Consider the following 136277-nt stretch of genomic DNA (forward strand, 5'->3'; position numbering starts at 1 on the left):
ACAAGAGATTAAAGGTGAACTACAAATATATTCCAGGACCAGAAGGAGAAAAAAATCCCTAAATTAAGACTCTTTTCTGGGGGTTGCCCTGCCAGGAGCACTCTGCCCCCTGTACTGGCAGAGCATCAGCAGAAGTGCCTCTGCTGACTATGGCACTGCAGGATCTGGGTGGGAGGCAGGTATCTCTCAGTTACACAGGTCTCACTCAGGGCTCTATCAAACCAAACAAACATTTCACATTCCCCAAGAAAAGCAATGGCCACCCACTGCAGTTTGGCACGCACTGGTAGTTCCCAGTAAAAAAGTCTATTTAGCTGGCAGTCATCTGCATTCTGAAGTAGTTTCAGTTTCTTAGTGCATTTAGAGTACATCCCCTGATGCCGTGCTTTAGAGCGTGTTCAGCATGACATAATTCATAGATGGCAGTAGGGATTTCTGCTCTGAGAGAAATGGTTGCAACCTTTTAGCCACATTAAGATAGAAAAATGCAGTCTTGGACACGGGCACGTATGGTAATCTGAAATCATCCTGGGCTCTGATAGCTTCCCTGTGGGGCAAACACATGTGCCAGTGAAGACAGGCTGAAACAATCAAAGAGACTCACGCCAGCCCTGCCATTTACCTCGATTGCTTCCTTCAGCCTGTCATCAGCAGCTCAGTCCTCTCTTGATGTAATGTTGGAGAGTTATAGTCAGGCAACTGTGGGTTAAGGCATTCCACTGCATCATATGCAAGTCGAGAAAGACAAACCACAAAGCTGGGATTCATCCCTGTATACAGAATGCCACAAGTCATGCCTTCTTGCTGGCCCTTCTGTTAATCCCGTATGAATATCAAATAATAAAAGTAGCAAGACAGAACTGCACAGCACCCAGCAAGTGAAAAGCCCTGGAGCAATTACCACTGATATCCTTGGGATGCTCCCAAGATAGGTGTGGAAGCTTCTCAGGACAAATGTCACGAGGGCAGGGTGGGGCAGGGACAGGAGAAAGAGAAGATAGTACAGATCTCTGGAGGGGGAAAGATGAAACACAGAGGGGGCACCTTATTTAATTTCAGAAATTAGGATTAGTAAGTGCATATACTGATGAGACTTTTTAACAATGATGGCTGCTCTACGCCATTCTCTTCTGCATCAGACACACTGAAATCAAGAGACCAGATATAGATGTCATTGAGAACTGGGGTCTGACTGAGGAGGGAAGAAGGAAAAAGGCAGAGAGAAGTCTAATCACAAGTTCTTTTTTTACATTTTTTTCTCTCATTCCCATTTCAAAGACAGAGAAAAAGACATATATAGAGAAAGAGAGCGTGAATCATTTAGCATGAATTTTGCCAGAATGAGGACTGACATAAGTGTGTGAAACAGGAAGGAAATGTATGAATAATGCAGAGCAAGGCTCTGTGCAGAGAGAAGATTGTTATTGTGTCCCTGTTTACAGCTTCTGAAAGCAAAATCAAATAGATATGGAAAGAGTGCAAAAAGCCTGCATGGTCATCTCATGTTGTAAAGGTGTTAAAATACATTGTGGATCACAAAATAACACCTCTCAATCAGTGCACCTAACTTGCTCATCTGCTCACAACAAAATGAAGAGGAATTGGCGTTGCTTTAAGTTAGAAGTGAGTGGGATTACTTTTGTGCAGGTTAGGCTTGCTCTAAGCTGTGCCCAAGCCGTGGTGGTTGCTACGGTAGATGAAGGCAAAAACACAGGGGCAGAATATACCCTGAGCAGCTCTGCCATGCAGCCTTCACCACACACACCTGGGAGAAGGGTTTGTAGAACTACGAAAAGCAGATTTTTTTATGAAGGTGATTCCTGAAAGAATTCACACCTGCCCTTCTGCATATTTACAGTTGGTGCATGCAAGAAGCTGAACTAATTTCTTATTCCTTTTATGGGAGAAAGTATGGCTAGAAACTAGCACACTCTCCCAGGACGCTTGGGACAGCTGGTTTCCATTTGTGGTCCTGCCACTGGCTGGTTTTGGCCAAGCATCATCATTTTTGTGCCACTGGTGAAGCACTTTGAAATCTTCTAACAAAAAGCAGCATGTAAGAGCTGGATATTAATTCTGCTTATTCTAAGCAGCCCATCATCATGCCGTGTGGTCTCTTGCATTCTGTAATTAAGGCACACTTCTGCCCTAAGGAGGGTATTCTTATTCCCCCCCTTGCTTTATACCACTTCTGGATGGAATTTGCAATAATTTCCGAGGTAGCCTGTTGGATCCCCTCCACGTTTGGTGCTTTTCCAAATCACAGTCCGTGAGTTCATCTGAACTGTGATGGGCGACTCTGGCTCTATTGTGTGCCTCGAGAATTCAGTAGCTGCAGAACTCACACAGTCATCCATGGCTGTTGAAGATTTCTCAGAAAGCTTTAAGAAAAAAGGCTGACCTACTGAAGGACTTTTTCTCTAATTTATTGATATATGAGACAAGCAAGAGATATAATACAGTGTTACATAGGTTTATGGAGGTGACTGGAGGATATTCATATTTTTTGACTATATAATACACAGAAGCTTACCTGGAGGTCTAATGAAGGGCATCTTAAAGAAAGGCTCCAGGGAAAACAGATGGAAGGTAGGGGACAAAGCCAGGACACTAGGGCATAAAGCAAGGGAGATTCAGAAACACTGATGTCAAATTTTGGATCAAAAAGAAACAGAAAGAGGGAATACGCAGGGTCTTTGAGGACAACAGTGTAGGAGACATGAGAGCCTTGAAAGAAAAGGAAACTCTTTGTGGAATTATCCTCCTTGTAATAGAAATAGTCTTTGAGTGCAAATAGGCATTCTCATATCCAGTCTGTCTACGTAGCTAACCCAGTATCATGTAACAGGGCAGACTGTGAAAAGCCCTATTGCACATAGAGACATGCATCGTTTTAAGTACAGCACTACGAGCAGCCAGCATGGAGAAGCAGTGATGCTGATGTAATGCAGCGATGAAAATAAACATGCCTGCTACTTCAGGGATGGAAAAGGCACATTGCACCTTCTGCTCCCTAGAAAAATCTGCTGCAGCCTTTCATCAGCCAAAAGAAGCAGCGGGCCTGAGTCAAATCCAGTCTGCTTTTAGTTCCTCACATCACACTTGCCCATTTCCCCTTGGTGCCTGAGAAAAAGGAGAGGCCAGCAGGGATTGTTACGTTTCCAATACGCTGTATTTCTATAGTGATATTAAAGTGCCCTCTATTCGCTTTTTATCTTTTCTCCTTGAAATGGGAGCTGCAAGTGCTTGTATGCCATGTAGCTATAGCACGTTATGAGAAGTGACAGTGCAGTTCAGTCTCCGGGGTCCTTTCAGTCCATAGGCTCCCTGCTGGGAAACCCAGCAAGGTGGGCTCTTGGGTTGTTATTTTTTCCTAAGTTGTTCTGACATATCTCGCCCAGGAATGGTACTGATGCCCCCTAACTTATATCATGCAACCCCCCGGCTGCATCACCTAGCATTTAGTTCTGGTCACTGATAATCTGAGCTCCCATCAAATCAGTAGCCTAAATATGAAAGGCTCCCTGCTGTGGTGTCCACAGCACTGCAAATAGTTCTGGGGAGGTAATGTTTAATAGGTGATTAGAGGACAGGTTGCACTCTTTTCAGCTGGGCTTTGAGCTCTTTTGAGGGAGGATGATATGAAGGATGGTGACTAGTGTCTTTTGGACACAAAGACAACAAGCTTTAGGCTTGAATTAGCAGCTCTAAAATGCAGTGAGATCAGCTATTTCTGTGGACTGTGCAATGCTGCAAAGAAAAATCATGCCAGTAGCAGATCTGGGGTAGAAGTTGCTTGGGATCTCATGCCTTCTTTCCCTTTCTTCACAGCAATATACCCACTGCCCCAGCTTCACCGTGCTCTGAGGAGCTCTGAAGAAGCACTTCCTTCTCAGACATTCAGATAGGCTGCCACAATGTTGTGCTCCTGGAATACATCATACCCTTTACTCCTACAATTAATTTACAGTTTATATTAGCTTCCTGTAAAGCATGATGAGGAACAGTGAATCCAGCTTTTGTAAATGAGGGAGAACACCAGCAAATCTGCCTCTGTATAAATGAATAACTGCCTTGAGACTGTCTCCTGTAAAGGAAGCTGTATTACACTGAATCCAGGGGCTTCCACACACTTAATGGCAAATTGAATCTGTGCCTCTCGTAAATGGGAAAGCACAGACAGCCTTCTGAGTGCGGAAGGTCTACCCTGCCCAGTCCACAATCCCTACATATTCAACCTGCCCCTGTCTTTCCAGACCTAATGTTGAGCTGAACTGCATGCATCCCTATGTGAGCTGGTGAACCATATGGTGCCCAAGCCTTATTTATATGAAGGCCATGCTGAATCATCTCCACATACAATGAGAGCCATATTCTGTCAATTTGCTCTAAAAACAGATGAACCTTATTCAGACCAACATACCACCCACTGTAATGAAGGTTGAGATATTGATCTCCCCAGTAAATCAAGGTGAGATCTATAGATACCTCCCAATAAATGATGGTGGCTATATTGATTCTCTCCTTCCCACCCCCCATAAGTGAAAGCAAGACATATTAGTTCCTCCCCATTAAATGGAAGCAAGCTGTATTGAGGCCACCCCCATAAATAAAGGGTGGGCCATGCTGAGTTAGACCTTAACCACATAAATGGAGGTGAAATGTATTGATTCCATCTTCTGTAATTGAAGGAGCACTGTATTATGGTCCTCCTTCCAACATAAATGATGGCAAAGAACACTGATTCCATCATTCTTGAAATGAAAGGTGAGTTTTGTTGAATATCCCTAAAACAAGGAAGGAAAGCCTCACAGAATTTAGCATCTTGTCCAGAAATTTATTTTGATCTGTTATTTACACATTGAGGCTTTTATTTCATTTGGATTGCAGAGGTGTGCTACTGCTTAAAAGCTCTGAGCACAAAATGAAGTGATAAGGCAGCAGAGTTTCAGCAAAGGGCTGTGATGGCTAAGGAGAAGGCCTCCTGAGTTCTAGTCCTGGTGTTCATGTAGACCACTTGCATTTAGGTAAGTTTCCTGGCTTTCATGTCTCATCTACCTAGTAAGGATAGCGATCTTCCTCTGACATTAGGTGGTAGAGTAGATTTGTTTATGACTGTCTACAATGTTTCGTTGGCTAATGGGACCAGGTGAGTTCTGGAGACAACAGTGGAAGTGGATGGAATGTTCTAGGGCAAAATGGTTAAAAAGTAAGGTATACCGTATATGCCCTGTCCCTTAAGAAAGGCTCGGTCTGTACACTGCAGATAAATAATTAGCAGCAGCTGCCTGGAGTCTGTGGTAATTTTCGCTTGTTAATTATTCCCGCTCCTTCCTATTAGTTTCTACTAACAGCACTGGTTTTAAACACCCTTTACTGGTGGGAAAGGTACCAAAGGTACCTCACCACAAAGTCATGCATGAGTTCAGGAATTGCATCTGACTGTGACTGTTGCAAGCAAGGCAGCCAGGACAGAGCCCATCTGCAAGGCAAGACATTCAGATTCAACTGCCCCGCTCCAGGAGAACACATTGAGCCCAGCAGCACACCAAAACCCAGGACAGTGCAGGGACAGCTGCTGGTGGTGTAAAAGTGCCAATTCCTTGCTTCCCCAAGGAAATATACTCATTTTCCCCACAATGCTTCATTTCACAGTTGTTGTCTTATGTTACCTGTTACAAACATCATAATCCTTAGGGAAGCAATGGAAGACAAGTGAAGAGGACAGCACCAGTGGAGCCTTGTGGGGAAGCTTGTCTGTGTCTTTCTTCCCAATTTGTCCCAGCAGGAGCAACAAGATAGAAAAAAGGAAAAAATAAGCAAAAAGACAAAGAACAAAGCGAAGTCAGGCACATGCAGATGACACAAAGTTAAAGACCAGAATAAAGCCCTTAAACATCCTGCACAATAAATCACGCCGTTATCACTTTTTGTGCAAAATGTCACAGAAAAAAAAACATACCTCTGGTACCATGTCTTGTGATAGGCAGGCAGAGTTATGGTGTCTTGTGGTTTGTTGCCATGCATCTGCATGGCACCCCCTCCATGATCTATGGGGGATACGCATGCAGAGTGGAGGGTATGAGATGAACAATGAAAAGAAAGTGTGATTCTTCCGTGAATCTGTAGCAGTGTACAGCTAAGAGGGACACAGGCACCTTTCGTTGGCCATATCCTAGGATACAGTCATGAGTAATGAAATCTTTAATGTTTTCTTTAGGATGAAAGACCGAGGCATATTTTACCGTAAGTTTCTTAACACACACTAATTTATCTTACAATCTTACAGAAAACAAGATGTGATAACTGTTACGTGAATTAGCTGTTCCTGGTAAATCTTGTGTTCTTCCCATGTGGGTATTTCCAAGCATACTGTTTTGCCCAGAACAGACTTCAAAAATGCCAGTCAAGTGCCAGTCCCCCCCATAACACATGAATGGAAAAGCCCAATTTCTTTGCAATTCTCTCATATCACCAGCTGTCTAAAACCCTCTCCGAGAGGATTTAAAATTGGATTTTGTGCTGATTTTATACAGTTGTCTTATGTTTTCCCCAAGAGTGGTGAAAGAGATTTGTTCCATACAGCATTGGGGATGCAAATATCATTCCTGTCTCACTGCATGGTTTGAAAGGAGGACCACATGGTTGCCATGACAACAGCACATCTGAGCCAGCTGTAGTTGCCATGGAAACAGAAACGATGAGAGCCAGGAAAAATAGTCCCAGAGGACAAGCCATTTTAAAACACACACAAAAATTCCCTTAAACTAAAATAAAATCTTGCTTTGAAATTCTAGGGCCTCAGAAACAAGGGGCAAACCAGAGGAGAATGCAAACACAATCTCATGATTTTGGTGCTCTCTTTTTTTACATTTTTGAGAGACAAGGGAGAAGTCGTTGGAAGTGATCCAGTGACTGCTAGAAAGGAGGTGAACGTAAACTCCACCACACCTTTGGCTGGGTCTGCTGACCCTGTGGGAATGTGAATGTTCTGCATTGACAACTCGGCACCACGGAGGCACACATCAGTACTCTGGTCAGGCATCCCTCTCGTTCACAGCAGGCTCTCCTTCTATAAAGCTAACCATTCTCCATACAAGTGCTTACAAATAATGAGATTATATCTTTTAGGCTCTTTACTGCCTGCAAGAGGCATAGTTTTATCATTAAATAGGAGGCAATGTCCACAGTTTGAGATGTCCAAGGCTTTAGTCTTGAGCACTGCCTGGCAGCACTGGGACCTGTGCTCTGACCTTCAGGGATGGGCCAGTCTGATAGGTACTAAAGATAGGAATCATCCACAAAATCCTACATCTCATCAGGGTGTTCTGTTACTGTTTATCTGCACCTCTTTTTTTTTAGCTTTAGTGTTACAGTTAATCAGAGAGAATGACTGAAATCAGAAATGAATGCTGTAGAAGAGAGGAAGGCAAATAGCTTCAGCATCCACACAGAGATGTGTGGATCTGGGGTCTCCTGAGAACGTAAAAGGGAAAACACAAGGGCTGAGACTGGGAGTGTGGGAATAGAGGAGAGCAGATGGAGGGAGAAGCTGATGGGAACAGATGGAGTAATAGTGGAAGGTGAGGCAGGAGAGCCTCAAATTGGGAAATGATAGGGAAGAGGGCGGATGCTGGAGGTGAATGTGTGTGATAGAATGAAAAGCAGCGAGAAGGTGGACAGGAGAGCAGGTGAAGCCTGAGTCACAGGACAAGGATGGAAGGACGCACAGATGAGAGGGGAGCAGGGTGGCAGACTACATGATATGAAGGTGGACAAAGCTGGGGGCAACACAGTTGGCAGCACAGTATGGGACAGGAGGTGATGAAGCCTGGCTCAGTAAGTACGGGGGCAAGGAAAGGCAAAGGAGAAGCAGGAGATGTGGAGGCCAGACAGGGGACAAGGTGGTTTGTAGGGTAACCCACTTTCTGTTGTTTGTAATATTGCCATAGTTCAGCAGATTTCCCTGGCTTTTCTAGAATCACTGCATGTGTAAATACTTTTGTTAGCTCTTTTCACTCTTCACACTGCAGTGAGGGCTGACTAATGCAATATAGCGATGTACTTAAATTTCCAAGTATTTCTTTCCAAGTATTTCTTTCCTTGCTCTGTATCAACAGTTAATGTTATCAAACCTTTCCACGCTGTCAAGGTGCAGACTTTCATTATTTTCTTACTGCAAGCAGATTTAGAAGAGAGTTCAGCATCTCAGATGCCTTTGACTTGTCACTGTATTTTCTGCCTTCTCATTTTTTGATCACAGTTCCTGCCCTTTTGTTTCAGTCTCACTCCTCTCTGTCTATAAAAAAGGGAGAAGGATGCTGCAATCTGCACACACCTGTAATTTCTGTTAAAGCCAAGGGAATCGGTATGCATGTAACTAACAGGACTGGAGGACTTGGCTAAGGATTCCTGTTTAAAGGAATAATAAACTGCTCACATTTACTGAGAAGGAGAAAGAAAAAAGTCTTTATTCAAAATGTAAATCTCTTCCTGCTGAGGAGCAAACCCAAAAGTCAGCCTTCAGGATATAAATATTTATGCCTTTTGCATAAACAGCAGATGTAACATTTCCAATTAACTGTCTATCTTTCAATTTCTCTGGCTGCTGCTGCTTTCTCTCACAATATTGGAATGAGCAGTCCGCTTGATTTGCCTGAGCTCAGATCTGTCACACATTTCTACAGTCAGTAAGATGAAATTGCTCCTGAAAATGTTTATTTATCAGAGTCTAACAATTTATCTGTATTTTCTATTCCTTCTATTCAATGTGAGATGAATTCTATTCTGTTGAAAGATGTAAGATTCACAGCCCAGATAAGAGGACAACAGAGAAGGAGCAGAAGCAGGCATCGGGGAGAGCGTGCACTCAGCCATTGCAGCATGCTTCAGCCCAGCCCTAGAGGAAGCCCGCATGACATGAGAGATGCCAGACTCTGACCCATTTGGCCCCTGGCCTTTCTACCAAGGCTGCCAACCTGGGGCTGGGTAGCATCAAGTGTAAGAGGTTTTATGATGTAGCCACCTGTTCATGAGGAACTATCTCCATCACCTCTTTAGTGTCAGCTTTCTCAGGTGTCTGATATTCCATCCTGTTCATGGCAGGCTCCCACTTGCACAACTTCTTTCTCTCCAGGAGAAAGTGTGAACTGTGCAAGCAAAAAAACAAACCCTACTAGAGCTGGTAAACATCAGTTTTCATTGGCGTAATGCCTACAAAGCAGGAGATTTTGCTGGAGCACTGGAAGGACGGTAAGAACAAAAAACAAAAGCAGAGAAGCAGTAGTAGGTAAAAAGCCAAACAAGCCAGAAGGCAGGTTCAGGGGGAAGGAAAAACACTGGTCTGGTGACATGTCAGAAAGTGAGGATCCCTCTGTTGCCTTCTGATGAGGATGCTTTTGTGTGTTGCCCTGTCCTCTGACCTGCTCCACAAGACCATGAGATTTAGCTCAGTATCCCTTTATTTCCTGGGAATCCAAAAATTAGCTATGGCATTGCTTCACACCAGGAGCTGCTGTTCAGCTGATCCAGCTTTCACTGTGGGCACAGGTGAAGAGCTCTTGGCCTTCCCATCTGTAGGGAAAGCACTGGCCTGGGAGCTGCACAGCTAGTCTGGGACAGGGCTTTGTGCTGCTGCCTGCGTTAGCGTGGGCGGTCAGCCTTGCTCTTTACCTTCCCAGGAGCTGCATCCCGAGGGCCGGCAGCTCTGGCAGGTGCTGTTGCTATGGGAACTGGCTCTGCTTTAAAACCATCCATGTGGCAGTGCAGGGATGGAGGCACCTGCAGTCCTGACTGCTCAGGGATGCACCCTCCTCACACACTCTTGCTACCTGCCATTTGCTTTCCTCCAGGTTCCCGGCACTTTGAGCTGCATTTTAGCCCTCTCCCCAGGCTCTTCTGTCTGCCACATCCTCCCTGGCTCTGGATTCTCACTGGTGTGAACAGCTGGCCTTTTGCATAGCATGAGAAGTCATAAAACACTAACCCAGAAAAAAGGGTCAAAATTCAGAGGTAACTGGAAGTTCAACTGCTTAATAAGCACAGTTTTCACCTAGTTCTGTGCTGCGCCCAAAAGGCATATATAGTAGGTTCTTGTCTGTATTCAAGCATAGTCAAATAATCACCAACATTTGCTTCAGGTGAGCTAACTGATTTTGATTACAAGTAGAATGTGACTTTGCTTGGCTCACCCACTGCAAATCCTCACGTGTAGGACTCCATCAGTAGTGGAGTGAGTGTACTAACATAACTGAAGTTGTTACTGGTTGTATGCTGTCTTTCCCTTCTTGGTAACAACCTCTCTGTTTGATCAGTTACACCTAAAAGAACCTGAGATAGTGTTGGCAGAATGTCCAGGCTTTGCTTCCCCACCAGGAACAGGACTCTGGGTAGCACAGGTGTTGACTGGCTCCTGCCCTGTCCTTGCTGGGACTCACACTGTTCCTCCTGCCTGTGGAGCTGCACAAGCACGATGCAGCCCTACCAACTTTCTCAAAGTGGATTGATGTGGATTAACAATTCAGAATGGAACAATCTCAAAAGGAGACTGAAAGTCAGTTTTCTTAAAACATAAGCATTTGTTTCTTTGTTTCTTTTCTGTTGGTTCAGCCCCCTTGACTGTGCCTGACTGTCTGGTATTTCTCTTGAGTTTTCACTGCTGGCTGAAGAGGCTCTCTGGTTTAATGGTACTCATTAATCATACAACAATGCATCTCTGCAGCACCAGAGCTTAGAATTCAAGTTACATTACCAATGGGCGTTGGCTCAGCTTCTCAGGTTGATGGTGCTCTTAAGGTCAAGTCAGAAACTTCAGGCTTTGTGCGCCTTTTGGGTGTAATGTGGGACACCCAGAATTTAGGCAGCTGCTTGTTCCGGCACAGGAAGAGCCTTTCAGCTGAGTGTGCCAAGTGCTCCAGGTCACAAGTCACTCTTAGGGCTGAGGCAAAGCATATTAAGCTGCTGTCACACTTCCCGGATTTGAAGGGGATCTGAGAGCTGCAATGACCCTCCCAAGAATTGTCCTGATCTATATCAGTTATAGCGGGTCCTTACAAAGCCCAGGATCTCAGTCTCTCATGCCCACTGGCTGTTCTTCTAAAAGCAGATGATTTTCCTATGCATGCTTTGTTTTCTATGTTTTCCCTAGAACAGTTGGTCAGGTTGTTGCCAAGGTATCCAGTTTTTCCAGTGCTGAAGGACCCAAAGTCAGTATTGTCTTTTCCCACATGCCTTGTGGATGCTATGATGACCTGCAGGCACAGTCAGAAGCAACCTCCCAGTCTATCCTCCCCCTCCTAGCTGGACACAAAAGCAATTGCAGAGCCTGTGGCTAGAGTCTGCAAAAATGCACTAACAAATGGCCTTCAAGGGCTTCCTTAATCACCTTTCCCTCACTCTTCTGTTGCCAAGATGGTATTCAAAGGAAAATGTCAAGGCCTGATCCCAGACCACAGACTGCCAGACAGACAACTAACTCAGTGCTAGACACTCCCAGATTTCCTTTATGATCCTTGTTTCAAGGCCTTGGGTAAGCACCACAGAACAGCAGCCCTGATACCTTTCATGTAGCGTGGGACTACAGTCCTTTTTCTGTCTTTTTAGGACACAGAATCCTTTGTGTTATCATAATCCTGTGCTTTACCATTGACAGAGCTTGACTTAGCCCCAACTGCTCTTGCTGTGGGGAGAAGTCAGTTCCCTGTCAAGAAGGCTCCTGTGCAAATTCCTAGAAAGTGGCATTTTATTAAGTGACCAGAATTTTAACTGGACACTGTCTTTAAGGCCCCTGATACAACTATGAAACTGCACTAGTGCAGAAGCAGGTGAGATATGCCCTTTTACAGCTCCAGTGTAGCTTCAGACATCTTTAAGGAAGGTCCCTTTTAAGAAAGACATAGGCTGTTTGTGCATTACATCACTCCCCTTGCACATATGCTCACAGATAATTTGGATTACCTCATTCTTCCCAGAATTTATACTGTTTCAGTAGCCAGGCCCTTGAATTTGCACATTAAACAGCAAGGCTCACTGAACTGATTCTCTGGAGCCCTACTGATGTGTAAGAGATCTGTCCTGCCTTTCCCATCTCTTCCACGTACCCTGTTACTTTCCCCATGTGTGTCAGGTGTAATGATTTGGCAAACAGATATGCTTCTTGTTGGTAGGTAGTCCAGGCATTTAGCTTGGTAGCAATGTTGCATATTGTACGTCTTTTTATTTCTTTTGCCTGAGTGCAAATTTGACTACAGGCTGCTCTATTGTCTATTTAATATTTTGTTCAACCTTCTGACTTCTTCCTAGAGAGGAAGCAGCCTGCAGCTGCTGCACACACTTTGTTCCTTATGACTAGAAGAAACTACTCTATTCCTCTAAGGCTTTGAGGCTGACTTGATTCTGGCTCGCCCACCTGCCTGCTTTCTCTGGAGAACTAGCAGGTGAATATTTTCAATAATTTACTTTAGAGCTGTTCTATCATCCTGCTATTTATTTCTGCCATAAATTATGCCCAGAGGTTAGAAAGCTCTTATCTTCCCACTCACAAAGGAACCAAAGGAAAATATTCAGCAGGGCACAGAGGCATCTTTGGGTGGTTTGTAAATATTTCCGGAGGCAGATATACTGGGGACTGAAAAGAGCCATAGTCCCTACCCTGCATGTATCACCTAATAAAACCTGCATCTTCTAGGTTATGCAACAGGGAGCAGTTGTGCTCACACAGCCCCTCTTCCTACCGTGATTTACATACAGCGTCTGTGAGATACACCTGCTAGTGCTTCAAAGCATGAAAAGGAAATAATAAAAAAAGGCCTTGAGAGATGATAGCTTACTCCTCACACAGTGGTTTGACTCATTAAAATCAGTGGAGCGATTTTCAGTGACTTTACTGGGATTTGGATCAGACCCTAAAAGCACAAGCCCTGAGAGCTGGACTGCAGCCAACTAACTTAAGAAAAACAGAATTCCAAGCAAATGAGTTTTCATTTTTAATTCAGAAGCTAAATAAAATTGAACTGCAGCACATTTGGATGGGATAGCTCCAAGAAAAATCCAGAGAACTGAAGGAAGTGATACTTCTGGTGTTTGCCTCTTCTTAGCTGTACCCTAAGGGGCTAGTTGCTCCACAAAGCGACATCAATTATCCAGCACTGGACACCACTGCTCTTATTATCACTATATGCCTAAGTACTCATTGTAGACCAGGACCCCAGCAAGCTGGACAATAGACAAGTATAGAGCAAACAGATGGTCCTTGCCTCCCAGAGCATCTCAGAGTCCAGATTTACCATTTTATGCTCAGAGTTTGCTGACGGTTGTTGCACCACACTGAGTGGGATTGTTTTTTCCCTGTTGAAGTCAATTAGGTTCTTAGTCCCCCAGGGAGGTGATAGGGAGGTTGGTGCTGCTTGTTTTGATGGAAGATAGAAAATGTAAGTTCTGGTTTTGCCACCCAAATTCCGCTATGTTTTGTTGGATAATGCCTGCAGAAGCTTATTCAGTATGAGGGTGAATTTGATTGTATCGTACAGGCTTGTTTACAAAATGTAGCATTGCCTGCCTGAAGGTCAAGCGGGTACCTTGTGCCAGGGCTTCCTGCCCAGGTCCAGGGAGAAATGGAGAATTAGCCTACACAATTTCAGTGCTTCATGAGTATGTGCTTTACTCAGAAAGATCTCTTTTTTTCTGCATCTTCCTTTTTTTTTTCTTTTCCCTCTTTTTCCTCAGCATGCCCTGATTTTCTGCCCTTTCGTCTGCTCTTATTTTTTTTTGTCGTTCCTGATAGCATCACCTGGTCACTCTCTGCAGATAACTCCTCTGGAGAACAGCAGACTTATAAAAATAACAGTTGTAAATCTCTCCCTGTAATTCACTTGGTTTGTGAGGTGCAAAAATAGACTTAACTATTTAATGGGCGGGTGGGCTACTCTGCTCCTTGCATTCAGATGAGCTGTACTTAACGTTCTTACAGACTCAGCCAGAAAAGGAAGCTCTAGAAATCCCATATGAAAAGGCTGTCCTTGTTTCCAGCTTCCCCCGTCAAAGCCTCTGCCAGTGTGAGATAAAAAAACCCAATTATGGCCAAAGAAAGAGGAGAGAGGAGAGGAGAGGAGAGGAGAGGAGAGGAGAGGAGAGGAGAGGAGAGGAGAGGAGAGGAGAGGAGAGGAGAGGAGAGGAGAGGAGAGGAGAGGAGAGGAGAGGAGAGGAGAGGAGAGGAGAGGGAAAGCAACTCAGAAAGTTGAGGGCAGTCTTGGCTCTGCTCCAGCAGCTGCTGCTCGTCTGACAGGTACAGGGAGAAATCGGACTGAAGAGGGGATCTCAAGCAAGCAAACAATCAACTAAATGAACAAACTGGGTGATAAAGTAGAGCTGAGAATCAGTAGCTAACAAACACATCTCTGTCGCTGCATCGCTTTCTCCTGGGTAAAAGGGGAGTCAATTATGCACCTTCCAACAAGCTATTGATCGAGCTGCTGCCATGTATCGAATCGGAGCCCCGGCCACCCTGCGTGTGGCTCTTTGATTTTCTCTCCCTCTGTAGCAGCACGTGGATGGAAGCCAGATGAACCAGCACAGGACTATCGATCAATCCACCTCCCTCCTCCTCCTCCTCTTCTTCACCCCAGTCACCATGACAACCACGGCTGCTGCAGCAGCAGCAGCAGAACTGTTTACCTGGCCCATTTATTTTCCTTTTCACTATCTTCCCCTTCCCCCCGCTGCTCTCACCTTGGCATGATATTGGCAAAGCACTCAGAAGTTGTAAAAGGGATGAGTTTTTATGACTCTGAGGAGGACAATGCAGTTCTCAGCTATACTTCATCATCCAGTTTGTTCATTTAGTTGATTTGTTTGTGAAGAATCATTGCCTACAAACAACAGATATCTCAGTCACCAACTAGGTCGTGCTCCAGTCATTGAGACGGATCTGTCATTACAAAATACAGGTCTCTTTTATATGGTTTAAATGTGCCTGTAGTAAGACCCCCATTTTGTTCTTATATATTGCCCCAGAGTGGCAACAGAAAACCTATTCCAGGCATGACATCATTTACCAGATATTAGTGTCATATGAACCCTGGGACAGTATAATACAACCATCGAGTGCACTAGACTTTCTTCCAGGTCTTCAGCTACTCTCATAACTTGTATTGAGGGCACTGCATCCAAAGGGGCCAGCTCCTGTGAAAGGAGCAGCAGACCAGGCAAGGGGCACCTCCCAGTTGAAGGCCTTTGCAGTGTGTTCACCATGGCTTTCAGCTGCACATGCTGAGTGGTCCAGTTCCTGGCTTGGTCCGGCTCTCCATCATCCCTGCAATCTTCCCAAGTGCCAGCGCAGTCTTGTCCCGTCTTTTCCTCATACTGTTCCCACTGCCTGAAATTGCTTTCCCGTCCCTCGGCAGGATAACAGTCATGCTATGAAGATCAAACTGTAGATAAACGAACAATGTTTAAGGACTAGCCTGTTTCCCCCCTCCTGAATATTTTATTGGTTGTGCTGAATCATCCATCTGCAGCTTCTCAGTGTAGGATTCTCCCCTGAAATGTAAGACAAAGAGGCTTTGTGCTGCGGTATGGAATGTAAGATATATAAATAAAAAATATCTCTTAAAATATAATACAGGTGTCCACCTTGTCTCAAAGGTCTTCCTGGCTTCCTTTTAATTTAAATTCTTCACCCAAGTCTCACATTCCTGATTCTTTCCACAGTAAAGCCATCAAACCTTTCCAAGAGACCCTGAGTTTTCCTTATAATTCAATATAATTGATACAGGATGTAACAGATCACTTGATGCTATCAAGTACAGGTTATCCCTCCTTGAAGAAGAAAGCTACAAGATAAACTGTGGAATTTGCTACTGTGGAATATTAGAGAAGCAAATACTATATTCTGAAGAGGAAACAGACCTCTCAGAAAGGCACTGGCAATTGGGTGCAGGAATGTTTCAACCCCCAATGCTGGGAGGCACAGGAGGACTGGGGTCAGTGAGGAATCCTGCTTCACCCTTCTATTTTGCCTATCTAGAACACGGCCAGGCTGGGAGTATTGCAGAGCCATCACCCCTTCCTCTGAGCAGTTGGGCAAGTCTCACTCCATCAGATAAATTACCAAGCTCAATTAGCCAGTACTGTCTCTTTATACAGCAGGAGCTCGGATCCAAGATTGGCTGGGTGATGGATTCATTCAGAACAAGCAAACCTTGGACAGACTCTGCAAAATGAGACAGGAGCTGGGGGTCCAACCACCACCAGACTTGACTTCCTGGCCTCGCTGGAAGACAATTAATTCAGGGCATCACGAGAAACATGGATGTGTTTGACTGGCTGGAGCAGTGGTCTGATGTGACATGGAAAGAAGCATGATACTAATGCAAATTGTTGGTACTTATTAACTAATTAAATTGTTGTTATGCCCATAAGGCACTTAACACTTTCCAGGCACAGAAGAGAGCCCAGTCCCTGCCCTCAGGAGTAGAACGTCTAAAAAGGCAAACACAGAGGAAGGGTGAAATAAAAACAATTAACGTAGAGCAGAAGGGGTATAATGAGAAGCAGCACACGGTTTTGCCGTTACAATTTATGTCTGGTTTTGCAAAGAAAGAAGGTTTATGTGATCACAAGATCTTTGGTGGGGGAGCATGTATGACATCATTTGTCTGTCAAACGCAAGTATAATTTTTGATGCATTGGTCAACTAAAAGCAGCTTGGATGGATGAGAAGCTGGCTCAGATATACTTAATTTCATTAAAATAAAAAGCCAAGAGAAGACCCTTTTCTTCAGCTCAGAAGGCTGCAATAGGAGTTGATATTTTCTCAGACTTCAGGAAATTTCCCTGGGCTGCAGCTCTTAAAAACACACAGAAGAAAAGGTTTTAATTGGTGCTTATAGTCAATGAAACACAAACCTGCAGGAAATCAGACTACCTTAGTTGCAGAGAAATGACCTGGGTAGAAATGCTGCTGCAAAAGGTGGAGCAAAAAGAGGTATGTGTTTGGGAGAGGACATGAGAGAGTGTGAGGAGACTGGCAGCACTGACAAGAGTTCACATTATTCGTGGAGGAGACAGGGAGAAAGAAACAGGCTGGAAAAGATGGATAAACCACCTTGCACAGGTGACTTTCACTAGAACAAGTTCCTTAAACTCATTAACAGGAAGTAGCAGATAAATGCAAGACAGGAACGAGCTGTTACAGTGCTGCAGAGATGACCTTTGTAGCTCCATTTGCTGTGTACTGCAGGGAGGAGAGGTGCACATCAGGCCTGGGATCTGAATGTTATAGCAGTAAAGATGAGAGATGCAGAGCCCTTGATGTGATGGCTATAGGAGATCTTGTGAATACTGAGTGTGAATAAAAATTAAAGTCTGTCCACAGATGGGATGGGTGGAATAGACTCAGGAATTGTAATGTCTGAGCCACACAGAAGCTGGCTGTGAAGTTCTACTCTGAGTAAAAGCTGAGTGGAGAAAAGCAAGTGTAAAAGAAGATTAGGATTTCATTTTCATCCAGAATTTTAATTAATGGCAAGATGTGCAAGAGGGAGCATGCATTCAGGATAACCAAATGACAGTCTGACCGAGCCAAGCCTGTCTATTCCTCAAAGCATTACAGTTTCAATAAAAACACATTGCTCTGTTGTTTCATCAGACACGCCGCTCTGGTGTGTATCATATGATATGGCAGCCGTTCAGCCAGGCGGGGAGCAGCTCAGGCTATAATTTCCTGGTCATATGTAACTGGGTGGGGAAGCGCCTGATCCTTGGGGTGAGTAATGCTGGAATCGCACCATGTGGCACCCTGCTTTTCACTGTTCAAGGCATTGGAGGTGTTGCTCTTGCTATTCAGGCAGACATTCCCCAGGGCATCTGTATGCTCTTACACGCTCCTACGCACAAAACACCCCGCTGTAACCTGTTTTGCTGCACACCCGGATCACCTTCTCATGTTCCCAGCGTTTTGCCGGGGTTCGCCCCTCCAAAGACCGCGGATGTGAGCGAGGCACAATCGCTTCCCTCTGGCAGGAGGCCACGGCCCCGCATGGCGCTGAGCTTGCGGTCCGGGCGGGCAGCAGCCCCCCGCCGCCGCTGGCCATGACGGGTCCCCCTCGCCCCCGGCCTCAAGCGACGCACGGGCCTTGCCGCATGTTTTTGGGAAACGCTCCGGGCTAGTTACCGAGGAGGGCAGGCTCGCCCGGGCAGCGCTGCCTGTCTGCGCGGGGGCACCGCCGCGCTGCTCCCCGCCCGCTCCCTCCCCCGGCCGGGCCCCGGCGGCCGCCAGCCCCGCCTGCCCGAGCCGCGGAGGAGAGGCGGCCGCCAGGCTCCCCACCGGGCCGGCCCGCACCGGCCGGCTCCGGCCCTCCCGCAAACCACGCCGAGCCAGGGTTGTGGTGTTTTTTCTCTTTCCTGCCCCGAGACATTTTCCTACGTGTATTTTTCTCCTCCCGAGCTGATTTACGAGCTGGGTTTGGCGAGGGATGGGGCTGCCGGCCCCAGCTCGGGGGCGGGGGCGCGGGCTGAGGGGCTCCCGCTGGGCTCTCCAGCCGGGGAAACGCGCGTCCCCCCGCCCGACATGAGCTGTAATTTCCGGCAGACATTTGAGGTCCCCGACATCTGCATAAGGCGCGGCAGGCTCCCAGCAGCCCCCGCCGCTGCACGGCGAGGCGAGGCGGCCATGGCCGGCGAGGGGGGCGGCCCCTCCTGCGTCGTCCCAACTCATTTATGTTTTACTCATTTCCTGCTCCCATTAATGAGGCCAGCGATGCCGGGGTGGCGGCGCTGCTGCTGAGAAGGCAGATTGTTACACACACATGTATGTTTTTGTTTCAGGGTGAAGTTTTAGTGCTCGTGAAAGGGAGGGACTAAGTGGAGCTCGCCGGAGCCTGGCACAGGACCAGCAAGCTTTCCTGCAGCCCTTTGCCAGAAAAATCCAGACATACACCCCCCCGGCCCTCGCTGGTTCCTGCGGCCCCTCCTTGGCCGCGCTCTCCCCGCTGAGTTGCTCAGGGGCCTCGCTCCTGGCTGCAGCGCTGCCCTTGTACTCTGCAGCCCCCCTGCCCATCCATGCTGGAGCCCCCTTGCCATCCCTTCACTGTCCCCTTGCCGCCCCAGTGTGAGGTTCCTCCTGCCGTGTGCAGACATGCCACAGTGCTGACCCATGACTCCTTAATACCAATTTCTCACTCATCTGTGGAATTACTGCAGGAGGGTGGGGAGAATCTGTGATATAAACATATTCTCCTCCAAGGCAAAACCAACTCGAGACCAAACAGATTCATTGCACTAGTGACTTAAACTAGGTGAAATGTCGATGGTTACTCAACATCACATTCCCAAACTCTTGTTACATATAATAAACAAACCTTCTAGTGATGTTTCGTATAGTCTACAGCCCAGCCCCAAACTCACTGAACTGCTTCATTCCCCAAGGGATCACAGGTACGCGGGTCTCTGGGATTGCGAACGTCTTCACCTACACATCCGCCACAGATGAACTCTGTTATTTGTTTCCTCTTTTACAGTGTACTAACAGGATTCTGTAGGTTTTGTTCTTTTTGTTGTTGTTGAGTTTTTTGGGTTTTTTTGTTTTTTTTTTTTTTCTAATCTGTTGTTAAAGAAACGAGAACAAAAACTTTTTTGGCTGCAGCTATCAGTTCATTTTTGGTTGCTTTCTAATGCCAAGGCCAGCAGGATCCAGGAATTCATCTGTCGGTGCCAGCAAGAAAGCACTGACCCAAACAAGGGAGCCAGAACTTGGACTGCAGTCCTTGCCAGGGATCAGCAAGAGGCCAGAGAGCCCATGCTGCTGAGTCATCACCGCTCCAGCTGCTACAAGCCTTTTCTGGGGACGCGGCTGTTGCTAAGATTCCTGGGAGCTGACTGATTGCTCCTTCTATAGTCATGTAACACACACACATACACGTCAAAGCAGCGAGGAACAGCAGCTGGGGCCAGCTCAGAGTGAGCACACAGCCTGCTGGCCAGGAGCAGCCAGGCTCCCTGGCTGTGCCCACAGGAGCTCCTGAACAGATCTCTGGGCTCCTTCTACAGGGCTAAAGCTACCTCACTCCCAGGGAGCTTCTCCTGCTACCCACTCATGGAGGCGTTTCAAAAGGCAAGCAGTTCATGCAGTGTTTCTGTACTAAAGTTTTCTGTTTGTACTTGCGTGTTTCATCACGTTTGCTTTAGATCAGAGCGCCAGAGACATTAAGAGATAGGAACATGCTTAAAATCTATGCATTGCATTCCTTGCAGGGCCTGTGTTGGGTCATTTCCTTCATACGATAAATAAATATGTTCAGTCAGCAGGCAAGTAAAGTGAGCACTTCCCAGTTGTGGGGCCCAGAACTGAAATAAATGACATTTCTCATTAAGCCCTGTGACGTTTGAGAGTATTCTGGAGCCTCACACATTGAACAGGGAGGGAACGCTTCTTCATGTGCATCCTACGTTTTCCTTCACACAATTTAATCTTTTAAATCTCCTTATTCTCCTGCCTTTTATCTGCCTCAGGTACTCACCTCCCTCAGATGCTGCAGTTACCTTTGTTTCCTGCTCCACATTTGACACTCAACAAACTAAATGTACTCAGGCTTTTAGATCTCTCCACTCACATCTAGATTGTCAGAGCCTTAGGGTATGGGGCCTGTCTTCTCTTTCTGATGTTAGACTCATTACTGATACCAAAGGACTAATTAAACATACTAACATTTAATAATAAAACAAATAATTCTAGAGCCCAGTCTCCCTGCTCCTCTTTATCAAGTGTCTATTGAGGTGACAAGTTCAGAATTACAAATTGTGAAATGACGTTTTGAAGCACTTGATTTTCACGGTCGTTTTTTTCCAATAGAACCTCAGAGTCCTAGCCATAGACCAAGACCACTGTATACCATAATACTGAAAAAGGGTCTCTGCCCCCAAATATTCACAGTTTGAGAGAAGAGATAAGCAGTGGGCAGAGATAGACAGGGGAGGCCCAGCAGGCAGTGAATTGGTTTTGGCCAGCATGGCAGGAGGTAGTCTTCACAAACAAGCAAACCAACTGAAATTTAAGGCAGATTCAGGTCAGGAAGGAGTGATTCTCTGAGATCCTCAAAAAGACAGTTTTCAACTCAATAGCTCCTCTTTGCAGGAGAGAATAGGCACCCGTGGCCATTTCCCAAAAGGAGCTTAAATATTGCATAAGGTCAGTAGCACATTTAAATCTGCTTCTGGCCAAATCAACACAGAAATGGTCTCTTGGCACATCAGCTGTGTTTATGTAGACAAATGTAGGTACAGAGAAATGTAGACATGGGTAAACTTATCTGTTCAGTGTTGTGAGCAAGCCAATAAGAAATCCTATGCATACCAATATAGGAATAAGTAAATTCTAAATTGCTCAGAATGGATGTGGGTAGTCTCCATCATACCACATGTGAAAAAAAAGCCCGAGGGACAGAGCAAAAGTGCTTGTGAAAAAGTGCTTGGGGACTTCACTGCAATAAGCCACTCTGTGCTGACTGTAAAGCGGCAGATTAAATGGGATCAGATAAGATTTTTCTAACTTTAAGTTCAACAGTGGTTTAGGTATTGTAGAAAATGGGGGAAAAGCACTACACACAATTGAGTTTATAACTCCTTGCATATGCAGAATTGGGAGCTGCATTTGGCTTGTAGTAGGACATGATAGTGCCCTGACAGTGTGCCTGAATGGATGGTAAAAGCCACGTGTGGTGAGGCTCATCCCTGCCACTCCATGCAGCTACAGGCATGCTGTCCTTAAAAAGTTCTTCAGTTACAACTTCTGAATCGTGCTTTTTTGTTAACCAGGAGTGGTTTTATGCCCCTAGAGTGACTTGATCTTCATAGCATAGTACGGGGAAATGTTGGGTATTGCTTGCAGAAGCTCACCATCAATAGAACTATGAAAAAAGTACGCCATGAACTAAAGATGTTATACAGCATCTCCCATTCTCCAATTTAGGGTATTTTGGTATCGGGAGACCCGTTAGATGTGTTGTAAAGCATCACTCACCACTTGTATTCAGACCCAAGCCTGCTATGGCTGGGACAGCTGGTAAAGGATGCCTGGAAGCAGCTTAGGCTGCAGCTGACAGGAAATGTTAACTCTGCCTTTGAAGAAGAGGTCAAGCTCTGCTCTGCTTTGGGCCACTCTGTTGTTCAGCCAGTCCTACCAATACCACCTCTGGAGCAATCACATCTTCCAAACTACTGCTTGGTGTCAAACCTCCTGTATTCAAACAAGTTAGTAGATGAAGAGTTGCTGCTTGTGCGCCCATGCGTCACTGAAATCTTGGTCAGTCCTCAGCAGAGGTTCAGGCTTGGTCGTGGCATGTAGGGTGCTGGCAGCATGGACAGATGATCTCCTTCAAACAAACAAATAGGAGAGGACTTCTATTCATTCTTCTGTGTCTGCCTGCCTGCCAGCTAGCCTCAGCAAGGCTTTCGTAGCCCAGACACTACTGGTATTTAGAGAGGCTGTGAAATGGATTCTTTCTGTTTGTAAGAATGTTTGTTTGCATGAGATGGTCACGGATAGCTGCTTCCTCTGCCTTCAAAGAAGTCATGTGAAGAGGCCCAGAAGGCTTCAGTCTTCCCCCCAATACTTTCTACATCAATTCTAGGTCTTGACATTTATTTTCAAGGCCTTCTGTGAAACTATCCATGAAATCTTAGAAAAGCCTCTTTCTTTTCTCGTTGATAGCACTGTTCCTCTGAACCCTGGGATAATGAAAGACAAGGCGTTCTCTACAGCAGGGTCATGGCTTTACAGATCACTCTGCTTGAAGATATACATCTCCTTTTTTTTGGCTTTACTGAAGACAGATCTGAAAACAGCAAAGAAAAACAAGAAGGTGAAAGAAAAAAGAGATAAAAAGAAAGCATGAGTGAAAAGAGCTAAAGCAATGAGAGAGAGGGAGTGAGGAAAGAAACAGCTTGAAAATTACAATTAAATCAGTTATAATGAAGAAAGAGATTTTACCTTTCCTGAGATGTGGGAAAGAAAATCGGCCCAATGGGATGCCATGCGTTGCTCTGCTCTCAGGTACTCTTAAACAGAGAGCTTATGAGCACATGGAGAAAGGAATTCCATGCAGTACAGAAATGCTTATATAGGTGATGTCCTTGCTTATACAGCTTAGGCCAGTCTAGCTCTGTGCAGGCTTTCAGTCCAATATATAAACAAAATAAAGCTCTGTGCCACAGGGTTCCCAGCTGTGTTCTAATGTCATTCACAAGAGCATTTGACTTGATGGCAGCAGGGACCCACGTGGCATTGCACCCCAAATCACTGGACTTATATGTCATGCAATTCGTAGCCTTTCTCATGTTTCCATCCTGCAGCTTTAAAATTCTCTTTTCTCCAGTGCACTCTTTCCAAGGTCATGCCACAGCTCTCAACGGACCAATGCTTAACAACTCCAGTATCTACAGATACTGGGCAGACCTCAGATACCCTGTGAGATTATATTAATGGCAGCGCAAGGAGTCTGGCAGCCAAGAGGGCCACCTGTGTCCTGGGTGCATCCAGCACAGCATGGCCAGCCGGGCGAGGGAGGTGATTGTCCTGCTCTGCTCTGCACTGGTGCGGCTTCACCTGGAGCACTGTGTGCAGATCTGGGAGCCACAGGATACCAAAAGATGTTAAGCTACTAGAGAGTGTCCAGGAGAGGGCTACAATGTTGCTGGAGGGTTTGGAGAAGAAGTTGTATGAGGAGTAGCTAAAATCACCTGGTTTGTTCAGCCTGGAAGAGTCTGAGAGGAGGCCTCATCGTGGTCTACAGCTTCCTCACAAGGGGAGAATGGGCAGGCGCTGAACTCTTCTCCTTAGTAACCAATGACAGAACCCAAGGGAATGGCAGGAAGATGTGCTGGGAAGGTCTAGACTGGACATTAGGAAAAGGTTCTTCACCCAGAGGGTGGTGAAGCACTGGAACAGGCCCCCCCAGGGAGGTGTCACAGCCCCAAGCCTGACAGTGTTCAAGAACAGACTGGACAAGCCCTCAAACACATGGGGTGAACTGTGGGGTTGTGATATGCAGGGACAGGATTTGGACTTGATCCTTGTGGGTCCCTTCCAACTCAGGATACTCTATGATTCTATGTGGAGAAACATCTCCACTCCCATGCACATCCTTTTGAAGGCCCACAAACCTTTAGTCCAAGAGACTTAATGGGATTGTAATTCTTGGAAGTGTCATGGTGCTGCTTTAATGTCAGTGTCATAAAGGTTTTCAAAAGGGTGGTTAATTGGTTCATGATACTAGAAGACACTATCGATTAATATTGAAACATAAAAATCTAAATAAAACACACATATCCACCAGCATTTTACAGTACCAATCATTAAACGAATCATAGCTCAGTGGCTGCTGCAGTCTCTTGTCCCATCTTCTTCTGACACAGTGCAAGCCTGAGGGTGGTGTTCGTAGCACTTTAGCCTTACCAACAGAAAAAATACTTTTCCAGATTTTCTTTGCATAAACTATTAGCAGTTTTAACTTCCCCTATGGTAGGACCATCTCTTTTTATTTTTTATATACTATATTATAATCCACCTAAAACTTTCCCTCTTCCACATATAAAGTAGTCCCCTTGCAAAATCATGGTGTATCCCCATTCCTCAGCAAGGATTCAATTGCAAAGTTCTTAGGTGAATTTTAATGATAACAAGATCTAGTTTTACAGACCATATTGCACTACACTTGGAGAGAAATTTGAACCTTAACTGTTGTTCTGAAATAAATGAGCAAAAGATGTTTCTGAAGGCATAGCAACTCACAAGGTTCAGTAATACACAACAAGGCTCTAAGTCAGGAATGTATTAACAAGTAATGCCTCACAGTGGAGCGTGAGATAGTTTGATGACAGCGTCGCTGCTCAGCAGAGTACTTAACCACTTGCTCAACATTAAAATATGTATGAAGAGGTTGAAGAGAATTAACAGAGGCCAGGGAAGCACCCAGCTTAGAAAGGGGCAAAACCAGACTTTGACATTGTAAGCACGTCAGCTAGCTTCCATATCCGAAAGAACACCAGAATAAATTATCAAATAATCAATTCATAAGCACCTAGAGGATATCAAGGTAATCTAGGACAACCTGGGTTCATTTGTAAAGAACAAATAATGTCAAAGCAATCTAAATCCCTTTTTGACAGTGTAACTACCTAACAGTGAATGGCAAAATAATAGATATTTATGCCTGAATTTCGGTAAGGATTTCAACAATGTCTCACTTGACCTTTGTCTAAGCATATGGCAGAAATGTGATATAAATTAAATCATCATTAAATTGGAACACAATTCACGGAGATACATTTTTAAGGAAGAGTTCTCAGTAAGTAGTTTGCTCTCAAATGGGTGCCTGGCATTTAAAAAGGAGCCTCTGTACAGGTCTGTGCTGGTCCTAGTCAAAGATCAGGATTTGTAAGATTCTGGCTAACGGAGAAGTGGCCAAAACCTGATTCAGTAGAGGCAAGTGGCATCCCTTTCTTTCTGTCGGCATAGATTAGACAGAGCTCTGTGGGCACTTCTGAAGATATACTGGCTTAGAACATGAGTGATCTCTGAGAGCCCTCCAGTCCTACAGTCTTTACTTTCTATTTACTTAAGTATTTGACTGAAACAAGACTTTTCTGCTTGACGTTTTTATTAAATGGCAATTTTGTAAGGCTGTTTTCTTTTCAATAGCCCAATGTAACTTCTCTTATAACCTCAGAGTAGAAACACATGAAGAGGTTAAGCTGAGGTTGTTGATTTGGCTCTCAAAATGATATAGCCCCTCTCCTCGTTTGACCAGAGGGCACCTCATGCTGTTGCACACATGGGGGCCAGGACAGAGTCTGCGCAGGCATCTAAATGGCAGCACTGCCTGCTTCTGCACAGCTACTCTGGCAGGGTTTATGCCTCGAGCTTTGCCTTTCCAACTCTGTGTCTCTAGCCCAAGAAAATGTGAATCAATTTTGGTATACAAACATTATATCTATGGAAGAGAGAAAATATTTTTGTCTTTGGCACTAGATTTTTAATCTTATCTTTGTGTATAGCACAACCATAAGGCAGGAGTTTCGGCAGCTGAAGGGAAGATGGGTCAAGAAAATTTTCAGGGGTAAAGGGATTACGTACATGTGAACGAGCAGCTATCAAGTTTTCTGCCACAGTCAGTCTAGCGATGGAATACTGATTCTTGCCTTGATTTGTGTCCCATATTCTTGTTGGCAAAACCTGTAGCCACACGCTTATCATTTTGAATGTCATATGTCACACGGAGAGTGGAGACTAAGCTGAAGTATGTGCACTTGAGCTTGACGGCAACAGCAATAACAACTAAAAAAACCCAGCCCACATCAAATCCCAGAATCAGAAGGATACAAAGATTAATTCATTTCAAAGGGCCATGCGGTGTCTGACTCAGGGTCATTTCAAATCAGCAATCACAGCTGTCATAGTCAGGTTCTATAAAACATAAAAGGAGCAGAAGAAATCCCTGCAAGTATGCACATGTACACACACTTCATGTCACACTCACATTAGGTATTCGGAGAGGAAAGAGAGTTACATGAGTATATGCAAATGTTCTCCCCTGGACACAAGTAAAGAACTGCTAACACCCTTAGCCACTCTCCCTGCTCCCCCATACAGAGTTATTTTCAAGTGTTTAAATCATTTCCATATAGAAATTTCATTATTTCCCACCTCTCAATAGCCCCTCTGTGACTCTACAGTTGCAGCTCTCATTGTGTTATCCTCCCAGTGAATAAGGGCACAAGTCCTAGCTGTGGAAAAGCCACAAGTCAGAGGCTTTGCAGTTCAGTCACCTTCTTCCCCAGCCAGATTGTGCAGCCTCATGGGCATGCAAGCACAGGTGCTTCAAGTAGATGGGAACTATGGGTTTTTTTTGTTGGTGGTGGTTTATTAAAGTATGAAAAAATCCATATCTCAGATAACTATGGTCAATATAAGTGATCTAACACGAGGTTCTAGATTAATGGGAAAACAAAATCCAGGAGTCCAGCACAGGCTGGGTTCTGCTCAGCTGAGGAGCGCCTCTGTGGAAAGGGACCTGAGGGTCTTGGTAGACAAGCAGCTCAATATGAGTGATCAGCATGCTGCTGCGGCAAAGAAAACCAATAGGATGCTGGCCTGCATCAACAAGGGCATCTCCAGCCGAAACAAAGAAGGACAAAGAAGTCATCCCATTCTACTCAGCGCTTGCCAGGCCACAGCTGGAATACTGTGTTCAGTTTTGGTCCCTGCTACACAAAAAAATATGTGGACAGGCTGGAGAGGGTCCAGAGAAAGGCCACAAAGATGATCAAAGGACTGGGAAGTCGCCATATGAGGAAAGGCTGAGAGAACTGGGCTTGTTCAGGCTTGAGAAAAGAAGGCTAAGGGGAGACCTTGTCACCATGTTCCAGTATTTAAAGGGTGTCTGCAAAGAAGATGGAGACTCGCTTTTTACAAGGAGTCACATGGAAAAGAAGAGGGGTAGTGGGTACAAGTTACTCCTGGGGAGATTCCAATTGGACACAAGAGGGAAATTTTTTGTGATGAGAACAATCAGTCATTGGAATAATCACTCTAGGGGAGTGGTGGATTCCCCAACATTGGACACTTTTAAGATTCAGCTGGACAGGGTGCTGGGCCACCTTGTATAGACTGTACTTTTGCCAAGAAAGGTTGGACCAGGTAATCCTTGTGGTCCCTTCTAACCTGGTATTCTATGTGTTTATACCTCTTGACAAAGATGTTAAGTTGTTGTTGACATGGGACAAGGCTACAAGAGGTTAGTGTACTGCCCTAAGATAAGGGTCATTATTTACTTACTCCAGAGGCTTCTATTAAAAGATTCAGAAAAATTACTTTGCAAAATTCCCTCTTGTTACTGAACACAAAGTTGTTCTGAGTGACTTTACTGATGGATGTAATTGCCTACTCTGATAAGCCAGTATAGGTGAGGGAGTAGATTGGGTGTTGCTCTGCTTTGCATCTGACAGTGGTGCAGGCAGGATAGATGGGGCTTAATCAGGCTAGAGAGGGGTTGTGCAGTGAAGCTCAAGGAGGGAGAGGGGATCAGTCTGTTTTCTGACCATATTGTGTTCCCCTGAATTCAGGACTCCTCTATTCTGAATCCTTGTTCAAGTTAGTGAACCAGTGGTGTGAGAATACCCAGCTCCCACCCTACTCTCCATGTCCTTTAACAGTGACTGTGCCACAAATGACCAGCTGAAGGACATAAAAATCGTAGAGATCCTTACCAGGTGTTTCTGGATCAATCATGTTAAGAGATGATCCAGGGCTGAGTGGGAGCCTATTTTTAAGCTCTCTTTTGAGTTAAAGAACTCAAGCAGCAGAAATTCTCCTGCATCCTAGACAAGATAATTGACCTTGCTGTTAAACTTTTTTTCTGTGGGCCACCTTAGGGAGGAAACTACTGAGGCAGTTGCCCTCCTACTTGCTGTTGGGATTTCTCCTTGTGGACATTCTGGAAGGCACAAGACAGTCTCTTTTTGTGCAGTTGTTCTTCAAGCTGTTTTTCCTGAAGTCACGAGACACTGTGCTTTTAGGATTCCTTACATGGACACATCCTCATCACAGCAGATAAAAGACGGAAGAATTGACCTCTTAAGAAGTTCAGAAATCAAGCTTAGAAAATGAACAGCAACATTAGTATTTGAAAATGTCTTGTTATTTTAGTTCTTGACTTTTGGTGCATGAATTCTTAGCACCAGCTAGTGGCTGTGGTTAATCCCTCTGTGCCTCTGCTTCCTAACTTCTAAACACAGAGAGTAATATCTGCCTCCTTCATGGGATATTGTAATTATAAATATTTTAAAGATCATGATATGTTCAGATACTGAGGAATAGGTTCTATCCAACAGTGTGACCTAGAGATACATAAAGCAGATTTCCAAGAAGTGGCTGGAATGTCTTCTTCAAGGGGAAAAAAAATTACCATCTGAGGAGGTGGTTAGAGCACTGAGAAAATGAGCAAAATATGAGCGTGACCATTACAAAATAAGAATGTGGAGGCATCAGAAGAAAGATTAAAAAGAAGCTTTAAGCAGGAAGTTTTCACAGATGTGGTTATAAGGGAATTACATGGGAGTGGGAGAATTCTGCCCAGAGCTGGAAGATGCAGTGTGGGCAGTCATGTCTTTTCTGCTTTCAAATTCCAGCGTCACCATTGACTGGCCATGTGGCTCTAAGTAAGTCGCACTGTGTATGTGGCAGCATCCTTTCTGTTGGTGACACGGGTAACACGGGCCATGACAGGGAGATGTGAGATTAGACACAGGGAGATTACATTAATTGATATCTGAAACATTGTAAACTCTTCATGATATACTAGAGGAAGATCAAAAATACCACCATTTGTTAGTCATAACATTGACTAGAAAAATTTGGAAGAACATGGACTCCCTGTTGTTATTTTAAAAATAGAATGGATGTTGTCATTGATGGAAGACAGAGAAGTGACACAGGGACAGTTGTTCTGGTGCAGGGGCATATCACCTGCCTGATCCCCGCAGAGTTTAGTGTTGGAGAGAGGTATCTGGTATCCTTTTCCATAAAGCAGGGACAGAAACAGTTGTCATCTCCAGCTGTGCCTCAGACCCATCCTGGAGGCACCTGAGGATGAAGAGCTTATTCAGCCTTGAACCGCTCCTTTGAGAGGAAGAAATGCCAGGTGTGATGTAGTTTTTGGAAGGTGGGAACCATGGGAACCACACTGAGAACAAACAGTGCATTTCCTGGGTCAGCAGGGAGACATTGCCTGTGGTCTGTGCCCTCCCAGGCAGTGTTAGAACAGGCAATATGTGCTGCAAAGGGTGGTGAGCATGTTACAGAACACCTGCACTGTTCGGGGCTCAACCAGCCTTTTTTCAAGGTGGAGAGCCATTCTCTCCTTTCTAATTTGAATAACCTAAACATGCCTTCAGCTGCTGTATTTCGAGAGACAAACCATGGATATCTGGCACCTGTGTGAACCACTCACTGAGTTAAAAGAACCAGAGTGCATCACAAAGGCCTGTAAGCAAACCTTGTTGCTAGATAATTCAGAGGCTGTCCTGGTGGCAGTCAGCAGTTGTAGGTCTGGATTCGTACCAGCTTTCCTCTGCTTGTGACACTATCGCTTCCTTGTCCCCTCCATTCCCATTGTACGTCTAAGGTTTAATATTTAAACTTTGCGTTCCTTGGGCAGGGCCCATTCTTTTTTTCTCTGTTTGCACACTGGCTAACACAGTGGGGTACTGCTTCATGACCAGGACTGCTGAGTACTATGCTAATGATCATAATGGCAGTAATTAATAATGCTTTGTTCTTTGATCTCTGGGCTTGCCGAGGCAGTCAGCTGCTGCAATTGTTCTCTGCCCTAGGGCTGAGTGTGTAGTCAGGTTGCTTTTTTGGCAATCTGATGGTTTGATCTTTGTGCCCACTCCTGTATGCTGCCTGTACCTTCAGGGTGGCAGACTGGAGTCTCCTGAAATGGTTTTGAGGGCAGTTGGCCAGGCTGCCTTTGGATCTGCTCCTTTCACTTAGGAATATCTTGTATCCTTTGTATGCCCTACTGCTGGTGATACCCTTCTCAGTGCTCACACCAGCTCACAAACAAGATGTTCAAATTACTCTGTTGTGCGGCTGCCACCTCATCATGATACAGCAGTGTTTTTTACACTGATAAATTTATGGATTATTCATGGGTTGCTTGTTACTTCCAAGTCCTTATATCCATACACAACTTCTGTTGTTTCACTGGGGATTTCAAGAGGAGAAATCAGAAGCAATAAATATCTCTGAGTGACTAGCCTGAACATCTCAGGTGATCCTAGGAGGAAATCTAAGAGGATAAAATGGTGTGGATTTGTGTTTCATGTCTCAAATCATACATGCTAGTGCATTTTTTTGGGGGGATGCACTACCAGGGAAAGTTGTATTTGTAGTCCCGGAAATGTCAGTGGAGAGTGCATGAGTTACCTGTGTGGCCTTGAGGGACAGAGGGAGATTCCCCACATTCTGAGCAAGTGGCTTCTCCGAAGCAAAGGGCTTCTCCACTTAGTGCTTAAATTCTCCTAATAGCAGCAGTGATGAAAATAGCAACCACAGTGAGAACTGGTGGATTATTTGCTTTTCCCTCCCCATTTTCTGACCTTTTAAAAAATAGTTCTAAGGCCATTACTGATCCCTCAACAATTGAAGAGGCTCCCACCTAACTATTCTGCCAGGTAACTGAACTACATCCTGCTGATATCAGCTGTGCTGCCAGGGTCTGAGTGGAGTGACTGGGACAAGCCAGCTAAAAAGGATGTGGATATCTGAGGTGCTAAATAAAGGCTAGAGATAGGTGTGGCCTCCCCAGCAAGACCTCTAACCCTATCTCCAGAAGTGGAGTAGTGCCATCAGCTTGGAAGGTTTCTGCAGCTGTGTCACCGTTTAGTTCCCTGTATCCCAGTGTGCCGTTGGGAGGCAGAATGTGAGGAGGTAAGAGTCTGGAAAAATGGAAACTGAAACCCTCTTGCCTTTATTCCAGACTCTGTCAAAATAATTTCCAAGCCATCCAGGACAGCGTGAACACCGCACAGGTCTGACATCTAAATGAGAGAGTCACTTCAGCAGGGTTGGACTAAGGCAGGAAAGTTGGAAATTTCATCCCTGCATCAAAGCCACAGGAAGCTAGGGGATGGCCTGGACTGGCAGGATTAGAAATACAAGGGTGTTAGAGAACATGTCAAGAGACCTAATCCAGCTTTTGGTGACCTGCCTGAACAAACAGCTATGACAGATAGCTAAGAAATATGATATTTGTGCTTGTGCAAGAACCAGCCCAATGGAATGGTTATTATCATCTGCGGAACTGGACATCTGGGTGGTAGAAAGGCAGAATGGGTCTCTTCTAACTGGAGAATGTGACCTATCAAAAAAATGATTGTTTCTCAGGACTTGCTCAGTTTTCCAGGTTAATCAGCACCACGTCACATCAGCTGCAGTAGTGGAGAGGACAAAAACAGTCTTGCAGCAAACCCATCTGTTCACTTGGGAGTTCCAGAGCAGGTCATATCTGACACAAGGCTTTAATTTTCTTGTGAGGTCTCCTGAGGCATGTGCAAGCACCTTGTTACATCCAGGTCCCATTTTGCTCAGGGCAAATGTTTCCTGCAGTGAAGACAATAAAATATTTCCTTTCTGAATTCTCATACTCCCATCCCCTCCTCTTGGCAAAGCAATCAATACCTCTAGCAATGGATTCAGCCTCGCAGATGAACTGTGGGAAGAGTGCTGGGGCCCAGATATCTCACCCTGCCAGATCCTTGCTGGCTGGACGCCTTAAGTCGACAAAAGAAGGAAGATCAACATAAAACATCTGAAAAGCAGAACTTGGAAGAGTCAGCTGCTTCTGAATACTAAACTCCTGAGAGTGTCTTTTCCAGACAAGATGGGGCAGTGCAGGCAAGAGCCAGAAACCTTCAGTTCTATTTTATTAATGCGTTAGCAAGAATTACCCATTAGCTTGTTCTCATCTTGCTGCTTCACTTAATGATTTCAGATACACTCTGGTGTCTGCCCTGAGACTGATGCTGACCCCTTCTCTGCCTGTCCTCCAGATCCTCTCCTTGCAGCTAGGAAAAGAGAGACATCTTCCCACAATCTTGGAAGAAATGAAGGATCCAAGTACATTTAAATGCTGATAGGCAAATGTCATTAAAGGGCAGAATAAACCCTGATGCAGGGTTACACCACTACGTGTAGAGCTGTTCATACTTGTGCTGTATTGATGTTTCATTCCCATTTTCTTTTGTTTAATGAAAGGTTCACAGTCCTTCCCTTTTCATAAAGGGACTGTGGTATTTATTATGAACATTCAGACTCCCTGCTTGGGGGACAGTTAATGAGCCCGTAGTAAACAACAGCCTATGGAAACAAAAAATAAACATAATTATTTATTTACCTTGACCAAAAAGTCCTGAGTCTCAGAAATCTCAGCAACCCCCAAACCCAGAGTTCCTCCCTCCACCGGGATGAGATGTTAGCTAGTGTATCAAGCAATTACATAGGGTATTTTTTTCTGCAGAGCTGTGACATCATGCCTGGCAGCTCCCCAAGGCACCAGATCCAATTACCTGAGTCACCAGCAAAGAGAAATTGCCAAGGGGCTGTCACTGAATTCAGCTCTGGTGAATGCAAGAGCAGAAAAAGCCAAGTGAAATGGCTGACAGCAGACGGGGAGGGAGAGGGGAGGAAAGGAGCAGCAGCAGCAGTTCCTCATCAGAGACATGGACAGAGAAATGGATAAGGAAAGGATGAAAGAAATCCAGGGAGAAGCAGCTAAGAAAGAGCCTTGGGGGAAACTCTGTAAGGGGAATTTCCAAGTATTCCCTCTGTTCCACATAAGACATGATCGGAGCCACCAGATTGACACAGGTCAAATGCTTTTGGAGGAGGGTTTTGGCGTGCAATTTAAAAATTAATCTTTGCTGTCAATAGAACTGATGCCCTTTTCTTTTGTGATCCCATCTGGAACCTCCTTTTCTAATTTGCTGCATTTTCCAGCTTTCTGCTAAAGCTGTTTTCGAGGACTAAGAAACGGACCTCCTCAGTGGTCGCCGTTCCCTGCCCTGGGTTATGTTCCCTTTGCAGTTGCAATATCTTCTTGCCTGGAGGAGTTTGCAAGGAGTACAAGGTTCCTCTGAAGCTGGCACGTGGAGCCTTGTTTTCATAACCAGTCCTCTGGAGGCTTCTTTTAATTACTTCACCAGAATTCTTATATATATAGCAGCAAAATGAAATTCCCCCAACACAGGGAAGAAATATAGGCCTCCGTTGCCTAAGGAGCCAGCACTGAAGTGGTGACTTAAACACACACCGAAGTATACCAACTGATATCAAAACCCTGGCATAAATAGGTTCCCTATACAGATCACATTTGCAAAATAGGAGGTACTCACAGGGAGAATTTCACCTGTGTGCAGCATAACCAGCTACAGTCACAGAAGGATGTTTTATGTGCTGGGCACAGGCAGTGCATATACACAGAATTAGACAGAAATGCAAGCACATGCAGATAAAACAGGTAAGATGAAGAAAGAGAGTCCATAAACAATAGAAATACACACTGCTCACAAGCGCAGATTGAAGTACTGCGTGTACACAAAAGCTATTAAGATGTAGATGCAGCCTCATTAATCTGGGCTGTTTTACAAACCTTATTCCATAGCTTTCATAGGGGATTTAGGTGATAAACGAGGCCATTTTGAAATCTGGCAAAATGCCGCGTTCCTCAGAGCATACTACAGAATAAAATTCTTATATAATGTGTAAAGCACAAGGGGGAGGGGGCATCTCCAGGAAGGAACACGTCTGGGCGTGTGTTTGCATGTAAACTAGTAGCTTTATCTCCTCTGCAGTGCGATTGTGCAAATATTCTGTGTGTCTGTGCTCTGTGTGGGGTGAGGATGTACTGCTGAGGCTATATGAACTGATTTGTGCATCAGAGAAGAAAAGAAGGGACCTTTGAATGTGACTCTCATACCAGCGCCCATCCCCAGGTTGGAAAACTTGCAATGGCTGACCTTCAGGGTCTGCTACAAAGGTTATGGGTTAAGCAGGAATAAGTGCCTTAATTTATCATGGGTGCGTTGGGGAGTTGTCTAGCAATAAAGATATCTTGTCAGCATCATGACCTTTGCTTTGTGTTTGTGAACTTCTACTGCTGGTACCCAAGAGGTTTAGAAGAAATGAAGGATATTAGCAGGTATATGGAGACATGTATCATATGACTATTTTGTTCATTAATTGTGGAGCCACATACTAAAAATATTTACATACATCTTTTCCTTTCCCCTGCTGCATTAATTTCAGAGTTATGGACACTCATGAGCTTAGCAATCAGTTTTTATCGAGATTGGCTCAAGCAGCTTTGAACAGGTGCCACTGACAAAACCTTCCGTAAACGAGTGATGCTTTGTCTCCTGTAGACTCACACCCTTCTTCCTAAATTGTAAAGTAGCCCATGTCATCTCTACATCTTTACAACACTCCATTTGGGTAGGGAACTGCACAAATGCAAGTTGCCTGTGTGCTGACTGGGCACCGGTACAAGCAGGCTGACTGGTCAGCTGGCTGCTACCAGAGCATACCACAGTTAGATTCTGTCTCCCTTCCCCTCTGTGGAGACACTAATTTGGATTGCACTACTTTATCCAGCCAGTCATTTTCATTAAACTTATTGCGTGAGATTTTTCCTGGGATTTAATTGCCTGAGAGTTCTGTGAATTGGACTGCAACTCATCACAGTGTTACAAAGGTAACAAGAGATTGAGAGGTGTGTTGGCGTCATGCTCACATAAGCTATCTTTCCTTGGGCAGGTAATCTAAAGAAGAATATTTACTTGTCTCACAAAGCAGAACTTACCTGGCTCGAGACTGAAGATAGGCAACATTCAGACCTGCAACACCAGCAGTCTTCGAGCCTGGCATCTCCCTGCAGAGGGAAAAAAAAAGACAGCTTTATCCTGTTGGAAAGCTATCACCAAGGAATTATGCTGGGAGAAAGAGTTGATTTATTTCTTTAAGGTTACCTCCCCTCACCCCAGTTTCAGATAATAATTTCCATATCTGAAATAACTGACCTATATAGTACCATAGTCTGTCTTTCCCCAGTTTTCTCTGGGCATACTCTCCTAACTGGTTTTGTAGAGTGTATTTGCAGAACACAGAGGCACACCCAAGCTGGTTTTCCTCGGGTTAATTCAGGTTAACCCACTGCTGCTGGAGAAATGTGATCCATAGGTAACTGCCTCAACAATTACCCAGTTCCCAGGAATTCCTGCCACCTCTGCAATAGCCTGTCCTGCTGCGCTTCCCTTGTCCTCCTCCCCACGTGTGCTAGGTGAAAAGTTAGACCTCTTGCATTTTTCTGAGGCAGAAATGTGTGTGCCTGCAACCTCAGCTCCTATTCCACGGCTGCCAGGGCAGAAGCCGGGGCAGAAGTCGGGGCAGAAGTCGGGGCAGAAGTCAGGGCAGAAGCTGGGGCAGAAGCCAGGGCGCTGCAGGAGCGTGCAGGGCTGGCGGCCTGGGCAGCCACGCTCCATCTTCCTGGCACAGAGCGGTTGCACCAGGCCAGCGCTCACTGTCTGTGCGTGCCCGGAGCTACGGCTCAGGGCATGCACCCTCCATCTGTGCATGCCTGAAGTGAGCACACAGCACACACTGTCACCTGCCTGTGTGTAAAGTGGCCACTTGCCTGGGCACATTGTCAGAGCTGCGGTGGGAAGGGGGCTGCTCCCAGACAAATGGCCTCAGTCCTCTATTTTCACTTGTGTGAAATTGCTGGGTGGAAAAGTGTATGTTGAAGAGCAGCCCGAAGGTCGTTGAAGAGCAGCCCGAAGGTCGTTCAAGTGCACAGATCTGTGATATGTTTATATGTACTGGTTACAGGTTGGACTTAGTCCCGAGTATATCAGCAGCTGGGTTCCAGGAGGGACTGCAAGACAGTGCAGAGATGCTACAACCTCTCGGATGGCCTGGCTTGGGTGCTGGGAGCAGTCCGGCTGCAGCAGCACCAAGCTCCACTCACAAGGATTTGCTGTGTTTGCTTTGTCATGTATAGGTTTGGTTTTGTTTTTGAATCAGACTGTTCATCACACATCTCTTAATTTGAATTCAGTGTCCCCAGTGCAATGGCATCTGGATCCTGAACAGGTCCTTGAGGTGTCGCTACTGCAACAATAACGCCAATAATGATAATAACATCAGGCAGAGGATCACAAGTGCAGCACGAAGTACTTGCTTCTGGCCTTCATATGGATCAATACTCTGACCTTCAAAGTCAAAGCATATTTATCTACTGAAGATCTTTTTAATACTTATTTGGAATTTTAATGTGTTTTTATACTGCCCCTCCCCAACTTCAGCAATTCAGTTTGTGGCACCAGAGTATCTGTGTGGCTCGGTAGGTAGCGGGATTCAGAATAGCCTCTGTAAAAGGTTTCAGAAAGCTTCCTACTCTTTCTAAAATGGCTGCTCTGTAGCACACATATCTTAGAAGGAATAAATGGCAATAGGTGTTTAGAGATTTGTCTGCAGTGAACCTGAATGATTCATTGGCAACAGGGGTGTGTGTGAGCAGGTGCAGAGAAAGCCATGCAGCTCAGCCTGCCTGTGAGCCTGCTGTCAGCCAGGGAGCGCCACGCCATCCCCCTGCGCCCAAACCCCGCTTGCAAAAGCCCCAGAGGCGTGGCTGTTCCAGCCTGCTTCGTCCTTCTGGCCCAGGTGTCAGCCAGGCTGGTGAGTGTCACATAAGCAGGACCTTATCTGGGCTGTGTCTTGGGCAGCAAGGCTGAGCTTCAGCTGGCTGTGATGGTGTGTCGTGATCTATGTCCCCCGGGGTGCCTGATCTGCAGAGGGTGCAGGTCTCTCCTCTGCTAGTTCAGCTCAAGCAGCTTTAGAGACTTGCAGTTTACATTTTGGAGACAGGCATTGTAGTCTGGGCATTTGGAGACAGGCATTGTAGAGTGGGAGACAAAATGGCTGTCGTGGGTATTTGCATATATCCCTATTTATAGGTGGCGTTTTAGGCATGGATAATGTACAGAGCAATGCAACCTGTATGTGCATAAATAGAGCCTGCTTTTAGCTTCAGTGCGCACAGCAGCACGCACTCAGCCTTTTCTTTACAATGGTGCTGGTCCCCGGCTCTGGCCGGCATGCAGCGCATTTCAGCGAGGAGTGAGATTTCACAGCTGAACCCCCTGAGGTGGCCCTATTCTCCTGCCTCCTGTTGTTGCACAATAAGGGATGGGGTGTCTAACCGAGACTGCAGCTCTCATGTTGCTGGCGGGAGAGTGGAAACAGCAGCAGCGTGATTTCTAATGAAATGTAGCCCATGACCTGTTCTGTCCAGAGCAGGAAGCTGTTCCCCCGGGGCCTCCTCCCATCCCTGTGTCCCTGGGCTAGCAGGGGGGCTCTTTGTGGTAGGCTTGGGACCCCCAAAAGGGATGGTTTTTCCACGTTGTGTACACAGCCATCCCCCTGCTCCTTTTAGAGGATGCAAAACATGTGCCAGGGGCTGGGTCTACAGCATTCCCAGGAAGATGGTGTACATGGCTGCATGTGTGGTGGTGGGGAGGAGGCAAGGAGATGGGGAGGGAGCAGAGAGTAGACAAGAATCCCCTTTTGCCATGTGAAATATGTCCTCCTTCCCCTTTCCTCCCTCTTCTCCCCCCTTCCCTCATAGTTTGGTATCTCCACATCTGTGCAGAATTTCAGGCACATGGGGCTCCCAGGAGATAGCGTCATTTTTGTGTTAAAGATGCTTATTGAATTTGACAAACGATGATTTATGACAGGGCAACCCACATGGGGCGCAGTGAGGAGTCTCAGAGCCTCGTCACGGACCGGGAATCCATTTCATTCCCATCTCAGCTCCTCGCCTGCCTCTCATTGGAGCTCAGGGCAGATCAGACTTGACAGATGCTGGGAATGTATTGCTTAGCTGAGGGAGAGAGTGCAAGAGAGACCCTGACAGAAACAAAGAGAGCAGAGTGAGGAGCTGATCTTCCAGAGTCTCTCCCTTTAACCCATGACCACACCTCAAAGACCTTGCAGGACACTCAAATAAATTAGCTTTAACTGCCCTGGTAGCCTGGGTTTGAATCCAACTTCACTGAATTTTCTGCATGTCATGACAGTCTAAATTCAATTTTCAGGCCCCTTTTACTGTCCTCTGGGCCAACTGAGGGCTGGATCTTCTGAATGCAGCTTACCCAGATCTGCAGCAGTTCTTGCTTCTTTCTCCTCTGACCATTCCACTTCCAATGTGCACCTTTGTCCTCAAGCGTCTTCACTGTTCTGGCCCTGGAGCTTACACACAGCTCTGCCCTTGCGCTTCAGTCCTGACCACAGATGCAGAGCAAGCTGAGCCAGGCCAGATCTGGCAGCATTCGGAAAATGAGGTTTTGTTCTGCACTGTGCGACTATGGTTGTGCTGTTTCCAGAACTAGTTCAGGTCTCTGAGTGGCTTTGCCACTTTTGCAAAATGCAGAGTCCAACCTGATAAACCAGCCCTGGGCAGAACCACTGCTGAAGCTGCAAGGGCTGGGAACTACAGTGCAAAGACACCTGAAATTTTGCACAAATCCTGCTGGATCTGGCAAGGCTTGTTAAGCCTGGCTTAGCACTGACCTGGCCAGACCTAGGCTACTTTAGAGCAAAGCAGGTGTCTTTCCACTGTGCTCTGAGCACAGTGAAGGTTTCTTTAGTTCAAGCACTATAGAGATGCAGAAGTGTGCATGTCTGGCAATATGCCCAAGCTAATAAACCCTCTCAAACCCCAAGTGCTGGGAAGCACAATGTGGAGACACTTGAGTGGTCCTGTTGGGAAGCAGCCCAGGTCCAGCAGGGTTGATGCTGAGCCAGAGCTAATAATCCCTGCTGAACTCAGGCTGAGCTTGTGCAGAATGTCTGGGTGTCCCTGCATCGCATTTCCAGCACATCCTGTGGGCCCCACATTAATGAGGCTCTCCGCTGTCTGAGGTATATCCCAGCCCCCTTATCCTGGGTCATGGAAACTTGACAGTAATGTCTCGGGGAGAGATGGCGCATGCACCAGTCCTCTTGGTGACAGCAGCGTGTGAGAGGCAGGGGGGTGGGAAGGTCTGGAGGGAGGCACTCCTCTGCTGGCAGGGACCTCAGCGTGGTGAGGGGGAGGCTGGGCAGCAAATGGCTGCTCCAGATGGAAGCCATTAACTGGGAATGTCTGTGATGTGGTCTGGAGCAGTGTAAACAAGAGCCATGAATTATCCAGCACCTTGTAAGCAGGGCTGGAAAGGATCCCCTGCCATCCTCTTCTCCCCTCCTTCTTTTCCTATCTCCTTCCTGCCTTTCACCTCTTCTCCATTGATTCCCCATATTGCTGTAGACGTTTCTTTATAACGTCCATGTGTGGGTGGTTAAATAAGGCTCTGCTTTATTCAGTCCTCCTGCTTTTAACCCATGCTGCTGTTCCTGAGAGACGGGAGAAGGCTAGAGCTGGAGAGAGGCCAAGGTCTCACATATAGCCTCTGAGCTAGATCAGCCCTTGGTTAAGTGAACGCAGTTCACTGGCTTACTGGGTGCATCCACCTCCCCAGACACTCCTGCCAGCAGCAATGTGCTCCCAGTCGCTCTGCCAGTCACTCTGACTGGTCCTTTTGCCTCCGTTATTGTCCAGTGGGCTGACTCCTGAGGAAGGGGAACATCAGCACCCTGCTGAAGGTCTAAACCAACTCAATATTCTGCCACAGAGTCTAAAGAACAGCTTACAACAGCGCTAGCGAAGTGTCCTGTCTTCTTCAGGCTCCAGAGTAGTGTCTTTCAGGCCATCTGAATACAAAGATCAGCAGAAAGGGCTAAGGAGGGAGTGGCTGGGCAGAAATGTGCTTTACCTGGCAGATTCTGGTGGAGTGGCTAAGCTGACCATACTGGATGCTCCTCCCTATGAGCTGCTTCTTCTCCAGACAGCAAAATCAAACCATAGATTTATGTTTATACATCTCAGTGATCCCAGCTAGAAGCTCTAGAACCTATAAATACTAGGATCTCTTCACTTGCTATTGAAATGTGGCTATTTCTGGCAAGGAAGAAGGAAGTTATTTAACAGAGCTTAGTAACGCTGTGCAACATTTGAAGTAGCAGGATGCTGCATCCAGCCGTCTATGATATGTAAAATTTGGGAAACAAAATTAAATTGGTCAAATTGGAATACCAATTAACACCACAGTTGTCCACCAGAGCCATGCATTATTTCAGGGCCAGGAAAATATTTCAGTTTTGAAAACAAGATTAGTCTTCTATTTATACCATGTGCCCAACAGAGCACTGGTTTGTGGGATCACTGCTCACCACCTGCTGAACTCTCAGCACCCCATTCTGTAGCACCTGTTTACCTTGGACTCTTCTGAGAAGGTGCCATCCAGTCAGACACCACTGCATCTGAACCCTGATGGGAACACTCTCTTGAGTTAGATAGCTTCAGAGCAAATGTCAGAGTATCTGCATTTCCAATTCTGTAATGGCAAGTTATGAGTTTGTTCCATTTTAGCCAGCCAAATGCAGAGTATCTCCATGGGGGGAAGATCTCCAATGCTGAATAAAGGTGTTGTAACACCCCCAGTATCTGCTGTTGGATTGGAAGTCATCTCCTCAGGACGATGGATGGGACACAGTGGGCCCCCTGCAGCGACACACGTCCCAAGAAGCTACACGGCTTGGTGGCAAAATGGCTTTTGACGGAATCTAATATGGACGGCAGTACCTCAGAAAGCAGATGTCAGGAGGAATAAGCCCTGGCCAGCTGGACTGCTGCATGATTTAGACAGCAGCCTAATGTCTGTTCCTTACCACCTCCAGGAGCGTGTCTCTGCTAATAGGGCTTCTTCCTGTCAACAGCCGTTCTCAGTTTCTTCAACAGTAATGAAGCAAAACTGCTTTGGGGAGAAAAATGTAGATGAGAGTGGGCAACACTCCAGACCTTTCTGAGGGATCTTGTGGGCACATCCAGAAGGTCACATCTACATCTATGCCATAGAACAATGCACAACTTGATACTTCTAGCAATCTCAAGGCCTAATATTGGTGGGGTTACTCTGTACACTTTGTGGATCCCGGTCCTACTACCCACTGCCCAGAGCCGGTCAGAGTAACATCATTCCAATTCAAGTGATTTGTGTGAGTGCAATTAGGATGTACCATTTTACACCAGGAATGAAAGTGGCCTGTTTATTAGGTCTGGGCTTTAAAATGGTCTAGATAATCTCTGATCACTAGGAGTATTTGCCTAATAAAGGAGTGTTATTCAGGTGTGGTAAACACGGTATACACTTAAAACACATAGAAGTTTTAGGAGTCACTCCCCTGATTAATGGAAATTTCTTTCACTATGCCACAATATACCCATGGGCAGATGGATTACCTGCTATTCTCACTATCCTCTGAAGCTCTGTCTGGTGGACACTGTTAAGACTGGCCTTCACAAACATATATTCCCCGTTGATCTGGTAACCCTGTGCTTATGTTTTCAGAGATTTTAAGGAGAGAACAGATCATCTACTCTGGCTTTTTACATAATGCAAGCCCTGATTTTAATTCAGCTGGGGCACACCCTATTCATTTTCACTTTCAAAGTTGATAAGGATAAAGTATGTCTTTGCACAGTCCTTATATTTAGAGCTGGAGAAGCCCTAATTGGTCTCATTTCATGTGTCTCCTGGGGAATGACGGAGGATCGTTTCCTTTACCAAGTGCAGATATAAGTTCTAAATGAGTCAAAAGATTATGTTTCTGCTGCTTTCCTGGGAAAATATATCTGCTTCTGCAGAAAGATCTTTCTTAGTTTCTCCACTATTCCGAGTATTATCTCTGCAAACATGATAATTCAAACCTCTGAAAATGTTTTCATCTCGAAAGAGGCTACCAGCTTTCTTTGTGCACTGCCTCTCCAAGGTGTGTTACAGCTTTTGCCTGCCTCCAAATTCACCTTAGTCTCACTTTGACGTATCTTTTCGGGTGTAAAATCCCCAGATCCTTGGGTCCATTGCTTTCTAATTTTCTTGGCCACCTGGAGAAAGCCCTGCCTGTCATCCAAGCTGAGCCCTCTGCTTCAGAGCACGCCCAGCAGTGAGCAGCTTGCACAAGTACCAGGCCTTGGGCATCTCCGCAGTCAGGAAGCTGCTGCCGCCCACTGGGTACATCAGTGCCAGAGATATGGTCTCCATAGCAACGCAGGGCTTTTTGTTTTTCTGATGAACAGTTTCAAAGAATAGAAAAAGCACATCTGGAGTTGCTCTATCAACTATCCCCCCCTGCCCCCACTTTCTTCCCAGCCTGCCAGAGTCAACAAGAGACAATACCTCGGGTTCCACAGGCTTAGGGCTGAACATCCCAGGAGACAGAATGAGAGCCAGTGAGGGGTGCAGGAGAGAGCAAAAGTGTAGTGGGGTGTATTGTTGAATTAAGGGTGGGTTTGAGTTGGGTACTTTACTACTGTCATATGAAGGGCTTTACATGGGAATAGCTCAACCACATCAGCCTCCAGTGTATTCTCTACCTGCTGTTTGTGTTGCTGAACGTTCGAGCAGGACTAATTTTTGTATCCCTCATTTGTAAACCCAGAGTTTCTAAGTGCCCCTACTTCAACTGCACGTGTCTTAGAGGGTAAAAAATGAACATCTGATGTTTTTTTGGTCAGTGCTTTAAAAAGGTTCTTCAGATGTGTGATTATTTTAATTTTCTATGTCTAGTACCTTGCTGCTGTTGTCTACTGTGCAATAAAGCCCCTTTTTGCAGCACTTAATGGCTTATGGGGTATCAGGCAGGAAAGCTGTTACTGCCATGGGACCATACATAGTCCATTCTGCACTGTACATGGTTTCTTTAACTTCTTCGACTCCTTATATATCGTCCTTCAGGTAATTTTTTCTCTGTTCTCAGAAGGGAGAGCAGATGATCCTTCTCTGCCCCACTCCAGCTTCTGTTGCATACAGCAGTTTTAGCAGACAATTTAAAAAAGAGGTGATACTGGCTGGCTGTGTCTGGCACAGGAAGAGGCAGAGGAATCAGGCTCCCTGCCATCAACCTCTAACTTCAGCAGGCGGGATGTGGGAAAAAGCAAAGCCTAAGCCCAGCCAAATAAAGCTGGCCTGCAAAAGACCTTCATTCCTGAGGAATTTTTGAATTAAATACTGGCTACAGCTAGCCAAATTCCACTGAAAATGACTATGTCAACTGGTTTTAAATAACAGTCTTTCATGTATATGTTTTTTATGTTGCTTCCCATTGTCTGTTGATTTCCCTTAAGACACTGGGAAACTAAATCTTTTGCTCAACACATTTTTGTTCCTTCTTACTTGGCAAAAATGGATTTTTGAGTCTGACTGGAAACAAGATGGCTGGCTGTGCATCGCCTGCCACCCGCTCTCCAAATGGCCAGCAGGAGGAGGTGACAGCTGCCCTTGTGCAGCCGACAAAACCCATGCCTGCTTTGGGTTTTCTGGACCCCTACAACTCATTCCTATAAGCAGTCCCTGCTACTCTTCCTGTTATTTTAGCAGTGGTGCAGGAGTTCCACTGTACTCGTCACAGAACGAGCCAGTCCTGACTACACTGGGCTGCCTTTGTACGCAGGCAATCCCTTTCTAAACCTCCTCCTAATGGTACCAGCTCCAGTATGCAACAGTAGCCACAGATTGCAGAATTATTTTTGTAACTGACCTGCCTCCAGCGTTGGGCCAGGAAATGGGAATTGGTCTCTCCTGGGGACACAGTGCCCTTATTACACTGTATTAGAAGAAGTCCGATTTCTTTGGAAAAAAAAAAACGGAACAACTAAAGCCACCTGAATCCCTCTGCCTGGAAGAAAGTCTGACAGAGACTTGGAAAAGGCAGCTACAGTATTCCTTGAAATTACTGAAAGCAAATAGTAATGAGGAGCAGCTGGAAAGAATGAAATCTTCCACATTGCTATATGTGCCATCCATATTGGCCCAGATCATATGTCTATGGCCTGAAAGTAAAGACAGATCCCTTACAAGCACCCTTGTGTTCCACACCATTGCTATGGTATGGATTTATTTTTAATGGCCCTCAGAAGTGCCATGAGAAAGCACACAAGGCTGCTTCCCCACAGGATGTGTCTGTTGCTGTTGATGTTACTGCAGCACCTAAGAGTTTGTGGCTCTCCTGCTGCCAGAGTAGACTTCTTCTCAGTAGCACCTGAGGCTGTTATTCAAACATTTCTGTGGTACTGTAGGCCTTGAACACAGTTGGTTATCTTTCATCTGTGTGAGTGCTTTGATATATAACATTAGGTGAGCATAACGTCCCTCTGGCTTTTGACTGTCAAAGATAAAATAATCTTCTACAGCCCAGCATTGTATGGAAAAACCTTCAGGGCAAATCTGAAGCCTCTCCTTAAACCTTGCCAGTATAGCTTTTGGCTTGGCCTGGGCCTCCTTGGCCTGGAGAAAGCACCTCAGTCATGATCTGCCATTTGTTCTGCTGATTCATTTCAGCATATTGGATTTAGGTGAGCAGGGAAGGACAAAGAACAAGGGAGGACTGACTGCATGACCTCTAGTGCTGTAATCTGACAGAAGTGGGCTTTTCTAATGGTTTCTAATATCTGAACTTCTGGGATTTTTTTCCAAAACTACTTGATACCTGAACTGTTCCCCAGGGTGTGGAGTAAAGTCATCGGTGGCTACCATATCATACTTGGAGAGAGACACAAACCTAGGAGTGTCATTTGTTTGAGTTTGTTTCACTATGCCAAGTATTTGTAAATACATAGGCAGTAAACCAAAATATAGTGGGTTCACTACCTTTAAATCATTAGAGTTGGTACTGAATATACAGTGACACCACTGTAAAAGGTGAGCTGAGAAACAGTTTGAAGGAAGACAGGTTCATGGTATCCTCTTTACAGCAAGAAAAAAGCATATCAGTATTTGCCAGGACACAAAGCGGGAAGCAAGAACCATTCAGAGGAATTAATGGGCAATGCAATAAAACCAAACCTTCCTTGTGGGGTGAGAAGGCAGCTGGTCTTTCAAACCCAAAAGCAGTTTCTGTTTCTGCCAGGAATTAAATATATGGTTTATATTCAATTATGCCTTTGAGTACGTAGTCTGGGCGCTGAGGAGGAGGAGGAGGATTGTTTTTGCCTTACGGTGTAGTATGGGTGGAATTAGCTGGTCATCTTTGGAGTTTGTCCTTTCTTCTTAATAAGTTTGTCCCTTCTTCTTCTGACCTATAGGAAAGAGCCAGGCAGCAGCTACTGAGCATAGAGGGGGCACAGCAAGGGCCCGTGGCTCCCTGGGGACGAGGCCTCTTCTAAGTTATTTCCATCTGTGAATAAAATGTAATCCTGGCATCCTTACAGCAGAGATAGCCACTGGTGATGCCAATGTAGCACCGCGCAGTGTTATACAAAGATGCTCAAAATTAGGAGAGCTAATTTGGGTCAGGAAAGAAATGTAGCTATGTTACAGCAAAGGGCACAGACTGTTCCATCTGAATATGAGGAGAAACTTCTTTATTTTGAGGGTGATAGAGCACTGGAACAGGCTGCCCAGAGAGGTTGTGGAGTCACTTTCCCTGGAGATGTTAAAAACCTGCCTGGACACATTCCTGTGTAATCTACTCTAGGTGCACCTGCTTTAGCAGGTAGGTTAGACTGGATGATCTCCAGAGGTCCCTTTCAACCCCAACCATTCTGTGCTTCTGTGATTTAAAAGAGAGGGTAAGCAGCCCAGCAAGACAGCGACATTAATGTGGCTGCATTGAGTGCTAAGGTTGACTTGGACATCTCTTAACTGCACTACATGGTGGACACCCTTTAGAGGCTTCAGTTACCTTTCTAGCTGCATAATCCCTTGAGTGCTTTAAAGCACTTCTGATGCAGAAGAAATACTCCCTACTGAGTCACTGATTTCACCTCCACAGTGCCGCAGCTCTGGCCCTGTGTGGGGACACCAGGAACTAACAGAGATTCTTTCACAGCAGCACTCCAATGAATCACTCCTATGGAAACATTTGCAGAGCTTCCAAAGATGTAGTTGTAACTATATTCAGGCCAGGCCGTGCACATATCTGTGAGCTTTCCACTGTCTTCTGCCCAGGGTGCCATGTGTGTGAAATTGTTCAGACTCCTGTTTTGACTAGAGGACGCCTAGCCAGTTGCAAACTAAGAATAGCCAAAATATAACTGTCAGCATTAAGAAATATATATATATATATATATACATAAAACCCCAAAAAACTGCTAGTAAAAGAATGTAAAAAATGGAGTGTGTCAGTAAAATATTTTGGCATTTCATTGGTATAAATACTCAGACTCCCTAAGCACTTTCAATGCATAATCTAGATTTACTGCCTCTTCGTGGTGGCTGAAGTGGTAGATTCTTTAAAGCTTGACATGACTGACCATAAGCATGAATTGTACAAATCCAGAGTTACAATTTTACAGCCTGTGTGAACACTTTTAACTGTGTGCTTTAGAGATTTATTGAAGTTCTGTATGTTTGAAATGTTTTTGTGAAAAAAATTAGAATGTCAGTTAGAAATGTGAAAATGACCAATAAATTCTCTTCAGTTTTGGGAGGGCAAAGGAAAAAATCCTAGTTTACATTTCAAATAAAAGCCCCCCTCAAAGGAAAATCAGTTTTTTCCTCATCTTTTTTCCTGTTTTCTAAAGTTGATTAAACTTGATGAATGTTACCGGGCCAAGAACTTCAGACCTGGAGGCTGAAAAATGTCTAAGCTTCACAACAGCCAGGAAAAAGCAAGTAGTGACAGGACAAGCTTCCCATGTGCTGTTCCCTAGCCAACACGTTGGTGCTTTCATTCATGCAGTTCTCAGCTTCCTAGACTACTGCATAAAGTTAGCTAGTAATTGGATGGAAACCCTGTAGTTCATTTCAAGAGAGTGTGTAACAGCCATCACCTTTCATCATCAAGAAGACCTGAACTGGTGACTTAAACAGAAGCCACATCTACATCACTCTAGTGCAAGGAACCGTATTTCAGACCTGACTCAGCTCATCACCTCCCACCCTCATTGCCTCAGATTCCCACTGAGACCGACCGCAGAATGATGAAAATAGGAAGACAGGGCATTTCACATTATATTTTTGACCTGTAAGGAAAAACAAGGAATAAGAAATGTCAGGAGTAAAGCCAGCCTTAAGAGCTATCCTCTTCCCAGAGAAAAGAGATTTGGAATCACAACCATCTTTATTTTAATGCCTTTCTGAATAAAACCTCTGAAACTCTTGATGCATGGCGTACCGCTAATGTGATCAAGTCATACTCAGACTGTCTGTGGATTTCTAAAGCACCTATCACTGCTGCAGCTAGGTGACAGATTACAAGAATTAGAAGAGACATTGCTGCAGTTCCATTTATACCATATTCTGTGTCCCCCCTAAGGCATTTTAAGATGGATTCTCTGGTCTCTGCTAATTTTGCTTTGCACTGGTTATGGAGCATAGAGAGAACTCAAAGAGGCAGGAGATTCCCAGAGGAAAATTCCCTCAATCCGAGGGAGGTCTGTGCCAGTTGTGTATCTGCCTCATCTCTGCTGGCTGTCCCTCATCCTCCTACTCCCAGCAGGAAGAGGATGAAACAAAGTGCTATATTACAACAGATCGTTCTCTGGCATAATTTCCATTATCTTTTTTGTGCTGGTGGTGTAAACTAGACTATGTGATTTAGTGTTGTAGCTTCTAGTTGGATAAGGCAGCTAAGATTTGGACATCTGCCTCTCCAGCATGCCTTAGTCAAGAGTCAAAGTCTCTCTTCTTCTGTTTTTCAGGATAGCCACAGGGAAAGACACCCCCTGTTTGGCAGATTACTTCATATAGAAGGATTACTGCATGCAGGGGCACCGTGTATTGGTTTTAGCCTGAGGTCAGGCTGCGCTGTTACTCCACTGGAGAACATGACAAGATGTTCTCATAGCTGAAGGTTTTCTGGCTCATGAGATTTTTTTGCCTCTGAGAATGGCAAAGCAGTACTAGTACTATGGGCTTCCCAACCTCAACCTTCTCATAGGAAAACCAGTCTTTATTTCTTTTCTCCTTTTCTCTTGCCTATGTCTTCACAAAAACTAGTCACAGACTCCTTTTACTGACTGTTGTTGATAATCTCCTCCTGCCCCCACAAACCTCTCTAAACCAAGCCAGCCAGACTAGTAATTGGAGCGCAGTTAGCTTCAGGTTCCAGTTTTACCTGGACTGATAATCTGTCTGTTATGCACTGAAGGTGCAGTTTAAATTTCTCAAGTTTTATTAGTCTTCCAGTTCTTTCCCACCTTGCTCCTACTGGGCCCTGCAGCTGGTTAGCCAGAACTCATCCTGTACTTACTGCAGCCCAGAGAACCTCAGGACATTCCTCCTGGGCTTCTCAAGTCCAGCTCCTTGCTTGCACAGTCAGCCATTTCGTACAATCCGTTAAGTAAACGTGTCTAACTGCCTCTTAAAACTAGCTTGTTTTTTGGCCTTACTAAACCCATTGGGAGGCCTTCACAATGCGTCAGTGCTCTCAGCATTAGAAACCTGACAATCCCTAGCCTAAATGTATGCATGGCTAGTTTATAGCCATTTGTTCTTGTGCCAGCATTGTCCTTTATCTTTAAATAGTTCTTTCCTCCTCCCCATGTGTTCACCCCCTGAAGTATTTATTTATAGATGGCAATTATATCCCCCTTTGCTAGGCTAAACAAGCCAGGCTCCTTAGTTAATTAAGCTCTGGTGAATGATGCAAGGCCAAGCATGGTGGATGCCCAAAGTCTGCCTCAGTCAGGGTTACATTAACAGATCATCAGGAGCCAAAAGGACACACCTAAATTTTACCGGAGCTGATTCTAACTACCCTCCTACTTAATGGGAAGCTTCTTAGTTCAGGCTGTGATCAAGTCTTCACTAGCTAGTCCTCCATTTTATCTTTAAGCTAAGGCAGATGTGGGCTGCCTTTGAGGCACCCTGGTCCATCCTGCTTGACATATCCAAGCAGCTGGGTAATCTATACTACATTAATCATATTGGGGTTGATTTAAAAAGTGGGATTAAGAAGTAAAAAATACAGGAACCTCAGTTGCTTGCTTGTTCAAAACATGTCCAGACAGAAACTGAGGAAATGTGTGAGAGGCAACAGCCCTGCATCAGCTCTGGGAGATGGGCTGGAGGAGTTAACAGGGCTTTTCCATCTCTAGCCTGTAAGACTGCCGTAATTCATCATTTCTATAGCACCATAAATTAGACAGCGCTTCACAAGCACAGAGGCAGTTCTTGCTTCCCTGAAGTCCATAGCAGGACTCTTAGAATGGGGTGCCTGGCTGAGGCACGTTCTTCCCCAGAAAGGCTTCCACTGTGACTACCATGCCTACAGGACTATGTGACAATACCGTGCCATTGTTCCACTTGGGAGTGGGAGTAAAAAACACTGGGGAAGGAAGAGGGCTTTTTTCCCAACCCACTCCCCATCACAGCTGGACTTCTTGTCTCTCCATGGCCTGTTTTAGTGTTGCCCGGATGGAGAATAGGCTTCTTGGGGCTTTGATTCAGTCTGGCTGTCCTCCAGCAATATCCACAGTACTCCCTCCCCTCCCATATGCTCCCCATTAACATCCTCCTGTCTGCTGAATAAGGAAAGAATAACTCTCCCAGCCCCAGCCAGAGCCCCTGAGCCAGGGGAGTTCATCAGTCAGACTGGTTTCTCCTGAACCCAGAATAGGCCTCGTTAATGGGCCAGGAGGGGATTTTATTTTGCCTTTCAGCTAGTGGCTGCCCTGAGCCAGGAGTAGAGTCAAGTTACTGTGTCCCGGAATCTCAGCTATTCCAAGAGTAGGAGCAAGTGAGCTGCTGACTCAGGAGGTTTCCTAGTATTTTCAAGCAGGGCTCAGGCCTGTCAGAGCAAACTGAACTGTTGGTCCTGCTTTCTTCTAGCCTCAGGACAGGGATTAACAAAAGTCACAGCCGACTGAAACAGGCTGGGGAATGGAACTGGAGCAGAACTGCAGATCACACCCTTTCCTGGCACAGACCCAGGGCCTTGCAAAGACTCATGGTAGCCCTTTAGCATTTTTCACTCCTCTCCTTGGAGGGCTGTTTAGTGTAGTACAAACATCCACAAGCGATGAGGCAGCTCAGCTTTATTTGCACCATTTTCTAAAAGGGGAGATAAAATCAGAGGGAGAACGAGACTTTTGAGGCAAAATGTTTCATTGCAAATCAGTATCAAAAGGGAGGCTGGTGTTCAGCAATGTCTGCCTCCCTGCCGTCACCCAGAGACCACCCCGCTTCTCTTTTGTGCAGGGATGTGGGAGGATCCCTCCCGTGCAGCTAAATCTTCAGTTGGGCTTCCCAGAGCCTGGAACAGAGACCCGGCCTGTGTCTAGGACAAGTGGTTAGAAGTCACACTGAGTTCAGGATTCTTGTCCTCATTTCAAGTCTGCCTGCATGCTCTTATCTCTTTGAAAGGAACCAATTTCTAGAGGTTAGCAGAGAAGATGAGGCTATTAAAGTAGCCCCTCACACTCAGCCCTCATGAAATAGTGCATACTCCTTTACACAGGGAATGAAGTCACCAGAGAGCATACGTTTGCATGTTTGCACCCCTCCATCTCCCAGCACCACTGTGACTCCAGCCAGCCTGTTACAACATGTCTCCTCTCAGCCCCTGAAAAGCTCCGTCACCAGAGAGCACCTCAGCTCTCTTCTTCCAGGTCATCCTTTCTTTTTTTGCTGCCTGTCTTCATGGGCCATTTTTCCGTCCTAGTCCCTTCCTCAAACTCACTTCAGCAATGAATAACTAGTCTAGTATAATATGTAAAGGGCAGCTGGGTACAAGCTGGTGTTTATGAAACAGAAGGTATCTATCTGCTGCAGCTATCGGCATGTCTATCCCAGCCACATCCCCTAGGGCTAGGATCTGATGTAGGGGCAAAAACATGTAAGAGCTTCTCTTACTTTCCTTCAGTCTTAGAGATATGAAGGTGCCGATTTTGAATGGCTAAGGACCTCTTGGATTGTGGCCCAAATGCCACCTGCCTCTGCAGTATGGCCAGATGGGTAGGATGGCTCTCTTAGCTAGTATCTTGTGGAGATTTCCCTATGTGAGGAGAATTTTCAGGTACTTTTTGGAAGGACTTAATATCCTTTTAGAGGTGCCCAGTATTACAACGGTGACAAGCTGCAGACTAAGGCTCTGGCCCACTTACCTTTGGCATGCTGCTTGCTTTAGATCATGAGCTCTGTAGAGGTCCATAGATGGTGCCCAGGAGTTGTGATGGGTACAGGGAAGCAGTTGAGGAGGAGGAACATGGCCTGGGACATTTTCTTTTCTGGAAAATTGACAAGTGCTGATTTTTCTCCATCACTTCTTATCATGCCATTTGGATTAGGATGGGAATCCCATCTACATCCATTGAACAATGACCCCAAGAAATCTAGGCATCTTCCTGCACAAATCTTTGAATCAGAGGGCACTGAACTGTTTTGTTTCAGCTAGTGAAGGCATGAATTAAGTATGTGGGACTGAAACAGAGTAAAAAAAAAAAACTGCAAAGAGCAATGCCTGTAGGAACAGATTGCATTTGGCCTGCTTGCTACCTGTGAGACAAGGATCCCTATTAAAAAGGCAGGACAAACCTGCTCTGATAAATATGACCAGGTGACATGACTTATTACGCAGTCTTTCATCTAGTGCAGTGAGTCACATGTGGTATCTAGGAAGCTGGTAACGTCCCAGAAGTCACTAACTTAATACATGTTTAACTGAGGTCTTGTCTTATATTTCATAGCAACTCCAACTGGACTTGCATGACAGTCTAGATGAGGGTGGAGAATGCCAACATGGGCCTGAATAGAGCACTAGTAACCCATTTAGTATACAAGATGCCTAAGAAAAAGTCAGCAGAGCATTTATATTTGTAGCCAAGGCGTATTTGCAAAGAAGTGATAGAGAGGTGATAAATGAGACACCATGCTACAGTTGTATTGGCTAAAAAGCAGGATACCAGGCTGAGGGCAAAGAATGGATGTAGCAAGGTGGTGGGGATGCTCTGAGTACTTTGGCTTCCATCTGAGGGCAACATTCAGAAGATGCTGCAAGTGTTGAGCTTTAGACACAAAGACTGTCTTGAGGGTGTCTGGATAAAGACAGCTAAGCTATAACGATGCTTTATGTCCTCAGAGGGAGCTCAAATGCTGCAGTGCTGCATGCAGCCAGAATAGCATGTGCTGTGTCACGTGAAATATTTAAGTACACCTGAGCTTTGTGGAGTTTCCTGCTAACCTGCAAAGTATCAGTGTAGTGACTTGTAGTGCCAGAGGCTGGGTTCAGGGGAGTGGCTCCCTGGTGGGCATAACCTAGCTGCCATCCCACATGGGGCACATGGCTGAAAGGCACAGCTCGGCTATAAGGAAATCATGAAATGTCACACTGTCCCTTCCAAAAAAATAAATGTATCTGCCCCATCTCTGTCTTCCAGGGTCCTGCTCCTTCTTTTTCTCTAGCTATACATCCAAGGAAACAGAAATCCGCTGCAAGTTCCCTAACTTGCTCCAGCTGTGCAGAGCAGTGGCGGTGACATGGGAGGAGTACAGCATGTCAGGGCTATGTTCTGTGCCCACGGACTGCCCTTCCCTCTGGATGACTTCTCCCACATGTGCAGAGGAGCCTCCTGGTGAGACAGTGATCCAGCTGCTTCAGGTGATGCACATGTGACCACTTGAGTCTCTCCTGGAAAACCTCACGCCTTCTGTACGGGTTGCTCACACCCATCATATGCATACACATGTAAACAGCATGATACCACACTAGCACAATTGAGACCTATGATAATGGCAACAAAACATGAAAGCTTCTCCTCTCATGCATGTTTTTCTGGATTGAAAGAGCAGGGTGTGAGTCATTGAGTGGATGGGAGAGGGGTAGGTGTTCCTTCTGTCAACTTAGCAGACCTGCTTCAGCACTGCTTGGCCCAGCCTTGGCAAGGCATCTGCGCTGCAACTGCTTGTTTGGAGCTCAACAGCTTCAGGTCACTTCTGGCTCGCGGGAGTGTTTAGTGTTGCTGGCAATTGTTACTTCCTTACACAAGGCAAACAAAAAGCCCTGCTGCACCAGCAGAGTCACCTGCTGTGGTTTACCCAGCGTAAAGCAGTGGGCAGTGATGGCCTGGCTGACGCATGAGAGCGCTCCATGCTGCTCCATGCCTTTTGGGGTGATCAGGGACGGTAGAAATCATTCAGAGTGCGCATTAGCCAGTTTTCCTCTCCCATATATGTACATGCCACCTTAAATATGGGAACTGTCTTCCTGCCAGTCTTGTGGAAGGAGGTAAATGGGAGTGCTTGTAGCTGTGTGATTTGCAGGGCACAGGAGAGGGACATGCTATGTTCCTTCCCTCCCAGGCCAGCTGGGAGCGGGGTGGAAGGGTCTTGGAGTGGGGAGGAAGAATTACCCACTGAAGATGACCAGGAACTGTAAGGGCACAAACTCGTGCCCCAAGCGTTTTGCAAATGGCCTCCTCTGCTCTGAACACCAAGAGCTTGTGAGGCAAAAGGAGATCATTGCCATTTCCAGAAGAGACGGTATTTTTTTCTCCTTGTTGCAGGCAGGACCAGCTGCCTTCCAAACTCGTGACTGCAGCAACCATGACCCCTCTGAAGGGAAATCTGAGCCCGCAAGCAGTTGTGCAGGGAGGGCCACGCTCTCACGTTTCTCTGTTTTGTTTTGGAGCCTCTGATAAGGCTTGCTTTTTTCCCTTCCTTCCTTCCTTCCTTCCTTCCTTCCTTCCTTCCTTCCTTCCTTCCTTCCTTCCTTCCTTCCTTCCTTCCTTCCTTCCTTCCTTCCTTCCTTCCTTCCTTCCTTCCTTCCTTCCTTCCTTCCTTCCTTCCTTCCTTCCTTCCTTCCTTCCTTCCTTCCTTCCTTCCTTCCTTCCTTCCTTCCTTCCTTCCTTCCTTCCTTCCTTCCTTCCTTCCTTCCTTCCTTCCTTCCTTCCTTCCTTCCTTCCTTCCTTCCTTCCTTCCTTCCTTCCTTCCTTCCTTCCTTCCTTCCTTCCCCCCTTCCTTCCTTCCTTCCCCCCTTCCTTCCTTCCTTCCCCCCTTCCTTCCCCCCTTCCCCCCTTCCCCCCTTCCCCCCTTCCCCCCTTCCTTCCCCCCTTCCTTCCCCCCTTCCTTCCCCTCTTCCTTCCCCCCTTCCTTGCCCCCTTCCTTCCCCCCTTCCCCCCTTCCCTCTTTCCCCCTTCCCCCCTTCCCCCTTTCCCCCTTCCCCCCTTCCCCCCTTCCCCCCTCCCTTCCCCCCTCCCTTCCCCCCTTCCTTCCTCCCTTCCTTCCTTCCTCCCTCCCTCCCTTCCTCCCTTCCTCTCTCCCTCCCTTCCTCCCTTCCTTCCTCCCTTCCTCCCTTCCTCTCTCCCTTCCTTCCTCCCTTCCTTCCTCCCTTCCTCCCTTCCTTCCTCCCTCCCTCCCTTTCTTTCTTTTCTTTCCTTTCTTTCCTTTCTTTCCTTTCTTTCCTTTCTTTCCTTTCTTTCCTTTCTTTCCTTTCTTTCCTTTCCTTTTCTCCCTCTATTTTTTTTTTCTTAACATATTTCCACAGCCTCAAGGAAGGAATTAAAAAAAAAAGGGGGGGCGTCTGGAATGGGAACAAGTATGTTTCAAATTACAGAAAGGATGTGAAAGGTTCAAGAATTTAAGCCCTGACTCCGCCTGTGTCTGTCTCCACCCCCCCAGAGAGCAGCTCGCATTGTGGCTTTTCCACCGCGCAGCACAATGCAGTGGCAGCGGCACCGGACCGCCCGGTGGTCCGGGACCGGGGCAAGAGCAGCGCTGGGCGGCAGCGCTGCCACCAGCCGGGCCCCCGGCACCATGGCCGCCCGCGGCCTCCCGCTCCCTCCCCAGCCCGCTGCCTGCAGGCCTTCAAGGGCTTCATCGAGCTCTGTATCAGCGCGCAGTTTGTTTCGAGCTTTTATTTATTTTATTTTATTTTTTTTTTTTAAATCTCGTAGGGTGTGTCTGTGTGTGTCTGTGCAGGACTTTTTCCTTCCAGTGGTTAAGCTCCCATCCCAGGAATGTGCTGGGGACTCATTTCTGAGAGCGGAGCGCCCTCTGCTAGGTGGAAGGGCAGGAAAAGCACGCGAAGGTGCAGCTCCCCGGGGAAGAAGCAATTTCACTGCTGGGTCCTCCTTAGACACTTGCACACTGAGAAGCCAGCGGATAGTCCATCGACACCATCAGTGTCCTCACAGTGACTCGAGGGGAGGGCTCGTAGCTCTGCTGTAAGTTGTACAGCAGTGATAAACCTCTGATTCTAACTGCCCTACTTGGACTTCTCCGCACATGTACCCAGTGTAACTGCTCCCATACCAGCTCCACAAAGATGAGGTGGGGAGAAACCACTGGCAAAGAGGACTGTCGAAATGGCTTCATCTTCCCTCACTGGGGAAGATCATGACCGGACCTGGTCTCAGTCCCTTATGGGGGGCCGTATTCTGGAGACCTTCTCCGTCAAATGATCACTTTATCCTGTGACCCCAAATGCAAATATAGACCATCAAGGAATGCATGTACTCAGTTTCCTGAAAGGAGGAGCGTGTGAATAAGGTTACATGGCAGGACATTGTTTCCTTGTCCTCCTGGGACTTGATCAGATACCCACTTCCCATGAGGCTGTGAAAGATAGCATATTTGTCCCTTGAGAGATACACAGCTAATAGCATGTCAGTGAAGGAATTAAGATCCTCATGAAGTATCTGGAACAGAGAAGGCTACCAGAGCAATCTGTCCAGCCTGCAGTGTGGGTCCAGCTGCCATCTCAGTGGCCTGCAAGAAACAGCGTGGCAAGGAATGAGCTATGGGTTGATTGCATTCTTCTGGTCAGTCAAATTCAGGATGCAATCCTTTGGCTGGCCTCTCTGGATTAAGAAACTATGAAATAGCTTCAGTATTATTGATAGACAAGGACTCACCCACATAAGAAGGAAAGAATAACTATAACATACGTTTTCAAGAACTGAGATGTCCATGATGATCTTGACATTTTCCAGTGTCTTATAAAAAACATTAGTATCAGTTAGTTGACCCGAATCTGCTATCTCATGCTGAAAAAGTTAAATTTTGTCCCTACAAACGTTCACTTCATCATATCTTTAGATTCTGTGATGTTGTTTTGACAGATCGAGTGAGGTTTTACTCAGTGAATGAATGGACAGGAGGCTTAGGCATGTCAGTACATTGTGCATGGCATGTTCCCAGTCCCATGATGCTTGATTTTGTGCATGGCTGCAGAATACTGCTTTGCATGAGGTATATGTTATGCTCATTATATGGATGGGAGGCCACTGTAACAAAGAACTATTGATGCAAGTTTCAAAGATGAAGACTAGTATCAGTGTACCCACTTCAGCAGCCCATGAGATTTCTCCTTTGAAAATAAAGCCAAAAACCTTTAGGCCAGTTCAGCTAGACAGATCAAAGATCTTCAACATGAACAAGCTGAGATAGTTTGGCATATAACATTAGCCTTTATATTTACTCTGAGATTTCCAGAGATTCTAACTAGGGATGTCTTTTTACATGCAGCGGTATGTTGGTTTAAGTGTCATGGTGGTGCCTAGGAAATCAGTATGAATTGAGTCTCATTCTGCTGGATGAGATCCACAATAAAAAAATTATTTCCCCTGCAAGAGATCCAAAGGTTCATCTAAGCTATCTAACGCATTAAATACTCTGGTGTGCATGCTGTGTTTTCAAAACATGTTACTTAAACAGTGTTAGTTTGTTTCTAATATTGAAGAGATCTGACAGTGTCACTTGACTGTGTCACTCTCACAAGCCAGGGAAGACGCAGAGATTATGTTTAGGCAGCTTTCTGCACTGTCTCATTTTGTGCTGGCAGGCTGAATTCCTGAGGTATGTTAGATGAGTCTCAGAGCTGCTTTAATTTATGCTGGCCGAACCATTTCCTTCTGCAACATTTCACAGGTGCAGGATCAGCAGAGCAATTCATGTTGCACACACAGACTGCCCATGCTCAGTATCTACCACAGTTTGTCCCTGAATTCTCAGCATGGGGATAAATGCTGCTGCCAAGCTTAGAAAAGCTTTATTGGTCTGAGAATGCTCAGAGAGACCCAGCAACAATACAAACCACAACTACATCCCTCCACCACACTGCTTATATGTGTATTTGGAGAATTAAAATTGTCACTAGCACTGCCAGTTTTTTGCTAGTATTTTAATTGCATCAGACTACATAGTAGGATGGAAGGTTGCATCTGGTTCCTTCCCAGAGATCAAATCTCTTTTGCTTTTGTGTTTGGCAAAGTAGGTAATTTTTATTTATCAAGCCCTTCTGGAATGGAAATTTCGGTGCAAACTCTTCAGCTGAAAGAAACCGTCCAATCTCCCTGTAGGTCTTTCCTGGTGTAAAGCTACAACCTAGCTGCCATATCTTTGTTTAATGTGGAGTTTAAGTGGACACTCAAATAAATAAAAGCTTCACCTGCTGTAGGCCAGTACCCATCTCTATTTGATTATGTTGTTTTCTTACAGAGGATTTTTGATGGCTGTAGCTAATCTACAATCTCAAAGGCGATAATTGAACAAATCAGTTTAGTTGGGCAGCCAATTCTGTGCAAACCTAAGTGGAATAGTAATGTGCTGCAGGAGATAAAGATGTTTGTGTAATATATGCAACACAACCCAAGACACTGTGGGAAGAAAAGACAAAGATAGTTAACAATATATCCATGCTACATCTCCACTCCAAAGTGCACCCTTTTCTGCAGAACAAACACAATGCTGTAGTGAAGAACAACCTTCACTCTCTGCCATCAGATACCCCGAGATCTCTCCCATGTTTTCTCTCTCCCATGTTTTCCAGTCTGGAAACTTCTCACGCCTGATCTAGCTTAAGTGGCCATACAGTATATGCCCGCTGATAAGCCAAGAGGCTCATTTTTGATCTTGTTCTGTGTCAGGTAACAATGGCTGCTGGTGGTGCCAAAAAACCACTTTTTTTGTTTTGTTTTGTTTGTTTGTTTGTTTTTTGGTGCAAATATAAAATCATGAGGTGTTCCCATCTCCCTGGCTTAATTCTCAGCCTGCATTTGTTGGTATTTATATTGCATGCCTCTTAAGCTGAAAAAAAAAAAAAAGACTAAAAAAGGATTTATTGGGGCTGAGGGGGAGAGAGAGGCATAGATACTGCACACTGACATAGCCAGTGAATGGTGAACACTTGGTCAACAGACTCGGAGCCGCCGAAGAACATCTTAGAAGATGACCTGTTATAAACCACAGCCCCCTCCAGAAATGATGAATAACTACACTCAGGTCCGTGGATCATGTGCAGTAACTTCAGTGGATCCAAGAGCTACTAAAGCTGTCCTGGAGCTGTGATACCTCTCTGTACACATCACAAATACGGGCCAACAAGCGATGTCAGAGTTGCTACATGGGTAGGGACCAATTGTCAGGTATCTCCAGTCCCTCAACCACGGATGCAGCGAGTCCTGCACAAAACCTTCCGCAGCCGCTGCCCCCACCCCACTGGCCTCCGGGGCGGGATGCTGGAGGAGTGTCTCACAAGCGTTAGAGCGATGCTCAGCCGCAAGGGAGCCGCGGTCAGCAGAGCAGCGGGAGGCAGGTCCGCACAGCCGGGGCCCGGGGCCCGCGGCGGGAGGGCAGGGGCGGCACCACCGGCCGCGCTGCCGGGCTGGGGCGACACCCAGCGGCCGGCGCGGGCGCTACCTCGGTTTCCCCCCGGGCCTGCGCGGCAGGCGGGGCCTTCCCCGCCCGAGCCGCGTGTGAGCGGGGGACCCTCTGTGCAACGGTGGGCCTGGGCCGCTCCCCCGAGCCCTTGACTTCGCGAGGGAGATCTTGCAGATTTAGTGTGGGCTCCTATGAAAACGTATCGCAGTGCCCAGGAACAGTCGAGAAAAGCTGATTACATTTTAGGAATGACTGGGAAAGGAACAGAAAACCCCACAATGTTATTATGCCTCTGCATGTGCAAACTACCCAACGTCTCAAATGCTCTCTGCTGCTCTGATTTTTCATCTCGAACCCCACATGTTCCATATGGGCAATGGGTATAAACTGGAACACAGGAGGTTCCAATTAAATTTGAGAAGAAACTTCTTCGCGGTGAGGGTGAGAGAGCACTGGAACAGGCTGCCCAGGGGGGTTGTGGAATCTCCTTCTCTGGAGACATTCAAAACCCGCCTGGACACATTCCTGTGTAGCCTCATCTAGGTGTTCCTGCTCCGGCAGGGGGATTGGGCTAGGTGATCTTTTGAAGTCCCTTCCAATCCCTAACATTCTGTGATTCTGTGATATGTGAAGAAGAGGGCACTGACTGCAATCACAAGTAAATTCTGGAAGACCATAGGCATCAGAGGACACAAACCTGCTGGGGTAATGAGCTAAAGCCTACTGAAGATGCATTCTGAGCCATCATACCAATGCCATCATGTCAACAGTCATGTTGACCTTTGATGAGGCACTGGAACCACCTGAAATCTAATTCAAATGTTTTTTTTTTTTTTCCATGTGGGAATTGTACTTGGAAAAAGACACCAGATGGTAACCAGCTGCTTCTTTTCCTTGCTACTGAAGTGGCCAATGTTTTCCAGTTCTCCAAGGTTCTCGGTTTATAGTCTATGTTGTCAGTTGCTCACATGGCAAAATGTACTTCTTGTGCATCTGCTCATCTGTATATTTTTACATTTTATAAATTCTGTTTATTTATAAACATTAATATATGCAAGGTTTTCATTCCTTCTTAAGAGTTGTCGAAATATTTTTCTTTTTTAAAAAATATTGGTTTAAAAAAGCAGTTTAGTATCTGAGCCATTTAAAATCTCTTATGGTTTCCACTCTTCTAGCATACTTTTCCTCATGGAGATATTTAATACAATTCTTAGTACCCATAACTTTTTGAGCAACATGAGCTGTAGTTTCTTATGAATTTAATGCTCCTCTTGCAAATGTCCCTGTGTCAGAACCACTAAATCTGGTAGGGATTGTCTGCAGCGCACTTCCTTCAGTCTTTCTTTGTCCATCTGCTCCCCCTCGAAGTAATAGAAGTAATGAGTTTTCTTGGTTTCCTCGTTCCTGTTTTTTGTCTCCATCTCTGCAAGTTCAGCAGCATCAGCATGCAGAGTGAGACAGATTTGGTAACCATCTCCAAAGGACCAATGTCTCCTGTCCCTAACTAAAAGGACCAGACTATATGGGTACCTGCTGTGTAGGGGAACATCAACTTTATTTCGACATCAAATAATTTTGACTATTAGAGCTCCCCAGGGATGAGCCTTCCCAAGCCCAGGGCCACCATGAGCTTTCTTCCAGTATTTATTCTACAATCTTTCACTGTCTAACCTGCCTTCTTGCTTCATTTTTATGGCTTTTCCTTGTTTTCCTCCTCAGTTTCCTCTTCCTCAAGCTTCTGTGCCGTCTTCTGCTCTTTTAAGTGACTGAAGGAAAAGAAAGAGTTGAACCAGTGTTAACTTAGTAAAGTGAACCTTCCCTGTAAGGTATCTTAAAGCTGCTGAAAGGACCTTGAGGAAACAGCCTGGGGTGGGAACAGTAAGGACAGCAAAATTCACAACTCTTCTGACTGTTGTCTACAGGGTGAATATTTCCGCTACCACACGTACTACAGGGCTAAAATGCATTAAGCAGCTAGATAAGGAGTAGATATTAGCATTTATCTTTCCCCATCTATCAACTCTGTAGCATTAATACCACCAAATGAAGTATTTGTTGACCATTGGGTTTTAATGGATAATTTGCTTACTACTAAAGCATGATTCTGTAGTTCGTGCCTGAAGTACCTGAGAACCCCACATAACCTCTCATTCAAGATTAACCAGGCTAAGGTCTGTCTGGCGTCTGAGCAGGGATGCTTTTAGTATGTCACTGATGTATGCAAAGGAATAAAGACCAGATCTAAGTAATTAGCTTCTCTTTTAAAACTTTAGGAAGCTAAGAGGTGAAGATTAAAACTAGACTACAGCATATATTCAAACCCATCAATATGTGCTGAGGGATGGGAATATTTGGGCATGATTAATAGGGCTTTCAGCTGATGAGTCACATGTCAGAACTGACTGAAAATCTAAGGGGAATTTTTCATCCAGTGACAAGCTGTTTAGCCTGCAGCGACTGACAACCTCCAAGGAGTTTGCTGCTGACTGCTCAGGCTCTCAGAACTTGGACATGATTGCTACAGGCACTAAGGAAGAGGCACTTTCAAGAGAATGAAAAGTTCTGTAGTTTGAAGGCAGGTTTCCAGGGAAAACTAGGTCTCCTAAGAAGGGGGATCAGAGAGAATGAAAAAAAAAATGAGAGTCCCTGAGGATGGAGAAAACGGTTTGAAGGCACAGACACACTGTATTTGCAAATCTTACCCTGGCTTCAGCGGGAGGAGAGTGTTCAGTTGATGCTTATCATGCTGGCTTATGAGCATGAATGAAAATGCCATTCAGGTCTGAGATCCCTGCACTCTCACAGCAAGTTTATCAAACAGAAGAATAAGACTGACTTATAGTTTGACTGAACAGGGCTTCTAAGCATGCAAGATGTTATTTCATCTACCTTTTACTTAGGTAAGTAATGTACTGGTCAAAAACATATGTCCCTTCACCTCCAAAGGTGAATAAGGTTATGTTTATTTGGTGTTGAGCCAAATTTAAGAGACAGACAAGCCAGGACAGTAAGTGGAGTCACTCACCTATAGTCCACAAACCCTGTCCGATTCCGGTCTAGCTTATGCACTAGTTCCCCAATTTGTACTCGATCCAGTGGGATTCTTGATTGCTAAGAGGGTAAGATAAATGTTAGCAAACCTGCATATTTTCAAGCAGAAAAGTCCTCCATATCATACTGGGACCCGTCATCTTTTAATAGGTGAGCAAATGTCTCAGTGCATGGCAGAAGCAATGGAAAAAATATACAAAGTGGTGCTGGGGAGGCAATTTCACTCTTTTAGGATTAAAATAACAATTTTCTGCATTTTTTTATAAAATAGCATCCTGGCTGGCTGACCATTGCTGCTGATCCCAAGCACCGTGGTGGTTTTGGCAGGAAGAGAACTGTCTACTCAGTGTGTAGAGGCAAGGGTTTAAATGCCTCTTTTTCACTTTCCCAGAGCAGTAAGACGTAATTATCATGATCCTGTATATCCTATTCAAACAGCTGAGCTCTGTGAGTTTTACAAGGCTCCTGTGATACTCTGAAGTTGGTCCATTATCACTGATGCTATCCGCTCTATTTATTGGATGTCACAGCATTTCTATTGTGTCTCAACTTTTGTTCAGGGCCCAAGTTTTGCAATGGGTGAATTGAGCCTTTTAGTCTGAACAATGTCACCAGCAAGGCTGGCTGGTGGCTGTGCCACAGCAGAAGGGTTTCCCTAGAGCAGAACCCTGCCAGAAGAGCATCCTGGCCCTGCTTTCAGAGGCACACCTGCATCATGGCTCTCCGGAAAGTTGCCACAGGGATCTTCATGTTTCCATCCTTGTCAATTTTCCTAAAAAAGTCCCAGAGTTGTAGGTTGTGTGCTTTCAAATAGTTCTAAGAGAAGCAGAGATAAAACATGGGCATAACCATGAATCAGCCACTGATACCTGCCTCCAGCTCTCCCCTTATTCTTCCGTCACCCTGCTTTTACTCAGCCTATCACTGAGATATATGAGTCCATAACTCCTTGTGCAGCCACCCTATTGTCAGAACAAAATCCTTTTGTTCAAGTTAAACCCATTCTTCTCAGTTATACCTCCCTCTCCCCCTACCTTGAAATGAGACTCAGTAGTAAACCTGTTTCTTCTGATAATTACACATGGTTATTTGGCCCTCATCCCAGCAGCCACTACTTGGCTCAGCTGTCTAATCCAGAGACGGTCCTCTCCCCAACATCTCTGATCACTTCTCTGAATTCCCGTGTGTTTGAATGAGGACACATCTGAGTACCATAATGGCTGTTAAAAACCGCAAAGCATACTAGTGTGAGCATCACTAGATGTGAAGCACGGCAGCACTGTTTGATGTCAGTTAACAGCCCAAGCTTTTGCTTAAGTTCATCTGAATCCCTATCTACATCAAAGTCTCACACAATTAGCTGAAAACCTGCACAGCAGCCAAGAAACTCAGTGAAGCTGGTAGTGCAAAAGTGTTATTTAACTCAGCAGTGTTCAAGTGCTCGTATATCCTTGCAGCAAGGAGGACAGCACCATCTGCTGACATCTGTAGAAATTACAGACCTTGAAACGTAAAGTATTTTATATTTAGGCCGGTATTTGCTTGTAATAGCATATTCTGCTTTTATGAAACATGTTAATTTTGCTGCTAAAGCACAACTGTCAGTGAAGGGTTCTATGAAAGTCAGCTGTTGTGGTAGGTGTGTGATGAGGATGGACACTCATTTGGATCAGACCTGAAATCAATCAGTTTGTTTTACACAGCGAGCAAACATATATTCAGATTATTTTTCCCCCAGTGCTCTCAGATCCTAAGGCATTAGATTCTCCTGAAGATCAAAGGATTTTCTTAGGCAGTCTGTGTGGACTGAGATATGTGAACATTGTGATAGTCTTTGTGAATATACTTTTCTGAAGGAACTTGGCTGAATTTCCCACTTGGGAGAAAGCTTACCCCTTCCAACCTCCATCCCTCTAAGTGCTGGGAGCACATGTACTGTGTACATGGGAACGGTGGACCCAAATTCAGTAGCTCACCTGAATCAGTTTCATGGGATTTGGATGTTGCTTGGGGATCTTGGAGATAGAGCCTTCGACCTCATCATAGATGACATCTAGTTCAGGACGCATTCGATACACCCCATCCAGCAACTTAATGAAATTTTCGTTCACCAAAACATTCTGGTACATAGAAGAAAGGAGATTACAGTCAGCATGGACACCCAAAGAACAACAAAAACATGTTTGTATGAGCAAATCCATCTAAAGTCACCATTAACCATTCTCTCCTAAGGCTGGTGCCTTCTGCCATCTGTACTCTTCACTTTCAGGAATCCTATGAATGGCTGACCCTAAACAAGTGTTCTTCTTTTCCTATGCCTGAGGCAGAAAATGATCTACTAATTTATGTAGAAATTAACTTAATGTGAGCTAGATGTTCATCAGGTAAATGTCTACACTGAAGACCCTGAGATAGTTCTACGTGAGTCTCCTCTCCATTTGACTAACATGCAGACTGCAGTTTGAACCATTAATGGCCAAAATGTGCCATAGAGTTCTGCAAAAATAAAAATTAAAAAAAAAAAAAAAAAATTAAAAAAATAAAAAAAAAAATCACCCAAGGCCTAAAAGAATTAGTATCTCCAGCAATGTAGCTTTATAACCCAGACAAGAAAGATGCATCTGTCTGGCAAGGGTCCGGGTGTCTCCAGATGAAAAGAACTTTTGGTGAAACTCTATTTCATTGTGTAACCCTAATGGGAAGCTCCAGTCAGCAGTACAAGACCTGATGATTGTTTTTTGCCCAGGGATTTCATACAGGGTAGTGACAGCCCAGCATTTCGGAGCTCACACTGTGAGCTTTCTGGTTTAGTATTTATAGAAAGGGCAGCAGCACAGTGTCCTGATTTAGGGGTTTGGGATACTAGAGAGTAAACTACCAATGCAAATGTTGATGTCACTGTAATTCATTCTTCTAAATTTAAGTTATGACAAATTTACCTTTGCGTTGACTGATCTTTTGAAACCATGATTATGATTTTGTTCATACCCGTGATGGCAGAGGAATTGTTCATTTATTGTGTTAGATGTATATGTAATTGTTGAAAATTTCAAGGCAGTTCAGGAAATTAATGAAAGCTTCTGTTTCTGTCATTCGGGAGGTTTCTGAGGCATCAAGAACCATATTTTTTCCCAGAGTGTATTTACAACATCTCCCAGTGCATTCTTATAGCTTCTTTTCTAGAAGCTTAAGATCTCCTGTTCTTTAGATCCATCTAGAAGCTTATGATCTACTGTGCAGTGAGCTCTGGATTCTTACTACTTAAAGACAGTCTTAAACGAGTCTGGATCTGGCTAGCTTTACACGCTTCCATTCAGCACCAATGGTTTTGTGGAGGTGGAGTGACTCTCTGAAGAAGCCATTGAGACATCCCCGCACTCTGCACCCGAGCAGAGTATCCTAGGCCTGGGACAGCGCAGGAGAGCTGGAGCTGGCTCTGCTGGTTGCCAGCTGTCTCCAAGGCCAGCCCGGGCTTGGCCCCAGGGGAAAGCCAGTGGGCAACCAGTGCAGCCTCCGGAGCAGCACAGCCAAACTGCTGGGTCTGGCCTGGGGGTTGGTGGCACCTGGACGGAGCCAGCTTGTGCATTTCGGTATGTTTGACACAGTTCGCAGGCCAGATAAACAACACAGGGAGAGGATTCTCTTCTGTACTGTGATGGCGAAGACAGGCGTGTGCTGGCTATTTTGACTCATGACTTCTACAAAATATTTGATAGTTGGTATCTGCAAGTTGAAACCCTATAAAGAGTAGATTAGGAAAAGAACATGGGCAAGTCATACTTGGAAATGTAGCCAGAAGTAATAAACTGTTGTTAAAAATGTGTATTTCTGTAGCTTTGCCTTTGCTAGGGCTGTCAAACCCATGCAATAGTTTATTGAGATGATCCTTATTCAAAATTCCTCTTACAGACACACTAATTATTAATTCTTTAAAAGCCAAGATAAACAATTATCACCAGGAAAAGGGGCAGAAGAGGCTTTTGTTTATGTCTTCCCTGAAGTTTTCTATAAAAGATTAAAACCTTTACTAATTTCTTAAAGGTTTAAGACAGCATAAGATATTTGGAGATGTATATTTGCAAATACTCTGAATTGAAATGCAAGACTCCCTCCATCACAGGTGGAATGAAGTCTGTCAGATAGATCAGATGTTTCCCTACAAGCATTTGATTGGGATACTGAAATGCCATTGTAAATTTATGCCATTGAACATTTATCTTGTGAAATGCCAGATAATTCAGACCTTTTTGAAGGGTGAAGAGAGCATCTGTTAACCCTAAAAAGCAGAAATGCATAGTGAGATTTAGGTTGAAGATTCTTAATAAACTCCTTGTCTCAAAATTTCTCGAGTGCCTCCATTTAAATAAATGCATTTCAAGAATGTCTTGAGTTCCTCAGAATTTAGCTAAAATACATTACTCTTTCTAAGTTTGTGAATTGTTTAGGTTACTAGTAATAAAACCAGCAGAATCATGTCTACTGTAATGAAGTCCTTTACCCTCAGACAGCCCATTTTTGTTTTCCTTTGCAGAATGAGTCCTGACTCCTTGCAGAATTGGCAAATTCTCTTTGATCTGAATGTATGCAGGAAAAATTGTTTGCCCTAGAGGAATGCCTGTTCTTCAGATGATCTCTGTTGAAAGCCCTCAGTGCTCTCAGGGAAGACCATAGATGAATATTTATTCTGCATTGTTTTAGTTTCTTTCTTTACTATAGTGACCACAGGACAAAGATACACATGCAGACGTAACTTAGATACAACCCATTACACGAGTCTCCAAACTACACATGAACTTTTTTTAGCATGTTTTAAGCATGAACATATTATTTATTTTCCAAGTCCCAAACCTAATATTTGTGAAAATGCTCTTTCCTTTAATCACAGTGCTCCTAAAGGTGGATGGAGGACTCTGTGGCTGCTAAGACCTTCTGTAACTGCTCCCACGAAGCACCAAAGTATGGATGGGAAGGCCCAGAGTGCACTGATGTGTGCACAGGTGTCTCCCCAGTGTCAGTCTGCAATGCAACCCCTGACCTCTCTCAGGAGCTCGGAAGCATTTCTGAACCTCCTGTTTTAGAAGCAGCACATGAGGTTACAACAATATGTGTCATGCTCCTGACTTGCTATGGAGTAGCATACTAAGATTTGGCCTCTTTGATTTTTTTCCTTGCATGCCAGCCTTTTTTTTTTTTTTACTTAAATAAAATTGCTTTGCTTTCAATGCTTTGAAGCATCCATCTTCTTCCACTCCTCATACATACAGGCAGGGTATCAAAGCACTTCACAGTATCTAGCATCTTAGGCTGCCCTGGAGGGAGACAGCTCAGGGGATGAAGAGAATTCATTCTCCTCTGGGAATTCACCCTTTGTTCTTGTTCTGCTATTGCAAAATGGGAGTGAAATGTGGAGATACTACAGGCACCTCCCTCCAGAGCCAGACAAAAGTCTTATAATGTCCACATAGCTACTACAAGGGCTGTCAAATAGCAGCCTCTTTTATTAGTGGCTGTGCATAAATGAAACAAACAGCAAATCTCAAAGCAGTTTTGGAAGGGGGCAGCTCTGTGATCCACTCTGTTCCTAAAAACATATAGTGTATGGTTCTGGAGGTTTTCTAGCACATAAGCTCTTACTGAGATGTTGATCTCCTCCATCATGGATTTGGCGTTCTTTCTAACAGACACGACTAGTGCAGTGGCACCTTCCACGGTCAGGGGATTATTTGCCATCTGTTGAAGAAGAAACATAGATCCAGACATGGTGAGTATGAGGATTACATGCCCTGGCAGAAGCCATGCTGTAACTTCAAGGATGACCCTTTGCGTTCTTCAGCGGGGCTGTCTCTCAGGATGGTGATGTTAGATCTAGCTGAGAATGCAGCTTGTAAGCAAGCTGACTTTTCTGAGCTGAATTCCTAGAGAATGATCTTGGATTGAGAAGACATGTTAGCTCTCAACCCTAACCTCTGAAGCAAGCTCAGCTGGTCATTCAGTTTTTCCCTTTCCGGGATTACTGACCCTGGGTTACTAGAAGGCAGTTTTGTCTTTTTCCAGGTCTTGACAATACTCCTCTCCTTTAGGTAGTGCTGTGACATTGCGCGGATGTGGCAATGCCAGTTTATCATGTGTTTGAATACTTTTTTAGCACATCATGAACACATTGAGAAAGGCACACTCTTGCCAACCTGCAAACTTCAGTGTGAATCTTTGCTTTAGGTTGAAATGCATATTATGTGTACATATGTACCTTCCTAACTACATTTTATCTGTTGAATGCCTAGGCTGTCTGCTAGACATGTTGAATGCCCAGGTTCTCACTTGACTGAGACTAGACATGACAGGAATCAATCCATTTGGGGTGTTAATGGGTGTGGCGTTATGCCAAGCCAGACCCTGGGGGATTTTTTGAGGGAACAGTGCAATTTAGTTGCCCTGAAAGAAATGGGACAGGATTTCCTTCTGCCCTGCTTCCCCCCAACCGAAAGCAATACTAATTTCCTCCAGTTCTATCTCAGACAGCTCGCTTCTGTCTTCTGTCCCTCCTCAGATCTTTTTACTCCCTGTGGTTTTTCCTCCAGCCCTGCCTGGGCTTTGCTTTACCTTCAGGATTTTGAGATTTCCATTGACTTCAAGGCCTCTGCAGAGCCTCCTGGCTCCCTCATTGTTGATCTGGTTGTTGCTGATGTCCAGGTGAACCAGCACGTTATTGACTTTGAGAGCTTCTCCTAGGGCCAGTGCTCCTTCGTTGCCAATGCCATTCCAAGAAAGGTTGAGTATTTTCAGTGCATCATTGACCTCCAGGGAGAGAAGAGGGATCTTAGCTACTGCATGCGCATTTTCTGTAACACTCTACCGTTTCTTGCCTGGTTCAGACAGGAGCATCATGTCACACCCAGGCAGCCCCAATGAATCCTATACCTCTGCAATTTCACCAGGGTCTCTCCATCCACATAAGTCACCAGACCTACTCACTGTTTTAGTCTTTCTCCTGGCACTGACTGCCACCGTCTGCAGGATGAGGCTTGCTGGAGCTACTGAATGCTGCTCAGAACTCGGGGATGTGAGTTTCCAAGCAGTGTTACAGGCAGCTCCTGGCAGTAATCACTGTGAAGGGTATCACATAACAGGTATGTTCCTACCCTGAGACCTACGCTCAGTCCTACTGCCCCCTTCCTCTTCAGGTGGTTCCAGCTCAGGTCCAAAATCTCCAGTTTTGTGTTGCTGGCTAGGAGACAAAAACTGAGATGTTAGCTCATGAAAAGTGGTCTGGACACAGCTGCTGATCCACTGAGGGACTAAAAGTTTGCTGGGGGTTCAGCAACAGCCTTCATTGATTGCAGTAGGAGGAACCTGTACTTACAGACTCTTTGCTGTACACACTGCCCAAAGAACGGATAATGGGCTGCTGATCACAAGTAGAAAGGGAACACGGTTGTTTTTTTTCTTTGTTTGTTTTCTGGCTTAATCAAAGACAAGTTGTGAAGGAAGAAGGTAGAGAGGGGGAGGATTTCTTATTAATAGACACTGTCTGTGTTTCTCACTGTAAAAAAGGGCTGCATTCTCCTTGCTTCATCAAAAACATCAAGATTAATTCTGTGTATATTTGATTAGCAGAAGAGAGGAATTAATCTTCATTGTATAATAGCTGTGCCCAGCTGTATATGTGCTAGGGCCAATTCACATGCATAGCACACCTCATGGCGTAAGTTTTACTTAGAGAAAGGTGTGTGTGAATTCATTTGTGTCTACTGTGACACTGGGAAGGGTAGGACTTGCTGCCAACACTTGCTTCTCATTCTCAGAGAGAAGTTCTCGTCCAGGTTTCCCACGGATGGGAGGTTGGATGGAGGCAGATGGTGAGTTTAGCTGACTATAAAATATTCCTTTAAGAAACAAAACAGAAAACTAACAGATTCTATGATAATCTCTGCTGTTCCTGCCTCAAGTGACATGGAAGGAGAGAAGAGCTGTAAGACCTTTAATTTAGGAGAGGCTTTTTTCTGAGCTGGGAAGGTCACAAGTTTTAGTACTGATCTCTGGAGTGCCTGCAGCCTTGTCCAAGGCAGGGGCACAGCGCCTTGTCCTCACTGCAGTTTTAATTGATCCATATTTTAAAGATATGGACTGTAATTAGAAAGACAAACATATCAGTGGAAATACTGAACCAGAAGAAGGAAAATGTTATTTAAACTGTAGGCACTGGGTTACTGAAATGCTCAAGGAACTGGATGCTCAAGGAACGCCTGTGGCCATTATGGTAGTAGGCATGTCAGACATACTGAGGGAAGAAGAGCCATCAGATACTCATGGAAGTCTTTCCCAGTGCAGTAATAGCACCTGAGATTAATGAAAGACTGTAACTGTTTTGTTTGCTTTTCCTCTCCAGGGCTGCTAGCACACTCTGGATCTCACTTTTTCTGAGCAGATAAATTAGGCAGCTTAATTTTATTTCTTCCTAATCTGTTTCCCTTACTGCTTGCTGTGCAATGGCTCAAACCATTAGAGTTTGGGCTACTTAAGAAAAATTGAAATCACTCCTAAACTTTGCAATCAAAGGCTTAAAACAAACAACAGTTGTGATTCTATTAGATTTTAATAAAATGCAATTTTCTGCTTTATATTCCCTGATGGACTTCGAGCTCCCTTCTCTCTGATACGGACTGCTCTGTAACAGTGATTTCTTATTCTGCCTTTGTGTTCTGATACATCAGTCACAGTTACTAGAGTCACCTGTGGTGATGAGGGTGAGTCTGTGGACCAGGCAGGAAGCTCTTGTAGCTGGGGCTCCCTGGCTTTTGTACTGCCCACAAGGTCATGAGGCATTTTTGCTGGAGAGGGAAATGTGCTGACGCCATCAAGGCCCTCAGTGCCTGTACTCCTGGCTTTGTGAGAGTAATAAATTAAGTTACCGAGCATTTGTCCCAGGAGCTGTCCTCCCTTCTCATGGAACTCATTGTGGCTGAGATCCAGCTTCTTCACTTGGTAATTGCTCTACAGAGAGACAAATATGCAGATACAACCAGATCATCTGGCCAGCTGCAACCAGCTGTCATGCCAAGGTTCCCACATAAGGATGAAACAGAGGGATATCAGACACAGTGAAATCTTTGGTGCTTGGGAGATATCAGCATGGAGATTGCAGCACTGCATGTCCCAAAACAAAGCTTTGTCAGGCCTATAACATCCCAGTGATTATCTTCCAAAAACAGCAGAAGCAATGGGACTTGGTGTTGTGCAAACTTCCCTTGCATAGCTCATGTCTGGCCTCAACACATCCTGCAATTCTGTTCCTGCCCCTGTTTCACTGCCACCATTGTACCTTGACCAAGAGCACTTTCTGATACCAGGTCAAGGCCTTGCCTCAGGGCAGCTTCTGCTGGTGCCAGTGATGCCTTTGGGACAGGAACTAACCAGAGAAGTCAAACGTTTTCTTTTTACTGGAAAACTGCAAAATGATATGAAGTTGGGTTACTTATACTTCTTGAAATCTTTTTGTTCACCCAGATGTCATTCTGTTGTTCCGTTACATGGTCCTGAAGGTTTGTTTCTCAGCCAGACTCACACATCTGTCCTGAGAAAATGTTAATGCAGTCCATCCTGCCCTGTGTCCTCCCAGCATCTCTCATTTCTGAAGTAAGCAAGAAGCACTTAGCAGAATTATGTCAGGAAATCATGTGGGCATTTCCAAGTGAAATCAGGCCAAGTGAGTAGCAGCTTCAAGATGAGGAGAGTCTGTCACCCAATCCGGCCTGCAAATGACCTTGGATTTCAGGTAACAACTCACCATTAATGCCTCAGCAAAATACGGTGCAGCCTCCTCTCCAAAGTTGTTTCCTGGGGAGGAGAAGTATGTTAACAGAGTGCTGATCTCTCCCTTGGTGCTCTGCCCGGGTCTGTAGGAAGCTGTGCTTTTAGGTGGAACCTCCAGCCAATCACAGCCCATATCAGGCTGTAAGAAGTTAGTCACTATTCCACCTTGCTCCAGGGAGTAGAATTAGGCCAGTGTGTGGGAAAGACTCTGGCAATTATCTAAATTTCTCATAAGGTTTTTCAGAGGTGCTGGATATTGAGCAGGCCAAATATTTAATTATATCACTATAAATCTAGATTTCCACTGTTACTCTGGGTTCCTGTCAGAGACATAGCTGAGAGATTGATTTTGCCCATAGTCTGACTGATATTCTCAGGATGAGAGACTGGAATGAAATATATGCTATTTCACTTCCACTGCCATCACTGCTTGGGTGCATACAGCCCACCTGAGAGCTGAAGAGTATGGAGGCAGGACACGTTATCCAAAAGCAAGCTGGTGATGGCTTCAGCTCCTGCTGTGTCTAGATGGTTATTGGAGATGTTCTGGAGGCAAAGGGAGGATAAGAAGGATGAGTTCAAAGAATGAATAAGCTTAATTGTCTTCTTAATGCCCAAGATATCAGTGGAATAATGCAAGACAAGCAATATGAGAACTGTCAGCCAGACAGTAATTAACATGTGACTTATAGGTGCATTTAACCCTGTGTCCTTCCTACAGGAATAAAGCTCTAGAGCCATCGCTTTCACATGGGTCTTTGAATTCAGTGAACCAAGAAGCATTTGGACAAGGACCTTTTCTTCCAGTGTAACACAGATCCCCATGCCCTATCAAAATGCATTTGGTATACCCCAGTTTCAGAATGAAGGAACATTCCTACCCGTTCATATCTGAAAGTTTTGCATTATTCCCTTAATCTATTTAGAAGAATTTCCCCACATCATATTGGAGAATGAAAGTTCCTGACCAAAACATTTTTTCCATTGGCTAAGCATGAATTAGAAAGACTTAGTTATGGTAATTATTGTCACATCTGCTAATGAACAGTTCCAGACTGCCATCACATGCAAACTTCTGCTTTCCAAAAGCTTGTACTTTTTAAAAGTAGAGCAGCATAAAATATAAGGACTTTCAGAATGTGAATGTTTTTGCATGGGAAAATGGTTATTTTGGTTAAAATCATAATGGAATTAATTGGTTTTCTCTCAGGTGATTGAATTTCATAAGCAATAATTTAAGCTACAAGCTATGTCAGATTGGGTACCAGTACTTGAAGGGAGGAATTCTCTCGTAGCATCTCTGCTAAACATATGGCTCCTTCTGCCAGAATACAGTTGTCTTCCAACTCTAGATGGGTGGTTGTTGTGTTGGACTGGGAAGACACAAAGGTAAAGAAAGACACACAAAAAACTGCTGAAAAATTAATGAAGGGGATAGTTTCCTCAGTTCGTCACTGGACATTTCCTCCAGACCTCACTGCAGGTCCTGAGCCAGAGAGTGATTGGGGGTCATGACAGAGCCCTGGAAGTGGGAACTGGCATACAAAAGACAAACCTTTTTGGAGGGGTTTTGAGTGGGTGGGACTTTCTGTAGCTTTCTGCCAGCTGGAGGCCCAGGTTCAGATCCAAGTGCCATTTCAGGCATCTTGGGCCTGTCTATTAGTGAGTGTGACACAGCCCTATGCAGAACCCAGGGTGGGGGATACCAGTCCCTCCAGCCCCACCTCTGGTCCTGTTGGGCTTAGGAGCACTGGGTACTTGGTCCAATGGCAGGGCATCAATTTGCTCTTGGGAGTAAGTCCAGCAAAAGCCAGCAGTTGCTACATGAGACTTTCCTGTGCAGGGGGTTAGAAACATTAGGGATTCAGAGTTCCTATGGGGAATATACATGACTTTTTCTCCCACACTGTGTACTCAGTGATGGCTTCCAGGCCTGAGAGAGGCCTAAAATGCCTGTTGTTCTTGAGAACAGTGGGTATACTCTTACTGGCTACTCACCACCAGAGCAATAGCAATGGCTTTGACACCTTTGGGTCCTAGACCATGATGGTTCAGGTTTATATAAGGCTTGTCCAAGTTCTGAATAAAATATGAGACAGGAACCACCTTCACCAGCCTGCATGCTTCCAAGTACAGCTCTGTGCCCCTAATGCTCCTAAAGGCCTTCTCAGGATCTACAGAGAAAAAGTGTATTGGTAAGTGGTTGCGTTCAGTGTCCTCCCTCCTCTTTTAAATAAATTATGTATCTTAATAAAATTAAGTAACACTGTACAACAACAGTAGGATTTTACTCTTCGAGGGTTATTGTCCCCTGGTTCTCCCCCTCCCTTTTTCCCAGACCTCCAAGAGCTAATGTATCCTCCTTGCTTCTCCATTTTGCACCCAGTGAGTTCCTACAGCTTCTCACGAGTCTTTAATGCGACTAAACCTTTCTTGGTGTAACTGAGAATTCTTGACATTAGGCAAAGACATTTTCATCTGTTTTGTTTTTTTCTTTTACATCTTATTTGAAGCACACAGCTGATATTGCCAGCAGAGCTGGGGCAGCTCAGAACATTTTGGCTTACAATCAGCAGAAAGAATCCCAGCATTCTCATCTTGGCCATTGGGTGTTGTTGACACAGCTGCAGTGAGACATATCAGTGCAGCTGGCAGCTGTATTTCCACAAAAACCTGTCATTTGGAATTCCTTCATCAAACCACATACTTAGAGCTCATATTTCTCCATGTTGTTATATGCATTCAGTGGTCTGACCTCAAGACAAATTTCCCTCTCATCAAAGCCATTTTCCAGTTCAGTCTGAGCCCTCTAACAAAGTAGTCTTTTATTCTTGCATTCTTATGGTTTTTTATTTTCCTTCCATTTATAACAAGTTTAAAAGTTCTCATCCTAAATTATGGACAAATCCTACTGTTAGAAAAATGAGCGCAAGACTTGCTTAGCTAGAGGACCGACTTCGCTAGGCAGAAGATGAGAGCCACCAGAAAAGCCTAGGACAGATGTGGCAAACCTATGGTGCACAGACCACAATTGCTGTGCCGTGTTCCGTCAGGAGCGCACAAACAGGGCCTCAGTTTCAGCTAGCTGCTCCTGCTGCCCAGGCAGCAGGCTGGTTATTAAAGGACTAGAGTAGAGAAGAAGCAAAGGAATAGCCATGGTGTATAGAAAGCAGTTGAAGGAAGATGCTTGATATCAAACTGAGAACTCTTAGAGGGAATTCACCCCCCTGCCTTAATCAATTGCCGGATTACATGTGGTTGACAGGGATCTGGCAGGGTTGTGTCCTTGGTCTGCATTTTGGATACACAGGAGTTGGTAGGTACAGCTCTGACTGTAAGGGAAAGCCTAGTGAGGGCAGATGGTCAGAAAACATTCACCTTCAGCCTCTAGGTCAGTGTCAGAGGCTTTCGTGGCCTTCTCTGCTGAGGCGTCAGCCAGCGACACATGCTCTGGAGGCTCACTGATTTCAGCTGTCTCTTCATTCTGGTCTGCCATGAAACCAAACAGATTCATTTTGTCAGTGCAAGCCCAGCAGAGATGTGACTCCCCAGATGTGACAGACAACCCAAGGCTGTCACTGAAGCTTGTGCCCCTCTTCAGCATGCTCCTTCCCCAGCCACACTTCATGCCCACTGCTCCCTGTGCGTGTGGTGCTGGCCCTGCTGTGGGGATGGGTTCACTCTGGAGCTGCAGGTCTGCAGACTGGCCATGACTTGGCTACTTTTGGAAAGAGCCCTCCCCAAATTCTGCAGCCCATGTGCGGGGGGCTCACGGTTCTCCCACATTGGGTCTTCATTCCCTCATGAGCTGCCTTTCTCCCCTGAGCTCACCAGGCAAAGCAAATTTCCCCTCTTCATCCCATTTCCCCACAAGCTTACAAACCAAACCCACACCAGTTCCTCCTGACTCTCCTGAACTGACTCCCACTTCCCCAGGCACAGGCAGGACACCAGTGGCTGACTTTGCAATCAGACTGGGAATGCTTTGTAGTACTCTTCAAGCATGGCAGAAAAGAAAGTGTCTGAATGCTAGTGTGCATTGGGACTGAGTGTAACTAGATCCATTGGAAGGGATACAGCTTCTCTTGCCTACAATTCATGATTTATTTTATGGCTAGGGGTAAGAAGAATTTGGAGGCTTCTTTTTTTCAAGAGGAATAAATGCATAAAAACAAAAAAAAAGAAGAGTAATTTTGCCAAAGTAATTTCTGGATAATAACATAATACATATTTTTTTCCTACTCTGAGTCTTCCTTTTCATTCCCTATCACTGCTTTTACTACCTCCTTCCCTTACTCCTTATTTCCCTTTAGAGGTCCAGGATATTGACCTGTAATTTTGTACTCTTCTTGGGTGTCACTTAGCATTGATGTGTGATGTGAAGCTTGCAGTTTGGCTGCTCATTCAGACCTACGTGAGGGAACAACTGGCCAGCTGGCACCCACATCATGGTATTTCAACCAGCCCTGCAGCTGCAGCTCCTTTATTAAGAACTTCTCCTTTTGCCAGACTTTATTTATTCAAATGATAGGTTTACTTGCATTACTTTCGTGTGAGAAAGACAAAAGGAAGGGTAAAAAAACGTCTAACTCTCATGTAAAGAACTCATGAGACAAGTAGAACCAAAGATTTGCAACATTATGACAGTACCCACTGATTATCTTTGCTTAATGGCCCTACAATGCTGGAAGTCCTGGCAAAGATAAACTTCCCATGCTGAAGAACAGGTTGTCTCTGCTATACAAAACCCATCCATGATGTATCATCCCCTGAAAACATGGCTGTCATGTGCCCAGTACTTCAGCCAGTCCTGCAGTGTGTGGACTGAGCCTTCTGAGGTAGGTCCAGAAGTGGTCCCTGCACCCCTGTGGAACTGTAGAAATTGAAACTGGTACAGATGATAATACTGTCATTCAAGCAGAAATTTGAAAAGAATTGGATCATGATTATTGGTCTTAAAACCAATGCGGTGGAAAGTGATCAGCTTGGAGACTCCCTGATCACCCTCTCCTTTCCCCAGGTGTTGAGGCTGCAGACACAGCTTTCTGATCAGACTGCCTCATGCATGGCTTGTACCAGTCACAAACCAGGAGCTGAGAAGGGAGTTCACTCCATGGTTTGATGTGCAATTTGTGATGGATGCATCCAGATAACAGCAAATCCATTACCTTGGGCTAGGTTAACAACGCCTGTTCTCTGGCTATGTTGCTTTCTGTTGTAACCTAATTTATGTTGTACAGATATTCAATAAATCACACTAGCAATTTAAACTTCCATAGTTCTGTGAAGCAGAGAAGAACCTGGCAGTTCTGGTTGACAACAGGTTGACCATGAGTCAACAATGTGCCCTTGTGGCCAAGAAGGCCAATGGTATCCTGGGGTGCATTGGGAAAAGTGTGACCAGCAGGTCAAGGAGAGATTCTCCTCCCCCTCTACTCTGCCCTGGTGAGGCCACATCTGGAGTACTAAGTCCAGTTCTGGGCTCTCCAGTTTAAGAAGGACAAGGAATTACTGGAGGGAGTCCAGCGGTGGGTTACGAAGATGATTAGGGGCCTGAAGCATCTTATGAAGAGAGACTGAGAGAGCTGCGTCTGTTCAGCCTGGAGAAGGCTGAGAGGGGAACTTATCAATGGTTGTAAGTATCTCAAGGGTGGGTGTCAAGAGGATGGGACCAGACTCTTTTCAGTGGTGCCAATGGTAGGATGAGGGGCAACAGGCACAGACTGAAGCATAGGAGGTTCCATCTGAATATGAGGAGAAACTTCTTTATTTGAGGGTGCCAGAGCACTGGAACAGGCTGCCCAGAGAAGTTGTGGAGTCTCCTTCTCTGGAGACATTTAAGACCTGCCTGGACACATTCCTGTGCAATCTGCTTTAGGTGAACCTGCTTGAGCAGGTGGGTTGGACTAGAGGTCCAGAGTGTCCAGAGGTCCCTTCCAACCCCAACTATTCTGTGATTCTGTGAACTGCCCAGGTATTTCATAGTGAAAATATTATTTAAGTTAATACTGTCAAAAACCCATGAGAAATTCTAATTTTAATATAATTGTTTGGGCTTGATAGCAGGTAACTAATTTTGTCAGATCCCACTTAAGGAGTGAAAATTTCAAGAGTTCATAGCCAAGAACAGAAACCTAGTTTACAGAAAGGCTATCTAAAAGAGACTAATCCCAAACAGGCAATAAATTGTTATTGCTGGATCAGAAAAAAAAAAAAACAGAGCTACCTTTACAGAAAAATAAGAAACGATATTTAGTCAAATGTCATTTTGAAACAATTAAAAGTATCTGATAAAGGATCTAATCTACTAGAAAAACCATTAGGGAAAATTATTATGTAGCACTTCATAAACTCTAGTTAAATACAGAAAAACAAGAACCGAAGAGAGAAGTCCCATGCATCTGACTACCTTACAGTAATTGAATTATGAAGGAAACTATGAAATTAATTTTTAATGCCTAAGTGACCTGGAGCCTGACTCTGCTGTGTACAAGCACAGCCTGACAGCAGCACGTTCTTGTCAGCCCTGCTTGTCCTCCTGGGTGATGGAGGGGTCAAACAGGATCTGGTCTCACAAGGTCCCCCATGGGCATTAGGGGCAGCTGGGTGGAGTTGCCTGGAAGCTGGTACTGACAAGCCCTCTTCTGATGCATTTTGTTTTTTCCAAGCTGCTCCCAGATGGCAGCTCCTGTCACTGGGTGCTGGCACCCTGGATCCCCGGTCGCCACCATTCTCGTTGCTGCCTGGCTTGGGGAAGGGAAGCCTTCCCACCTGGTGATCAGCCTACGGCAGCAGCAGTCCTTTGGGCTGCTGGTGTTTTCCTTTGGCCATTTCTGACTACTTCTGAAGTGAGTTTGCTAGTAAATAAACACTGCACCTGTGTCCTTCTCAGACTCGTTCTCCATGTCACCACCAGTGAGTTGTGGGTTCATTTGCTTTTTCTCTTCTGTAAATGAGGAGTCCATAGCGACCTCCTAGACCGTGTAAGTTCCTCCCACCTACACACAAAGAGCACAGCTGCCTGGATGTGATTAAAACATCTCCAAGACGAATGGCACCACTTGTAAGATGTGTTCTTGATTTATACTGTTCATGAACAGGAGAATCCCATTTCCTGCTTGCAGGGGCTGGCCAGGTGTCATGAGAAAGCTCTGCAGAGCCTGTGGCTGCCCCGTGCCCCCGTCCTGTCACCACCACCCTTCTGTGACCTCACCTGCACCTTCCATCTCCAAGGGCTGCCATTCAGTTCTGGAAACCCCATTGCTCTGGGATCCCATCAGCTCCCAATAACTGAGAATAGCTGCGGTTTTGGCTGTGAAACCCTCTGAGATGTATTAGAGAGTCGTGCCAGGCTGCTGGTAAGAGTTCTCCTCTCCTTTGAGTTTGTATTCCGGTTTGTACGATTTCATGAGAAAGCCAGACTGTGGTAGTTACAGTCTTAAAGGAGATGCAGATAGAAGGAGTGTATTCACCTTATTAGTCTTGAATAGATTAAGCCTTCCCTTCTGCCAAATTCTCGGTACATTCAGTAATAAAGTGTGGCTTGTAAACATGTCAGCACTTAATGTGACCTCGACTCAAGTACTCATTCATCCCACCAGCTACTGTTGGTGCCAAAATTGGTTTAGTGCTTATTTTACATCATTTATACTGAAGACTTTGTGACCTTTCCTAAGGGGCTAACACCAAAACTGTAACAGACGAGGCTTTCTGACAGGAATTGAACAGAACAAATATGTATGTTTAGAAATCGTTCCATTATGGGTGATGCTCAGTGAACGTTATCTCTTGTACATATTTTGAAGTTTATGTAGCCTACACAGTGTAATATGGGCTATACAGAGAGGAAAAAAAAGTCCATTTTCCCAAGGACAGGGTATTTTTAGTGGTTTTATTCCCCTAGGTTCTACATAAACCTCTCAAGCAGTCCAGTCATTAGAGACCATGGTAGGTTATATTTGGACATAGAACAAAATGCCGCAAAAGCCAGTGGAAGGTTTGACCCTGAAGCAGATGACTGTTGTCAGCTTTGATTTTATTGCCAAAGTTTGTAAATATTTTTTCTTACTGTAGGCCAAACAACTGTGGCTGTCCAGATACTTGCTTGTGTGTGGCACCATCTAACATCCTTCTCCAGTTTCAGTCTGATTATACTGGTGTGGGTTGGGTCTGAAGATACTGTCTTAGATCTTTCCTTTTAAAGAACAGCCTTGTTTTAAATGCCACAGTCATCAGCCCTTAATGTTGTGGGTCCTTCCTCTGAAGAACTCTCTCCATTTTTGGACTAGAAACCAATGATGGTTTCCAGAGGTTTCCTTACTGCAGCAGGAGATGGAAGACCACAGTCCGGTTCTGTGCTTTGCCAGGGACATCTGTGGGTTTTGAGACAAATCCCTATGTCTGTGGTGTTTTATAAATAGGGATTTGAAAATGAGACCGGTGGGATTATTATGTATATACATTATAACATCAGCTCATATCCTAGCTGTGGACACCTATTGTGCTTATCACCATACACAAAAAGGGTAAGAGGCAGGTTGTCCCTCAAAAAGTGTTTTGTCTAAGTATAAACCATGAGATAGCAGCAGGTCACCATCAAGGGGGCAGTCTGGCAGCACTCTACATTCAAATGTGGAATGAAGCAAAACATACAAAACGTGGACTTCAGCCAGGACTCCTCTTTTCATATGAAACTGTCAGTTTCCAACATGTGACTGGTTTCATCTCGCACAGGGCAGTGTGTGCACAGCCAGGTGGGAGGGGGCGATTCTGCAGAGCTGTGGTGACCTGTGGGCAGCACGTTGAGGGAAGGCTCGCTCCCACGGCTGTGTTTCACCCGTCCCCAATGGCGTTTGTCCACACAGAGCTTGCACTCTGCAAAACATAAAATACCATCAACGGTGTTTACAAGGCCTGTGTAATTATTAACTCATCTGGAGCAAATGAGACTTTGCCTAGTGGCTTTCCAGGGGAAAAAATTCCTGGGAATTTTCCTTTCAGTTTGGATTTCCGGAGAACAGGGTGTGAGAACTTTTGTTTGACAACACAAATTTCAGGGTGGTGGGGCCAGAAAGCTGCTGTCACCCAGCTTAGGGTCACAGCTGCTGAACCCCCGGGCATAGCAGCGCTGCAGAGCCCCGTCACCGGGCCTGCCCCGGTGCGCGTCCCCGCGGGGCCGAGCCTGGGCCCCACAGCGAGGCGGGCACGGCCCCACCCCGGCCGGGCTCGACCAGCTGGGGCCGTCCCACCTGTCGGCCGCGTCCTCCCGGGGGCGGCGGCCCGGAGCAGCGCACTAGGAGGGCCAGGCCCGAGCCGGCCGCTAGGCCCTGCGGCGCGGCGGCCCAGCGCGGTGCCGGCCCGGCGCGGTGAGTGCCTGCGCGCCGCCGGGGCTCAGGCCCAGGCCGCGCCGTACGGCCGCTGCTGAGGCGGGGCCGACGCGCCGACTCGCCGGGGCCGGGCCGGGGGCGGTGGAGGCCGAGCCGCGTCGGGCGGTATGATCGGCACCGTGCTCTGCTACGTGCTGCTGCCGGCGGCGCGGCTCCTCCGGGCCCTCCGAGGTAACCCGGCCCCGGGCGGGCGGCGGCAGGAATCGGGGGAGGCGGCGGCGGGGGCCCGCAGGGGCGGGGTGCGACTGCTTCTCGCCTCCCCCGCCCCGGCCCGGCCTGCGGGGGATGCTGCCGGACGTGCCTCGGCGGTTGGGAGCCAGCGTCCTGCTGGCCGCCCCGTAGTTCCCTGAGCCCTTCGCCCCAGGCGGCAGGAGAGGCGGGTGGGGGCCCGGGCTGCTGCCCGAGGTGCCGTCGGCACTTGTGCCGGGCCGGGGCGGCGCGGGGGCTCGGTTTGTGGAGGGAAGAAGGGCCGACTGTTGTGCAGCAGCGGCGGGTGCAATCTGCGGGGAGGCCCGAGCCTCCTGCCCCGACCTGCGCTGCGGGTTTGGGGAGGTCTTTGGAGATGGGCTGCTCTGAGGTCTGTGACTGCCCGAGGACCAGCAGGTGACTCGTGGATGGACTCTTGCTTTGCGTGCATCAGTGTTTCACTTAGTTTCCTAGATCGGTACAGCTGCTTCATAGTCGCTGGTGACTGTGCTGGTGTAAAACCACCCTCCTGCCTGAACGTGACCCCAGGCCTGTAGCAGCCACCAGCACACCGTGGTCATAGTGAGCAGCTACCTGTCACCTCTCAAATTCAGCTCCCATCCTACAGTAACAGGCTCTTGTAACAGCTGTGCCTGGCTGGTCGTGTGCGAAAATATAACTTGGGTACAGTGGTGTTTCTGATGTTCATTAACTGAATTACAAAACTATGGAGAGAAGTATGGTTCTTAAAGCCCCATTTATGACACATACAGAAGGCTTTGACACAAAAAATACAGTAAAAGCTTAAACAGATGTTGCTGACTCCTGTATGTTACGGCTCTGGCTGACTGGCTGTCACAGGGATATAGCAGCAAAAAAGTGATCTGTAGACAACAAAAACTGATAAGTCAACAGTAGGGACCGGTGTCTGCCCAGGATTCATAGCAAAACGTAAATGCTGTTGTCTCTTATATAGGTACAAGTGAAAAGAGTCCCTTTCTTTTTCTACTTTACCCTGCCAATATTAGTATATTCAAGTGTTACATTAACAGCAATGTTTTTAAAATTTGTTACCGTGGGTGTCAGTAATTAGGTGATCTGTAATTCTTACCAGGACTACTTCTGTGTATACATTATCTCTAATAATGCTTTTAACTCCACATGTTGGTCCCTCGGTGTCTTTAATTTTAATCTCTTAATAACAGAACAGTTTTTCTTCTGCAACACATTCTTGTGATATGTTTGATTCTCTTAGCTGAGCACTACTTTCTTAGTCAATCTTTGGAAAGAAACTTGCTCCAAGTGGTCATCTGCAAGAGCCTGGCTTCTTATTCTGTGCCCCCATCAGCTGACTTCCACAATCTGTACGTTTACATGTGTTGCTGAGAGCTGGTGGTTTCCACAAGGCCTTTTAGCTTGGCTGACTGGCTGCGGCACTACAGAAGTTGCATTCTCTAGAGTTGGTAAAGCCGTAGCCATCCTATACAGGTTCCGTGACTTTGACTATCATAAATAGACCTGGACTGCGGGTTAGTGTTCAGGAAGAGGCAGGGTAAGTTATTCAGACTGTAACTGTTTTTCTTCAGAGAAGTAATTTGTTTGGGTTCCCATACTGAATAGTTGTATTGCACAGAGTTATAGCAAACATATAGGAAAAAGAAAAGAGTGAGAAAGGTTTTCCTTCTGTCTTATGTTGGTTTTGTTTGTTTTTAAATGGCAGATGCTTTCTTTACCTGTCGAAAGAATGTGCTTCTGGCGAAGAGCACGTCCACCCAGATAGAAGGCGTCTTTGCTGCGACGAGAGGAAGGTTGGTCCCAGAAGAGCAAGAAGCCCTTCTGCAGCAGTGGCTGGAAGAAGGAGCAGGGAATTCACCAGCCGATGAGAGTGCTCCAGCAGTGGGGAAAGTATCAGTTACACTCACTAGTGACTGGTTAGAAGGTTCAGAGCTATTGATGACTAGCCTCAGTGACCTGAATTTGGCTCCAGAAGTCACCCAGTGTGCTGGTCAGCAGCTCGCAGAGCTCCATGCCTTGGCTTCTTCAGAACCACAAGATGATGCAGCGACTGAACTGGTAAAATTACCAGCAGAGGAAACAGTGGCTGTAGCAGACAGTGCCCCTTGGGCAGCTGTGGCGCCACAGACGGATCACCAGGTAGCTGGCTGTGGCACAATTGATGTGAACGTGCAGAATGAAGACCCAGCTGTGCTGGCCTGGAGTTTAGCGCTTGATGAAGAGACAGTGCCAACAGAGCCCCCAGCCTGGCTCATTCAGGATACGGTGCAATTTTGTCCTCTCCTGACAGAGGTACCCTACCATGGTCAGTAGTAACAGCTCTGAATCTAATGATAGGGTTGGAATTTACATTTGTAGTGAATGTGGTCAGGTTCTTGTGTCTGGGCTTGCTGTCAGTAAGACATTGCTTGTATCTGTCCATGCAGAATTGACAGGATCTGCTACTGAAAGCTGTAAAGTGAGTTTTTGCTGAGGAAGGGCTGGTCGCAGCTAGTAGTCTCTGTGCTAAGACCATCTGGTCTGAACATCAATGTATGTTCATTTCCCGGGAACTATTCCCAAGTACTGGCTTTATAATATAAAAAGCACCCAAAAGCTGGTCGGGTGTTTCAGTATGCTGGACTGTGGTCTCGTGTTATGTCAGCCCCATTGGCAGCTATCCAAGGGCATCCAAAAAGAGCACCTGATAACCAGATTGGGTGATGGTTTACTCAGAGACTAGAATACCCTAGCTCAGAGAATAAGAATGGCAATTTTCTGGGTCCCTGGGAAACAAAACTGTTGGCAGGGTATTCAGCATGGCTGTAACTTGGCTTTTTGTCTCTTGCATGTAGATATTTTATGGAGAGACTGGGAGGATCTTTCTGTCCAGCCCTCTGTGCTAGAACAGGTCTCAAAAAGCACTCCTCTCTTTGAATTTCGAGTCATGTCTTACAACATCCTTGCCCAGGACCTGGTGGAGCAGGGTCTTGATCTCTATCTACACTGTCATCCAGACATCCTGAACTGGAACTACCGCCTTCCAAACCTTTTGCAAGAGATCCAGCACTGGGATCCTGATGTGAGTATGACTTGGCCGTTCTCACGTCAGTGCCACCAGAATTTGAATTCCTTGTTTGATCTAACAGTTCAAAAAAAAAAAAAAAAAATAGTGGGTGGGAAATCCTTATGATATGCTGATATGCTACCTGCTTGGTAACTGAACACTGATTCCTCTGAGAGTGTTAGAGGCATTGTACATATGTTTTATTTGTGTGTCTATCTTGCTTTGATTGTGTTACTGTAGAAAATAGTCATACTTTGATAGCAGGGCTTAACTTCGTTAAACAGCAGAAGTAGAAAAAGAAGAGATAACGAAAGGACCGAGTTTATAAGGCAGCACAGGAGGGGTAGACTGCATAGAAGAGGACTTTATGATTTCTGTGTTACTTGAGTCCTCTTTGTGTGATGAAGGATCTTCTGCCTTGTCATCAGAAAACTGAATAATAAGCTAATGTGACCCAGAAAGTTATTGCTCTCTATCTGCAAAGTACAGGACAGAGTTGCAGTGATGACCTTTCTGGTTGCAGGGTTGGTATGTGAGTATACTTTCCACTTTCTTCCTTCCCCAAAACAAGGTAACTAGCAAATGCTGGTGGAGCGAGTGAGGTTTCTGCCTTCCTTCCAGGTTTTGTGTCTGCAGGAGGTGCAAGAGAACCATTACCAGGAGCAGCTGGAACCAGCATTCAAGGAGATGGGTACGTCCTGCTTTTGTGTTTGTACCTCCAGCTCATGGGACTGGCCCAGCAGTGCTTCCCGCTTATCGTCTTCAGAGCACTTGCTGTGGAGAGAGCTCTTTCTGTTTGTTGGGTGGGTGCTAGCTCAACTTCTGAACTGTCTGCCTAGACCCATACGCTTTCTTTTGTAACTGATCTTTCTCAGAGTTGACAGATCAGAGTAGCAAAATTGAGAGGGTCCTAGGAGGACAAGGAGAGAAAATACCCTCAGTGATAGTGATAAACTGTGATTATTGGCACAAAATAGGGTATAGTGCTGTACCCAGATGTAGTAGGAACCTCTTCTGCTACATAGACTTGCTGAACTCCTCAGCTGATGTGGGGATCCTGAGGTAGTGACTAGATAAACCTTTAAATAGGTGATGGTTTCTTTTCAGGCTTTGCATGCTTCTATAAACGAAGAACTGGGACGAAGACAGATGGCTGTGCTGTGTGCTATAAGCACAGCAGGTTCCAGCTGATCAACCACAGCCCCATAGAATACTTCCGTCCTGGCCTGGAGGTCCTCAATCGGGATAATGTGGGCTTGGTGCTGCTGCTGCAGCCTCTGCTCCCAGAGGGCCTGGATCTGAAGACAGTCAGTCCTTTGTGTGTTGCCAACACTCATGTGTTGTTTAATCCCCGGCGGGGAGATATCAAACTGGCCCAGATGGCCGTGCTTCTAGCAGAGATCGACAAGATTGCTAAAACTACTGAAGGCAGCTATTATCCTGTCATCTTGTGTGGAGACCTGAATTCTGTACCCGATTCTCCACTCTACAAATTCATCCGGAATGGTGAACTTTCCTACCATGGGATGCCAGCCTGGAAGGTAGGTGCCAGCCAGAACTGGGATGGGGTAGCACTTTATTGCATGCTGCTAGAGAAATGCATGGCTGCATGCTTTATCTCATGAGGAAATAGTTTCAATATTGAATGCAGTTATACAGCAGTCTTCTCCAATGCCTCCAGCACTGTTGGGGAAAGAAGTGGACAAATGTGTACGTATTGTTTCCATAACTGCTCTTTTGGTTTCTTTTGAGGCAGACCAGTGATAATAGACCACTTAATTTCAGGTTCTGGCTCCCTTTTTGCTATGAGATTTCAGTGCCTAGGTGACTGGAAGCATAGGGAAACAGAACTCAACAGAGACTTACTGGAATTTTACGTGCATATTTGATCTGAAAAGTTAGAAATGGGAACCTGTGCTTGAGTCTTGTGTGGTTACCTGTTACTGTATGTCTATGATCAAATCCACCCAAGGGTTTTGAGGGAGCTGGCAGAGGTGCTCACCAAGCCTCTTTCAATTATTATCAGCAGTCCTGGCTAGCTGGGGAGGTCCCAGTTGACTGGAAAGTTGGCAAATATGACACCCTGAAGGAGAATCTGGGGAATTACAGGCCTGTCTGTCTGACCTTTGTGCCAGGGAAGATTGTGGAGCAGATCATCCTGAGTGCCATCACACAGCACATGCAGGACAACCATATGATCAGGCCCAGTCAGCATGGATTTATGAAAAGCAGGTCCTGCTTGACTAAACCTGATCTTCTATGACAAGGTGACCTGCTTAGTGAATGAAGTAAAGTCTGTAGATGTTGTGTACCTAGACTTTAGTAAAGGCTTTGACACTGTTTCACACAGCATTCTCCTGGAGGAGCTGGCAGCTCATGGCCTGGATGGGTGTACTCTTGGCTGGGTAGAGAACTGACTGGTTGGCCGTGCTCAAAGAGTTGTGGTGAATGGAACCAAATCCAGTTGGTGGCCAGCCACGAATGGTGTTCCCCAGGGCTCAGTATTGGGGCCAGTTCTGTTTAATCTCTTTATCAGTGATCTGGATGAGGGGATCGAGTGCACCCTTAGTAAGTTTGCAGATGACACCAAATTGGGTGAGAGTGTTGATCTTCTGCAGGGTAGGATGGCCATACAGAGGGGTGTGGACCAGCTGGATCATTGGATTGAGGCCAGTTGTATGGGGTTCAACAAGGCCAAGTGCCCGGTCCTGCACTTGGGTCACAACAACCCCAGGCAGCACTACAGGCTCGGAAGAGTGGCTGGAAAACTGCCTGTCAGAAAAGGACCTGGGGGTGTTGGTTGATGGCAGCTGAATATGAGCCAGCAGCATGCCCAGGTGGCCAGAAAGGCCAACAGCATCCTGGCTTGTATCACTGTCTACAACTACCTGAAAGGAGGTTGTAGCATGGAGGGTGTTGGTCTCCCAAGTAGCAAGTGATAGGACGAGAGGAGATGGTCTCAAGTTGCTACAGGGGAGGTTCAGATTGGATATTAGTGAAAATTTCTTCACAGAAATTGTTGTCAGGCATTGGAATGTGCTGCCCAGGGAACTGATTGAATCACCATGTCTGGAGGTGTTTGAAAGACGTGTAGATTAGGTTCTTAGGGACATGGTTTAGTGAAGGGGTATCAGACTCATTTTCACTGGGGGCCACATCAGCCTCGCAGTTGCCTTCAAAGGGCTGAATGTAATTTTAGGACTGTATAAATTTACAGTTTACTGGCACTAAACCAGTTTAAACGGTCGGACTTAATGATCTTGAGGATCTCTTCCAACCAAAATGATTCTAAATACATTATTGGCTTTCAAGCTAAATCATCAGTTCAGTAATAGATGCCTGCAAAGAATCTTGGTCAGGTAACTTCTAGCTAATTGTGTCTGTCCCCGACAGCTCAAGGTTTATTATGTCAGCACCACACTCTGAATAGCTTAATTCATGCCTTTCTATGAGTGCGTTCTTGGCAAGTGTATATATGTGCGTTGTCTGTGGCTTGCAAAAGTTCTGCTCTGTGTTGCCGATGTTTCCTCTTCTGTTTGTGGCCCCTTTGCAGGTGTCTGGTCAGGAAGACTTTTCCCAACAGTTATATTCACGGAAGCTGCAGTCCCCACTGTTGCCGAGCTCACTGGGTATAACAGACAACTGCCAATATGTCACCCTGTGCCAGCCAAAGAAACTAGGTGAGCTCTGGTGTGCACTGACAACATGAGTTTGCTGAGAATGGGCAATTTGTGGGCCTTGCTGTCTCTCTGAGTAGCTTGAGCATGTGTTGCATGATGCGCTCAGCAAAGATTCCCTTCTGTTTCCTTGGTAAATAAATTAAATTTGTTTTTTTGGAGTCTATTGCTGTAGCCCAGTTTCTGCCATTTTCTTTCTCTAGTTGGGAGCTGAGTGTTCACCTACCAGTAACCACTGCCCTCTGTATCTCTTTCATATTCCCAGACTCAGCTTTTGTGCAGTTGTAAACCTTTTTCAGTAGGCACAGCTTGCAGCTGCAGGTGTTTGTGGGAGCAGTTTTGGGCAGTATTTGCACACCACTATTAAAAATATTGTTCCTAAGAGCACCGTTACAATCATGGCTGTTCTTTACTGTTCTTAGAGTGGATTAAAAAAAATTGAAGCCGTGCACATTAAATAGCTTTTGCTGGAATCTTGAACATAGAACTTGTATTCAACCGGATCTCCAGAATTTTTTTTCTTTTTGGCAGACATTTCCTTGACTTATCACACTAGCTGATCTGCTTACAAGTCCCTTGAGCTTGTGGTGTCTCAGAGGCAACATTCTTAATTTGTTTCATCAAGGTGCTGACCATGACTGTTGCATTAGCTAAAGGGGTAGCAGTAACTGTGTTCTGTTCTGCTACATTTACACATGTGTTCTGTTCTACATTTAGGTTATTAAGTGATTCCAATCCTCATGGTATCAGACTACTTGGACACAAAAACCTCCCTCATACTGAAGAGGTCTGAAGATCTAAAGATTATGCAGATGTTCCCTATAGATGTGACTTTGCTGCAGTTATTTTTTTCTTTTAACTTGTATTTTTCTCTGCAGGCAGACGTAAATACAGCCGGAACTTTCTGCTCCAGTTTCATTTTTGTGATGTTGCTTGTGAACGACCACCACACCTGGTCCTCTTGGAAGGTGTGACAGATGCTAAACCAGGTATTAATGGGAGATTTTTCAGCTTGTTACTCTCCTAGCTGGATTTAGTGAAAATGCGAGGTGGAGGTAATACCTGGTGAGAAAAGGGGAAGTCAGAAGGGTGTCTTCTGTGGCTGTGTGATTACTAATGGATTCCATGAGAGCTCAGAGGAGTACAGTCTTATCACCCTCATACATGCCAACGGTATTTCTTGAGATAGACTGCGATTCAGCTTATTTTGAAGTCTTATAAAGTTTTTTTTTTGGAGTTTCTTATAAAGTGAAAAATATATATATATGTGTACATTTTTTTTTCTCCTTCAAGATTTTTGGTGAGGGAGGACAAACCTGAAGACTGTAATGTCACAATGGCCACAACATAAATGTCTCTGGATGCTGGTACCCAGTAGACACTGCCTCACCACTGGGCCTCGTGGCATGGCTGGTTCTGCTCTCTCCATTTATTTTCTGCCTTTCTAGGCAACCTTTGAGTAAGCTGTAGGCTAAGGCAAATGAGCTTGATTTGAGAGCAAAGGTTGAAATATCCTGAGCTTTGATAATAAATGCCTTAAGGGCATGTTCTTACCAGGACAGAATATGACTTCTCAGGTGTTTGCTCTGGTCTGCTCTTAGGATGTTCCTGTTAGTCTTAGAGCTGGAGTTTCCTTTGAATATTTTTCTTTAAGGTGCCTGTGACTGGAAGCTATCTGCTCTTCTTGGGCAAAAAGATGCATTTGGTCTCAAGAGAAGCTTCTCAGACTGGGGATGAGCAGCCTCTTCCAGGATCTGTGTAAGTCTGGCTGGAATCTCTTTGCTCCTTTGCAGACCGCCCTGCACACTGGCCCAAGCCTGCTGTCATGGTGAAAGACCCTGATCCCCAGCCATTCGTCCCAAGGTAATTTGGTGCATCTTCAGTGGCCCCACTCTTTGAGCCCAGTTTCATTTTCCTGAGCACTGAAAATCTGGCTGAAAGTAAACACTGAAATGAATATGAGGGTGGTGGAGAGCAAGGAGTGCTGTCTGGAAGAGCCAGACCTACCCAGGGTTGTCCCAGCAACTGGGCGCTGCTCTGTCCGTGTTGTAAGGTTGACAATGAAGGACATAGACAGGTACTGGAGGCAAAGGAAGTCCATAGTCTTTGGTGTAAGTGGAGTGAATAATTCTGAAAGACTGTTTTTTGTGTGTTCACAAAATAAAAATAGTTTAGCCAGTTGCATCAGCAAGGGAACATCCAACTTAAACTGTGAGTGCGGTGCTGAACACTGCATTGTTCTCTTTCCTTCCTTGGTAAACGATGGCTGTTCATGTGCAGGTCTTCAGGCATTATCCAGCATGGCCTCAACCTGACCTCCGTCTACAGCCACTTCCTGCCACAGAGGGGACGCCCGGAGGTCACAACAATGCCCATGGGCCTTGGAGCCACTGTTGATTATATCTTCTACTCAGCAGAGCCCGTGGAGAATAGGAACAGAGGGGGTGAGTGTGACAGTGCGGGGCTTATCCCTGTGATGTTGGGAGAGGGCTGTGAGGCATGTCAGCATGCAGCTCGGTGTTGGGCGGTGCATTTCATTAAGTTGGGTTGGATCTACAGGGCGTGACTTGGGCTGAAATGATGCACAAAGTGGAAGCAACATTTGCTCAGGTATCATGAGAAGACGCTTAATCTTTGCTGTAGAAAAACTGAAGCTGCTCAGCTTAGGTTCATGTAGACTTTCGAGGAAGCTGCAACAGAATGGATGCTGTTCTTCTGTATAAGTATCTTACCTGTGCTCTTGGTAACAGGCAATGTTGGGTCCAAAGTTCAAGGCTTGGACTTCTGGTCTGATTGAGACCACACACGGGCCTTAGGATGTGGTGAATGTGGTTACAGTGGCACCACCACCTTTGCTCCCTGAAACATGAGATACATGGATGAAAGACTGCCTGTAAATGCATCCAGGAACTGTCTCTGACCTGGTTTGGATCATGTCAGAATCAGTTTTGGGGAGGAGATTAGGAATGAAGAGATGAATTCCTCTTCCTCAGAGAATCTGAAGCTATTGCTGGGACTTAGTTCCATGAATGGAACTACCAGTTTAAGCAACTGCCTGATCAATTTAGTGTATACTCTATTCCTGTGCCTGCAAGTATATGAAAACATTGAACAGCAGTATTATAGGATGCTCACTGCTTTTATGTCTAGGCTCAAAGGTGCATGCAGTGTTTGTGCAGGCACTCTTCGTTCATCAGGAAAACAAGAGGAAAGCATTGACAAGCATCCTCCTGTGACTGTAAAGAGTTAATATACAGCACCAGTCTCTGGCTGATGTTTCCATTTTCTTTGTCAGGTCGCAGGCTGTACCAGGATGGAGCCCTGAAGCTGCTTGGCCGCCTTTCCCTTCTGTCTGAAGATGTTCTGTTGATGGCAAATGGCTTACCAAATCCTTTTTGTTCATCTGATCATCTCTGCCTGCTCGCGAGCTTTGGCTTGGAGATCTCCAGCCTCACAGAGAGTTAGTGTTGGTTCCCTTTCCCTAGAGAAAAGCTGTTCTGAATACAGCAGATGAGGCTCTGGATTGCACCACCTGCTTGCAAGAAAACTCTTTTCCTTGCCATGCCCTAAAAGTCCTTTTCTCCCCTCATACCCTCACAAAAAGCAGGGATGGGACAGTTGGGGTGCTTTTTGCGTTGGTATTTTGTGGGTTTCTGCAAAGCTGAGCTGTGTTCCCAGTGGGCTTCCAGTTGTATTCAAGCATTGCCATCTCTAAAAGGGATCCTTGTTCCACTGCTTTGTTCAGCAGATGTTTTAGTGTTGCAGGAACCAGCATGACTCCCATGTTTGTTTGTCCCTATCTGAGATCTTCAAGGAGCTGGAAAAGAGCGGACAACGCTGCCTACTTCTGACTAGTTAATTGCCACCAAGGAGCAGTGGATGCACATGCCAGTATTCTTTCACACCAGAACAATGGTTGGTTTAATTTGTCGGTGATAGTTTATGTATGAAGTATAGTCCTTTTAGGACTAGTTGTTGTGTTGCCTTTGAGAGTGTTGGCTCTGCTGTTTGGGAATGGCTTTTACTTTGTAATGTGTAAGGACTGCCTTGCTGCAGAAATGTTTGTGTAGTAGAGCAGTTTCTACAAGAAGCTGCCTGCTGTAACTAGTGGACCAGGGAATGGGATTGTCAGGAGTAGAGCCAGGGGTTCTGCAGAGCCACCCGCAGGAGCTCTAGAACTGCAGCAAAAGCTTAGAAGCCTTGGGGAAGGCACTCTTCCTTTTTAACAGTCTCAGAACATTACATAGTTTGGCACACGTAGGAAAAATACTTACAATCCTCCCAGTGAATATCAGGTGGAAAAAGTTGTCCTGTAAGGCATGACAGCCCCAGGACTGTATAGGTCTGGGAGGTCCCAAAAGCAAGATGAAAATGGAAGGCATGTGAGAGGCAGCAGAGCCATCAGATGGAAGAACTGATACTTGTCACTTGCCCAGTTCTTTCTCTGTGCCCTCCCTATTGCATTCAGCCTAGCAGGGGTCAGATAGCCAACCTGTAGCATCTTGCTGCGCCAGACTGAAGCTGGTGGTACTGCCTTCTTCTGGAGCCAGCCCTGTTTTTGTAGGTAGAACTTGTACTGACTCCTGTCTCTGGGCAGGTGTTGGGACGGAGAGGACGGCTGTGTAGCATGGAGCCAGCTTGTCAGTCGCTTGGGTCCCAATGTACCTTCGGTGTCCTATCAATGTACTTTTGTCAGCAGTGGCTTGGCCTGTACAAAAACAATAGAACTATGCCTGTTCCTAGGACAGATTCCCCAGTTCAGCCTGACATTTGGTGCTCGGTTTTTCCCTGAGAGATGAAAGCAATATTGGTGGAAACATTATCAATCTTCTGTTTACAAATGAGGCAGGGAAATCTGGTCCCACTTCAGGTTTTTGTGGGAAGGTACGAGGAGACTTGAAATATTGTTTTCTCTTCCTGTGTTATATTGGGGGACTTTCATATTTTAAATGTTCCTTTCTGTATTGAAAAATATTTTTTTTCTAATATAAGACCCCACAAAGTAACTGCAGCACCTTGTGCTCTTAGCAGCTGAACACTCGGAGGACTTGCTCAATGAGGCTTTGCTGGCTGGGACGTGAAAGAGGAGAGGACAAATGAGCTACATGTGGTAGTAGTAATGAGGGTTGGAGAGAGGGAAGAAGTGGGCCTAGCTGTTGCCTCCCAGCACATCCCCAGATCTCGGAGGTGGTTTATTTGGCATTGGGCTTGTCTTGCAAAATGGTTTGCATTCAGGAGCCCTTCCCGTCCTCCCAAAGAAAGTAAGTACTGCTGATCTTTTACAGCTCACTTCTGTAAACTCTACAGAAACAAGAGGGGTGTGTGTGGGTTGTGTTCTGTGCCCATATGATTGTGTCGGGACTGCATGTTTCCTTCTTGCCCCTGCCAGATGGTGTGGTATTTGCCTGGTGATGTGTGGATGGCTTTTGCTACCCCAGTTGGGATAACATGCAGGAGTCTGTATAAGTGAATGGCAATCTGGGGGGTGAATAAGTCTGAAGCTTTGCTTGCCCTTAGTTTCACAGGTAATGGTTCTGGGGTGACACTGGTGTTCGTACATGGGGAGCGATGCAGATCTGTGTGTTTCTATGGCTCTGTTTGGCTGACAGTTGCAGTAATTTCTCCAAGTACTCTTATTCTGATTTTGTGATTGGTTGTATTTGTAAAGGTAGGGGAGGAAAGGGAAATCACTGAACTGAGAGGTTTAGTTTCTGCCAGGCTTGAAAAGAGGTTGCCAAAAAGCAGCCTGGTTGCAAATAACATCCTCCAGCTGGTAACGTTGTAATAGGAAACTTGGAAGACACTAAGGGTTTAAAAGCAACCACCCAAAAGCAAAACAAAACCCACTGTGACACATAGTGTTGGCACCTACAACTTGGGCAGTTTGCTTTGGTTGTAATTGCTGGCTGGGTCTGGTGGGCAGTTGATGGGGGTGTGCATGTTTCTGTGAACGCAGCCCTCCTGCTCCACCCGTTGCATCAAGCTAATGCTCCCTCTTTCAGTACATGGAATAGTATGGAATGAACTTGGAATGGTTAGGTTGTTGAACACTGGAGGTGGAGTCGTGTGCTGAGAAACCACAGGACAATGCCTGCAAGTCCTCTGATTCTGCCTTCTGAAGGTCAGAAAGCTCCCAGAGGGACCTGGAGCTCCCAAGATCCTGGCTCACACTTGCTTCCTTGGGTGTTCATAGGTGAAACTGTTGTGTTGCGAGTGTCTGCATACAGACACACAGAGTTGAGGAGTCAGTCGCTGTGGCTGTTTTGATGAATGTCCCTGAAGCTCTGCTATAGACCACTTCAGAGCTGACCTATTTTAGGAAAGAAAAAAACCCCTGTGTTCTAGAGCAATTTGAAGTTAACACCAAATGGATCTGGAGACCTGTGAATGCCTCTGGCTGTGGGCGACTATAGGAGAAGTTTGGAGGTGGGACTGGGGCAAAGAGTCCCTACCACTAAAACAGCAACTGCTATATAGCTATAGCAAGAAAACAGTGTGTTCTGTGATGCTTAGAGAAGAGCTCACAGTGATGTAAGAAGAGGCTGTGATAATGAACAACTTGTGGTGGGAAGCAGAACTAAGATTCCAGATGTAGCTCTTAACACTGTTTCCTGACCTAAATGCACGGCTAGTTGTCATTAGCACAGCTTTCTGATGAACTACAGAGGGGTCTGTAAATGACTGTGAAAGTGGAACAGGAATATCTGTTGTATTCAGAAAGGGAAGGTATCATGGAGGTAGGATCATCTACATCAGTAGTGATGTTGAGCTCAAGGAGACTGGTACTTAGGGGAAGGGATGCCAGAGACCACTGGCAGTGTGGATACATACCCTGTGACCAGTGTCCTAAGCTGCGGGAGCATGCAGCTGTTGAGGAAAACGCGTATTTGACACAGTATCTTTGCTAGACAACAGCTTACTTTGCATCACAGCTGCTAGTTGGTATTTAATTATGCTATTTAGATAGAAGTTGGACTTCCTTCACTTTCTCAGAGTTTTAAGTTCATCAGTTCAGGAGAATGCCCTTTATAATCAGTTTTCCCAATTACATGGGATGGGAGGAGTGGTAAACAATATGATTGTTCTAGGGTTTTTTTCTCAATAAATGAAACTTGGCTGCTGCTTGAGGTCATTCTCCCTGCCTTTTTCTTATGAGGTATCTCTCCAGCAGCTGTTTTCCCATGACTGCTATATCCAGCAGCTGTATTTCTTCAGTTAAAAGCTATGGGTGGAGTTCTTTAGGGCTAAGTTTTATTATAAACTCAATATTTAAATAGCATCAAGATGTAAGATAGTGGTTTCTCTCACCCCTTAACTCTTAAGAGTGGGAAGGATGGGAGCTCTGAAATCAACACTTGGATGGGAATAATTCTTGTTATATGAAACAAAAATACAAGTTTATCATTAATGCCACCTGTATGCCACCTGTTTTGTGAAGCACAGGAGAACTCTGAAATATACTTGACCTTAAATCCTCTTCACTCAGGAGTCTTGTAGAGGTTCTAAGAACAGTTCAGCATCTCGGAGAGAATCTCTTTTAAGAAGCGATCAAGGTACGTGCACTGCTTCGAATGATATTTGAGAGTGAAGTTGGCAAACAGTCTGCAAAGCAGGGTGTCACTACAGTGCAGTTTCTTCTCCTGTTGCCACCACCTCAGTAATAAACATATATTGGATGTACCGTTAGGAATTTGCAGAGTATCCATGATTCACCCAAATGCAGATTAAGCCTTCTGTGGCTCACCTAAAGGAGCTCAGAAGCCTTAGTGGGACACCATCTCCTTTCCGTAGGCTTCCTGGTGTGCAAGGTAATTGGATTGCTGGCTGCGACCTGCTCCTTACCAGACCGCAGCTGCCTGGCCTTTAGCGTTTTCCACAGCGCTGTCAGGCTGCAATGCGCAGGCTGCATGATCATTGCCATTGAATGGCGTTTCAAGGTATATACAGAAAATTAGTTTCTGTAGAGAACACACCTGCTATATGATAACCAAGATGATTGATTTAACAGCTGCCATGCCTAAAGCTCCTTCCTTTTGTCAGCTGTACAAGTTTGGCTTCTGTCGAGGCAGATTATCCTCCAACTTCCACTGAAAATGTCATTCTAGTCTTGAAACTCTTTTTCCTTTTATTTTTAAATTTATTTATTTCAGACCTAGACTGCACATTCTTGTGCTCTAAGGGAATAGGAATGCTGAGTAGTGGAGCTGAAAGTTTTTTCCTAACTTCGGTTAAACAAACACAGCAGCTTTCAAGGTGCTGAGGTGGCAACTGGGAGAAGGACTGGCATACTGGCATGTGCTACAACAACAGATGCATTTGTTCCATCCAGTCTTTCCTTTCATACATACAAAAAACTTGACTTCAAGCCTTAGCAATGCTATTTGGTGTTTCAGTCTTTTCTTTCTGGATGGAAAGCCTTCTGCAGCGGTCCTAAGTTTATTCAGTTATTGTCCACTTTCAGGAGCCGCTTCTGAGTGGGGAGTAAATGAATGCAGTAGTTACTCTAAAGCTACTTCTCTCTTCCCTTCCTCCTCCTGAGTAAGGCTGGAGGTAGAATAGCAATCATTCTTTGCCAAAATAAAAACATAAACCAAGAAAGCCAGCTCAGCTGACTTCCCTGAAAACTGTAACAGCCTGCTGTCCACAGCATGCCGTGTGCCTTTGCCTTCCATAATCCTGCAGTGAATCCAGCATGAATGGTGCTCTTAAGGCTCAGTCTCCCTCTCATTAATAGATATCCATTTGGTTTTAGGCATGTGAGAGCCTTAAGTTTTGCAGTCTTGGGCTTCTCAGCATAGTAGCTGACTGGGTTGTGGGGTGGTGTGTTTTTTTTTTTCACTAAGGTCCAAGTGGTATAATCTCTAACTGACTTAAAAACCTATAACAGTGGAAACTATCAGTAGCAGGAGGGAAAGCCTGATCTAAGAGGCAGCAGAAAGTCTTATTTTTAATCTCAACTGTGGCCAAGTCACTGTTTTGCCTTTCTCACTCCATTGGCTAGCTAGCAATCACCCTGACCTATGTATCTATAGGGGATTTAGGAGTTTCCTGCTTTTTAGCAAAATCTCTAAGACATGGGACAGAGGGTATTTTCAAGCAAGCATCTGAAGTAAAGGTTTATAGAAGTCACAGCATTTTAGTCTTTTTTTGCTAATATTATTAGTCTTTTAAGTATTTAACGGGAGCAAGAAGCCTTCTGCTGCTGAAGTCTGTTGTCAACTCCCAGGCTTGAGCACAGGCCATGCAGGCTTATGAAGTGGCTACTCCCTTTTGTCTCTTCATACCACCTGCTAGGTCCTGTGCAAATACTTCCTCTCAGAGCAGAAGTTGTTAATATAATTAACTTAGCCAAGAGGAACTATAGCATGTGCCATTCTCTTTGGAGTAGCAGGTTAGGGGCTGTTTATTCCTCTCCTCTACACACTGCAGGCCTGCCTACATCCTGGCCCTGGTCCCAGCTATTACTCATTTCCCTAGAGAGCAGGGGTATGTTATGCCTGAAAGATGATAGTCTGAATAAAGTTGGATCCCCCTTGCTTGGGAAACACAGCTGACTGTCCTTCATTAACCCAGCATTTGTCTTGAGAAGTCTGGTGAGGTCATTAGTTTAGAAGGCCACTAAACTACAGAGCTTAAGCAGAATTGCTTTTCAGGCTGCTAAGGGAGACTGGATCCTGAAGGGTAGTGCAGTGCAAGCAGAGGCTTGTGTTAACCCTTACTGTATTGTTTCAAAAACTGAAATTTCTGTTGCTGCATCCACTGACTTTTTTTTTCCATCCAGCCTGACTGATGGCAGTTCAAGAGGAAACAATGAGTTTTACCCTTTGCTACACAGCCACATACACACTTACTCTCTGGCAGCTGCCTTTGTGTGTACAGACATACTTACCTGTGTACAGACACACTCACCTGTTCAGGTGACTGAAGGAGAATGAGGTTTCTTCCATGTCCACTGTGTTTCAAGTACAGGGCTTCTAAACATAATCTGTGTGATACCATCCCTTAAGGCTGTGCCTTTGACTTCTCAGATAACTTACAATGGGAAAGTTTAAATTGGAAAGAAAGACAGTACTTTCATCTTGTTTTCTCTGCACAAGCTGAGAGCAGTACAGAGGGAATTTTATTGTTTAAATGTCAAAGGAAACAGGAGGAAGTATCAATGTGAGGGCTATGGGAAGTGCAGTAGGAACTAAATCTAAGTACAAGTTCTGTGTTGGCTACATAAGAACACAGAACAACACTGATTAATTACAAAAAGACACATGTGATATTGTTCTTAAAGAAAGAAACCTTCAATTTCTTAGTGCTGAGCTGTACCAGTGTTAAAGATGTAAATGGTTTTGGAGCACCCTATCAGTGCTACAGTAGAATACTGATGTATATGGAAGGGGACCACTCTGGTCCCACTAGCACCATTGCAACCCTGACCTGGAGGAAATCTCTGCTCTGCAGAGATTATGGGGGATTCAGTAGCCTTCTGAGCCTAAGATGAGTTGCTCTTGAGCAAAGGGGGCCAGGGCACCACTGAAGGAAAGTGGTTGTGACACAAGTAAACACCTGCTCATAAACCAGACAAAAATATTACATTCTGTAAGGAATTCAGCTTGGCTGTAGAGGGACCGAATCCACCTTGCTCTGGCAGAGAAAACACCAAGCCAGAATAGCACTTGCTTTCTCAGGTTAACTTATAAATCTATAATGCAGGTCTCAGTGTTGACAGGACAACAGTGCAAGACCACTGGAACAGGCGGCGTTATTTCAGCCGGACTTGCATGCACAGTTCTCATGGGACACAGGGCACCTCCTGCTTATATCTAGTGCCTGATCATCAGGACCACTTGAAATACTTCACTTAGAAGCAACAAGTGGCTAAAGCAAGCACCTGAAGTGATTAACCCAAGCCAGTGGAGCAAGGTTAAACCCATCTAATCCAGACTCTTGCCCTTTGGCACCAGGAGCATTCTTCTGTTCATTAAGGTTTCTTAAACTCTGCAATTTTAAGGACAGTCATGTTTCAGTCTATACATCACCACATGTGAGCCTGCCTTAAGGGGCAGACATCTGATTAAGGCTTTCACCTGAAATACTTAAAAAAAAATTCTTCACGTTAAACAAATCTGATAACGGTAATACAGCTACTGCATGAACAGAAACTATGTTTCAGCCACTGTTCTGGAGATGTTTATTCTGGTATATCCAGCCATACTACATACTGACTCATACAGTGGCACACAGGTAAAATAGTCAACTGAATAAAAAGCACTCCACTCCCAGCTAAAACACTTGCTAACATACCTTAAGTTCCTAAAAACTCATTAAGCTCACCATATCAGAGTTAAAAAAGGCTAGTGTGTCACAGACTGCTGGACTCCCAATCCCACTCTTTAGCATATGAAATTTATATCAGTGACACAAGAGCAGAAAGTTTTGCTCACTAATCCATTCATCCATTTAAAAAAATGCAGTTGGCCAGGTACCAAGGGACTTGTCTTCAGAAAAGTATAAAGAGGAATTCTTATTTCAAGATTTGCATTACATTTAAAATAGTTTTGCTAACAGCAGGTCAGCATTTGCTCAAGTCTTTCAAAGCCCACTCAGACTTCACATACAGCATAGGCGGTGTCTCTCCATTCCTAGTGTATGGATGCAGTTTCCTTCCACAGAGTTCAGAAGGACTCGCACTGCAGCACAGACACCAAATGGGACCTACTGAACAGTGAAATTTACACCTCAGAGCTACATGAACAATCATATTAATATTTAACATTAAATAATTAATAGGACTCCTCAAGATCCATCTTTTTTGTTCTGCAGGCACTAAGGAGTATGAGTTAGAGTCCAGTTCCTTATTTTCATTCCTTCTCTGTAGCTCTTACGGCTGCAGAAGTGAAAAAACCTCACGTCCAGCCTTTTTTCCCTGTATGGTTAAAGGCAGACAGACCAGAAGCCAGAGCAGGTGGATGAGGGAGGAAAGAAGTGGAAGGTGCAAAAGTTCATCTTTCATTGTACCCTCACGTTTCACACAGCATAAGTCTGGGTTGCACTAATCCTCAGTGGCATAGGGACATGTTGTCTTGTTTGTTAGCAAAGAAGCTAAGCTTTGTGTTGAAGTGATTCATCTTGTTACAAAGATGGGGAGAGTAAGAGCAAGAAAGGGAGAATTGTTTGGTCATTTTCCAGTTTCTTGCACCATCTGCTAAACTGGAGATACAGAAAGAGTAAGGGGCAGGAATTCTACCACACAGAAGGCTTGAAATAGTAACCCTAGGAGAGGGCTCATATCTGTTCTTGTGTCCATCTTGAGAAGTCATCAACATTACATACAGAAGAAGAACTAAATGCTTCCTAACATACATAATTGTGCAACTAAATCTTGAAAGGGATATTCTTGTCTGGCTACAACTGTGGATTAGGAGACCTTGAACTTTACCTGTCATTCATTCTTTAAACATCCACTTCCTTTGGTTTTCTAAGCTATTTGCCTTGCTCACATCCTGCAGGAAAGCACTTACTTACTAGGTCAAACAAAAGATTTTGTTTTAAGCCATACTGCCCTGGTGATCTAACACTGCTGAGCATCCCTTTTGCCTTGCTCTCAAGAAAGCATCATCAGCTTGCAGCTGACTCCTCACTTGCCCCATTTGTTTTGAAGTCTTCCTCTCACCAACACACTTCCCCTCCTTTCCACCTAAAAAGGCTCAGGTCTGTCCAGCTATTTAATGTGCTCTGTATGAAGCTACTAATTATTCTCAAGAGCTTTCCAGTTACTCTGAATTAACCAGCCAACCAAAATCATGGCAAGGATGCATCCTAGTTTTATCTAAGTGGCTTTTATTTTTTTTTCTGGATTTCCTCCACTTTAATAAAACCTGACATTCAGTCTTCCTTGCTGACTGCTGCTTGTATTTATCCTGTGATTCACAGTGTCACCTGAACTTTCAGTCTGCTGCATAGGAAACATTATGCAAAGGCAGTTTGTGGCTTCCAAGTAACCCATATTATTTACAGGTAACGTACCTTTGCAGCTAACGTCATTTTTAGCATCTAGACACTAAATATGTTAATTTACAGCCACACAAAACTGACCAGAGGACACACTGACATGGGTGCTTGGCTTGCTCCAGCTGTCTAATTTCAAATTGTTGTGTGTAGTTGGAGTGCAAGGGAGGGGACAGGTATTGTGCTGCACTCTGGAAACTGGCATCCTCTTCTGGATTAACTTTATTTTGGATCAGCAGCAAGTTCTACCACATCCCTGTGGATTGTCCTCCTGGTCATACAGCATAGCAGAAAAGTACAGGCTACAAAGAGAGCTTGGAAGGACAGAGTGCAGTGGATGGATATAGCGCCTTGCAAGTTACATCACAGTTAAGGATGTACAATTAGGAACTTGTAAGGCCAGAGTTAAATCGCTTGTGGGTGGTGCTTCAAGGATTAACACTGCTTTAACTCAACAGAGAGCTGATTTGTTTAGGGATAAGAATCCATTCTCTGCCACCAAAATAGCACTGCTTATGTGAGGGTGTGGCAAAGCAAAACTGCAACAAAAACCTGGTAGAACTAAGCTCCATCATGTTTTTAACAAGGTCACAGGAAAGAATAAGCCCAGTTCTAACAAAATTAAATGTGTAGTATTTCAGAAAGTTTAGTTCCTCATCTGTGCTGCGATAAAACAAGACTCGGTTTCTCTCAAGTATACTCACACTCCCAAGCTCAGTTTTTGCATCCCCCTAGATCAGGGGTGTCAAACTCATTTTCAGCTGGGGGAGGGGGGGGGGGGGCGCACATCAGCCTTGCGGTTGCCTTCAAAGGGCCGGATGTAATCTTGCCCTTTGAAGGCAACCGCGAGGCTGATGTGGCACCCCCGGTGAAAAATGAGTTTGACACTCCTGCCCTAGATGCACACACCAGATCACTTCAAGGCCATGCTGTTATGACTTCAGGCAACCCCATTGTTTCCAGGCCCTAGGCTTCAAAGAGAGCTCTGACAACACTCCAGATTTCTGACAAGCGCTACACTGCTTAATCAGTAATACAACACTCCCCTGAAAAGAAGTGCAGGAAGAGTCAAGGCTGTAAGCAGGCAGAAAGGCCCAGCCCTTTGGGGTAGGCTGCCATAAGTGGACCTGTTAAATAATTCAGCTATCCAGAGAGCCAGAACACAAGCACAGCCCTGGACTGGGGTGGAGAACTACCTTCTGGCAGCTCCAGGCTCAGCTGTCAGGAAAGTGGCAGCAATGTCCTTGAGCAGGGCTTTCCACCAACAGGTGTCTGTAACTCTAACACTACAGTGAGGAAGGGGCAAGACCCTAGTGGAAAGGAGAAATGCTTGTAAAACCTGTTCACATAACTAAATCCTTATTTGACTATTTAGTCTTAAAACTCATACCTCAGTGGCTGAAGTGCCTTCTGCAAGCTTTCACAGTAGCAGTCACTAGAAGTTAATAGAGAGAAGGCTTATACGCAGATGATTCAAAGTTCAGGCTTCCCACCAGCCCCTGTCTCCACTGCTGGGATGACTGAGGTTCCTGTGCCTGTTTTCATATGGTAATGGCACGGGCATATCCTGACACACTCAACCACAAAAGGACTTACAGCAACAGCTCACCAGCATTGCAGTGGGTAAAGAGGATCATCATCCCACTGTCTACCCCCTCATAGACAATGAAATGCTTTGAAATAGGCAGGACTAAACACAAAGGATGTGGTTTCTCCAGATGAGAAGCCCATGTATGATCAATAAATCAGGCTGAGCAAATTCAGCCCTGTCTCTCACAAGAGCAATGCTAAACAAAGTGTTCGTAATAACAAAATGAGGAGTTTTTGCACAAGATTTGGGGGCCATCCCATTGCAGCATCATTTCCCCCTCAGCCCTGCAGGCCTCGCGTAGGTTGAAGACTTCTATGCAGACAGGGAAGAAGTACTGTTGACAAGATGCTTCATCTACTTGCTGTCAACACAACAAAATTGATAGCAAGTTGGCTGACCCCACTCACTTCATATTCTTCCTGCGGCAAACTCCCACCAGCGTACAGACGTTTTTTTATTTTTTTAAAAATACTTCTTTCAGTGAATTAAGATGGACACCTCTCCCAGAAACAGGCAGGTGAATCCTCTGGGACCCATGGGATCCAGCTCTGGGACCGGCCCACTAGGAAGTACCTGGGAAGACCAGTACTCTGTTCCACTCCCCTGTCCCCTTTGTCAGAATCACTGCAGGTGGATCCAGGTCCCAGTTGTGGCCAGCAAGAAGTTTGTGGAGCCAGGCACACAAGGCACAGCTCTCTTCACACCCGGATCTGGTACCCATTGAGGTCTGGCATGGCTTTGGAATCGGCAGGCTTCTTCTCACCAGATGGCCTGTGAGCAAAGAGGGTAAGAGCTATTCAGAAACTGTTTTTTTCAGTCAGATGCTGCACAGGAAAAGGTACTGGGAAGCTTCAGACATCCTACACTATCGAGGGCAGGATTATTCTGCAACCTCCAGTAACTCTTCCAGCCATCTCCACAGAAGAGAATGCAGATGAGGAAGAGTAGGAAGTCCAATCTGGTACCCCAGATCAGTTTCAGGAAAACAATCTCACTGACAGCACTGTAATTTTTGGAAACTCTTTGGGGCAAAGGTCTGTGAGACACCAGAGCTCAGAGCCCTGCATAAGGTTAAATATCAGCTAGCAAAGTCACTGTATATTTGAGTTGCCTTCCACCTCCCTGCCAAAACTAAAAAACAAAAACCCCACACCAAAACAAAAAAACATCAAAAAAAACCAAGCCCCCCCCCCATCCCCCAAGACAAAAACCCAAACCAAAAAACAGCTGTGCCCCCACTCCCCAAGTGATGATAAACTCACAAAGGCACAGAATAGGGAAGAATTCTGCTGCAGGTCAGAGAAATATCCCCCGTTATAAAGAACCCCAGTAAGACATCAAAAGGAGCCAAAACCAGACAGCAAGATGGAGTCTGTCAGTAAAACAGTTATGCTGTAGATAGGTCTCCTGCCCAGGAGCCCCACTCACCGTCGGTCCCCACGGCTGTTGCGCCGATGGGGGCTGGCCTGACCTCTTTGTGGGGAGGAGACATCTTTCTTTCTGTCCTTGGTGGGAGATGGTGGCCCGGTTCCTTTGCCAATCTACCAAAACAAAGTAGGAGCAATGTGAACAGAAAACCAATATGAGTAGTAACCAGAAAACACAAAGCCTAACAACAATAAATACATGGGAATAAAAGACAAAGTGCAAGTGCATCAAAAATGGAGAAGCCAGAAAAAAACAAGCTACAGTGACAGCTATGGCTCCAAGGACTGTATATAGGCTAAGATAATCAGAACTGCAGTGCCGCATGAGCGTCCATTTGGGGACCAGCCTGTATACAAAGGAAAAGAGCCCCCAGCCTCCAATTCACCCTCTACTCCACCACCACCTAGGAGAGCCTCCTGCCACTTCACTCCCCCAGCACACCATCAGCCAGACACGCAGCGGATGCAGCAGCAAACTACTTCTCCATCCTTGCTGCTTACCTTCAGCCTCATATCACGGGCATGTCTCTCAAGCTCTTTGCGGAAGTCTTCCCGGGTCAGCTTGTCTAGATCCAGGATGGAGTGCTTCCACTCAATCTGCTCCACACTGTGTGGGTCGTGGGACACACAGTGGCCCAGCTTCACCTTTTTGAGAGTGTGCCAGCAGCGGCGATATGCCTCCTCGAAGTCAAAGATGAGTTCGCTCAGTGTGCGGAAGACGGGTGCTTTGTACATGAGCTCCTCACGTCGACTGATGCCCAGTGCCCCATAGCGGCCTCCAAAGTTCACCCCCAGTACAATGTGTCGGAAGTAGTTCCCTGAGAAGTGGGTTTTGAAGCTGATGGGGAAACGATCCAGCGTGGTCATGTTGTTGGTGAGGTAACTGACAGCAGCTGCTATTCAGGAAACAACCAGTGATACCATTTTCTTGGTAAGATACTTCCTGCTCCAAACCATCCCAGCATGCTCAGCAGATTTACCACTGATTCACACATCACGTAAGCAGGATTTGTTCTCCAGGTCAAGAGTCCAGCTCATTGCAAGCTGCCCTACTTTCATCAGTGTCATGGGGAAACCAGACTTGGCCTCTTCAACAAGACAGTCAACAAAGATAAGTTAAATTGCTGGCAGTTTTGTGATGCAGAAATTGAAACGCTGACACCTCAAGTGCGCTATATTCCCTAGCTCCCAAACTGTAATGCTGTAGCATTATTCTTCAGTTTGTTTTAATGTGTTTTACTAGCTACTATTTCACACACAAACCAAGGAATGTTGAGGACAAAACACTCATCGGACAACCCTTCTGAACCATTCACTTGCCATCTCTGCCCCTCCAGGTGGCTTTGCCAATGTGTGTCAAGAATCTGCAGCCTGAGTGACACAGACTAAGCCTGGAATATAACTAGGAAATAATGTGTGCTTAAAGATAACACAGACTTTTTTTGGGGAGAACTGGGGAGGGAAAAAAGTGAAATATTAGTAGCAGCCTCAAAGCATCATAAGAGAGCAGAGGAGAAAACACAAGGATGGGCAGACATGCACAATCCCAAGAAGAAAGGATACATTCCCAGGATCACAGCTTCCAGGCATTTTATTGGCAGGGCCTCTTTGGTCATTTCTTTGGCCAGGTCCATCAGCCTGCACAGTGGGACAAGGGAAAGACAAGGACAGTTAGAGGGCTTGTGCTATGCAAGTACGGCCAGTTCAGCCTTGTTGCACTATATATGTAAGGTAGGTTTCCAGGAGAGAAGGTGGCCCACTGAGGACAGGGAACAGAAGAATATACTTTCTTTAGGAAAATACTGAATCCAAGACAGGTCTCTACCACATGCTGTTGCTGCTTACAAGGAGCTCCCTTCAGTGAGTTACAGCCAAGCTGCCTGCTCGGCCAATTTCTGTTCTCAGGGAGACCACAGCACTTGGCTCAGCGAGGTCTGGATGGTCACTTGTGTGACCTCCAGCAGAAGCCTCAGAAGACCAAAAGCCAGCAGTGTTTGCCTCACAAGGCTCAGTGAGGACTTCACAAGGACAGTGAAGCCCTCTTTGGAACCAACCCTGCTCTCCATTCAACAAATACTGTGGAGGAGACATTGCACTGATTACAGCACAAGACGTGTGGGGTCACATCAGTCTATGGACTAGACTGACAGTAAGAAGCCAGTCTTGAAAGACTGTCAGAATGCTGACTGAGACAGTCCATGAATGTGAGGTGCTTATCTCCAGGAACTTACGGGGCATGGCTCTTTGCAAAATCTGGAGTCAGGAAAATCCCCCTTCTCCTTCAAAGTATGAGACACCAAAAACTTAGTGAGCCTAGATTTTGCAAAGACACTCACAGGAACTATGAAGTTAGACCTGTAAAGCTACTTGGCTTTTATTAAACTTGTTTAGGGCAGGACCTAGTTTCAGAATCCATCAGAAGTTCATGTAGTTATATTCCAATTAAAAGCAGGCACAATCTGTACATCTTCGAAATACGTTGATGTTATTTTACTAGATTTACTGATCCATGACCACAAAACCTCTTGGCATTGAGAAAAGGCAGACACAGCTCTGCCCAGCTGTGCCTTAGGCAACAGACAATAAAGGATGGAGCTGCAGTACTTGAAAGCCCTGAGTGCCACCTAAACCTTAGCCATGGGGTGGCAGAAAAAGCAGTGGGTGTAGCAAGGCCCAAACATCTTAAAGCAAGGAATAAATGCTGTAGGGATTGCCAGCGCTTACCCAGTCAGAGGTCTGCTCTTCTTAATCTCAAAGAATTGTGTCCCAGTGTGATTGTACCTGAAGGCAAAAAGTTAAGGGCTTGGCACCCTGGAAATTAGAATTTGAAGAAAACCTGTTTGAGGAACTTTCACGTTACTTACTATTTTCACAGCAAAGTCATGATCCCACAAATACAACACCAACGCAAGAAAGTCCCCACCTTCCTCTCCTGCATTTCTCCCTTTTACAGTCCCTCCTTACTTCCACTGCATTTCCTTCTTCTCAATTCTTCTCCTCCCCACACACAGGTTTCCACTCCATTTCCCAAAGGTCCACACTGACAGCACATCCTCTGCTCAGTTTTCCAGCTACCACGGCAGAATAAAGTTTGACTGATCTCTGCCTACTCCACTCGGCACAGAATGTGTGGAGCATTGAAACATTCATGGTACCTTATTGTAAGACTGACTGAAACCCAATCCAGAGCACAACCACCTTAGATGGGTGAGAGGTGCCCAAAGGTTTGCCTTCTTGCCTTGTTTCAGGGCTGAAGCCAGAGTTAGCTCTGTATCTCATCAGTGAGATTAGGCTATGCTTGTGTGGCACATGCCTGCTGTCCAACACAACGAGGAGGGAGAAATCTCAATGTCAGGACAAGTCGCACAGGCAGCTCTGCATATAAAGGGGCAGGATACCACAGATGCACAAAAGCAAAGTGGTTGGCTGTCCTTAAGACAGGTGCAGAGAAGAGTGTTTGAGCAGGATGACCTGAGAGGCAGTTTTGTTACCATCACAGCTCACCCATGCCTTAACAGTGAGGTGACACAGTTTGAGACCATCTGAGACCTGGCGGGCAGGGTCTCAGGTATGTATGTTTTTAAAAAAAATGGCACTGTAAAGCCACTGACCTAGAAAGGTCAGTAGTGGGGAAAGGCCCTCAACAACATGCACAATTGTTACATAGAGTGAACTGGATCAGAAGGTAACTTGGGCAGAAAAGAAAAAAAGAGAAAAAGCAAGCAGAACAGCAAAACAAAGCATCATCCCAAATCCAGCTTCCTGTTTTTAGGGAGCAAGTTTCAGTTCTCCTCCAGCTACCACAAAATGAGGTTTTCTGTTCTTCAGAGAATTTGCTTGCTCCCCCTTCCTGGGTTATCACTCCAGTGACTCAGGTAGCAGTAAAGGATACTGAAGCTCCCTGATGTAGCGCTGTACAGCTTCCAGGCGCTCAGGGATGGGGGTGGACGGCTGGAACGCAGGCACACTTGGTATGGGAATCTGAAATAGGGAGCAGAACGTAAATCACCGCTTCCAAACCTCTCCAGCTTCTTGCTGACCTCAGTGGCACATAGCTACAGGGAGCATGTTCCTCTGAAACTAGCCCCTTTTTGCTGCCCAAAGCGACCACACCAGGAACATTCCTCTGTTCCCACACTTGTAACTGAGAAAGGATTCAGAATGAAGCACCACAACAGAACTGCAAAAGAAACTGTGTGAAATGGTCCTGCATTTAGGCAATGTTACATTGGAAGAATTAGATAAAATTAACTGAAAAGACAAGGTGTGAGACAGGAAAGCTATCACCTGAGCAAGCTGGGCCTCATTTGAGTATGCAAACTGGAAGGCACAAAACAAAAATAAGAGAAGGAAAGAGAAAGGCAAAAATAGAGAATGAGTTTTCCCAAAGCCACTGAAGTATGAATAGTCCAATAAGCAAGGGTATAAAGGTCCTTTACTGCCTCCTGGCATATCAGGTAAGTTGGCACTGACTAGGCCACAGGCGTGACAGCATCATGACTCCCTCCCCAGCGGGGAGGAGTCCATCGGTGTCTGTTGTTTTGAGTTATATGGTCAGAATGACATCTGAAAGTTCACTGTTCAGACTGCTCTCCCATTCTGAGTTCTCAGCCGTATGGGTCTAGTCAGATTTTCCTCACTGTTTGCTCCAGACGGGATTACTGCAGCCTTGCCAGCAGCTGAGAAAATGTGTTTAAGGAAAGAGAAGGGTCCTGTCCACAGGACGAATATAATGGAGAAGACACAAATTCAGTGTGACTGACAGGCTTGGAGAAACAGCCCAGCATTTTCCCTCTGAAGGGCTTGTGCTTTGCACACACCTGATACCAGACGGCACAGCAGTTTGGTTTTTAGCATTTCAGTTCCTCTTCAGACTTCCCCCAGAGCTGGGCTATCCCCAGCTAAGAAAAAATGAGTCAGAACCAGATCTTCCCTTGGGCCCTCCGCTCTGCTGCACACATCTGGCTCTGCTGGCCATGGATTTGTAGCCAGCAGCACTGCTTAGCCACTCATCACCCTCCACATGTATTTCTGCAGCCACTCATTTCCATACCTCCTTCTTCTGCCCTGAGTTGGCACAAGTGACTGGTGGACCAGGTCAGGCACCTGAACCAGCTGAAAGCTGAGCCAGCAAGCAGGGTTAGTTTTCAGTCAGATCAGTTCCCTGTCCCGGTTTGCCACATGGTCGCACTCTGGTTGTGCCTCCACAGCACAGGGGCCAGTGACTGCTTAACTCAAAAAGACGGGCTGTCGCTGCCTCTGGAAACCGTAATGTGTTTTTCAGTCTAGCTCCAAATGCCATTGGCAAGTAAACACTGACCTAAACTCAACCCTCTATCCATTTTCTCTCCCGTGTTTTGATTTTTCTTTTCTTTTTTTTTTTTTTTTAAAAAAAAAAAATAGCACCATTTGAGCACTGGTACCCATTTTCCTAGGACCTCGTGGAGGTGCCAGTTGCCATCTCCAGTGCTTCATTTCCATACCCTGCTTGGAGCAAGCAGAGGCACCGGCTGCCTCACGTGCAGGAGACAGCACACGAACATCAGGAGTGGATGTGAAATTGGGTTTGTTTAACTGCAGCAGGAGCAGGGAAGGCTCCAGAGAGTGGTACAGGGATGGAGCCATCTCCGGAACCACATGAGCTGAGTCAGTTTGGATGCTGTGAGCTGACACACTGAATCATACGAAATAATTTCTAGGCAGAAACAATAAAAGAGGTAATGACCAGGACAGGCTGACTATTTGTATCATTTCTTTGGCAGGGAGTTTCATCCTTTTTGAGTGGAGACGGATGAAGTGCATATTGCCAGCACAGACTAATGATTTGGGGTAGTTATTCCTCCCTTTACTAGTACAGGCCCCCTGTCCTGGTTTTGTTAGAAACAAGACAAGTTTCTCTTCTAGTGAATTTTTCTTTCAGTTAAATTCTTCTAAGTAGCTGCACTTTTCTGAAGTTGGATACATGTTTTGGTAGACATAGCAATGGAATGCAAGTTCACTGATAAGGATGCATGTCCTGTAAGTGAGAGGGGTAAGGAGAAGCGAACTGAACCGGTGACTAAAACTGAGGAGCTAAGTATACCATCCCATTCATGTGATACTTAGTGGGAGATCACGAGGGTCTGGTCCCTTTTTCTCTTCTTTGCCTAATGCCAACATCTGGGAAGGACCCTGCCTGCCGTCCCTGCAAATCTGAGGCCTAGTGACAGACCCTGCATCCTTGAATCCAATTCCAGTTTGCTGCAGAGTCCAACCCAGGACTTCCGGGTGCTTGCTCTGCTGCTGTTGGAGCAGTGCTGAGCTTTGCCGGGGAATTCAAGATTGGTTTTGTATATTTTGTATTATTTTCTCTATTTTAATAGTAGCATTAGTAAAACATATTTAACTTTTTTTCGAACTTGCAAGTCCTCTCTCTCTTTGCCCTCCTTCTGCCTTTCCTTAGTGGAGAAAGAGGGGGTTGGGGGTGGGGGTAGGGGAGGGGGTTAACAAAGCATCTGCCACAGTTTATTGTCGCCCTGCAATCAAACCTTGACACCCCCTTTCCCTCAAAGGACTGTGCAACACTGAGACAGCGTAATGGCAACCAGTTCAGCAGGGGACTAGTTAATGCCGAAGAGCCTCCTGCACCTCAAGTAATTAAACTGATGAAAGTACATCATGCTCTCTCTCTCAGATCTGGGCCTGCAGCCCAGGCTGGGCTGCAGTTTATTTTGCATCAGGTCTATAGCATTTTAATGGGGCAATAGAAGCGGGAGGAGAAGCATAAGGTCTCCATCTCTCAGTCCCACACTGACAGGACAGGGGACCCTAATGCTTTGTTCTTAGCCAGCGTTGTCCACTGCACATCTCAGAAGGGCTATAAGTATCAGGCAGTCTACACAATCCTCCAGAAAGCAGAGAGGAATTATTTGTAACAGAAAAGATAGGAAATCAGCTCTATTTTGCTTTCCCCTTTAGTTATTCTGAAAGCTGGAGAGAGAGCTAGGAAAAGAGCCCAGATTTCCCAGAGCACATACCTCTGCCAGGCTTTGAAGACTAACATGTCCTTGGCCCTTCATCACTAGCGTGGAAGTCTTTCATCACCCCTTCTCCTGGATGCACACATCCCAGCAGGCTGTCTGTCTGCATGGGATTGGGAATCTGCTTTTAGAAAGGGGATCCCAAGAACAACGAAGATTTTCCTGTACAAAGTGGGCCGTGCTGTACACGAGACCAGGCACATGGGAGCAAGGCACAGACAAAGCTCCACCCTTATCCGTATCACAGAGGTGCTTTTTTGGCCAGCCTAGTTTAGCAACAGTTTATTTTATGGTTCTTATATGTATCCCAGCACCTCCCTAATCCTCATTTTACAAGCAGCATGGGAGCAATACCAATCCCAGTTGTTAGCCTCCCTAAAGAAACTGGGTTTTTTTCCCCCCTCTCTGTATGCGAAACCATTAGATGCAACTCTTCCTGTCTTTGCCCTCATAACCACCTCATTTAAAATCCATAATTTCTTAATGAGGCAAGCACACATCACTTTGTATTTCCAGTGTGCACCCATTTCATAGTCCTAGCAGCTCTGAGTAAGGCAATATGCACCCTGCTGCTAGAAAGGAAACAACCTTCTGGAGGGTAGCACTCTAAAGCCCAAATCAGCCTGATGGAAATGGAGACCAGGGGAAATCTCTGAGCTCTCACAGGCCAGTGAAAGACATGGCCCCAGCAGCTGATCTGTGAACATATTTGTAAACTCTGATCCTAGCCTCCTGCAGTCATCATTTTATGGTATTTAGTTTATGGACAACTCTTTTGAGAGTTATTTCTCCCAATACTGGCTACTTACGGTTCAAGGCCAAACATTTCAGAGTAGGTAAACCACTGTCCAGCTCCCAGCACCTAAAAAGGCCTATTCACCGTCCAGCACATGGAGACTACCTGGCTTTTCAAAGGAGCTAGCCCTTCAGAGTATGCTCATTGCCCTAATTCTCATCTGTTGCATCAGCCATTCAAAGAAGCTTGATGGCACCAACAGGGGTGGTGATATAAGCAGCCCTCAAAGATATAAACACATCCCTAGAGGGGAAAATGAGCTAGGGAAACAGAGCCCATCCATCTTTGCTGCTTCCTGCATCCCAGCATCCTCTCAGCTGTATGCCTGGTGAGCTTGGGAATGGGCTCTCAGATTGCAGAGTGCTGAACAAAATTTATAGATTTGGTTCCCAGGGATGCTAGCAGATGCCAAAAAAATGGATAGCCCAACTTCACCTGTTATTGCAAGAGCTTGTACCACTTGTGTCCCCAAACTGTAACTCTTTGGCACCAAGACTATAAAGTGGCAACAGTTGAAGTATTTTACATTAATACCAAAACTGGAGACTGAACACTGTATTTCCTTCCTCTCATGCACTGGACTCTTGTTTGTGAACTTCTTTCTTCTATTTCCCTTGCCTCTCCTGGCCCTTTTAGTCAGGAAATTAAGTAGTGTGTGTTCTGATTGATCTGAAACATGTTTCCAGCCTTCACCCAGGCTCAGGACAAAGTCAGAGGAGAGGAAGGAAATCTGAAAAGGAAGGAAAAGCCTAGTGGGTTTAGAATAGGGACTGTAATCAGGATTCAATATTTGTTCTGGTTGCTGCCTATAACTTTTCACTGCACAAAGGATGTTCCATCACATGCTTCTCCAGAGTTCCTCATGGAAAGCAGTATGGATTGCCTGTGCACTATATAATAGTATGTTCTTGCATACTTCAAATTACCTTCCTAAGAAGGTAAGTCCTTGCTAAAAAAGCCTGAGCAGAAAAAACTTCATATTTTTGTACTTGGAATTTCTTCTGTTAGCATGATGGGAATGGTCTTACAACCCACCAGCAGAGTGACAGACAAATGTTTGCAGTCTTTTGTTCACAGAATGCCAATGAAAGGGGAGATTTTTCTGCTTAGGTGCAACACAGATAGCAACAATCACAAGAATTCACATGCAAATGATTCAGTATGGCACAAGGTTAAGTGAAATGATCACCTGTTCCTCTTTTCATAGAGATCTCTGCAGCGAGGCCAAGAACAAGCTTGGAAAGACATCTGACCCTACACCAGCAAAAAGCTCCACAAGCGTTTGCCGATTCCTCCTAAAACTCTTGAGCATCACAAGCGCCTTTTCTGACAGACACTTATGTGCAAGAATGACTTTTGGTGTGGGAGATTGTAACCAAAATCTAATTTCTTCTAGAGAAAAACTCACCTCTCCCTGTCTTACCCTCCCACCTCGAGGATCTGGACTCTACTAAAACTAACTCTCCTCATCTCTTCATCATTTATCCCGTCTCTCTCTTCAAATCCATCTCCCTCCCAAGAGGCTCGCACATGAGCCATCCGAAGTGTGTTTTCCAGCACGGCCTCGGAAGAGGAGGGTACTGCTGTCACTCCAGGGCAGCGCCCGCAGACACCCTCCTGCACTCCGAGTTACGGCTTTGCTTCCTGCGAGAGCACCCCCGGGGGATCTTTCTCGAGGTGGGGAGCCCGGCTTCAATGGGACAGGCGAGCAAGCCCTCCCCGGAGGCTGCCGCCCTTTCCCCTTTTTCCTCCGTGCGCCCCGCAGGGGATGGCCCGGCCCGGGCTCACCCCCGGGGAGGGTCCTCACCTTGGGCAGGTCAGCGGCGCCCCGGATCCTCTGCGCCACCCGCTCCCCCTCGGGGTGGATCCTGCCCACATGCCGCCACATCCGCTCCCAGGTGGGCTCGTCCACAGGCAGCCCCCCACGGTTGACGAAGAAGGGGACGCCGCCGTCGCGGAGATCCTCCTCGCCCTCCTCCTCCTGCTGCTCCTCGTCCCGCGCCGCCGCCTCGCCGGACGGGGGGCGCCTGGCGGCGGCCGCGGCTCCGGCCCCGCCGCCCCCCGGCATCGGCATCGCCGCCGCCGCCCGCTCTCAGCGCCCGCCGCCCGCTGCCGGGCCGCCGGGGGCCGCGCCCCGCATGGCCGGCGCACCGGGCACGGGGCGTCACCGCCCCCGCCTCGCCTCCGGAGATAACAAGGCGGAAGGAATTCGGGGAAAAGGGGAGAAAAAGCCCAGGCGGGGCGGCGCCGGGTGCCGCATCAGGCCGCCGCGGCGGGGGAGGCGCCGGCGGCCCAACCGCTCGCGGCAGTGACGGCGGGCACCGCGCGGGGCGGGCCTGCCGCCGGGGCGCCCCTGCCGCGCCGCCTCCACAGCGCTCCGCGGGGCGGGCGGGGACAACCGCCCCCCGGCAGATGCCGCACGCGGGGTAACAAAGCCCCCGCGCGGGGCGGGGCGGGGCGGCGCCGCGCTGGGCAGGGCCGGGGCTGGGCCGGGCGCCGCTCCCCTTCGCTCTGCTCCGCCCCGGGCCGGGCGGCGCGGGGTGTCATAGGTCCCTGTTCGCGGCGGACCCCCGCCGCCGTGCCCGGAGCCGCCTTGCCGCTCGCGGGGCGCTGGGGCGGGTGGGGGCGCCGCTGCCCGAGGGCGATAAGGCCGGGAGGCGGCTGCAGCCGGGCGATAAGGGGGGCGGGGCCGGAGCGAGCTGCTGGGGGGGCCGGGGCCACGAGGGGCGGGGCAGCGCAGCGGCCGCTTAACGGTCGCCGTGAGGTGCAGCTCGCGGCTGTGCGCGGGGCCGTTAGTGCGCGGTGTGCGCTGAAGTTTGGGTGCGTGAGGGGGATGCGGGGCCGGAGGGCTCCGGGGAGGTGCTGCCGCTGGGCGGTAAAGCCCCGCTGGAAGCGGGAGCAGGTTTTCACGTGGGGATATCTTTGAGTAGCAGAAGGGCTGGGATAAAATCGCCAAGTAGAAAGTGATTAGAAAGCAATGGGTGGCAAAGTCCTGTTTTGACTTATCAAGTGGTGCAAAGTGGTCATGAGCTGTACCTGAGTCCTGGGTGGGCTACATGAAGTGGGTCTGTCTCATGGGAGGGACCACGCAGGGCTCTTCTGCCTGGAAAGAGGCAAAATGCATCTTTATCTGAGGCGTGGGGACACACCACAAGAGAAAGACCGAGCACTTCGTTCTGGCTTTGCCATCTGGTTCTCTGTTGCAGCCCTCCTGTGGTACTGTGTAGCCTGCAGTTGTGATGGGAGCTTCTCCACAGGCTGTGCGCGGGGCCGTTAGTGCGCGGTGTGCGCTGAAGTTTAGGTGCGTGAGGGGGATGCGGGGAAATGTGGAAGCCTGTTGCTGTCCACTGTGTTCCTGGTACAACAGTTGTGCACTTTTCCATAAGAGTTGGGCTATGTCTTGCTGTAGGCAGGATTGCTGGCTGTGTTTTCTCCTCACCCTGTAATATCAATCCATTTTGAAAGCTCTAATATAAAAGTGTTCTGTAATGTAAGCACAGAGTAAAAGAAACGTGTACAAAGTAACAGGTTAGCTGCTGGGGCACCTTCTGAAGGGCATCTTGAAATGCTGACATTTAGCACTCCAAACAAAGGGCTGATGTTTAGCATCAGTGTGGGGAACGAGGGAAATACATCCTAGTTCTGGTTGCCATGGGATTTGATGTACCCTGAGCACTGGCTATAACCTCTTTGGAGTCTGGCAGAGAGTTTCAGAGAGAAATGACGCTTTTCCTGTAATGCTATGTGGACACATGTTCACATGAGAGCATTTCTGAGGGGAAAATATGTGAACACAGTATCTCTGTTGAACTCAACATTGCCCAAATTGCTGGAAGGTTGATTTCCTTTCAGGAAAATTAAGCTAACTGCATGTCTTTGCTTCTGCCTTCCAAACAGATCACCAGCATTGCTTCATGCAATCTACATTGACTTCTGTAATACTTAAACATGTGCTTCTTCACTGAATAAGGATTTTCTCTTGAATGAGGACCTTGAGCAGTGCTGATTTATCGCTTCAGTAAGGCTTTTGGTGTTTTTATGGTTGTCTTTGCCTTTTACCTGTGAGCAAGTGGAGATTGGTAGAAGTTGACTCATTACATCTAAAGAGATAGCAAAGCCTGTGGCAGGAATCACTCTACAGCCCCCAAGTAGATGCATTTTGTAAGAAAAGTTCATGCCATTCCGTGTCCTTTGTCTCTCCTTACCCAGTGGTCTGCAATTCCTCTGCAGACACAGGACTGGAAGTGTCCCAGTCATGTGATGGCAGTGCACAGACATATTGAGGGACATCATCTGCAGTCTGAGTGGCAGGTGTATTTCCAGTGACAGCACTGGGAAAAGGACAGGGTGCAAAGGCTTTAAATGCTTCTATTAGAGCTATATTGGCTCCCGTGCCTGAAACTAAGCACAGCTGTCCATAAAACTGTGGATGCTGGTTTTGATTTTGAGCTCTGGCACTAATTCAGTTAGTAATTCACATTGCTTTCTACACCTCAGGTTTTCTATCTGTAAGAGGGAAATGCTAGTAACCCCAACTTTCAGCTAGAGGTATTGTAAAGATTAGTTGGCATTTTTGGCATGTTAAGAATTATTTTTTCCCAAAAATGAAAATAATGTGTTATAGTAAAAGTTAAATACTATCCTTGTGTCTTTAACGCCTTAAAATATATTCTCAAATCTTGGTTGGAGGAAATGTAGCTGATAATCATCATCAGGCCTCAAAATAAGGATTGTCAGGGGATTTTTGCTTCGGTTTATATTAATTATTAGGCAGTGTCCCTCCCTGCTGGCCGTCACTTTAAATAATTTGTCAGCAGCAGCAGCAGCAGCAGCAAGGGAATTGAAGGTAATAACATGGCACTACACTTTGTTTAGCTGAGAAAGACTAGAGCACAGCCATGGCAAGAGAGCCAGTCCCTGCGGTGGGGACGGAACATAACTGCGGTGACAGTAGAGGACAGGGACTTTGCTGCCTCTCTGCACAGCAGGTGTTTCCTTGTCTGCCAGTGTTGTTACCCATGGCACAGGCTGTGTAATGGGCATTCAACACTGCCTCTAATTTCCCCTGGCATATTACTGTGGCTAGGATGATGAGTGACCTGAAGACCATTTAATTTTTGTTTAATAACAATGTAAACCTTTCATTTACCTATGCTCTTAAGAGGAAGCCTGTGCAGGCACTCTGTGTGAATCACACCTGAGATTGGTTTAAATGGATAAAGCTTTGTTAAGACAGGGTTGTGATTTGTTGTTTGTGAAATAAGAAATAACATTGATAAAGAATTGAAATCGAGTCAGCACTTCCTTGAATAAAGTCATTAAATAAGATATAAAATACTTGATAAAATGTTGAAGTGGTGTAGAGAGCACTTGAAAAACAAATTCTTCTGGGTGAATTGGGAGTTTTGTGTTTATTGGAGGGGATACAAAATTTGTTTCTGTAAACACGGGTAGTGAGTGATAGTATTGATTTCCTGTTTCATAATGTCTTTTACTCTTTTTTTTTTTTTTTTTTTTTCCTAATTTCTGGCAATCATTTGTTATTGTGATGTCATTTTATTATTAGAAAAAAAATCTTCGACAACACCAGACTGTTTTTTAGGCCGTGTCTTTATGAACTCACACAGGAACCATTAAAACACTTAACAGGTATTTCTAGCTATTGATGGCAATTTTAGGCCACTATTTCCATGGTTTAGTTAATGTACATTTTCTTAGTGTGAATTAGAACCCCTCTTATAACACTAGATGCTGGTTAGATCATGAGCAAGGGTTGTGCTGTCTTTATCCATCTTGGCCTAAGTCTCTGTGATCTAAGCTTCTCTGTGCCACTAACTTCCTTTTTTGTAACAGTTTTGGAGTGGTTCCCTTTTCTGTATTCCTGCAAGAGCTCAGTGAAAAGCCTCATGTGACAAATCAGCAGCTTTCTGAATCTATTTCCCAGAGTTTATTTAGCTCCAAAGCTTTTATTAAAAACTCTTGGATTTCCTTCAGTGTTTTTTTTACTTCTTAGTTCTATTTAATTCTCTGTGTGTGTTTGGAATGCTCCTTTCAAAGGCACCTGCAGTTTGTCTAAACTGGTTCCAGAACTTTGCACAGAGTCACCCAGAGCCTCTGTATCACACAGGATAGCTTGCAATGTGCTTTGTGAGGGCTGTGTTCCTATGTATCACAGATTGCTTTGCACCTGTAGGGAATGTGTAGGAAATTTCCTGCAGATTCATGTATTTTCACCCAGGCTTGACTCTAGTGGTGGCAGTTAGGAGAGGAGGTGAGGAGCTGAAGGGCAGGAGGCGAGGTTTGCAGCTGCCTGGCTGTGCCTGGGCCCTGCAGTGTCTACCTGAGTCCCATGGCTGGGGGAGTGGGCTGGGAGGATGTCATGGTGGAGTCCAGGATGGCCTTGGCCTGACAGGTTAGTGGAGCTACTGTGCCTGGTGAAGGGGTGGGGAAGAACTCTGCATAGCTTTCTTGTTGCAAATTCTCTGTGCAAATTCATGTGAGATACGATGTTAATTTGGATTCACAATACTTATGTTCTATGAACATAACAATACTTATGTTCTATGAACATATGTTCTTATGAACATATTTACATTAACTTTTTTTTGGTGTGGAATAAGTGAGGGAGCAGAATTTGTTAAGTCTAGGGGCAGAGAAGCCTAAAAGGGTACAGTTTTTAGATATGTAGAAGGCATGTCTTGTACTTCTAGAGTACACAGGACAGGAAGTAATACACACTTAAAATATAATGAGATTCAGTTACACATTAGAAAAAACTTTCTGTAAGGACAGTGAAAGACTGGAAGAAACACCCTCAGCAAAATATGGAGTCCCTATCATTGAAGTTTCAAGCACTGTTCATCAGTCAGTCGGGAGTTAGAGCCGATCCTGCTTTTGAGAGGAGGGGGAAGGACCTGTATGACCTGTTAATCTCCTGTTCTCTGTGTGGAAAATCAATGGCCTAATATATTGACCACTGAAGGTGGGGAGAGACTTGCTGATTTGAAGGGTTGTCTTGAAGTGAAGTAAGCTCAACTCAGTTCCATGAATGAACCTTTCTCATACAAACAGCCTGTTGGATTCAAGTTACTGCACTTATATGAGAGAAATGTGTATGTCAGGGTGGAACATCAGAACAGAGTGGCTTAATGAAAGTTTTCTTTTTTACACATTACGTGAATCATCTTTTAAAAGTGTTTTTTGTGTGTGTGTTTTAAGATGCTTTGAGTTAAAGATAGAGGGTTGAAAATGTTTTAAGTGGTGTTTTTTGTTTGTGTGGTGTTTCCTTTATCTGTGTTTAGCTTCCTCCTGCTCACAGCTGTACTGCCTTTAGTCTGATCATATGAATGTATGTGCAATGAAGTCCTCTACGGTGAAGAAAACCATTATGAGATCAGTATATGGTTGGGCAGTATGCATATAATATATTGCAACAGATCTTTGCTCAGAGCAGGAATTCTACCTTTGCCCCTATTTCTGCTCTTGCCTCAGTTCTAATCAGGGCTATCTCGGAAGATAACAGCAAATCTTCTGTTATTTGATTGCAAAGCTGATGTAACCTTTAGTCTATCTGGGAGATTGATTGGTGTAGCAGTGCCAGAATAGCCCTATTCTACGGGCAGCTAAGAATGCCTTCATCAGAGACTGATATAGTGACTCCACACATTTTCCTATTCAGGTGCAGCCATACTGGTTACGTTTCCCATGTAGGTCAGATCAGAGAGAGGAGATTGATAACCTGATTGAATCTTAAATGTCAGCAAATACTTGTGAAACTTTTGCATTTATCTTCCTTTATCATTGGCCTGTTGAGTTATCACTCAGCCAACTGACCTTACCTTGTCACATCACCCAGGACATTTTGTTATGGCATTCCCTGTTCTGTCTGTCACACAGTTGATACACCAGCCACGCATCATCCAACATGTGGAGCGTTTGCAGCTGCCTGGGACTCAAAAGGCTGAAAGGTTAGGACTTGCTGGAGTGAGGAGAGGTCTGTAGATAGTCATTGGAACTTCACAATTGCACTTTTTTTTTGGAGTTTCTAATCTGTTCTTAATAATACCTCTGCTTGATGAAAGGGACTCAGAGAGGGCTTGGGTGTGGAGTTTTAGAGCTGAGAAAGGGAACAAACAGCCCATCGTCTTGCGTGCTCTGTGCCACCCCAGCTTAGGGGCAGGGCGTGAGACCAAAAGCTAGAGTTCTGGGTTGTGTGCAGAACTGGCATCTGAAGGTTTATTCATCTGAATAGGGAACAGAAAAGCATCATGATACTTGGGTGACAAGTGAAAGAACTGTAATTGGAAATGCTTTCTGAAATTCAGCTATTTCTTTCAGAAAAAAACCGTAGCCTGATACAGACCAAACCTTGGTGAAAGGAAGTTGCACAGCCTACAGGCATAAAGTATTAAACCTAACTGTTAAGAAAAAGAGGCTTCGTTTTGTGAAGAGAGTGGCAAACTCCAGTTTTAGGAGTCACAGAAGAGTTAATAGATCTTTTTTCTACATGAATGCTAAACAGACAGCTCCGTTAAAAACTGAGGTTATACTAGTAAGACAATGGTGGAACATATATTGAAAATAAGTGTACCTGACTTTAAAGTTCATTATCTTCTCCAGTGGGCTTTTGGATAAAGCTAGAAGGTTCTTTTGTAATAAATTCTTAATTTCCTTTCTGTCTATCTGATTTTTTTCTAGAGGTGGAGAGGAAACAGGCTTCTATCCCATAAAACCTTTTTCCTGTTCTGCATTGGTAAAGAACAGACGCCTCTGAAAGATTTAACTGGAACCAGAATAATGAGTATACCAACACACTGGTATTTATTTAGATTTTCGGAAGAACTGCTTTCAAATCCCAACAATGCTTTGTGTGAAATAGAAGTTGAAGTGTGCATTTCTCGCATCCAGACAGGTGTGCTGACCTTGGGCTATAGTGTGAGTCTTTCTTATATAGGTCAGAGTGATCATCCATTTACATATATTTAAAAATGCTACTCCCAAACTAACCAGGTGGGGAAGTCATCTAGAGCCTTAAGTTCAATTCCCTGTGCCAAGTCTCATCATGCATGTGATTTGAACTTAAGTCTGAGTCATGGAGTCACCCAAAAAATTAATTTAGATTTTATTCTAACAGTTTAGTGGAGAACCAACTAGAAATGGGGTTCATCCAAAATTATCGAGCAATTCAACAACATTATAAAACACAGATCTGGATACTGGCTGGGGGTTCAGTTTAGCCAATTTAGGCTCAAGGGATCCCAAACCTCCAGAATGACGAGTCAAAATGTGCATCCCCCTCCTCATAAAAAGTAAGGGCTCTTAAGGGCATCCAGAAGATCACCCATCAACAAGACAAGATATCTCAGTCACTGTGGAACAGCCTTACATGGTGTCCCAGTCCAAGGAGGAGGGGCCTCCACTGCTGACCTGCTGCTCCAAAGAAGACCAGCTCAACAGGGTCTCTGGTGGGCTCCATCTATACTTTAAGTTGAATCAGAGCTGTAGTGGCCCAGGAGCCCCTCCTAACATAATCTATGATTCTAACCAAGGTGTCCCATTGGCAAGGCCACTGTCTCTCAGCCAAGGGTTGTGTACGTGACCAAAGTGGTCCATTGGTTTGGAAGTCTCTGGCACCCTCGGGGCAGGCTGGGTGGAGTACACCTGCCACAGTTTGTCTTATCTTTAACTCTGCAGATTGGTGGTACATTCTGAAATGGGCACCTCTCCCTTTTGGTTTGGTCAGAAAATCTTCCCAGGACCTGAATAATCTTTCTTAGCAGAAATTTGTTTTTCTTCAAGAAGTTTCAATGAACTGACATTTTCCAAGAGCAAAGATATTTCCTCAAGAAAATTTTGATTAACCATTTTCTCAGTCAAATTGGTCCTGAGCAGTTTTCTGTTCACAGATTGATCCCTTGATCCTTAGTGTTTCCAGTTTTAACTTTGTCATTTAGTGATAATAGTGTGATGTGTGGGTTGTTTTGTTTGTTTGTTTGTTTGTTTGTTCTGTTTTTGTTTTGTTTTTTTTGTTTGTTTGTTGGGTTGTTTGTTTTTGTTTTCCTCGAAGCCTGGGATGAAGTTATTGTAGCAAATAAGCTTCCAAGTGTTCTATGGGATTTAGAGATCTGTGCTGCATTCCCTCCCCTCTGGTACTCTGTTCTGTCTGTGAGTCCACAGTTCTCTTGTTTGTATGCCTGCAACATCCTTGCAAAACATGGAAGTGCTACTCTTTCCATTCTGCAAATGGAGAAATGAGATAGAGAATTTGCACCTGTGCTCTTACTGTAGGTGAAGAGACACCTAAGTGGGCTGTGTGACCACTGACCTAGAGCAGTGTGCTCAGTGGAGTGAACCAGCTCTCTGGTTTAGCACCACATCCAAGTGCTGACTCTGGTTCATACTGGTACAGCAGTGCTGTGCCATGTGTGGTTCCTGGCTCAGGAACCTGCAGCTTGGAGTTCTCTGCAGTGAGGTGTAAACTTGTCCTGAATGACTTGTCCAAGATCACACAGGAAGACCCTGGTAGAGTAGGGATTTAATGTGAGTCTTCTCTGAAGCAGCAAGCCAACCTTCTTTAACTTTGTTTCTAGGCTATATAAATTGTAAGTGAATAAAAATTTTGTGCATTTGAAAAGACTCCTTCAATGTTTTTTTGAAAGTAGGTTAATTCCTCTAATAGCATGGGTCTTGTGGACTGGAGAGAATTGGTTGGAATGGGATTAGGAAATACATAGTTTGCTTTTCACTGTTGGAAATGCAAATAAAATTTTGATGGATCAGCCTTCCATCTTGCTTTTATTTATTGAAGTTAGAGTAGGAATGCACTGATCTGCCCTATGAGGGCAGATCCTGAAAGGGATTTCCTTCCTGAAAGGAATTGTTATACATTGAAGAATGTATTAGTAGAATATTAGTAAAATGATTAATTCAAAAAACAGGTTAATCTCTATTAAGAAATGGTACATTCCTCTTGTCAGTGTTAATCTCCTAGTTCTTGATCTGCCTCTGACCCTGTTAATTTGCAGTCCTATTATACCCAGCTTAACTGACAAGAATGTAAAGATGGTGTTATTTTGAAGATGGTGGGGTTTTTTTTTGTGTTGTCTGCACACAGTTGAGTTCCATTAAAATTTTTCATAAGAGGGGGAAAAACTCTCTGACTGAAAAGTGTAAAAGCTTATGGAGAGGACAAAGCTTGTTGAAAAATGTTGGAGGAGTTGGCAGCATTTCCTTCTCCAAACCAAGCCTCTGCAAACTCTTGAGTTACACATGGCGTAAGAAAAGGATCTGAGAGGCTGCGTTAGTGTCCTAGTTTGCACATTGCTCAAGTTGCAGAGTGTTTGTGCACTTCCTATTTGTTAAAAAGTACTGACTTCTGAAGACCTAAATCTAACTGTTGGTGCAGAGCTGCATGATTGACCATTCACGCTGGAGATGCTCAGGGAAGTTTATTTACAAGTGGGACCTTTACTCTTGGCTTCTTTCTCAAGTTTATTTTCCAGAAATAAACATATAGACCCTTAAGAAAAGAAAAATACATTTCCCAATATAGAAGTGGTCAAGAATACAGCTCTGCTTTTATTTTACCAATGTCTCGCTCTTTTCTCTTTGCTTCTTTCCAATATATGTCTCCTTGCTTAGAGGAAAACTGGCACATTAGGATGCCAAACAAGGACCAGAAAACAGGAAGCATTCTGAAAAGAATCTTGGCAAAATTACAACAAATCCAGTCCTATCCTTAAAGAATTTTACAGTGCAGTTCTTTGATATTAACCTGGTTGGCTGAAAACTGCTAATCTCTTGGTAATGATACTTATATATTCACTAATGGATTACATTTCTTTTGTAGGTATCTGATTGAAAGTGATTGATGCCACACAGTGCCATCTATTCATACAGAGGAGAGAATTTGTTACCTCAGATTTTGGACATAAGGTTGGGTTTGCATGGAGTTACATTGTTGTACAAAGAGCTGATTTTTTTTTAGCTGGCTGTGGACAAAAAATCAGTTTTCTAAGAGAATATCATGTAAGGTGCACACTCTAGGAGTGTAATGGACTCTGCAGAGGCTTGAGAGGTGTTGCTTTCCACCCAGGTTGTTAACTTTATTAATGTTGTGTTGGAAATTAATTGGACAGTCAATAAGTCTGTACCTGTAAGTAGGATTATATTTTTCACTCTTTCCACCTGGAGGTGGTGCTGAATCAAAGCCTTAGCTCCAAAACACCCTGACCTGTGAGTATTTGAAAGCTAGATTTTTTTTTTTTTTAACTTCAAGCTTGGGAAGAGGCTGTGTTTGTGAAAGCTTTGTGCCATATCTGATAATTTCGCTGTTTTCTCTGTAGAGTGATTACTTGGCATTTTTTCAGGTAAAAAATGTTACAGGCGGTGTAGGCATGAGAACAAAATGGGAGGAGTGACATCTGCTGGACAATAATGAAAGTGCACATAACTAATTTTTTTCCCCTCAAGACCATGAAAAGTAAATAAATTCCTAATAAATGGCCTGGGATCACTTAGAATTTATAAAACTTGAAATTTAGAGATAATTTGTTATCACCACATCTGCTTCTGTCTGCCATCAGCCTCTGATAAGCAGTAACTTTCTCACATGATGACTGATGCCATAGAGTGGGTTTGATGACTGATGCCAAGGCCTGGTTACTCTTAACACAGTCTAATGTCTTGTTTGTTTGTTTTTAGGAATATTTTTACATGTCTATCCCTTTCCCACAACCAGAATGACCTTAGGATCATACAGTTTTGTTTTGTTGGTTTTTTTTTTTTTTTTTTTTTTTTTTTTTTTTTTTTTTTTTTAGAATGTTGGCAGGAGGTAATCTCTTGAATAGCTTAGTTGTGGGGAAAAATTATTTGGAAAGAAACTAAGTTCAGAATATATCAGGTGTTTTCTTATACTGAGAACCTAACTTTCTCATTTATTATTCTTGGTGTTAGAAGAGCTGACACTGTTCACTTCCACTGGGAAGGATTTGAGTCCTGGACTGGACTTTTATCATTCAGTCCACGTCTCTACAAGCTCAGGCAACCTTGTTGAATGGATTCTGTCTAAGGGTACAGAATGGACTACGCCTGTATGATCCAGGTGGAGGAGATCGGTAGTTTTAATAGGTTATTTTCTCCTGTAATTTCCAAAGGCTTGTTTTCTAGGCTACTGGACCAGCGTAACTGATGTTGCTACCACATACTTACAGACAAATTCCAGCTGTCCAGTTCCCATTGAAGTAGGAGCCAGATAAAAATCTCTGTTGCTCCTGGACAGTGCTTGGCTTCTTGTTTTATACAACACTATGATTTCAGGTTAAATTTGGAACACTGAGAAATTAGCTAGTGTATGAACATGTTTTTTAGATGTCAGTGATTAAAAATGTTGTGCCTTCCTACTCACTTGGCAGGCTTTGGGGAGAATGCAAATAGACACTTCTTCAGACTTGAGAAAGGAGGGGGCTCCAATGAAATTAGATCAGTCTCTCTCTTACTTGGCTTCCTGGGAAGTCACAAGTGTATTTAGAAATCCTCCTGTCCATCCCTTATAGTATGAAATTGGGTAAGTTAGTTGGGTTGAGTTTAGACTCATGACCACTGCAGTTAGCCCAGTAATTGAAGTTATATGGCGAATCATATGCTCCAGAAGGCTTTTGGTATGTAATGTATAAAAACACATATGTGTGGAGAGTTTTTGGGCCATATGGTGTGAACAAGCCAGGGCTTGAGGTGGCTGGGGTGCACTAGGACCATGCGGAAATAAACAGAAGCTGGTCTGCCCTCGACCCAGGCTGCAGGAGGGCGCCGTCGTCGTCCCTGCGCATGTGGACAGTGCCCTGCAGCTAATCACCATCGTGGTGAGGGAAGAGTGACTGCATGTGTAACCAATCTTAGCCCGTGCTTGCCGCATGGCCTTTTGGGTATAGAGTATATAAGGTTGGGAAAAACGTGGTCTCGGGGACATTGATATTCAGTGTTGTTAAGAGCTTATTAAAGAGTATTGATGGTAAATTCATATTGAATTAGATTCATTACTCTCGCCGGCCCGCCCGTCGTGCTCAAAGAGGTCCTGCCGGCAATTTTGCATTCTCCACGTCGTCTCGCGGCAAATGGTAGCAGAGGATGGTTCGCAAAGCAGGATCTCCGGAGCACAATTACTGCGGTAAGCAGCATTCCTAAAGACGGAGCCAAGCCGGGCTGTAGGAGAGTGTGCTTTGTCCGGAAGTAAAAGACAAGCACCAGACGAGCTGGCCACTCGCCTTCTACTTTAAGACCGCATTGATAAGATAAGATAAGATAATGGATATTGAAACAGCAGCGGCACTGTTGACGAGTATACTCTCTAAGAGAGGTATTGAATCGTCACAGGAAAACCTAGTCACATTGATTTTTTTAGCTCAGAAGTGGGGACACTTTGCAGAAATTCCACTTTTGTTTTCCCCAATGGAATGGAGATCAGTGGGGGACACAATGTGGGATAAGACTATCAGAGGGGAAGAAGAAAAAGAAATTAAAGCTCTGAGAGAATTGTGGAAAAATGTGTTAGAATCATTAGAAGTAATGAAATCTGAACAAAGCGCTGCCCTGAGAGCCGCGAGGGTGCTTGTCCCAGAACAAACTTGAACTGATAAAACCTGCCGGCAATCTTGCATTCTCCACGTCGTCTCACGGCACATATGCAGCTATGGAAAATTCTGGTAAAAGAGGTGGCATTTAATACCTAGGAGGAGCAGTGGCTATGTCAACCTGTCAGGTCTCATGAGTCTCTGATTTGGCCTTAGATCCATCTGGATGAGCCTGCCCAGCTTTGTTTCTTTTCTGTTCTTTAGGGGTGCAGAAGTGGAGAGAGGAAGATGAAGGGATGTGTGGCACATGTGTTGTGTTAGTAACATATCCGTCACAGCTGCAGGATCTGAAAGGAGAAGGAAGGAAACAGGTGAAATCTGTTGTGCTCAGAGGAAGTCAGCATGTGTTTGAATGCTAGCAAATTACAGGTTTTTCCTTTAAAACTCTGTGCTCTCATACTGTGAGAAAGGGACAGACTTGTCATTGTTAGATACCTCCTTTATGAAGTTATGAGGTGAGCTTGTTTGGGTGCAAGTTTTGCGGAGAAGTCTGTACTACAACAGGGATGAAGCCCAGTGCCATCGCTGAGTTCCTCTTGAGTGAGGAGTGTTATGGACAGTAGCTACATGCAGGGGAGAACAGCAAGGAAATTTTTCCAAAACTTTGGTAGTTATAGCTACTGGGATATGACAGGAACCATTCTGAATTTAGTTTCAGTGCTCTAACAGGTAGCAGAACTTCTTCAAGATGTATGCCTATTGTATTAAAACTTCTGCACATATTTTTCAAGTATGGTATGTGATATGGCAGCAATTGCAGGTAAAGCTACACCAGCTGCTTTTCCTGCAATGAGTCAGGCGTCTTAGGTCTATAGTGTCAGTGGCCTTTCTCCAGCCATGACTTTATCCATAAAAGTGTAAGAAATGCCTTATTGTGTCAGACCTATGGCCCATCTAGACTAGTATTTTTGCCTTGAACGGTAACAGCAGTTTATATTATATGGAGCTTGGACATGATCTTGACCATTTCATGTTGTGCATTCCCCTCATTCTTTCTCAGCATCCACAGTCATTGGATTAGGACTGTTATGAGGTACACTTGTGCCCATTCTTTTACCTGTTTTGGAACTGCTGTGCATAAATTAATCTTCTTTGTATAGCCTGCTCTTTTGTCTAGCCCACCAATATTAGTTTCCTCAGTCCCACATGACGAGAAATTTAGCATTTGCTGTGTTTGTAAAGGAAAGTTAATGCTTTTGTCTGTTTTAAACCTTTCTTGCACATAGTTTAAGTTAGTGCTCATACTTCTAATATTGCAAGGTTTGGTGAGTAACAGTCTTGCTCTCATTTTCTCCACTGCCTTCATGATTTTGTAGTTCTCAGTTGTATTCCCCTCAGCCTGCATGTCTCCAAATTAAGGAGAGGAATCTCTTCTCATAATGCAGCTGCTCCCTCTCCTAAATTCCTGTTGTACAATTCATATGCTTGCAAGAAACACAAGTGCTTAAATGTGGATGCAAGCCAGTCTCTCAGTAGCTTCATTTTGCAGCTGTCTGTCACAAGGCAGAATTGGCTGCTCAATTAAAGCAGCCAGAGTGATCACAGCATAACTTTTTTTTTTGAGCACCTTCTATTTGACCTTTTTAAAAGCTGCAATAAGCAGATTCCAAGGCCACTTGTGGGTTGAACTGCAGCAGCTTTCTGTGTTTGTGGATGGAGATGTGCCAATTCACAACCATCCCTATGGATGTCTATTGTTTTCTTGGCCTGAAACCAGCTGTTACAAAGGGCCAGATCCTCACTAGTTGCATGTTGAGTTTCTGGTCATATGGGTTACAGTGCTGGCCAACCACTCATTTTTACTTTTTGTGGTGATTCTTGCCTGTGTCGGTGCTGAATGTGTAGAGTTGGTTTTTACATCTTGATAGTTATAAGCCTTGCTGTATATGACAGCATATCCACAGTGAGAATGTGGCCTGCTGCAGGGCAGATACAGGCAGCAGTCACACTTGGAAGCACTTGCACTGATTTTGGCTAGGACACTGATACTGTCCATCCTGACAAGTGCATCTCTAGAGGAAATTGGTGCTGCTGGCAGCGTCTGTCAGTTCACTGGTCTCTAAAAAGCATGGAGATTACCTTCAGGTGATGTGGTTATGATAAAACTGCTGCTTCTATGTTACTATTCTTGACTTCTGACAGTTTATTTTAGATTAAGGTGTCCTGGTTTATTGAAAATAATTGAGATATTGTTTTAAATTTTAAATGGAGGAGTTCATTCTTTCACAGATGACTGAGTAGATCTTAGGGCCCATGTTGAGCAAAGATCCTTTTCTCAGTTTTAAGTCCTGTAGCTGATTTGACTATATAGTGAAGGGAAAGCTGAAATGTTTAATTTTATTATATTGGTAAGAATTAAAGGGTATAAAAGAAAAGATCACCAAGACTAGCACTTAGGCTAATTAAACATGTATGACTGTGTAGTCTGGTAAGCAGAAGACTACAAACAGAAAATTAGCTATATTTTTTTCTCTTTTATAAAAGTAAAGATTTAAAAAATAGAATGAGAACAAGTGTTGCTTTCAGATGTTAATAAAAATCACTGAATGTGTCCACCTGCTCTCATCTTATTGTTGATTTCACCATATTCATGTGGGAATAGTGTGAGCTACAACAGTTTTATGTTGCAGTGACCCTAATTGTGTAGGGCGTGAGGCACTTTTTCTCTTGCAGGTTATATACACACAGCGCTATGAAACCTGCAGTACCCTTTCTGGATACATTCTGTATTGGAGTGTCTTCCTGTCTCTTAATAATACTCCTGAGAGTTGCTTTTCAATGCCTCTAGCTGCTGTATTTTCACTGCCAAGAATGTAACCTCGTTCATCCTTTGCACCAAACGGTGTCCTGGAAACTTCATAGTTCAGACTAAGCAATGATTACATACCAGAATAAACTCTCAGAAACAACTAGTGAAGATCAAACACAGACACAGTTGGTTCACACCTGATCTCTCATCTCTGATTCTCAAAATACTTTCTACAAATAATCTTAGGAACTAAAGTTGCTATCATAAACCATGGACTCAGCAGAGATACAGTTTTTATAGTGAACTATAATCTTACTTCCCACAAACTCTCACTGTTTGACACTAGCAATTATCTACTTTTCCTTAACAGAAATGTGCAACATTCCTCCTTCACAGGTACCAACTGCTTTTTCTCTTGGATGCTTTACCAATGTCTATTTAAGTATACTCAGACTTCTTGTTCTCAATAGGTACTTGGCTTCTTGAAGTCTTGCAGGCTTTCTTTTTCTTTCTTTCTTTCTTTTTTTTTTATTTTTATTTTTTTTTAGCTGTCATATTTGGTCTAATAAAAACTACTACACTGGCCTACACACTCATTTTTAGAGTAATTTGTAGTGTTAATGCTGAAAGGAAAAAAAGTTACTCAAGGCAACTGCTCCCTCTGCTGTGGAATCCTCCTGCCAGAAGCACTGCACTCGCAGAATTCATTCAGCTTTGTTTTTCCTGTGACAGGGTTACGTTGTTGGGCATTGATTCCTTGTGCATAGGAGAAATTTTGAGAATTCTTAGGCTTTTGACAACAAAACGCTAATTTCTTAGTCACACTGGTGAAAAAGAATCACATTTTTATAATTATAAATATTAGGATAAAAATTAAAAATTTGTAACAGTAAAATAACTGTAAAATATTTCAAATTCAATGACTTGTCATATTTTATAAATATTTTAAGTAGTCTTTCTAGGATTATGGTTTTATCAAGTGACACTACACAAGGAAATTTTTGATTTAAATGAAAATAGAAAAATAGAATAATCCATTGCTTTCAACAGTTTTTAATGTACAGAAAAGTAATTCACTACTCTTTGAGCACCTTCCATGTAACGTAGATAGTGTTACTAAAATTCCTCACTGGCATCTATGTAGCATAGACAAAGCTAATAGAGCTAATAGACTAAAAATTCCTTGTTTGTGTTGTGGTTTTTTGTTTGTTTGTTTTTGTTGTTGTTTTTTTAGCTTTTACTCTTTCTATTTTGTTATCTTCCTTCTGCAAAAACTTGTTTTTTAAAGGATAGACAAGTGTGTGGCTATTGTTAATGAGATTTCTGTGTCAGACAAGGTATTTCAAAGGGGAAACAATAATTGCCTGATCTCTTGAAACCTTTTTTCCAGGCAGGTGCCCTAGGAAGAACACTGTGAACTCTGAGTTCCTGGTCCTGCTGGTTCTGCTTCTCCAGTTACCCTGCAAAGTGCTCAGAGAATTACATTGTATCCACAGACACATGTGGCTGGCTAGCATGCTTTTCCCTCCCTTTTCAGTGTCCTCTGATGGAGAGAGAAAGAGTATGGTGGCCAGCGACTTCTCCTTGTCAAATAGAGGAGTTCTGTGGACCACTGATTAGTGGTAAGGAGATGCCACTTCAGGTATGGTTCAAACTTCTTCTCCTCACCTAGCTCCCTAGTCACTGCTCCAAAGCTCTACCTGAGCTGTTGCGGGTTCAGGACACTAAATGCTCTGCATAGCCATTCTGCAGAAGGCCATCTTGTGGCCCTCCCAAAGTTGAGTTGCCATCCATCAGGGGAGGAGACCATGCAACCAGTCTCTGAAAACATTATCCAGTACCAGCTACAATTGCACAAAGTCCCCAAGTTCATACTTTTTACTGAGTCTTTGGGACATCTTTGGGCTCACTGTGCTCTTGTGGACAGCTTTCCAGTTTCTGCTGCAGGCTGGGAACTCCTCACACGTGTGAGCACAGCACACTTGTCTTTGTGCTCTACTTGTGATCATACTGGGATCTGGAATGGAGGAAGATATTGCAGCTGTTGCTTAACCTGTTTAAAATATATAAATGCCTGTCTTTGCAACTAATGACTTTGAAGTCGTAGTGTATGTTGTATTATCTCACCAGAATATCTTCTTCCACAAGGCATAGCTGGTTACTTTGAAAATTAGACCAGGCTCCTCTCACATGCATGGGATGTAGCGCTATTTATACACTTTTCCCTAGATATGTGTTGCTGGTCTCTGTTTATAGCAGTGTAGACTTCAAGATTGTTTTAATATCTCTATTCACGCTAACTGTTCCAGAGTTGAGTCTGTTCTGGCACCACATGTCCAGTGACTCTTAGGCAGTGTCAGCAACAAGCTGCCAGGCTAGACTGACCTTTGGTCTGACATGGTGTGGTTCTTGTATCTTCCATCTCTGCTGTCTTTGTTGGGTGAATTTTGCAGAATATGTTGTAGGTCAGTGCATTTCTTCTGGTTTAGCCAAAGAAGGGTAATGTTTCATTTGAAGACACATTTCCAAGAACCTTTTCATTGTAGTCACCAGACATTTGGCTTTTTTACTTCCACTGACATGGAGGTAGCCTTTTGATCTGTTTTTTCCAAGCATGAAAGGTCTACCCAAAGGGTAGATCATATCTGTGACAACAACTAAATATCCACTGTCTGTTTTTGTTCACCACCCCAATTGCATTGCTGGAACTTTTACATTCTATGGACTGAAAGAGAAACAAATACTGAATTGAGTCCATTGATAATAAAAAATGATCTCACAAAGGCAGGCACTGAAGAAATGTGTACTTGAATATGTGTTTAGCAAAAAAACCTCAGTGATAGCAGCCCAAGGAGACACTTAGCTTGTAAGTGGTTTAAGTTTTCTGCATTTTGGCTTAGGATAGTGCTGTTTGCTAGAAATGGGAAAAGTGAAAATGAGGAAAAAGGAAGAGATGAGTTAGCAAAAATAGTAATCTGTATCGCTGGATGTTTTTGTCTTTTAGTTTTACAGTGGTAAGATAATGTTAAAGTAGCCAAAGGGCTATTTCTACTCAGTTTACAATCCACATTCTGATTTAAAGGTTCCTTTATTGTTGTATCTACCTCTGTTTCTGAATAACCTTCAAGAGTGCAGTGAATTCAGAACTGACATTAGCTTAGCTAGACGTCAACATTATATGGATATTTCATGTTCTGCTAATCAGGGAGTACAAGGTTGTGATGGCTTAAAAAGTTGAATCTGGGACACTGCTGAATGCTTGCATGCATATAAAAATACCTGAGGAGGCATCGGCCAGAATACAGAAAATACATGGAATAATACGTAGCCATTGATTAAAGTTGTGATGAAATAGTGTGTTCTAAGAAGTGTCTCTTGTGTCTCTTCTCCTTATCCCACATCATACTGTTTACTACCCGCAAAAAGCATTAGATCTCGAGGTAGGAGTCTGAAGTCCAGTGGAGATTCACAGTAATGCTGAAGTTGGAAGGGACCTTTGGAGATCATCTAGCCCAAGCTCCCTGCTTAGAACAGGGTCAACTTGAGCAGGTAGTTCAGGACCATGTCTAGTCATGTTTGTGAATTCTCTCCAAGGATGGACACTCCATAACCACTTTAAACAGCTCGTTCCAGTGCTTGGCCACTGTCACACTAAACTTCTCTTATGCTTAAGTGGAGTTTTCTGTGTTTCAGTGTGTGTTTGTTGCCTCCTGTCCTGTCACTGGATACCACTAAGATTCTGTTTCTGTCTGCTTTCCTTCCTCCCATCAGGTATTTATACACATTAATAAGATCCTCCCTGACCCTTCTTTTCTCCAGGGTAAACAATTCTACCTCTTTCAGCTTCTCCTTGTATGATAGGTGCTTCAGACCATTAATCATCTCTGTGGCCCTTTACTGAGCTTGCTCTGCTATGGTCATGTCTCTTGTGCTGGGGAGCCCAGTGCTGGACACAGCATTCCAGGCAGGATCTCACCGGTGCTGAGCAGAATGGAAGGATCACCTTCCTCAACCTGCTGGCAATGCTCTCCCTCCCCGAGTCCTGGAAGCCATTTGCCTTCTTCGCCATAAGGGCACGTTGCTGGCTCGTGTTCAACCAGAATGCCTAGATTCCTTTCTTCAGAGCGGCTTTCAAGCTAGTTGGCACCCAGCCTGTACTGGTGTGTGGGGTTCTTCCACTCTAGGTGCAGAATTTAGCATTCCACGCTGTTGAATTTCATTAGTCCACTTCTTCAGACTGTCAGGGTCCCTCTGATGGCAGCACAACCATCTAGTGTGTCAACCACTCCTTCCAATTTTGTACTGTCTGCACAATTGCTGAGGGTGATCTCTGTCCCATTGTCCAGACAATTAATGATGATTAATACAATTGCTCCAGTATCAGTGCCTGGCATACACCAATACTGACAGGCCTCCAGCTGGACTTTGTGCCATTGATCACAACACTTTGAGCCTGACAGTTCAGCAGGTTTTCAGTCTACCTCACAATCCATTTATCCAGGCCATGCTTCATCGTATTCTGAGGAACTTTAAAGATTTAGTAAACAAATGCTGAGTATGAATATAAAAGTGCATACTCATTCTTGTAAAATCTAGAATATGTTTATTGGATGGACTGTAACAAAATGTTTCTGCTGAATTATAATAGTTTGATTTTCAGTTAACAGAGAAATTCACAATTCCCGCTTTACTATTTCTGCATGGATGAGGGCAGTGTCAGGCTTATTTTGTTATGAAGAGATAATTGATCAATATTCCTTGCATAGCTGATTCAGTTCTACTGTCATATAAATTATTTGCTTATTTGTACTTCCTATAGCTAGGCCATTTCTAGTAATCTATGTAAACAATATTAATAAAATGAATTATGTGAGGATTTTCCATCAACTTTTAAATACTTTGGTTTTGAACATTTTAGTTGCCCTTTTTGCCAGGTCAGATTATGAGTGAGTTCATGTGAGTGAACTCATATTACTGTATCACACTGAGGGCAGAGAGTTTTCCATGAGATTTCTGTGCAGAATAAACAGCAGAAACTGAATTAGTGCAACCTCCAGAATCTTTCTGAAAGTGCTTCCTTAGTATTCTAATCTGTCTGGTGGCAATTAAGAGCTGTTTCTGTGACATATCTAACTGAGCAACACCTCGATCTCAAAGAACCAGTTCCTCCAAAATGTGTGGGGACTATCCACATGGTTTGATGCTTTCCAAGTGATTTTTCACTCTCTACCCTGGTCCTGTTGATTGGATTGTGTAGTTTGTTTACAGAACCACATCACTGCTGTTTGTTAAGAGAGTCTGAGGGTTAAGTACACCGAACTGGTGCTGTCTCTTTCCCAGGACTGGGCATGTGAAGTGTCTGGCCTTGAGGAATCAATACCTCAGACCCACTAAGTCCTTCTGTGTACTCAGTAAAGTATTTGCCTTCCTTTGATAAGTGGTGCCCAACAAAATAAATACCAGAACCAGGAAGTGCATCTTTCTGCCTCTTAATATGCGTTTCTTTGTCTCCAGGCCCTCCTGGCTCCTTTTTACATGCCAATCTTAATCCTGAGCATCTGACACCTCTCCAAGAGTTCCTGAGATGTCAAACTCCTCTCAGCTCTAGAAAACTTCGTCACATTTATCTTTGTTTTAATTATCCCATCTTTACTTTTCTGAAGGATTTCCTCAAGTACACTTTCTGACATTCATGTCTCTTTTTGTTTATGTAGCCCTAGGACAGCAGGGAGGATCATAAGAGTGAAGCTGTGACTCTTCTTCTTCATCTGGAATTTATGTCTTTGTTGGAACATACATAAATGAAGTTGTCTCAATATCAATAACAGAGGTAGAAAGGTAATTTCTCAGAGGAGATCTCTTACATAATCTGTGACTGCTTTCTTGTAGATACTGTTTTTATAGGGTGAAAAGGGCATATGGGGCTGGCCCCTCCAAATTCTTTTGTGTGTCCATTTCAAACACATCCATTCAAACTCATCTTTGGTGTCTTTAACCTTGACAGAGCTTCATACAAATACATTTGATCTGCTGTAACATGTCCTGGTGTTGGTTAAAACAAGACCAATTCTTTGTTAGTGAATTTTCCTTTAAGCTAGGTTCTTCTAAGTAACTGCATTTTTCTAACGCTGGCTGCATGTTTTTCAGACAGTGTTCACTCTACAGCTGGTAACAGCCCATATTCACAGTTTTACTGAACTTATGGTAGAAATGGTATGCAGAAAAGGCCCATGTTTATCTTTTATTGCTATACCAGCCAAAGTCACTGATAAATTTTGTACATCCCATAAGTGAGAGAGTGGTAGTTGCAGGGAGGGGCGAACAGAGCAGGTGACCCAAACTGACAAACTAGGTATTCCATGCCATCCACATCATACACAGCATAAAGTCGGGAGATCACGAGGATCTCGCTCTCTTTGTCCATGGCTGGCATCTGAAGAGGACCCCGCCTCTTCTGCCTGTGATCCTGATCCTGGTTCCAATCTGTGCATCCCTGAATCCAGTTCCTGTCTACTGTGTGATCCAGTCCAGGACTTCCAGTGTATGTCCTCCGGCCTTGGGCGCAACGCCTGCCACCTGCAGGCTGCTGCAGCGCTATCCGGGGAAATTAAATATTGGTTTTGTATATTTGCATTATTTTCTATTATTAGTAGT

General features: G+C 45.1%; 3 protein-coding genes across 4 annotated transcripts; 1 reads left to right on the forward strand and 2 right to left on the reverse strand.

The window, feature by feature from the left end:
• Positions 1 to 60934: 60934 nt before the first annotated feature.
• Positions 60935 to 79070, reverse strand: LRRC74A (leucine rich repeat containing 74A; the record flags this gene model as incomplete). The annotated part of the gene is made up of 14 exons (XM_082058359.1): positions 60935 to 61010; positions 62270 to 62355; positions 63004 to 63111; positions 64272 to 64415; positions 67930 to 68025; positions 68896 to 69090; positions 69435 to 69520; positions 71205 to 71286; positions 72080 to 72129; positions 72555 to 72651; positions 73371 to 73478; positions 74104 to 74279; positions 75484 to 75594; positions 78983 to 79070. The coding sequence occupies 14 exons, from the start codon at positions 79068 to 79070 to the stop codon at positions 60935 to 60937; spliced, it is 1503 nt and encodes a 500-aa protein (XP_081914485.1).
• Positions 79071 to 80968: 1898 nt separating this feature from the next.
• Positions 80969 to 113582, forward strand: ANGEL1 (angel homolog 1). 2 transcript variants are annotated; one of them, XM_082059159.1, is made up of 11 exons: positions 80972 to 81662; positions 83398 to 83997; positions 84527 to 84753; positions 85360 to 85429; positions 85846 to 86279; positions 88292 to 88418; positions 89294 to 89404; positions 90209 to 90278; positions 90696 to 90859; positions 91711 to 91875; positions 113455 to 113582. In XM_082059159.1, exons 1-11 carry the CDS (start codon positions 81599 to 81601, stop codon positions 113544 to 113546), a joined length of 2124 nt encoding a protein of 707 aa, XP_081915285.1. In that variant the 5' UTR covers positions 80972 to 81598; the 3' UTR covers positions 113547 to 113582. The 2 variants fall into 2 exon arrangements, with proteins under 2 accessions (XP_081915286.1, XP_081915285.1); XM_082059160.1 differs by lacking the exons at positions 90209 to 90278; positions 91711 to 91875; positions 113455 to 113582 and adding an exon at positions 90070 to 90173 and having other exon boundaries at positions 80969 to 81662; positions 90696 to 90803.
• Positions 103447 to 114626, reverse strand: VASH1 (vasohibin 1). Its single transcript, XM_082059164.1, has 7 exons — positions 114055 to 114626; positions 108325 to 108413; positions 107157 to 107213; positions 105996 to 106070; positions 104934 to 105315; positions 104434 to 104546; positions 103447 to 103776 (listed from the first exon to the last, which is right to left on the reverse strand). Exons 1-7 carry the CDS (start codon positions 114319 to 114321, stop codon positions 103704 to 103706), a joined length of 1056 nt encoding a protein of 351 aa, XP_081915290.1. The 5' UTR covers positions 114322 to 114626; the 3' UTR covers positions 103447 to 103703.
• Positions 114627 to 136277: the final 21651 nt, after the last annotated feature.

Source organism: Streptopelia decaocto (genome assembly GCF_964273445.1).
Source record: "Streptopelia decaocto genome assembly, chromosome: 7".
Classification (NCBI taxonomy): domain Eukaryota; kingdom Metazoa; phylum Chordata; class Aves; order Columbiformes; family Columbidae; genus Streptopelia; species Streptopelia decaocto.

What these genes read in the sequence shown, in the direction of transcription:
- ANGEL1 (XM_082059159.1), top strand. Translation starts at nt 81,599, where the DNA reads ATGATCGGCACCGTGCTCTGCTACGTGCTGCTGCCGGCGGCGCGGCTC. An exon ending in GTGCCAGCCAAAGAAACTAG is followed by an intron (nt 88,419 to 89,293) that starts GTGAGCTCTGGT and finishes TTTTCTCTGCAG; the next exon opens with GCAGACGTAAATACAGCCGG. An exon ending in CCCCAGCCATTCGTCCCAAG is followed by an intron (nt 90,279 to 90,695) that starts GTAATTTGGTGC and finishes GTTCATGTGCAG; the next exon opens with GTCTTCAGGCATTATCCAGC.
- VASH1 (XM_082059164.1), bottom strand. Translation starts at nt 114,321, where the DNA reads ATGCCGATGCCGGGGGGCGGCGGGGCCGGAGCCGCGGCCGCCGCCAGG. An exon ending in GCGCCGCTGACCTGCCCAAG is followed by an intron (nt 108,414 to 114,054) that starts GTGAGGACCCTC and finishes TCCCTATTTCAG; the next exon opens with ATTCCCATACCAAGTGTGCC. An exon ending in AAGAGCAGACCTCTGACTGG is followed by an intron (nt 106,071 to 107,156) that starts GTAAGCGCTGGC and finishes CCCACTGTGCAG; the next exon opens with GCTGATGGACCTGGCCAAAG.